At 35.0% G+C, this 115,180-nt stretch overlaps 2 protein-coding genes and 1 long non-coding RNA gene across 4 annotated transcripts; 2 read left to right on the forward strand and 1 right to left on the reverse strand.

The window, feature by feature from the left end:
• Positions 1 to 36,066: 36,066 nt before the first annotated feature.
• On the reverse strand, positions 36,067 to 40,612 carry LOC132547796 (uridine diphosphate glucose pyrophosphatase NUDT14-like). The gene is made up of 5 exons (XM_060211599.1): positions 40,532 to 40,612; positions 39,490 to 39,533; positions 39,118 to 39,182; positions 38,078 to 38,291; positions 36,067 to 37,398 (listed from the first exon to the last, which is right to left on the reverse strand). Exons 1-5 carry the CDS (start codon positions 40,610 to 40,612, stop codon positions 37,149 to 37,151), a joined length of 654 nt encoding a protein of 217 aa, XP_060067582.1. The 3' UTR covers positions 36,067 to 37,148.
• Positions 40,613 to 40,980: 368 nt separating this feature from the next.
• On the forward strand, positions 40,981 to 86,705 carry LOC132547786 (E3 ubiquitin-protein ligase UBR2-like). 2 transcript variants are annotated; one of them, XM_060211589.1, is made up of 47 exons: positions 40,981 to 41,082; positions 44,498 to 44,760; positions 45,187 to 45,265; positions 48,204 to 48,314; positions 48,879 to 49,073; positions 49,525 to 49,602; positions 49,772 to 49,834; positions 51,254 to 51,377; positions 51,711 to 51,812; positions 52,007 to 52,043; positions 52,449 to 52,500; positions 58,843 to 58,941; positions 64,668 to 64,749; positions 64,945 to 65,023; positions 65,581 to 65,686; positions 66,245 to 66,373; positions 66,862 to 66,955; positions 67,199 to 67,285; positions 67,565 to 67,626; positions 68,127 to 68,234; positions 68,547 to 68,612; positions 69,115 to 69,191; positions 69,460 to 69,554; positions 70,112 to 70,236; positions 70,984 to 71,036; positions 71,199 to 71,301; positions 71,438 to 71,486; positions 71,612 to 71,766; positions 72,861 to 72,954; positions 73,150 to 73,244; positions 73,391 to 73,638; positions 74,528 to 74,683; positions 74,919 to 75,062; positions 75,409 to 75,573; positions 76,641 to 76,741; positions 76,962 to 77,073; positions 77,833 to 77,893; positions 78,355 to 78,442; positions 78,828 to 78,980; positions 79,124 to 79,357; positions 79,533 to 79,608; positions 80,202 to 80,341; positions 82,307 to 82,415; positions 82,775 to 82,915; positions 83,603 to 83,773; positions 84,135 to 84,236; positions 85,861 to 86,705. In XM_060211589.1, exons 1-47 carry the CDS (start codon positions 41,023 to 41,025, stop codon positions 86,000 to 86,002), a joined length of 5,265 nt encoding a protein of 1,754 aa, XP_060067572.1. In that variant the 5' UTR covers positions 40,981 to 41,022; the 3' UTR covers positions 86,003 to 86,705. The 2 variants fall into 2 exon arrangements, with proteins under 2 accessions (XP_060067572.1, XP_060067571.1); XM_060211588.1 differs by lacking the exon at positions 58,843 to 58,941 and adding an exon at positions 59,419 to 59,517.
• Positions 86,706 to 87,265: 560 nt separating this feature from the next.
• Positions 87,266 to 90,104, forward strand: LOC132547801 (uncharacterized). The gene is made up of 2 exons (XR_009554131.1): positions 87,266 to 89,597; positions 89,635 to 90,104. It is a non-coding gene; the product is annotated as an uncharacterized LOC132547801 (long non-coding RNA).
• The last annotated feature ends 25,076 nt before the right edge of the window (positions 90,105 to 115,180 follow it).

The raw sequence follows: 115,180 nt of genomic DNA on the forward strand, positions 1-115,180 counted from the left end.
ACCTTATAATGTTTACTTACTACTGACTACAGTAAGACAATGGTCACCACACTACCAGAACCTTATAATGTTTACTGACTACGGTAAGACAATGGTCACCACACTACCAAACCTTATAATGTTTACTTACTACTGACTACAGTAAGACAATGGTCACCACACTACCAGAACCTTATAATGTTTACTGACTACGGTAAGACAATGGTCACCACACTACCAAACCTTATAATGTTTACTTACTACTGACTACAGTAAGACAATGGTCACCACACTACCAGAACCTTATAATGTTTACTGACTACAGTAAGACAATGGTCACCACACTACCAAACCTTATAATGTTTACTTACTACTGACTACAGTAAGACAATGGTCACCACACTACCAGAACCTTATAATGTTTACTGACTACGGTAAGACAATGGTCACCACACTACCAAACCTTATAATGTTTACTTACTACTGACTACAGTAAGACAATGGTCACCACACTACCAAACCTTATAATGTTTACTTACTACTGACTACAGTAAAACAACGGTGTTTACATTAATAACAAATGCATTAACACCTGTAGCATGATAATAAAGCTCTACCTTGTGTTAGGCAGTGACGTTCACTTCACCACATAACACTCTCATAGTCACGTGACTATCACACTTGTATAAGCAGTCATTGTATAAAAATTATGACCGGCTCTCTACCAAACTCCATGCAATAATTGTCACGTCACCAGCAAGCTCTTTGACAAATATGGCGGATTTAATGAGCGCACAGTCGACACACTTCAGTCTATGTTGAAGAAGGATAAAAAGAAATCATTATTACGGAAATAAACAATCTTTATCATATAACTGTTTTGTTATGTCATTCGAAAATGTGTTAAATATAGCAAGAAATGTGTATTATCAGTGTTATGGCGCCATAAATTCACGCTTGTTGACGTCACATCATTGTCTCGGTTCCGAAGTAGTCTGTCCTATAAAGCATTTAATTTGAAAGTTTTCGCTCATTTGTAAGAAATGTGGATTTTATGATAAATAAAATCTTACACTCGTGTCGATGTGATTTCGAATTTACGAAACTCGTTAAATATTTTGATTTCGAAAAAAAAACCCAAAAACAAAAACAAAAAATCACTAGTTTTGGCTGCTTGTCTTATTTTTTTAACTAACGAGATTTATACTTAAACAACATTTAATTTATCTGTACACATTCTATTACAATGTCATTATCCTTTTCTTCTGATAGACACTGTGCTGTATGCAGGGTTGCAGAAGACACAGACGGCAGCGGTCATCGGATTTAAGCGACTATAATGTTAAAAAGCACTACGAGAAAACGATATAAAATGTTCCATTTTCCATTAATATGTTACAAAACAAAGACTTTCTGTTAATTACTAAAATTAAAAGTCACTGCAACCATTTTTTTTATTGATATCTAAAAAATAAAGAATGTAAACATTGCGGTCTTGATCTAATTCATACATTACCGCTCGTAACCCTGATGCTGCATATAAGCCTAGAAAGAAGAAATATGGCGGACACAAATACGAAAAGGCGACAAGGACCTAAACGTTACCTTACAGAATGTGCCAGAAAGCGTAAGAGGAAGGAGTCAGACCAGAAAAGAGGACAGGTAAGAATTTATATTAGCAAGAGATCGATAGCTGGCGAAAGATGAAGGAGGATCTTGGACTGAATACGGATTCAGCATTTGCGAAGTTGCTGCTTGACTGGTTAGCTTAACGTCAGCCCTATAATTATAACGTATCCGCCTGTCATTGATTATAATCCAATATCCAGTGTTTGATGCGTGAATATGTTATGAACAACACTACTAAAAGTGTTATCTGATAAATGTTGAATGAAAATAGTTTTGTTATTCGCTTGAATTTACTATCGACAACGTATGTTTGTTGTTTGATTGCAAGTTGGGGCCCAATGGTGGTATTCGTTTAAAGTGTAAAAATATGACGTACTGGTGTTACTGTGAGAATTACGACCGTGTGATAAACATGACCTTCATAATAAACGCATAGACACATGTTGAAAGGTTAACAATATCTATTAATGTGTACAGACAAAGTATAAATTCCTGTGCATTTCTGCACAGTGAGTTTTTCTTTTCCGATTGTAATTACCCCCTTTGTGGCCCCACTAGTGTATCGCCCACGACAAGCCTAAACAAAACGAATTACTAAGATTGATTGTTAAAAATTAAAGTTGTAAGCGCGTGTATCGCTTTATTATGGATATATTTTATTATTCATAAGCCGAATTCTCCATTTTCCGATTTTGAAATCTAAGGTGATAGCAGCTTTAAATGAATCTAAAATAACAAGATCAGTTAACATAATCGTAATCCAAATTCAAAACTGATGAAACAAGGACAGAACATCTGAAATATTTACACAGAGACCCTTAAAAAGGATATGGAGAATATGTCTTTTCCTTGGTCGTTTACAGCAACCATGCAAAATATTGGTCAAACCAAGTAAGTAATGTCACGTTCTCAAATGAGAACAAGTTTATCAACAACGAAACCATCAGGTGAACAAAGAGGCATCGACACCTGTGGCACCAAATTTTAAGATATTCATACCTGTGGCACCAATATTAAGATACTCACACCTGTGGCACCAATATTAAAATATTCATACCTGTGGCACCAATATTAAGATTTTCATACCTGTGGCACCAATATCACCAATATTAAGATATTCATACCTGTGGCACCAATATCAAGATATTCATACCTGTGCCTCCAATATTAAGATTTTATAGGTAAAAACATGTCTTATTCCATATACAGGTACTGTTCTTTACTTATAATGAACGCACGTTATATGTGAAGTTTGTACTAGAAGAAGAAAGGTACTATTTTTCTATTATGTAACAACACATGTGAATCGACTAAACAAAAGCTTTCAGCACCAACTTAATATATCACTGAAAAAATAACGTTATAATGCCGACAAATTACAGATGTGATGAACTAGCGATCACGTCATATCGGAGTTGGTATCACGTGAAAAGATTGCGTTATTGTGGAGACAGTTTACAGATGTGATGAACTAGCGATCACGTCAAATCTGAGTTGGTATCAAGTGAAAAGATGGCATTATTATGGAGACAAATTACAGATATGATAAGTTAGCGATCGCGTCAAATCGGATTTCGAATCAAGTGAAAAGATGGCGTTATTGTGGAGACAGTTTACAGATGTGATAAGTTAGCGATCACGTCAAATCGGATTTCGAATCAAGTGAAAAGATGGCGTTATAATAAGTATCAGGTTGTCTTTTTTATTTGAAATAGCAACGCTATGTCCGACACATTGCTAGGTTAGAAGATGAAAAAAAGACCCCTGGAATTAGGGTTCACTATAGGCATACGGTAGAAAGCGGCATACGACATTATGTTTCAATCTACATTTTTCAAAACCTTAAATTAAATATGTGATTACTGCTCCAATATTCGGATGGGTACATTTTACTTAGACAATAAAATCATTCCTTAAGGCCTTTAAAAACGGAATACTTCCATATCACCCACACAGGAATTTAACGGTGCAGTTCCTGTCCTGTTCAATGTTTGGGTGGTTTAGCGGTAATCTTATTTCGTAGCTTTTCGTGGTGAAATTATTGCGCTAAAATAGGATCGCCCTAATTGCAGGGTTTACATGCTGCTTATAACGTTGTTATACTGGATGTACAAATTTATCATTGCGCTAATTTGCAAACTTGTTATCACGCGTTAAAAATATTGTCTCGATTTAAGTACATTATCAGTAGTGACTGTCCTCTCATTGTTGTTCCTTTGATATTGTGTAATATAAACAACTCTGTGACATAACCGACCATAAACCCGGAATAACATTAGGCGTGATTTCATACACCACATCAATCATTGTTTTCAAAGGTGTTGAACTGTCCTGTTATGGATTTGATGCGATAATAATTAAGATAATTAAGTATAATTGTAAACTGGAAATCGCCTGTGGTTTTAACATTTTAGTAAATTGTGAATGTACCTGGAAATAGTGAATGTACCTGGAAATAGTGAATGTACCTGGAAATAGTTGGCAGGTATGTGAATTGGATGGATTGTTGGTCAGATGGATTGTTGGTCAGGTGGGCAGGTAATCATTTAAATGTTTCATAAATAAATCACCGTAACACAGATCCTTCTAGTAACCATTGCCATTCCATAAAACGACTGACAATCTTTGTGTCAATAAATCAAATCGTCTGTTTATTTGTACCGCTGTGATTCCTTTCCATTTTGATGTTTTAAAATATTGATTTAGAGGGTCGTCACTTTGTTACAAAATCCCAATGCTGCCACCTAGCGGAGGTGTTAATACCTGTTTACGGTTCTAAAACACGTGGTTTGTCCGTGCTCACTTAACGTCTCATATTAAACACGTCTCCTAGGACCTACAAGGAATCGCTGTATGTAAAGGCGTGAGACAACTAGCGATTACAACGCGAGGATAGCGACTGTCTGTTCAGGATCCAGTGACACCCGCAGAGCAGTGAAGATCGACCGGAAACGAGAGATACGGGAAAGCATATTTGGTTTGAAAGAAGAGCTTTAAATGAACGAATATAGAACTCTATCTCCTCATCGGCATGTGAAATACAGCACCTTAGTCTGCGACGGATGCTGCACGGACAAAAATTAGTGCGCGAGCAGTCTGGCGGGAATACGACGTCGAATTGACACCCAAAACCACACCGGCAATTTGCCGTCGCGTCTCCGGTAACCGTGTAAAACAGATACTTATATGATATCGTATGGGACTGAAGAGCACGGGTAGGAAACGTTATCAGAGGGTGTTATCGAAGCATGTCAGGAAATCAATTACAGCACCATACAAGTAATGTTCACGGCCCAGGACTACTAGATACAATGATGATAAGGCCGTATACCGGTACCATCATTCCTAAAATTGTCGACGCTTGGTCCGATCTCCAGATAGGGCGACAGAATTGGTATGAATTATTGTCAATGATATTATCTAACACAGCAAAATATTCGTTCGGGATCGCCTTTCTATCATACCCAGAAACACAGCTTTTTAAAATATTAAGAACAATATGTTACACATCTCGGTGTTGTTAAATGTCTTGTGCTTGAATCAGACTCTTTTCATAACGGCGCGAAAAGAAAGAAAAAAAGATTTCACCACAACACAAAGTCTTAATTCATGACGCCGTGGAGAAGCTAGGTGAATGTAATAACATCGAGAAGACAAAATGTATCCTAGCGCCAAGATGATGTTCTAGCTTTATTTCATCACTGCAGAGTGAAAAAAAGTTCTATTCATCTCACTTTAAATATAAACGGCATTTTTACGATTTGGTTCTCTGTATATTTCTTCTTGATATTGATGCACTTTTACGTAATATGCTTGAGATTACTTCGCAACCATATACTTATACCGACGTTCACCTGTCTTGGAGAAGAAACCTCTCATACCAAGAAAATGTTCCTTCAGTTTAGAATCGGGAATTGTGGTGTACAGGATGGACAAATCAAATGTTTTTATATCAGAAATGGGTTTTAGAAGAAGCTGTTGAAGATTGGTCAAAAGCTCTTTTTTGTTCTTCAAAATCCACATACAATTAATTCCATTTCTTGAGTAAACATTATCACAATAAGACTGTGACCCTGAATTTTAATAGAACTTAGAATGGTGATTAGTAGTTTTGACGAAGGCTTGGGTGAACATCTAGACGTCTTTTGTATCTGGATTCTTTTGAAGTTTAGGAATCCAATACAAACTGGGAAGGTCCGTATTATCATTTATAGGCGATCTTAATGATTGTAATACCAAAGCATGATTAGCCAGTATTTCGATTTTTAAAAGATTGCATAATTTATAGGTAGGTTTTCCTTCGTTATCTAGCAAACCCAGTTCTTTTTGTAATGTTTGCAGACAATGATTTAGTTATTGGACGCCTTACTGTAGGCGCAACATACCTTGCACATCAATCTTGAACTGTTAATTTAACAGGATCGAGGAAAGTTAATATGTGTTTTGATTTCATTTTAAAGTCCAAGCTGCCAATTCTTTTACGAATGATGGACCGAATGGACTTAACCCACTCAGAAAGTGGTATCCAGGGTGGTCTGCAGTCTCCAGGATTTTTCGAGGCTCCTTTTCCTACGTTTCCATAACAGTTCGGGGCATTCTGTACGCGGTTTCGGCTATGGTTCCAGACTTGCGATATAATGAATTGGTCGGAACTCTCTGATTGCGGTTTTCCAAGTTGATTAATGTTTCAGTCTGCAGCTTCGGGGAGGATTCGAGACTTCCTGTATGATGTTTACACTGTGGTTCGGGACTTACTGACTGATATATCTACGATTTTATCAACGTATTTAGCACTTTTTATTTGTGATTTCATCATCTTTTAAGATCTTTGAGTTCATCAATTTATTAAGTCCTGAAACTTTTACCCTAAAAGATTTTATCATTTTACCTAGACTTTCCATCCTATGATTTATTATTTTTACCTAGACTTTCCATCCTATGATTTATTATTTTACCTAGACTTTCCATCCTATGATTTATTATTTTTACCTAGACTTTCCATCCTATGATTTTATAATTTTACCTATACTTTCCATCCTATGATTTATTATTTTACCTAGACTTTCCATCCTATGATTTATTATTTTTACCTAGACTTTCCATCCTATGATTTATTATTTTACCTAGACTTTCCATCCTATGATTTATTATTTTTACCTAGACTTTCCATCCTATGATTTATTATTTTACCTAGACTTTCCATCCTATGATTTATTATTTTTACCTAGACTTTCCATCCTATGATTTATTATTTTTACCTAGACTTTCCATCCTATGATTTATTATTTTACCTAGACTTTCCATCCTATGATTTTATAATTTTTGCCTAGACTTTCCATCCTATGATTTATTATTTTACCTAGACTTCCCATCCTATTATTTATTATTTTACCTAGACTTTCCATCCTATGATTTATTATTTTACCTAGACTTTCCATCCTATGATTTATTATTTTTACCTAGACTTTCCATCCTATGATTTATTATTTTACCTAGACTTTCCATCCTATGATTTATTATTTTACCTAGACTTTCCATCCTATGATTTATTATTTTTTTTACCTAGACTTTCCATCCTATGAATTATTATTTTACCTAGCCTTACCATCCTATGATTTATTATTTTACCTAGACTTTCCATCCTATGATTTATTATTTTACCTAGACTTTCCATCCTATGATTTATTATTTTACCTAGACTTTCCATCCTATGATTTATTATTTTACCTAGACTTTCCATCCTATGATCTATTATTTTACCTAGACTTTCCATCCTATGATTTATTATTTTACCTAGACTTTCCATCCTATGATTTATTATTTTTACCTAGACTTTCCATCCTATGATTTATTATTTTTACCTAGACTTTCCATCCTATGATTTATTATTATTTTACCTAGACTTTCCATCCTATGATTTATTATTTTACCTAGACTTTCCATCCTATGATTTATTATTTTTACCTAGACTTTCCATCCTATGATTTATTATTTTTACCTAGACTTTCCATCCTATGATTTAATATTTTTACCTAGACTTTCCATCCTATGATTTATTATTTTTACCTAGACTTTCCATCCTCTGATTTATTATTTTACCAAGACATTCCAGCCTATGATTTATTATTTTTACCTAGACTTTCCATCCTATGATTTTATAATTTTACCTAGACTTTCCATCCTATGATTTATTATTTTTACCTAGACTTTCCATCCTATGATTTATTATTTTTACCTAGACTTTCCATCCTATGATTTAATATTTTTACCTAGACTTTCCATCCTATGATTTATTATTTTACCTAGACTTTCCATCCTATGATTTATTATTTTACCTAGACTTTCCATCCTATGATTTTATAATTTTACCTAGACTTTCCATCCTATGATTTATTATTTTTACCTAGACTTTCCATCCTATGATTTATTATTTTACCTAGACTTTCCATCCTATGATTTTAATATTTTACCTAGACTTTCCATCCTATGATTTTATAATTTTACCTAGACTTTCCATCCTATGATTTATTATTTTACCTAGACTTTCCATCCTATGATTTATTATTTTACCTAGACTTTCCATCCTATGATTTTATAATTTTACCTAGACTTTCCATCCTATGATTTATTATTTTACCTAGACTTTCCATCCTATGATTTATTATTTTACCTAGACTTTCCATCCTATGATTTTATAATTTTACCTAGACTTTCCATCCTATGATTTTATAATTTTTGCCTAGACTTTCCATATCGTATTTTTTTTTGTCGTGACAATTTGTTACCTTTCTGACTTCAGTTTGTGACCAAGGCCTCTTTGGTTCCATATAACAGAACTAAGTTTAAAACAGATACTGAGGAAAATATTTAAGGTATGTCCAAGCAGTCAGCTTTATTAATGATTGTTTTAATTTTCAAATCAATGTCACATAGTTCGTGAACTGAATATAATTATGAAACAATTTTCGACCACACTGCATGGATGAAATTCAACTAAGGAGCGAATTAATCAGTATAACTGCAGTGTAAATAGACACTTGTACCACACGTAGAATAAACGCGAGATGGGTGCTTCACGCATACGTGGAACTTTGAACTCGCAATAAGCTGTTCAGATTTTTTGCATATAACTTGATTCATATTCGGATTATTTTTATTGATTTATTAATTTGGAGATCATCAAGCTGTTGATTACTTCTTATGATTGTTAATATATTTTCATATTTCCATACATTGATTACATTTTGCTGCAGATTGTACAAAAGACAAACAAGTGAATAACACGTTTCATTATACTTTAAGATAAGATACACTGAAACGAAACAATAAACTGTGTTATACAGCTGTTTCGTCCTTCTATGCTAAGGGTCTTAATTTTGAAGCCTAGGAGGCGACTGAGGGAAACAAAACACATCTGGAAATAGAACAGGTCAATCCATTGTCGAAACAATCCCCTTCTCCTCTCATATTTGTAACTCTTAAAATAATTGAAAGAAATCATATATGACAACTACTTGTCAGGAAACCTTCAAATATCATCATGTATGTTTCACGCCTTTAAGGTCGAATGGAGGTTCGACAAGCGTATTCTTTGAGGAGGAATTATGAGTCATGGTCAGCAAGATATATATATTTTCATAAATGATGAATCGAACACAAGTCGTCAAGGAAAGACCATCCTAAATAAAACGAAATGTGAATGCATTTCCAAGTGTTACCATACGTGTAAAGTGTTACCATACGTGTAAAGTGTTACCATACTTGTAAAGTATTACCATACGTGTAAAGTGTTATCATACGTGTAAAGTATTACCATACGTGTAAAGTGTTACCATACGTGTAAAGTGTTACCATACGTGTAAATGAACCAAAGACGTTCAAACGAAACTATTGGATTTACTAACTCATTTCGGTTGTTTCTGTGGTAACTGTTTTGCGTTAACTATCATAATAGAAACTTAGTGTGTCACAATAATTCATAGTAGTTCGTATTTAGCTTGAAGTGATCGATGCAGCCATCAACAGGATTATTTTGTATACCTTTCCAACTTTTGTCATGATTGATATTGGACATGACATTTCAGTTCTATTGTCAATTTCAATTTTCAATAGATGAAAATCATGTACTATATATCAAGAATACAGGTAGAATATAAAAAGGACATAAAAATAATCTTGTGATATTCTATATATTAAAATTCGCATTACCCGATGATCACAAAAACTGCTAGCTAAACATGTGAACAGGAGAGTTCACATTTCATAGTGACTGTCAGAACACCGTGTAATTTGCATGGCCGAGAGACCGACTCTGATTGGCTAATGTTGGTCCGTCTAAAGTTACCAAAGGTTGGCTAGCAGTACCGAGCGTCGCCTTACACTCGCGTGACACATCTTAGGTTCAGATTCTTATTAACTCTTTGATGAAGAAAAAAGAAATTACACGACCAATATTGTTTAGTCAGTTGTTTATGAGGCTAATTTTGAGGAACAATGTCGTGTCTCCTGCCATATCCTCTGACAGCCTGCGTTCTCTCTGATAGTCTCACATTTCCAATTTCGAACCGGAGAACACGTGTATATGTAATTTCAGAATCCTCCTGGAGGCAATCTAATTGCTATCGATTTACGTAACTATCACTACCTATGTTACCTCTCAGAACATTGCCCGTCTTACGAATGGTTATAGCTAATCCCACGTACAGGTGTGTACATTTAATGTAGTGTACAGGTGTGTACATTTAATGAAGTGTACAGGTGTGTACATTTAATGTAGTGTACAGGTGTGTACGACGTATAAAATAAGACAACGTCAGGTGAATGCAACTAAGACAATGTCCAGGTGATTAGGTGTGTAAAAATATATTGTTGTGTTCAGGTTTTATAAATGTATCCTGATGTACTGATGTGTTAATATATTTAAGTGTAAGTATACATTGTACAGGTGTGTAAATATATTGATGTGTACAGATTTTATAAATGTATTCGGATGTACTTGTGTTGTAAATATATTTAAGTGTAAACATACATTGTACAGGTGTGTAAATATATTGATGTGTACAGATTTTATAAATGTATCCTGGTACTCTGATGTGTAAATGTATTTAATTTAAATATACATTGTACAAGTGTGTATAAAACTGAAAGTGCACGTAACAATGTGTATATATAATGCAATCTAAAAGTCCAATATATTTTACAGACGAATATAACTAATTAATCTCACAGGTGTGATTGACTAAACACCTTAAAGACGAACATTTACCAGGATTTTTCTCCCATTTCTACCTGTGTGATACTAGTATGTCCAGGGAAATATTGCCGGGTTCGCTACTTTTGTATTATACACCCACCCATACAATACAGACACGGGTGCTTGGACATTTGACGTGCCCTTTCCCAAAATTCGTCATCGCCTGAGACAATGTATACAAACATAGCTATTTACAGTGACTATTCAAATTTTGTTTTAGTTTTCTAGATTTTTTTTTGTTGTAAAATCTAGGTACGGATAATTCACTTTTATGTCAACTTGCCGATTTATTGCAAAATAAAACAAAATTAAATGTAATATGGCGTCCTACGTAGTACTTTGATGACGTCTGAAGCCTACATTTTCCCATATTTTAGAATGAAAAATGAGAGAAAAGTACTATTTTCTATATCGGGGTGAAGGATGGGATATTTCAACCTCGAGATCATAAAATATGTTAAAACCCTTGGTAAAGCGTCACGTTTTACGGTATTTTGTGACCTCTTTGGTGGAATAACCCTAGCAGTGTTTTAATAGATTTAACCATCTAATATCTTCATTCAGTCATGATGTCGTAATGAACTTTCGTAAAACGACACACTAACTTCGTAAGACGTGAACAAATGAAATCGTCAATAAAGTTCGTTTTGAGAAAAACATTTACCATCAATCACTTAGAGAGAGTAACGTCACGTATATTGAGGGAATATAAAGGGTGTCTTCATTCCAATGTCGTCAAATGGGAAGAAAACCAAGAAACTACCGACATTTTAACGAAACCATAATTCAATTTGATGAAACTAGGGCAAACTATGACCAAAAGGAAGAGTCAGGAGAATACGACTATGTGTTCTAGAAAGGTAAGTCTTCCATTTCGTCGACTAGACCCGTCATATAAATCTTGGTCAACAAGTAATTTCACATTCCTAGATGAGAACTAGGTAAAGAACAACTGAATCTTCAGATGTACTAAAGAGCTTCAAACATGTCCAGTTTTATAGCATGCAAAAGATTTCTCGATGATATCGCTATGACGACCGTAAAACTTCGCCGTAACCTTCAACGTAAACATTACAAACAAGAAGTTCATCGTATATATCCACCAGAACTGGAAATCAAAGATACGACAGACTCATCTACATCAGCTGCTTATCTCAATTTTTTCTACAACGAAATCAGTATGGACAGCTTTCCATCAAGCTGTATGATCAACGTAATGATTTCAATTTCCCTATTGTGAATTTTCCATTTCTAGATAGTAATATTCCTGCATCTCCAGCCTATGGATTTTACACGCTACACATGATTCGAGGGCCTGGTTCCATTATGTTTTTTGCGAAAGAAGTCGTCAACTGACGGACAAATTCGTCACACAAGGGGTTCAACTGATGCAGGTTTATGAAAATTACGGGAATTTTTATGGTCGCCATAGTGATCTCATTGAGGAATATTTTTTTATCTTTCTGTGACACGAAACTGAACGTGTTTGATGCTTGTTCCGTTGTTGTATACGTTTACTTTTACTCTACTTGATTGGATTTACCAATATTTACACGGCGGGTGTCGTCGATGAAGCAGAAGATGCTTACTCCTCCAGGGCACCTGGTCTTATTCTCCTTGTACTTTTTTCAGGAGTTTCCGTATAAATCTTTCTTTTGTTCATATTTTGCCCTCATTTCCAGGAATTTGAATTTGAATTATGATTATGTTGCGATGTTGGTATTTTCTGATGTTTTTCTTCATGGTGTTAGTTTATCAGCTATCGACATCTTGCATAAAAATCGTGATACTAGGAACAAGCTCTATAATACTGAATAAACTACGACATGTAAAAAACATAGGTTGGGGATAATGGGATGTTGCTATCCAGAAATGAAAAATTCACAATAAAGAAATTGAAACATTACGCTAATTAATCTGTTGGTTTTGCAGTAAGAAAAGATCGGAGACTCTGTAGTGACGTGTGTGTCAATTTTGATCTTGATATTTATTACGAACGTGGTTGATAAATTTATTGTTTTTTAAAGACATGACGTCATCGATATATCTAAAAGTAAAATTGAAGGACTTCGTAAAGTCTTTACGACATGTTTGGTTAAGCTCTTTGATAAATTCAGCCTCATATAAAAACAAAGGCAAAAAGCAAAGGGTGGTACACAAATTTTGTTCCCATAGGTATGCCAATAATTTGCTGGGAGATCTCACAACCAAAATCGACGAAGGTATTGTCCAGCAGGAGTTCGATGATCTTTATTATTTCGTTCCTCGTAGTTTTCTTCTGTTTTGTTCAAAACTGTACTTTTGTACCGTTTTCACCTTGCTTGGTAAAGAAAATTATCATAACAAAGGAATGTGGTAATCAAATGTTCTAGTAGAAAAAATATTTTCTTTTTTAACCGAGATGGTGAAAGATCGACCAGCATCATATTAAACCTGTATCAACACATCGCGTTAAGCCAAGAAGATCTCTAATCGTCAACTGGATATCTATCTGAAGTATCAATATGATTCTATAAAACAAAGCATGCTCTTATCGCTGACGACATGTCTCGACAAATAGCACGTGTCATTGCTGTAGTATATGTGAGACACAATATCAATATTTTATATTTCAGTGGATTTGTTTCACAGTGGGTTTCTCTGATAGTCCACGGTCTTGTTACGGACATGTGGTAAAACAAAAACAAAACTCGGACTTACGGACACCGGAGACGGCCTGGCTTTTATTATGGTTTCATTGCCCAGATTATCGGCGTGATATTTGTACTTGTTTGTGGGCCGATCGGAGTACAGGACGCCGGTCGGGTGTACCGTCTGTCAAGGTATCACTGACATTTGCAGGCCCAGGATTGTGTCTGGTAGACAGTACGACACCCTGAACTCTGTCGTGAGCTGATGGCAGCAACGGATGAAATAACAGAACCGTTGTATGCATGGAACACGATCAACGTGCCCTGGACATATGTTAACGGTCTGATGATGGGATACTCGGTATTGATACAATATCCTGAAGATTTTGGAGTCTCAAATATCTTACGATTCGATAATAGCTATTACTAGAATAAATTATGAACAATATTTACCGTTATGATGTTCCAATTTGTTCAGATTCTACTGTAACCAAAATCAAAATTGTTGATCTTTGCCTAATTCCGATTTTTACCACACCAAGCTTCCAATTACTGATACCTGCATCATTTACACAACAAACATGCACCAAGTTCATCGGACAACTTGTTAATCTAAACGTCAAAATATCAACCGCTCAACTACAACACCTCCTAACAATATACACAAAAAAGCTCGGCATGAAACTAGCTGAACTGAAACATTATTTAGCTATCAATCCGATAATACGATAATAATATTTTAGCCCTATGTTTAACTAATATGATGTCACTATCACCTCTTCCGTTAATTGTTTCAGGAAATGATATAAAACATTACCCGCTGGACTAATATTGAATTGTGTATCAATATCAAGAAAGTATTAGTTTAGGACAAATTTAGCGATAATAGTATCCTGGTATACAAAATATCTATCCTTAGACTTTTTAATGTACCCGATATTATACGTATTTCAAAAAAAATATTCATTGTAATTTTTATTAACTCTTTAGGATTATGGTCTTACCATGGGAAAATATCATAAAAAGCTAGTTTTTATAAAAGTGTATATAGGTGTTTGGAACGCATGTCAATCGATAGTGATTTTCTTTCAGATCTAAATTCATTCAACAAAATATTGAACCAAATTACTCAAGGAAACTAACCTTTATGTATCCTCAGTAATCCAGATCTCTTAAAAGGTTTGAGATTATGTACAACTTCTCGCATGATGAACCATATGGAATCCTTACTGTGGAATACTATACAAAAATACTTTAACACATATCATTCTACATTGCGATAAAACAATTAAATTCATGGTACCATTTAAGCATTTAAACTGCATATGAATGTGATTGCATACTTGTATAATTTTACAAATGCCTTAAGAAGAAGTACATTAAAATGTAACATGTTTAATGAAGATAAGATGTTTAAACATTGTAAACCCTTTAATAACAATTAATCCCTCAACATAATTTCAGATGTAAAATAACTGTGTATATCCAAATTGTTTAAATGTTGAATACATGTAAATGTGTTGTTCTATATATGAAACTTTATCTTTAGCGGAAAGAAAAGCGATCGTAATAGAAAGAAAAATCTGGATGGCGATGAGTATTGATTTGTAAAAACCAAAGGCAAAATACAACAGATGAGACAACACCAACAACAAAATTGTTGTCAAAATTCGATTGAAACGAGAGCAAAGCATGAACAGGTGAATATACAAGAATAAGACCAGGTGTTCTAAAAGGGAATCTTGTCACAGGAATAATATATTTTCAGATAGTCCTTCCATTCCGTTTTCATTTATTTTCAAATCATCTAAACCAGTAATAGGCTTTAGAGCATGATTCAGCACAAGCATCAATAACAAAAACACTAATAAGATAAGAAGTTTGGTCATTTAAACAGTAGAAAGTTATTATGGAGAGTATTCAAATGGCTGTAAAATACAAACAACAAAACTAGCTTTTTAACGAATATTGTCCACAGTATCTTGGTAGGAAGAAATCATTTTCGTTTAACAAAGGCAAGTGTTTTCAAATCCCAAAATTTCATTTCCTTTTTTCTCAAACATTTGTTTAAAAATGAAATAAAATATTATTTAAACTTAATGCTTATTCTTATATCAAATGAACACTAAGGAAAAAATAATGTCAACCCGTGTAAACAAAAGTCGACCTTAGAAAACATCCGCAGGAAGTGCTAAAAGTGTTTGTTGGTACTACTCAGCATGACAGACTGGCGGTCTGTAATGTAAATGTTTGTGTCGTTGATGACGTCAATGGGCTATACCTAAGTTAAAACGCAAAAAATGGCAAAAACTAGTTCATAATTAAGTTTAAACATACATTTGTATGGCAAATGGCAAGGAAGGAATTAGGTACAAGTCAGTTAAGTTAGCAAGGTTTCTGTAAAAAATCAGAAAATAATTGAAAATCAAGGTATATCAATGATTGGGTTTTGCTGATATCCATTTATGCCCAGACTAGATATAAATGTGTGTAGATATATGATCAGTAATTACAACAATTAACAGCCATATTGTAGACAAACGTTTACTGTAGCAATATCATAATTAAAGTTACGACAATAGAATTTGATAACTATTTATATTTGGATCTCTGAAGATAAATAAGAGGTGTGACTATACTTGATCCAAAAGAAATTTTAACAGACAGAGCATTTCCACCTGATTGAGTAGAGAGAACAAATATGTTTCAAAGACTAATTGAACTTTGATGTAATTTTGATTAATTTCATGATCATTTTTATTTTAAATGAGGTTTACTTTTATATAATCGTATTCATCTTATTACAGTTCTCTGACGATCCTTCCTCTATTTTATATACATATTTCTTGAAACGAAGCCTAGTTTCTCTTTTGCATTTTAGTCAATACCTATCACTACCATTCCTTGCTCAAAAACACTATAAATTTGCATATTGGTATTTCTTCACACTATCACAGACATCAAGTGGGAATGGAGAGTTTAATAGCGTGATATAAATGGAGCCTTTTCAAAGACAACACACTAAATTAACTGCCACCAATAAAACCATTATAAATGAGCACTGATTATTCGTCTTAACTGAGAGTGAAACAATAATTGGAAAAATGTTTTTGTTTTTCTAAATAAGTTTTATCGTCCGACATTTTGTATGGTTTTGACTTCTCCAATGATCTATCGTCTTTTTTTAATTTTTCAGTATATGAAACTATACTTACTTGTATCAGATAAGACGTCTCTACTTTTATCAAGCACGGTTTATATTTGATGATTGATATCAACATCACTGTAGAGACAGGCAAGTGAAGCTCGACCGATTCTTTGTCACCTTATTTCGGTAGTACGATGCTTTCCTTTCCAGAACACCTGGTCTTATTCACCTTGTACTTGTCCGTGATCATAATCGGTCCTCATTTCGTCGAATTTGAGTTTGGATTAAGATTCTGTTGACATGTCGGCATTTTCTTATTATTTTTTAATTCATGTTTATTTTTGGATTTGATTTATATAAGATACTAAGAGGTGGTTTCTACTATCGATATTCATGTACATTTCATTCCGAAAGTGAAATTTCCTTCAGTTAAAACTATTTTCTCTATATCCATGTTTTGTATGCATTGATCTACCTAGAATATCCTATTTGTTAACTGTCCAGAAATCTTTGTCTCTGAAGAGGCGTTGGTATAATTTGTAATTTTTTTATTGTTGCGGTGTTATATTGATATGACAAAGGATTTTTAATCTAAAATGGTTTACAATATTATTAACTCCAAATCCGTTTCCGATCGAACACACCGCCGGATCACATTTAGTATGTGTCATTTATGATATCGTTAATTTGTTTGTCATATTTTAATGATTCAAGTGACCTTATGACGTCATCACTAAAGTGGTCAAATTCCATGGCTAAGCCGATGATAGTCAAACATTACTCATGAATATTTCCTTTCAGAGTTGAGTTTACATTCATGAAATCGATATTAAGATTGATATTGATATGAAATAATAATAAGTGACCTGTCTTCTGACCTAACTAATACAATCGTTTGAAAAAGTACAAATTGTGTGAAAATTTGATAGAGAGCTGATCTAATGATACAATCGAAATCAGCAAGACTGAAGTAAATCCCTTTTACAGGTAAGTTTACGGTATAACAGCCTACCCTGCTGAGCTGGTGACGATGTCTTTTGTAGAGCCAATGATATGTGAATATAAGGTAGGATGCAGTAGAGGAATGGTGGGCCGTCAAAAGTTATAAGGGTAGCCATCAGTCACGAGCTAGACAACCCTAAACCTCGATATCTGTAACTTGGAATGATTTAAAAAGCAAAATGGCGACAGGTGAGACTGATAAAACAGAATATGTGAAACTTAACACCTAACATATTCAGTAGGAATGGGCAGAAATCCAATTTATCAAACATAACTATCATCCATAATTCTACACATTCTTTATACTCCGACACATTACAATCGCTGGTGTAACCTGATCTAGAGTCCACCATTGTTGTCCCAATGACAAGGGCCGACTTTCCTCTATCTACACTTGATCAATATCACCTGAATTGGAAAAAAATACAACTTACGACAAACGTCACCAAGCTGGTGGACAACAAAGGATGAATATTATTTTTACATATCTGTAAACAGTGAGCGGTTGGCTAGTGTTATAATAATAAGGATTTGTTCGGCGTGTCTTACACCAGAACAGCAACGTCATCACACGGTCTTCCATATCTCCCCGACCTGTCGTCCTTTTGTCAAAATACCATTGCGTCTAGATTCCATAATAATTATTCTTATCAAAAGTTCCGTATGCAGGCATGAGTTTATAATCCGTGGGATTAAACGCCGTAAGGATGATAAAGATACTGCTTCTTTTTTTTTGATTGGTCGATCTGACAGGGAGGAGTGGGCGGTATCCCATGGTGTTAAATACAAGTTTCCTGAAAATTATGTGTGATCAACTAAATTGCTCTTTTGTTAAGTCCTATTGGTGATACACCGAAAATCGAAATTTTAGCAAATTTTTTGAAATCTATAATTAAAATCTTACAAATTAACATTTAGCCGTAATAAGACATTTCAGCTGAAAAATTCTTTATAGTAACAAAAATATCTTTTGAGACTTATCAGAATAATAAAAATAGCATATCCTTTACAGTTCAAGCAGATCTCAATTTATTTTCGTTGGACCGACTTAAAATCAAACTGTAAGTAGTAACTGAGTATCAACCTTGTGAATTCCTACATGAACATACTTGTTATCAGTGCAACTAACCTTTATACAAAAGAGAAAATCATAACGTCTGTGTTATATAAAGTATCGTAACACAACGTGTGTATTATGTAAAATATAACACAACGTGTGTATTATGTAAAGTATAACAACGTGTGTATTATGTAAAATATAACACAACGTGTGTATTATGTAAAGTATAACACAACGTGTGTATTATGTAAAATATAACACAACATGTGTATTATGTAAAGTATAACACAACGTGTGTATTATGTAAAATATAACACAACGTGTGTATTATGTAAAGTATAACACAACGTGTGTATTATGTAAAATATAACACAACATGTGTGTTATGTAAAGTATCATCACACAACATGTGTGTTATGTAAAGTATCATCACACAACGTGTGTATTATGTAAAATATAACACAACGTGTGTATTATGTAAAATATAACACAACGTGTGTATTATGTAAAGTATAACACAACGTGTGTATTATGTAAAGTATAACACAACGTGTGTATTATGTAAAGTATAACACAACGTGTGTATTATGTAAAATATAACACAACGTGTGTATTATGTAAAATATAACACAACGTGTGTATTATGTAAAATATAACACAACATGTGTATTATGTAAAATATAACACAACATGTGTATTATGTAAAATATAACACAACATGTGTATTATGTAAAATATAACACAACATGTGTATTATGTAAAGTATAACACAACGTGTGTATTATGTAAAATATAACACAACGTGTGTATTATGTAAAATATAACACAACATGTGTGTTATGTAAAATATAACACAACGTGTGTATTATGTAAAATATAACACAACATGTGTATTATGTAAAGTATAACACAACATGTGTATTATGTAAAATATAACACAACATGTGTATTATGTAAAATATAACACAACGTGTGTATTATGTAAAATATAACACAACATGTGTATTATGTAAAATATAACACAACATGTGTATTATGTAAAATATAACACAACATGTGTATTATGTAAAGTATAACACAACGTGTGTATTATGTAAAATATAACACAACATGTGTATTATGTAAAATATAACACAACATGTGTATTATGTAAAATATAACACAACATGTGTATTATGTAAAATATAACACAACATGTGTATTATGTAAAATATAACACAACGTGTGTATTATGTAAAATATAACACAACGTGTGTGTTATGTAAAATATAACACAACGTGTGTGTTATGTAAAATATAACACAACGTGTGTATTATGTAAAATATAACACAACATGTGTATTATGTAAAGTATAACACAACGTGTGTATTATGTAAAATATAACACAACGTGTGTATTATGTAAAGTATAACACAACGTGTGTATTATGTAAAATATAACACAACATGTGTGTTATGTAAAGTATCATCACACAACATGTGTGTTGTGTAAAGTATCATCACACAACATGTGTGTTAATATAAAACAGTGTGTGTATTATGTAAAGTATCATAAAACAGTGTGTGTATTATGTAAAGTATCATAACACAACATGTGTGTTATGTAAAGTATCAAAACTGTGTGTGTATTATCTAAAAGTAACATAAAACAGTGTATGTGTTATGTAAAGTAACATAAAACAGTGTGTGTGTTATGTAAAGTAACATAAATCAGTGTGTGTTATGTAAAGTAACATAAAACAGTGTGTGTTATGTAAAGTAACATAAAACAGTGTGTGTTATGTAAAGTAACATAAAACAGTGTGTGTTATGTAAAGTAACATAAAACAGTGTGTGTATTATGTAAGTACATACTGAATTAACATAAGGTAAGGTAATCACTAGCGACAGCGACGAGATTACTATATCGCTGAAATATCATAACCTAGATTCTTACCACCAATACCTTCTTATGTGACATCGGCGAGTAGAGTAGGGGAAAGGAAGAAAGAAAAATTCTGAAAAAACAGGTGTATGGAGTCACAGATGGAAAATTATCTCAGAGATCGGAATATAAACAAAAGGAATTAACTTTCCCTTAAGACCTGCCGTATTTTAAGATTCGCTTTGTGAGGTCGAAAGGACCATCACATTTGTTGCCTAGTAAAAGCCTCAAATGTCACCATTCGATAATATTGATGTTGTTTGTCTTTAAATGATTTTTACATTCATTTTGTAAGTAATGACCGTGTCGTCAAGTACACCTTGATAACCTAAAACCAAGATTTTTTCACGTGAGCCGTTTACCAGGATCTAATTGTGAGGTATCAATGAATAGTTATTGTTACGTGAGGCTGATGAAGATTACGGGATAGCTTTAAGGTCATCATTAAAACACACTTGGAAACATCATTGTCCCCTTGTTCGATATTGATATTGAAGTTAGATGCTCGTTCTTTTCTTTTGTTTTCTATCTCAGCTCTATTTTTGAAAACCTGACATTGCTTGGATAGGACAAAGAGTGACACAGAAAAACTTCCAGAACAGACCACTCGGTCATATTATTTCTGAGCAGTTTTAAACGGTGTCGGGTTATAAAAGCAATTTTCATCTTCTATCCTTAGTTTGTTTTAATAAAGTTGGTAATTAATTGCTTATAAAAAAAATGTAAATGTGCTTATTGGTACCAGACATCGAGAAGCTTCTATAGCACCTGTGTGTAACTGTTAATATACCTGTCGGTATCGGGACATCCATAGCCTGCTATAACACCTATGTGTTCAAACAAATTCAATGTAAAATAAACTTGTGTCTGATATTGATGCGAGAATTGGTTAAGTTGTAATGTCCTGATGGCAATTAGTTCAGATATTAGATCAGTGTAGATGTAAATGAAATTCTCACGGAATAATCGTAAATCTATACCAGGTAAGTATGCCTATTGTACACCAAGCAAATGTTACCGGGGTTTTTAACACAATGCAACACATTCCTCCCTGTATTCTAGCTATCTTTATTTGTGAATCTCTACATGTATCTCGCCTAATCGGCCATGATCACAACTGCACATCCGACATCAAAGGATAACACATCAATGTCTGTATATTCGGATTAATCATAGCACTCATCACGTCATCATGTTGTGATAATTCGAGCTCACCACAAATTAGTTGGTGTGACATATGCGGTTGGGGAATCAGTCTGACCGAAGCATGACTAAAGTGCTGATAATCGTCCGCAGAGTTTTCCGGACCAATACCTTTTGTTGCGTATTGACAGGTCTAATGCGCCAACAGCAGATGGCAGTAGATACCCGAACCCCCTGTGGGCCTCATGTACAGTTATAGCTGCAAATCGCAAAGATAAATTCCTCCTTTTTCAGTTCTTCATCTCAATAATTACGTAAATTGAAAAGATAATTTCAGTTTAAAAAAAAGTAAAAAGATAAAAAAAAGTGTGGTTTCTGTTTTTGCAATGGTCTGATTAATTGCTTTGACCGATGACAATGTGTTGAGTGTTTAATTACCGGGCCTCATTAGCAGCTATCAGTAGAACCTGGTCCCGACTCAGTGATGGCGGACCGGCCTTTGTCCTCCCCTGATTGTCTCCACTTACGTATTCATTGGCGATATGAATCTATCTACGGGTAAATTAGAAGTAGCGAAGTGTTGATGCCACTATTGTATCACGCCGCTTACTTCCTACTTGGCGGTCTGTATCTGATAGCATTGGGGCATATCGTTTTGCGGTGTTAAAACGCAATATTTTGTGGTATCAGATGGGCAAGAGTTAGGAGATTTTATTGGAATAAATTATTCCGTCCTGGTTTTCCTGTAATAATTCAACTAAGTGTTTTTAATTAAACTCTCAAATTTTATTGCAAGTATTCAATGGCATTACAACTATACTTAAAAGTCAATCTGACGGACTTTTAAAGCGGAAGTCATTGGCGTTACACTTCCGTTTTAATTGCGAAATATTCCCGCAATAACAATACTTTTATTACGAACCATCTGACCAATCCGAAAACGTCTAAATTAATTGTTCATTCACTTACTGACTCCCAGACGACACCCACATTGGCGTAAGACCAAGTCAGAAGCTAAAATGCTTGCACAGCCATCGTTTCGGTTACAATAAAACTAAATACTTTAGCTGTTTCTCCGATTTGTACCAAGTATAAAACAGTTTAGGAATAGTGTAGGAATTTATGATATTGTGATATGTAATTAATTGGTATGATAGTATATTGTGATATTATATCATATGCTGATCTCAAAATATGGTGATATTATATAATCAATTGATATTACCGTAAAATATACCAGCATGTAAACATAATCATTAAATTAATAAAATAATACTAAGGCAAAATGTGAACTAAAGAAAGATTTATATGAAGACTCCCAAAAAAGTACAAGGATAAGACCAGATGTTCCGGAATAGTGGGTGTCTGCTGCTAGAAAGTCGTTCTTCAAAAATGGAAAATTCACAATAGGGAAATTGAAATCGTCACGCTCACCATACACTTTGGTGGAAAGTTGTCCATATTGCTTTCATTGTAAAAAATCGAGGTAAACGGCCGATGATGTAGAAGAATCTGTGGTGTCTTTGATTTCCAATTTTGAAGGATATATACGATGATGATGTAGAAGAATCTGTGGTGTCTTTGACTTCCAATTTTGAAGGATATATACGATGATGATGTAGAAGAATCTGTGGTGTCTTTGACTTCTAATTTTGGTGGGTATATACGATGATGATGTAGAAGAATCTGTGGTGTCTTTGACTTCCAATTTTGGTGGGTATATACGATGATAATGTAGAAGAATCTGTGGTGTCTTTGACTTCCAATTTTGAAGGATATATACGATGATGATGTAGAAGAATCTGTGGTGTCTTTGACTTCTATTTTGGTGGGTATATACGATGATGATGTAGAAGAATCTGTGGTGTCTTTGACTTCTATTTTGGTGGGTATATACGATGATGATGTAGAAGAATCTGTGGTGTCTTTGATTTCTAATTTTGGTGGGTATATACGATGATGATGTAGAAGAATCTGTGGTGTCTTTGACTTCCAATTTTGGTGGGTATATACGATGATGATGTAGAAGAATCTGTGGTGTCTTTGACTTCTAATTTTGGTGGGTATATACGATGATGATGTAGAAGGATATGTGGTGTCTTTGACTTCTAATTTTGGTGGGTATATACGATGATGATGTAGAAGAATCTGTGGTGTCTTTGACTTCTAATTTTGGTGGGTATATACGATGGACGTGGTCTATAAATCTTCAGTTATTGAAACACATGACATCATCAATATAATGGGAAATGAAATTGAACGAATTGGTGAGGTCTTTGTGTACTGTTTTCATAAGCTTCTCGATAAGTTCAGTCTCGTATAAAAAAATAAGACAACCAACAGAGGGGCACAGTTAGTTTCGATAGGTATGTCAGTAGTCTATTGGACAATGTCTCAGCCAAACACGACTAGCACGTTGTCAACTCGATCGTTCTTATGATTTCGTCCTTCGTATTTTCTACTTTGATTTTGTCGTGTTGTTCACGAAATATGATTCAGTACAGTTTAGAACCATTTGTTTATACCGCCGTTCACCTTTCTGGGAAAGGAAAGTAGGGTATGGTGGTGTAGAAAGTAGAAAGGTTGTTGAAAACTGGTCAAAAGCTCTTTGGAGGTCTTTAAAATCCACATACATTTAATTCACCTTCTAGAGAAAACGGTAACACATTCAGACAGTAACTCAATTTTGATAGTGTTTATCATCAGCTGGTCTGACGTAATTGTGGTATAATGTAATCAGTTGATTGTAATATCATATCATTTCTTGATCGCATAGTATTTGATATATATTTAGTAGAAGTCTAACTTGTTGATACATATTATTATGTAATTTGTTAAAGTGACAATATTATGATTTGTAATAATTATGATAGCATTGTGTTTTCATGTAATCAGTTAATCTCTCGGTATTTTGATAACAATTTTATATTATGTAACAAATGAAGTGAAGATGTAGTGATATTATATAACATCTGATGTGATGATATTGTGGTATTACATAACATCTGATGTGATGATATTACATAACATTTGATGTGGTGATACTCTGGTATTACATAACATCTGATGTGATGATTTTATATAACATCTGATGTGATGATATTACATAACATCTGATGTGATGATATAACATAACATCTGATGTGATGATTTTATATAACATCTGATGTGATGATATTATATAACATCTGATGTGATGATATTATATAACATCTGATGTGATGATATTACATAACATTTGATGTGATGATATTGTGGTATTACATAACATCCGATGTGATGATATTATATAACATCTGATGTTATGATATCATATAACATCTGATGTGATGATATTGTATAACATCTGATGTGATGATATTATATAACATCTGATGTGATGATATTGTGGTATTACATAACATCCGATGTGATGATATTATATAACATCTGATGTGATGATATCATATAACATCTGATGTGATGATATTATATAACATCTGATGTGATGATATTGTGGTATTACATAACATCTGATGTGATGATATTATATAACATCTGATGTGATGATATTGTGATATTATATAAAATATGATGTGATGTGATTGTGGTGTGCTGTATAAAGAGCTGATATAACAGTATTGCGATATAAATTCATCTGTCGATGTGATCAGATAACAATGCATTATTTGTTTGTTCTGATATAAAAGCTATAATCAGTAGTTCTCAATTAAATTCCATGCCTATTTTCACACCTTAATTAATCCTCACAATAACTTCGTTTGATGCTTTTGTCCGTTTTAGTTCAATGGCGGAACGGAACGAAGTACAGCGGTAGGAGGTCACACGTGCGGATTAAGATTATGTATATTAGGGGAGACATTTGATATCTCCGGGGTAAAATAGTTGGCGAGAATCAAGGTTATAAAACTATTTCCCCGCAAAAGAAATCATGTTGGTGGTGGACAATAATCTAGAAATTATTGACACCGGTATCAATCTATTGTGGTACACGACCGTTTACATTGATATATCCCGGAAGTCGTTCACACCAAATAAAACAATAGATATATCCCGGATGTCGTTCACACTAAATAAAACAATAGATATATCCCGGATGTATTTCACACTAAATAAAACAATAGATATATCCCGGATGTATTTCACACTAAATAAAACAATAGATATATCCCGGATGTATTTCACACTAAATAAAACAATAGATATATCCCGGATGTATTTCACACTAAATAAAACAATAGATATATCCCGGATGTATTTCACACTTAATAAAACAATAGATATATCACTGATTTCGTTCACACTAAATATAACAATAGCTATATCCCGGATGTCGTTCACACTAAATAAAACAATAGATATATCCCGGGTATCGTTCACACTTAATAAAACAATAGATATATCACTGATTTCGTTCACACTAAATATAACAATAGCTATATACCGGATGTCGTTCACACTAAATAAAACAATAGATATATCCCGGATGTCGTTCACACTTAATAAAACAATAGATATATCCCGGATGTCGTTCACACTAAATAAAACAATAGATATATCCCGGATGTCGTTCACACTAAATAAAACAATAGATATATCCCGGATGTCGTTCACACTTAATCAAACAATAGATATATCCCGGATGTATTTCACACTAAATAAAACAATATATATATCACTGATATTTTTCACACTAAAAAAACCAATAGATATATCCCGGATGTCGTTCACACTAAATAAAACAATAGATATATCCCGGATGTATTTCACACTAAATAAAACAATAGATATATCCCGGATGTCGTTCACACTAAATAAAACAATAGATATATCCCGGATGTATTTCACACTAAATAAAACAATAGATATATCCCGGATGTATTTCACACTAAATAAAACAATAGATATATCCCGGGTATCGTTCACACTTAATAAAACAATAGATATATCTTGGATGTCGTTCACACTTAATAAAACAATAGATATATCTTGGATGTCGTTCACACTAAATAAAACAATAGATATATCCCGGATGTCGTTCACACTTAATCAAACAATAGATATATCCCGGATGTATTTCACACTAAATAAAACAATATATATATCACTGATATATTTTCACACTAAAAAAACAATAGATATATCCCGGATGTCGTTCACACTAAATAAAACAATAGATATATCCCGGATGTATTTCACACTAAATAAAACAATAGATATATCCCGGATGTCGTTCACACTAAATAAAACAATAGATATATCCCGGATGTATTTCACACTAAATAAAACAATAGATATATCCCGGATGTATTTCACACTAAATAAAACAATAGATATATCCCGGGTATCGTTCACACTTAATAAAACAATAGATATATCACTGATTTCGTTCACACTAAATATAACAATAGCTATATCCCGGATGTCGTTCACACTAAATAAAACAATAGATATATCCCGGATGTCGTTCACACTAAATAAAACAATAGATATATCCCGGATGTCGTTCACACTAAATAAAACAATAGATATATCCCGGATGTCGTTCACACTAAATAAAACAATAGATATATCCCGGGTATCGTTCACACTAAATAAAACAATAGATATATCCCGGATGTCGTTCACACTAAATAAAACAATAGATATATCCCGGATGTCGTTCACACTAAATAAAACAATAGATATATCCCGGATGTCGTTCACACTTAATAAAACAATAGATATATCCCGGATGTCGTTCACACTAAATAAAACAATAGATATATCCCGGATGTCGTTCACACTAAATAAAACAATAGATATATCCCGGATGTCGTTCACACTAAATAAAACAATAGATATATCCCGGATGTCATTCACACTAAATAAAACAATAGATATATCCCGGGTATCGTTCACACTAAATAAAACAATAGATATATCCCGGATGTCGTTCACACTAAATAAAACAATAGATATATCCCCGATGTCGTTCACTAAATAAAACAATAGATAATATAAAACAATAGATATATCCCGGATGTCGTTCACACTAAATAAAACAATAGATATATCCCGGATGTCATTCACACTAAATAAAACAATAGATATATCCCGGATGTTCACACTAAATCGTTCACACTAAATAAAACAATAGATATATCCCGGATGTCGTTCACACTAAATAAAACAATAGATATATCCCGGATGTCGTTCACACTAAATACAAACTATATCCCCGATGTCATTCACACTAAATATAGATATATCCCGGATGTCATTCACACTAAATAAAACAATAGATATATCCCGGATGTCGTTCACACTAAATAAAACAATAGATATATATGTCGTTCACACTAAATAAAACAATAGATATATCACTGATTTCGTTCACACTAAATAAAACAACAGCTATATCCCGGATGTCGTTCACACTTAATCAAACAATAGATATATCCCGGATGTCGTTCACACTAAATAAAACAATAGATATATCCCGGATGTCGTTCACACTAAATAAAACAATAGATATATCCCGGATGTCATTCACACGTAATAAAACAATAGATATATCCCGGATGTCGTTCACACTAAATAAAACAATAGATATATCCCGGATGTCGTTCACACTAAATAAAACAATAGATATATCACTGATGTCGTTCACACTAAATAAAACAACAGCTATATCCCCGATGTCATTCACACTAAATAAAACAATAGATATATCCCGGATGTCGTTCACACTAAATAAAACAATAGATATATCCCGGATGTCGTTCACACTAAATAAAACAATAGATATATCCCGGATGTCGTTCACACTAAATAAAACAATAGATATATCCCGGATGTCGTTCACACTAAATAAAACAATAGATATATCCCGGATGTATTTCACACTAAATAAAACAATAGATATATCCCGGATGTCGTTCACACTAAATAAAACAATAGATAGATTACTGATGTATTGCACACTAAATAAAACAATAGATATATTACAGATGACGTTCACACAATAAATAAATAATCCATTTATTGTAAATTATTTCACATACATTTGTGTAATGTTTTGTTTGTATTGCGCTGATTTTACAACTATGTTGGATCCTAAGATTACAAAGAAATATATTATACCTTTTTCTTTAAAGTTATTTTGATTTCGATGTTAGGTGTATAAAATCTGCTCATATGTTTTGCTAAAGCGTCTCCTCTACATGTACAAAGTCAATAGTCAGAAAGTTAATTATACATGTTTCTATAATGAACTTTTTCATAATACTAAATATATCTTATCTGGATCCAAACAGTATACCGGGGACTTCTCGGCACATCAAACGAAGCAACTTTATCAGTTTCTTGTCATACTAAACGTGCACCTCATAAGCTATAATGATTTGATATTAGTTTCTAATTTCAGCCTAACTCCAGTTATAAAATAAGCCCTTACCGGTATAAAATAAGTTTAGGTTTACGTTATTTAATATCTATATGACACTGTATATTAACTCTTCTATCAACTTCTTTGAAAACGGATTCCAAAGCTCTCTTCCATAAAACAAACCAGGATACACAACAGATTTGATCTTGTTTAATCGTGTTACATGGTCCAATACAAAGACGTGCCAATAAGCGAGTTAGGATTTGTTTTTCTTTCACACAAAACTCGACAATGCCAACATCGGGATGCAGATTACAATAAATTAATTCATACATTTTCTGGACAGTAGCAGAATTATCAATTCTCCAAGAGAACATATGTCTTTGTGGGCAGCTTGTCTGCATAACAAGATTTCTTGAAATGAATTTTATGGAGCAATAGCCATATATATATTCATTGTATATATTCAATTTATATAATTTGTTTTGCTCCAAATACGACAGGAACTGAGACAACCCACCTGAAAAGTAATCTCAAACGAGTCCCTTTGGTTAAGAAGCATTGTATGATGTTTGAGTCTATTTGTCCAAAGAAAACTGAAATAATCACACAAAACCGAAGAGCTTATCAAAAAAGATCGTGAAGACCTTACGAAGTCCTTTAATTTCACTATAAGCTATATTGGCATGAAGACGTCTTGTCTTTAATTAATAAGATATTTAATGACCGCGCCCATTGTATATATCCACCAGAATTGGAAATCAATGACCAACAGACTCTTTTACAACAGACGTCTATCTCGATATTTTCCAACAACGAAACCAACAATGGCAGATTTCCAAATAGCTGTATGATATGCGTAACTATTTTAATTTCAATATTATGATTTATTTCAATTTCTGGAAACAACTCCACCGGATCCCCAGCCTATGGTGTTTACACGTCGCATTTCCCAATATTACGAATATCGTGGACGATGTCGGCAACTAACGGAAAAACTCAGGTTTTCGAGATGTGTAAGTTTTACATTCGTCATAGTGATCTCATTGGGAAGTACCATATTTACTTGTGCGAAATGAATCTGGAGATGTTTGCTGCTCGTCAGTATTCTAAGTGTTTGCTCTGTCTGTTTATATTTTGCAGTAGTTTAATCAGAGTTCGGCTTGTTTTCGTTTGACTGATCCAATGGGTGAGTATTATCTATAGCCAGCTTGTTTCGTCCGTCGACGTGAGCTGTGCGTACACGTTTTATATTTTAAACTTCTTTTAAAAGCTCCACCGGTTGGATTCAGCAGCGACCTGCCTGAAATTATCCCAACCAATTTTCTCCAAAATCCAATAAAGTCGTCACTGACTCAATAACCAATATTCTTTCACTGGTACCACTGTAAGGTAAGCCGACAAAGTTATTTCTAAACCTCATCGAAAGTCCAATATAGCAGCCATTCGTAACAATAATACTCAATCATGGTTTCCCTGAAAAAAAATCTACTTAAATTTCCTCTCAAGCTCCACCAGTGACAGTCAGCTGAGATTAACTTGAAATGATTTGAAAATTTTACGGTCGTTATAGTGACGACTACCACCACCACCACCACTATCACCACTAATACTACTACCACAACCACCACAACTACTACTACCACCACCACTACAACTACTACTACTACTACTACCACTACTACTACAACTACTACTACTACTACTACTACTACTACTACTACAACTACTACCACTACCACTACTACCACTACCACTACCACTACCACTACCACTACCACTACCACTACTACTACTACTACTACTACTACTACTACTACTACTACTATTACTACTATTACTACTAGTACCACTACTACTGCTACTACTACTGCTACTACCACTACTACACTACTACTACTTCCATCACTACTACTACTTCCATCACTACTACTACTTCCATCACTACTACTACTTCCATCACTACTACTACTTCCATCACTACTACTACTGCTATTACTACTACTACTGCTATTACTACTACTACTAATACTACTACACTATTTCTATCACCAGTTTGCCTACATGTGTCCATAAACAACATTCAATGATATGACAAATATATTTCATCATGTATGAAAGGTTTATTTTCAGGCTTAAACATTAGATAAATAAAGGTACCCCATGCACATTGGTCACGAGAAGAGTACATGCTTTGTGATGGACATGCTTGATTGCCCCATGTGCCATATGTTTGTGGCGTGACGTCATTGCCGATTATCCGCGGTAAAGTTAATTTATCGCAGACTTATGTGGATATGCACGTGTGAGGCGGCGGGTTTTCAAATGTTACCTTTCGCTTCGCCACTAAGCTGTGTTAGCTAGACAATTTAATCAAGCAAAAACGGAAAGCATTTCGAAAGAAGAGAAAAATCATGAATTCTAATGTCAAAATAATGACGAAAACATTTCAAATATAACAGTTTTTCTTCAGTCTGACATTTCACTGTCTGCTTCACTTTTGATATCAATAAAATATAGCCATTTAAAGAGGTCAATACATGGTTTAATCAACCTGAGAAAAGATGTGGGCCGAGGACGATCGAAGATGACTGGATATATTATATAAAAGCTGGTTATTTGATACATCACCATGTACAAACATTTTGATATGTAGATGCACTAAGGTTGTTAAGTTGACAGAAAGAGAGTGACAAAATACATACATCATGTAAATATCATATTATCATATCAACACACGGCGAGTAAAACTTATATCAACACGCGTAACGTGTGAGTTAGACAAAATGTTACATGTGTAAATATTAAGTAAATGTTGTTATATCGATAAATGAACAGTGTAAAGTTTTCTTTTGATTGTTCATTGATTTCCCCCTCCTCCTCCTCCTCCTCATCATCATCATTATCAGTCGTTTATGCTGTTGGTAAAACGGTCAAGTTGGCAAAAATAAACAGTTCTTTGTGTTCGGTTGATTAATTCAAATACCTATTGCTGAAATGTCAAACATAACATCGATGGTTTAGAATATACAGACATGACAGAATCATCACACCCGGGAGGGACCACGATAGCCCAGGAAGCTGTGAAATGGACCAATTTGTACTGACATGGTTGCGCTCTTGAGCAAGACACTCACCTAATTGCTCTGGGCAACATGCGATGGACATCCCGTATCTTGTTCAGTGAGGTAGTCATCAGATCTGAGGTATGTAGTTCGACTTCCTTAATCGTGGTGGTTTCTGCTTCTTGGGAAGCTGAGGAACGGGTCGGTCTTTTTCTGACGTGGCTGCCATGACATGTGAAAGGCCTTTGGTATGTTGTTCAGTGAGGAAGTCACGAGCTACTACAAGAGAACTCTCACCTATAAATGACACTGACTGTTCGTGAGATGATAAAACCAGCAAGGTAACGAATCATACATGGATAGACAACAAAATTCTAGAAGACACCAAAACAAAAGGAGTTACATTATCACGTGTTTGAATGGGGTGAGCGTTTCTTTTTAAAAATCATGACAGCATAATCAATATAACTTGAACAGAAATGTTGACAGAAAACTGATAACAAACTCATCGGCCAGACAATACCAAACAAGTATGACAGAAGGGAGACTACTCTTATAACACTGTTATTGTATTAAACTCACACAAGTAAGAAGCAACTTTTCATACAAATTTAGATACAGCAGTGCCATATAATGAATTAAACTACATCATACAGCTGTTCCGTCTTTCCAGACTCATCAATGATGATAAAGAGTAGATCGTTGAGAACGAAAAGGTGACTGTGTTCCTCTGTAACACAAAAAATCCTTATGTTTCAAATGTTTTTTTTTTCTCGTAACTTGATTACACAGATGCTTGTTTAATGTATTTTGAGTCAGTGTCTCCTTTTGGAAGCTGATGGCTCTCTAGACAACAAATGGAACACCCGCTGTATGCCACCCAGCAAATTAAATCAAGTGCCTTACCCAAGAACATAATCACCACATCGGTACAAACCACACATCCTCCCACTGCATACTGTACTGACTGTTTTTCCTATTCTCCTCATCTGTTGAAAGGTCGTACTAGAGAGTATTAAGCTTGACATCTTTACCAATACTCTATCTCGGCCACATTTCCTTATTGTATGTGATGTCACTTGTATATTTAAACAAATTATGAAACGTAGAACAGATTTATTATGGTATCGAAGACAGATATATAAAATCCGTGTTGTACCACCTGTCCACTCTGTATCACCAAAACTTTGATAGAAAGAATAGGTTTTATTGATAATTTTGTAAAATAATTCTCAAGATTCAGGTCATATAAAAAAAATACCTGGATGTTATAAGGAAATATGGATGACATTGATTTCCCCAGTATCAGATCAATAGATCATGTAAAAAAGAGAATATCACAAACATATATCTTAACCAGTCGATATTTACATTCATGATGAGGGGTTTTATACGTATGGTAATCCAAACTCATTAAAAAAAAAACCTCCAACTGTATTTTTTCCTCCGTGGTGAAACGTTTTTCTGTAGTAGTTAATGCAATTAACGTGATATTTTCTTTATAATCGTATGGGACGAAACTTTGAAACGATCTCGTATCACATGTTATACACGAGGTTTAATTTATCGAAGAACAATGATCCTATTCCCCATCTCGTATGACTTGTTATAACTTTGAAATGTCCCTCGGTATGCAACCAAAAGTAAACAGTGCGCGCGAGGTTTTACCAAAGTAAGGTTTGCTTGTCGCCTTCTCGTGATATTTATCGTACTGACAACACTTACTATTACATCATAAAGCAGACTGACGTAAGAAGATGTGAATAATGACATTACTTTACCTCACTGTTATAACTCAATGCCGGCTTTGATAAAACTGGAGAGGACTAGGTTTACATCTCTCAAGTAATAATATACACATATTTCGAGATACCGAACTAAAAGATTGCCACATACTGTACAGGTACACGATACATGCACCATACCGCGATGAATCATAATTTAAATTGTGGACAACAACAAAGAGACAAGGATATAGTCATGTTACTCCTAAACTGAAATCATAAATGTAATAGTAATTTGATGGATGGTATTTACTAAACTGGTCTTATTGCAGATAATTTCAGCAGAGATACTTTTCAATATAGGGTATATATATTTCATAGCGCATTAGTGCCGCGATCTCGCCGTTTCCATGTGGTGCGCACATCCGAACATGGTGAAGGACTCGAACGCTTTGAAAGTGTAAGAAGCTACATAGGAATGTCTCTTAAATTGATAGTTACGGTGATGTTTTATGGCAAGGGAGATAGAGCTTAGCATCACTGACGAGTCCTAAAAGGACGAAATGCTGTATATTAAATTTATTATTTGGGTCTTCTGAATCTCACTCTTTTGGCCCTTAGAATCACTGACGAGTCCTAGAAAACGAACTGATATATGATGCAGTTTAATTCATTATTTTGTTCTACTATTTCTATTCTGTCTTTTATACAATCGTTATCGTCTTCGTTCTCTTATCACCTTACAGACACATTCTATTCTGATGCAATCAAAATCAGTTACCATATGATGCCGGTTACAGCTATCTGAAATAGGCCTTTTAAGATTCCTTAACATGTATTCAATGGCCTTGCGTTTTCAAGCTTTTATTATTGAACATTTCCAAACCGTGTTGCAGGCCAATGTAGTCCCACACTGGTCCTTGATTTCCTTGATAGTTACATGCCATCATCTCGATCCGATATCTGTCTGCTTTGTCATTAACAATTCACATAAAAGTCAACAAAAATGAACAAGAACACTCTTGACAAGAGATCCCACAGGGATCTTGGCGCCCACCATTGTTTTATCTTTATTTGTTCTTTGAAAGTTGGATCTTTTCTCGTCTTTGTTCTTACTCTTAATATAAGAAATTTAAACATTAATCCTTTGCAGAAAAAGCGATGATAATATTTGACCACCAAATCCAAGACAGACATCTGGAATTTGGATCTGAAATTTGAGAAAATTCTATGCAGCAATTCTCAAGAAGTAGCGATAACAAACTTTCAAAGTCAAATTCAAGATGGCCGCTTTCTGACATTTTTAAAATCTAAGATGGCCGTCTGTCGGACATTTTACTTTTCAGATCAGTACCAAAATCAAGCGGGCATAACAAGGGATCAACAGGAACCTACACGCGAAAACTGAAAAATGTCTATGAAGTTTTTATCAAGAAATAGAGAAAATAATTTTTTTTTTACTCAAATTCAAGATGGCCGCCATTTTGTTTTGCCGATCACACCTAAAATCAAACGGGAACAACCTGTGACCAAGGGGAGTCTACACATGAAATCTGAGAATGACCTATGAGGTAGTTCTCAAGAACTAGCGATAAGAAAAACTGTTTTACGGACAGGGGAATGAGGGACAAATGGACAAGGATGTAGGGCGATTTGAATAGCCTACCATCTGATGATGGTGGGCTTAAATGCCAGCAAGGCATGAAAAACAATTCAGTAGAAATAACTCAGCACTGCAACATCAGTAATTACATACCGCTGGGAAGGAACAAGTCCAAGTATTAAGTTCAGAGACATGGGTGATGCCAGATTGGTATTAGATACCTGTAACATTTGTTTGATTCTGTTGGACATTTGATATAGCCAATGTACATCTAAACCTGTTAAAATATCATGGTTTTCTTACCAGGTAAGACCTTTTGTGTGTTTATCATTGTTTTCCACTGTCATCATTTAAAGATATCTGTTTGCTTTATTTTGCCATTGTTTTCCACTGTCATCATTTAAAGATATCTGTTTGCTTTATTTTGCCATTGTTTTCAATTGTCATCATTTGAATACATTTAGGTGTCTTTATTTTGCAAATGATTTTGTCAAAATCCAAAGTAATCCATCTTTATTTATTTTATTGTATCACAGAAGGTCTTGCATTTTTATGTTACAAATGCTAAAATGAAGAAAAACACACTAAGCTTATTAAAAAATACATAATTAATGGAGATCAGCACAAATTATCATGAAATTCACTACTGTTAGAATGATGATTACAATGACAAGTATGTTTAAGGTTTACATTTCAATCTTTTTGTCAGAATTACAGAAAAATTACAAAGTTAATGATGTTGATATAATCATGACTGCAAGTAAGTGACATCCATCAATGTTGTTTAATTTCATATTCATATATATTATTGGTGTCTTTGTAGGTTGACAGAGGTCATAGTGATTCCTTGAGAAATATTCTATTTCTGTGTGTGATATGAAGCTGGACGTGTTTGATGCTCATTAGTTTGCTTGTTGGTTCCATTGTTGTGTACCTTGTTCTCATTTAAGAACATGACATAATGTACTTGGATTGACCAAAATTTACATGGTGGGTGTTGTTGATGAAGAAGACGATGCTTAATCTTCCTGAAACCCCTGGTCTTATTCTCCATGTACATTTTCAGGAGTCTCCATGTAAATCTTTCTTTTGTTAATATTTTGCCTTTGTTGTATTGAATTTGAACCTGGATTATGATTGTGCTGACATGTTGGTATTTTCTTGCTGTTTTTCATATACAAAAACAAACCAAAACTATTGAACCGATTACAAAATATTGTCATTTTTGCTGCAAACAAATGAGATGAATTTGTACAAATGTTTTATCCTTTGGATACAGATGGTGTAGAATGAACTGTGGCAATCACAGACAGGGTATACAACATTGGAACCAACAGGCAAACCAGTGACCTTTAAACAAGACAAATTAATTATCCAACTCAGCTGTATTGCCACTTGTCATTGAATGACAGGTTACCTATGTTACTGTATTTATCTACCTGTATTAAGTCCATCCAACATGTACTATCACGCCTGCTGCTTGACTTTTAGTCAGATCTTATGTATTGGTTCCAAAAACCTAATGCATGAAAAATTATTAAGAAACAAAATCCTCAACTCCTTACTAAATAATCCAAATACATTAATACTATATTAACTGCAATATGTTCTATGGAAGGTCAAAGGTTATTTCCATTCAAATAATGTTTGGCTTTTACGTCAAAGAACCACATAAGAGCATACATCATGGCAACAGGTTTGTTATAGCTCATGTCAGTGATGAAGGACTTCCCATCACAAAGTGGTATCTCCACCACCTCTATCAGTTCCCCCTCCTCTGCCACGCCCCCTCCAGCTCCTACCCTCATCTGGTCGGTAACTTCAGCAAAGTAAAGATTCTGTAGTGCCCCTGTTGTGCCTACTCCACTCCTGAAATAAAGGAGAATAACATTACAAGAGTCTGAGGAATGTGGAAAAATTACATGTCTTGTGTTCATATTTTGCCCTATTTTTATTGATTTCGAGTTTGGATTATGCTTGTGTTGATATGATGGTATTTTCTTGTCTTTTTTTTTAACAACTAGTAAGTTAGCAATGCCATTTTCCTATATGAAGTGACTTTTTCTATGCTTACTAACTGTTGCTGATAACCATATTTAACATATTTCATAATATGAAGCTTTATTCTTTCTGGGAGCAGCGTCTAGCTGTATTTATCTGTATGAAATGATCACTGGTTATATGATTTATAATGACAATTGTTAACCATATTACATGTATGAAATGATTAGCTCTATGACTAGTGAAGGTAGTTGTTATCCATAGTGACCTGTATGAAGTGACTAGTTCTATGCCTTATAAAGGCAGTTGTTAGCCATATTGACCTGTATGAAGTGACTAGTTCTCTCCCTTATAAAGGCAGTTGTTAGCCATATATATTGACCTGTATGAAGTGACTAGTTCTCTCCCTTATAAAGGCAGTTGTTAGCCATATTGACCTGTATGCAGTAACTAGTTCTCTCCCTTATAAAGGCAGTTGTTAGCCATATTGGCCTGTATGAAGTGACTAGTTCTATGCCTAACAAAGGCATTTTTTAGCCATATTTACCTATATGAAGTTACTGGTTCTATGCTTTCTAAAGGAACCTGGTAGCCACACTCCTCCATCACCTCTGCCTGTGCTATCCTCTGGTTGCTAATGTCCTTATCCACTATTCCAGCACACAGTTCATAGGTCACACCCATGTTTGGAGGATTCTCAGTAGTCTTAATTTGTCTACAGCCATTTTCTTCTGTCACTTTGGAGCAACTCAAATATACAGCTGTAACAAATAACATTTAATGTCAGGAAACTAATTTAGTTTTAAAATCTCTTCACATCTATTTACACTCATAAGAAAATTTGATCTCAGCAGTCACTTAAATTCTTGAAATTTAAATTCAACAAAAAAAAAACAATTTCTGTACTTTTCATCACAAAACCTAGGACATAGCCTCGAGTACTGAATGTTTGCCAAATTTTGACTATCATTGAAAAATGTAAAAAAAAAAAAAAAAAAAAATTCACCATGTATTTGTTATTCAAATTCAACAAATTTTTGTTCACAATATTGAATTGTACAAATTAATATTTGCAGAAAAGATTTGAAAGTCCATTAACCTGAGCAGTGACTAGAAAAATAAACTATGAAAATGCCTTGGATACAAATTCTCTATCACGTATTTGTGTACCTGAAAAATTTGAATAAATTTTGACATATCTAGTACGATCTATCTCTTTCTACAATCAGTAGCAGTAACTTCCCTGATTTGACAGATCAATGTACCTAGCTCAACCTCATGAACAATTATTTCAATAATTTTAATAGATCACAAAAATCTTAATTGATATTTTGAAAATTCTGTCAAATTAGTCAATCAAAATAGTGTTTAAGCATAATATTGAATCTCAACATATTACATACTGACACAACAACAAAACAGTTCTCACATTCTGTTTAATTGATGACTCTACCCACTTCCACCCTTAATATGAAGAACCGGATATCATTGACCGACAGCAATACCTATACACTAAGATTACTACATATTACTTATTTATCATTTACTTAAACTTAAGAACTGAAATTTAAGTAACAGTTCACCTACCTGGACGGAATTGTTTAACAAATACAAATACATTTCTGGTCTTGTTGAAGATAAGGATTACAACACTGCAAGAGAAATGATTACTGATATCAAAGTTCACATAAATTCTATGACTTAATTTGTTATCTTTAACTTGTCCATCTAAAAACTAATCAATTAACATATCTATCTAATGGTGAAAAGATTATCAAATAAATAGGAACACAACTTTACAACATATAACAGCTCTTTACATATTACAGAAGGACAAATGTAACACATTTCTAAACATTATATCAGTTTATTTAACATTCCAAGCAAATCAATAAATCAATATATTTTTGTTTATGATGTTATAATTCATTCCATTGCTTTAATTCAGTTTAAACTTACCTATCGTGTACCTGAAGAGCATCCCATACCTTGTCTCTACCATTCTATAAATAACCAACCAGTCTACAATCATTCCGATAATAGAAGTCAGTGGCATATTGACATATCATGCAAAATCTTAGAAATAAAAATAGATAATTTTCCTTGTAGATGTACAAAGTAATCTGCTGTCAATTACTGAGTTCCTCTCAATATTTCACCAAACCACAGTGACTGCTATTTGGGCAGTTTCTACTTTATCACCTTGTTCTCTGCCAAGGTGTTTATCATCTTTTCCTTAAAAAAATGAAGTGACCTTGACCCTTATTTACAGTTGTGAATTGGATATATGTTACAACACATTTTTCTGATTTAAGAGAAAGGCCTGGAATCTTGATATCCCCGCATCTTGACAATATATGTAACCCTGGTAAAATACTAGCCGCAATATACCACTCAGCTAGAGAGAACTTCTCTTTAGCTTGATTGGTTGAGCGTCAGACTAGTAAGCCAGGGGTTCTGGGTTCGATTCCAAGCGGAGGCATTGACATAAATAATGAACTCTGTTAATATATTCTAGGAATAATGCTTGACACAGTTTGTGAAAAAAAATATCCTTGACCCATCATAGGATTTAATTCATTAAACTAGTCTATGAACTTCTTTGGACAAGCCAATATATAATCTTGATATTTGGTCAATTTGTTCAAGAGAAAAAAAGATACAATACGTTTGTAAAAAGAAAACATTATCGGGTCAAAAATTTGTCAAAGCATTCAAATGCCTGATTTTATTTAAACAAAGGTCCAAGAACTGATATAACAACAGACACGTCCTTTGCCTTTTGTTTAAATATCTATCTTGTGATTTCAATAACAGTTTTTAAATTAACAAATAACTCGTTTTACTCGATTCGCCTGGGGGAAATTTATACGGTAGTCTAGCTATTATCAAATTAACGTTAGGAGTCAAAGTGAAACTAGGGCATTTGCAGGTGTCATATTTTGGTGTTTCCTTATTTAGGCTAGCACAATTATCTGGCGATCACGTGACAAGTTCTTACCTGTTTAAACAACATTCGCAATGGCTTTAAAAATCTGGATTTCTCACAAGGAACAATGTTCACGTTTGATATATCTTCCATTATGCTTCTTGTTTTTAAAATTGCTGAAAGTTGAGTAATTATCTGGCGATAATGCAAACTCATGCAATACAAACGTCAACAAAACTGAGATCAACGGTGTTCGGCTAAATTGTTGTCGAAATTTTAGTCCTAGTATATTAACATCAAATATATACTTTGCAGCTCTCTTTTTCATTGCTTAATAACTTGTCTTGAGAAATCATCATTATATTTCATGGCCAAAGATAATGCTACACTGAATGATGCGATGCAATAACGTCAATTGTCGTATGAGCTCGGAACTATGTATTATGTACAATATTGTCAACACACACAATTCAAAATCAGTGAGAAGCTTGAATTTGAAATAAGACTTCGCAAAATGACGAAGTCGGGCCTTTCGAAATAGAAAATAGAACATAAATGATGGCATGATGGCACTGAAATCAAATGCTCCAACAAGAGCATTCATCCAACAAGTATTAGTTAAGGTAAGCTGCCGAGTAAGCCAGATAAAATGTAGAGATTTTTGTCAGAAAACTGTTTGTCCCTGGTAAAAATCGTAATGCGCATTCGTCTGCAATTTTTCATAGGATAGAGTAAATGTAGAGTTATTTCATAATCAAATTAAGTATTAATGCTGATATGATTATCCTATTTAGAAATATTGAAATACTCAATTACGTATGATTTACAATAATATGATATTAAAGTCATGGTCTGTTGAATATGAGCATGCATTTAAGTACAACAATATGCAATACAGTAGAGAAGCAGCAATGATGTAGCAATTATTATAAAATGACACAAATTAACTTTAGTAGTGGTCTGGAAAATGTCTGCTTAAATACATGCAAAGTTCAACTGTTAAATATAAAGAAGAAAAAAGAAAATATCACATGTCAAGTTCAGAAAAGGGGAAAATGGATAGACTGGCAGTTTGGAAAAAACAATGGAAGATGGTATTCCACCCAAGAAAGTGTAAAGTTATGAATACTGTATGGAACCATCAACACTATGTGTGGTCATTTTAGGATTAATACCAAGTACACTTAAAGGAACTAAATGGTTCGATTTTGTTATTTTTCCCTATGTGTTTTATTTTGGGTAAGCGTTGTAGTACTTAAAATTTGATTCTTTGCAAAAGTATAACACTCTCTGAGAGAAAATGATAAAGATTAATCAGCTTCAAATTAACGCTAGTCAACACTCGCTTTTGTGCCTATCACCCATTTAAATATCTGTTTAAAATTGTGTACTTTCTGTTGATTATGATTCTTTAAAGTTTGCATAACCATTTTATTAACAACATCAAAATAATGAATTAAGATTTATTCAAATGAATTTTTTTTGCTCTATCACATGTTTAGTGTGAAACATTATGGTCATTTTACAAAATAGGAAATGAAACATGACTTGCAAATTAAGTTTTGGCTAGTGATATAATTATATAGAGTAAAAAATTATATTAAAACGGCGGGTTAAAGCGAAGCTCTGAAAGGTCACATAATGGACTTAGGTATTGCCAATCAAAACAGGGTTTGGTGGTAAACAAAACAGCGAGTGTCAGCTAGTGTTAGTTTGAAGCTGATAATCTTTATCAATTTCCCTCAGAGAATGTTAAAATTTTATGAAGAGTCTAATTTTAAGTTTTTCAGTGCTTGCCCGAAATCAAATGCATGGAAAAAAATAAGGAAATCTAACCATATAGTCCTTTGAAGTAATTAACACATAATTTTCACTTTAGTAAATATTGATTTCTTCTTCAGTGGTTTTAGATATATTTTTCCTAGTAAAATAATTTCTACTCAAGTGTTTAAGACTCAAATTTCACTTCAGTAGCATTTTTTGAATTCAAGTGTTTTAACATACCAATTCTACTTTAATGGATTTTGTGATTTTTTATCAAACATTTTCAAACACAATCTTCATTTAAGAAACATCAAAAAGCCATAGAGACTTAAACATGAATATGAAATAAATGGAAAAAAAGCAACTTTCATTTACTGGTTGACAAATTCCTAAATTTGTTTAGATATATGAACAAATTTAAATCTGTGTAAGCAGTAAGGTGACATTTTTTAATATTAAATACAGGGATGTGTTTGTCATCAAAGAGCATACTCTAAACTGAGGAAAGAGAAAAGAATGATCAGAATGAGATAATACACGCATTCTGATTAGTCAAGATGAAATTTATAAAACATCACACATTAGAGGGTTTCATTTTGGGTGATCCAACAACTGATTTATAGGTTAATAAGGAAGGGAAGACCCTTGATATCTTGTGAACGGAAGCACATCGATAACATCATTAACTTCTTTAACACTTTAGTAAAAATATCTTGCACAACTAATTTATTATAAAAACTTTTTCTTGTTTTCTAATTTAATGAAATTTGGGCAGTCAGAAATAAAATTTGCTAATCTTAACAACATATTATATCTGAAAATTAAGCTGGTAACCATGGCAACAACCATCAATAAGTAATTTTCTGGCATAAACATATACTTAGGTCTCTAATCCAGTAGTTCACAAATGATAATGATCTAATGATAGGAAATTAATATTTTTCAAATACCGGTATTCAACATTCTGGTTGCTATGTTAACATCATTATTATGAAAACATGATTTTTATCAAAAAATTTTAAAAACTTGTTTTCCCATGTTTCTAGATATGTAGGGGTTGCTTACCTAAAAGATGACTGGAAAAGGGTAAAATTCATGTTGAATCAAAATGACAGATTTTCTTCAGTTCCATGAAAAATTCCTGGGAATTCAAAACAAGTACATCAAGCTCTCTGAAGACATGATATTGAGTGTGAACATTTCAAACAAGCTACATAAATATTGGGAAAACAGTTGATATCATAAGAAATATATGTAATATGTGTTGTGCCTGGTATCCTGCACCAGAAATAAAACCTAATACATATGTAATAGGGAGGAGTAATAAAAACATCCTGCCACTGCTTGGGTTCACACAGCAACCCTTCAGTCTCTATCCAGACACTACTGCACAACTGAAGGGAAATTGTCACTAGCCAAGACTAATAAATTGACCTGTATTCTCCACTTCTCCCTCCTTCACAAAGTCTTTGACCCCAAATATAACTACAACCCATGTTCAGTACCTCCAAGCAAGAATCTCAGTCTCCAATAGGTTCTGTCTTTGGAGTAGTTAACAGCACATGTACAAAATCTGTAAAAGGAAGTAGTAACGAAAAACACCCTGCCACTGCTGGGGTTCAAATTAGTCAAGGCTCACCTGTACTCTGAAATTGTGTTATCTAATCTATTGCTATTTATGCTGTTTACAACACTATGTTCAGTGTAACTTGTTTTTTCAACCTATAAAAAATTAACATCCATGATGTCATTATAAACTTAGGTTATTTTATAGTTTCAAGTAAAATCTTTTTAATATATTATGTAATTTTGTATCATAAGTGAGTACAATTAACAGTGTTCCCCTTGACTTTCAAAACTGGGGCTACAGAATATGCCAAACAATATATCTATATATGAGAGCGCTTGAAAACTGGAGGTACAGGCCTTGAATTTCACCAATTTTAGGGAAATTGTATCCTTATTCAGGGTTGTGGGGAACATTGAACTAAAACAGAGTTTCATGCCATTGTTTGTTAACTTCATATAGGCACGGTTCTTCATATCTTGCCTTTAGTTTAATGCCCCCAAAAAAGTTTCTTTGCTATCAAAATTACCTACTCTGGCTTTTGTTTGGCTTAGATGTTTTTGAAGAAGTCCTTGTAGAAATATGGACTCTAGGCCTATCAGCTTCTTACTTTATGTGCAAATACTGTGATCTGACACATTTCAACACCAGACATGAGCAGTTAAAAAGTAGGATTAATTTGTCTCTTTTGCTCACTATATTTACAGGAATGGCTAGATAGTTGCCACAAAGGGGAGCTTCTTGCTGCTTTAAAGCAGCATTGGAAATGCTATGTACTGGTGGTTCTGGGTCATGGTTATGACCCTGCCAAAGAAGATCGCTTGGCAGAAAAGTTTCTGTTTCGGCCTATGGAATTTTTCCTTTGTAATGGTGACCCTGAAGTCAAGTTTAAGGAACTCAAGGAAAAAGATTGCCCGTCCCAGTTCTGTGGTAAAGTGTTCAAGTATGGGGAGCCCACATACTCATGCAGGTAGATTCATTATTTTATAGTGGTATTAAGTCAATGTGAACATTCTGTTAACTAGATGCAGCTAATTATATATACATAAATAATGCTTTAGATATATGATAGAGTCACTCGTTCTCAAGTTCAATGCTTGTTTTTTATGTATAAGATGTCATGAACTTGTACATATAGTATTAATATTGTTCATATTAAAATAAATGTTGATGACATCGTTATCGATTGATAAAAAGTCTTGAGATTAAAATTTTCTCTGGAAGGAACGCTAGTATAAGTATGTCTTTATTTTGGTATGTGTTTAATTATATAGCTCTATTGTCATGGAGATAGTTAGAATTAAATTCATAGTAGGTATTCCTGTTAGCATTATATATTTACATACTGTACAATAGAAACACATTTCAGAGTTATGTTTGTACCTCTTTATTTCAGGGATTGTGCCAATGATCCAACATGTGTCCTATGTATAGACTGTTTCCAGAAAAGTGACCATAAAAAACACAGATACAAGGTATTGACCTATTTGTGTGTCATAGTTGTTCTACAGTTGGTATGGCATAGTACATAACAGTGAGGTCTAACTGAAGCATCATTTTAAAATATTTACATTTTTAGCCCACCATCTATTCAAATAGATGGTGGGTTATTCAAATCGCCCTGCGTCTGTGGTCCGTGGTCCGTCCGTCCGTAAACAATTCTTGTTACCGCTATTTCTGGAAAAGTGAAGGATGGATCTTTCTCAAATTTCATATGCAGGTTCCCCTTGGTCCCTAGTTGTGCATTGTACCTTTTTTGAACTGATTCGCATTCAAGATGGCCGACAGGTGGCCATCTTGGATTTTGGAAGTAAAAGTTTGTTAATGCTATTTCTGAGAAATTACAGGATGGATCTTCCTCAAATTTCATATGCAGTTTCCCCTTAGTCCCTAGTTGTGCATTGTACCTTTTTTGAACTGATTCGCATTCAAGATGGCCGACAGGTGGCCGTCTTGGATTTTGGAAGTAAAAGTTTGTTACCGCTATTTCTGGAATAGTACTGGATGGATCTTTTTCAAATTTCATATGCAGTTTCCCCTTGGTCCCTAGTTGTGCATTGTACCTTTTTTGGACTGATTCGAATTCAAGATGGCGGAGAGGTGGCCATCTTGGATTTTGAAAGTAAAAGTTTGTTACTGCTATTTCTGAGAAATTACTGGATGGATCTTCCTCAAATTTCATATGCAGTTTCCCCTTAGTCCCTAGTTGTGCATTGTACCTTTTTTGGACTGATTCGAATTCAAGATGGCCGACAGGCAGCCATCTTGGATTTTGGATTTTGGAAGTAAAAGTTTGTTACTGCTATTTCTTGGAAAGTACTGGATGGGTCTTTCTCAAATTTCATATGCAGTTTCCCCTTGGTCCCTAGTTGTGCATTGTACCTTTTTTGGACTGATTCGAATTCAAGATGGCGGAGAGGTGGCCATCTTGGATTTTGAAAGTAAAAGTTTGTTACTGCTATTTCTGAGAAATTACTGGATGGATCTTCCTCAAATTTCATATGCAGTTTCCCCTTAGTCCCTAGTTGTGCATTGTACCTTTTTTGGACTGATTCGAATTCAAGATGGCCGACAGGCAGCCATCTTGGATTTTGGAAGTAAAAGTTTGTTACTGCTATTTCTTGGAAAGTACTGGATGGATCTTTCTCAAATTTCATATGCAGTTTCCCCTTAGTCCCTAGTTGTGCATTGTACCTTTTTTGGACTGATTCGAATTCAAGATGGCTGACAGGTGGCCATCTTCGATTTTGGATGTAAAAGTTTGTTCCTGCTATTTCTTGGAAAGTACTGGATGGATCTTTCTCAAATTCCATATGCAGTTTCCCCTTGGTCCCTAGTTGTGCATTGTACCTTTTTCGGACAGATTCGAATTCAAGATGGCGGAGAGGTGGCCATCTTGGATTTTGAATGTAAAAGTTTGTTACCGCTATTTCTTGGAAAGTACTGGATGGATCTTTCTCAAATTTCATATGCAGGTTCCCTTTGGTTTCAAGTTGTGCATTATACCTTTTTGGACTGATCCGAAATCAAGATGGCTGAAAGGCAGCCATCTTGGATTTTGAGAGTAAAATCTTGTTACTGCTATATCTGAGGAAGTCCTGGATGGATCCTGCTGATATTTCATAGATATTGGTTTCCCTTGGTCCCTAGTTGTGCATTTTACCTTTTTTGGACTGATTTGAAATCAAGGTGGCCCACAGGCAGCCATCTTGGATGTCGACAGTAATACAGCACAAGCATATTGTCCATTATCCACCTGTAACTGACTGCTATCTAATAATACTTTGGGATCTTTTTCAAATGATATTTGCTAATAGGTGCTTAATAAAAATATCTTGTGCCATCATTGAGTGCATTCAATGAAGACCAGTTCATTAACATTTACAACACCTGTAACAAACAAAAAAAATAAACAAATCTTCAAGAACTGAAAACAGATCCTCAAATGGTGGGCGCCAAGATCCCTCTGGGATCTGTTGTTAGATGTTTAAGTCAGACATCATAGAGCTGATGAAAATGTTTATAGGGGTGGCTTTCACTCCTCAGCTGCCTTTGTGTAGATATATAAAACACCACATACAGGGTTGTGGGAAGGGAGGTCAAATCTAAGTGGATAAGGCGTGTAGATATATAAAACATATATATGGGAAGGGAAGGTCAAATCTAAGTGGATAAGGCGTGTAGATATATAAAACATATATATGGGAAGGGAAGGTCAAAGCTAAGTGGATAGGGCTTCATTCTGTAAAATTTAGAGTTGGATATGGACCTGATTCCTAATGGCAAAAACTTTATAATTTTCCCAATCAGTGCATTAAAATTCTCAAAACAAGGGTGGTTTAACAAATTGTCAAAGAATATAGATGATGCTGTCTAATGTGCAATTTGTTGAAAGTCAATCAGCGGTGGCTTCATGTGTGATGGTTTTGTGTTTTGTGTATTTACTTTAAAAAAGTGTTATGATCAGCACAGGAGAAAAATAAAACCTATGAATTTTTATTAAATATGAACAAATTTATTTTACTATCTTTCCTCAATTATTCCCTAATTGAAAGTTAGGGGCACACTTTCCGAAGTAGTAGGAAAAAGGCCTGTATGTTAAAACCAGCAAACCTTGATCTACAGTTTACTCATATTCTTATTGATAGAAAGCACAAGTATATGTATGCTGAGATGTTTTACTGATTTCTATATAGCTATCGGATATCAGAGTTGTTCATTTTCCATCATTTCTAAACATCATACACATAACATGTTACTTTGGACTGGGAAAACTCAAAATTTATGTTTTGTTTTTAAATGATCATTGTTTCATTTGATAAGTAATAAAGGTGATGTAATAAGGAGAGATTTGATTACAAGAGCAGATTCAGTTATATCTTTACACTGTAGTCTGGTACATCTTACTTTCAGATGAGTACTTCTGGGGGAGGAGGGTACTGTGACTGTGGGGACAGTGAGGCATGGAAGACAGCACCTTTCTGTAGTAACCACCAGGCTAAACAGCATGATACCTCACAGGAGGTTTGTATCTTCTAGTTATACCTGTGTAATTGTGGTAAAAATACAAATGGTTGTGCTTCTGTTGTTATATGCTAATCTGATGAGATATATGATGACAGCTTAGGAAAAGATTAACGAAAGATAATTTTTCACAGAATATTTTTTAACTACTGGTTCCTTGTAGAGGCATATTCTAACCAACAGAAAGTTGTTAAAGAGTTTCCAGTAACCAGTCTGAAATATATTTTGTCCTTTTCAAGTTTACTGCTAAAAATTTTGGGTGCCATAATGTAAAGGTAAAGCATGTCTAGAAATTCTATGAGTACAGGACTTAGAACTTGCATCTTGATTTAACGCTGGTTTCTTCAGTGAAAAGAAGGTTTTATTAGGCATTCTTGAAAAGATGGAATTTTTCAAATCAAATATTCTAACAGACAAAATGTTCTATGAATGACACAAATACACAAATATATTTTATGTACATTGATGTATAGGCAGATGTTTGTTTATTATGGTATGAGAAGTTGAAAAAATTCACCCTAAAAGATATTTTGAATTAATCTTTATTTTCTTAACATATTCCAGAACCCCATGGAGAGGCTGCCAGATGAGCTAACAGACAGGGCAAGTGCCCTACTTATGGCTGTGCTACGTTACACTATGGAGATGCTTACATGGGAACAATGTGACAACCTGCCTCCAGACCTCCAGCCTGAGGGAGAACTGGAGGACAGCTATATCACCATGCTTTTCAACGATGAAGTGCACACTTATGAACAGGTTTGTCACCTTGCTCCCCGCAAGTGTGATTTGAACCAGAAATGATACCCTCTACCTTCCTAGTTGTTACCTCCCTTTATAGCTACAAAATATGTGTTTGTGACATAGCTTTATCTTTTATTATTTTTATATCCATGGGCCTGATTTCTGAATTTTCAGATTTCCTTGGACATTTCAGTTGGTGTGTTGAATATTCCAAACAATTGTGTAGAAGATTTTGGACAAAAAATTGTATTTGAAAAGCAGGTTAATAACTATCGACTTATGCCTCATTTACGATTCTTAGTGTTAATTTAAACATTTATAGGCATGGACACTATTTTTCTAATGGTTATGTTTTACTAGTAAACAAATACTGATAGGCTAAAATAATTGGGGAAAATGTACAAATGTGGGTCTTTCTGCTACAATTTGCTGTTACTCATGCCAGACCTTGCTCACATTGACCCAGGTGATAGTCGCACTGCAGAGAGCTGTGGATTGTACACAGAAAGAGGCAGTTGAGTTTGCTACGACTGTTGACAGAGAGGTAATTTTCATGCAAGCTTTTCTCACAAAAAGATTTTTTTAAAAAGAATGATTATGTTAGAAATCAATGAGTAACTACACTGATGATGAATAACAATTTGAATGGTTCATTTTTATTTTTTGTTTTGAAATTTTACAAAATAAGTTGTAAATCTCATCTATTTTAACAGGGAAGAAGTAATGTGAGAAGTGGCAATTTTTCTTCATGTGAAAAAGCCCGTAACATAATTGAGGTAAGGGATACACCAGAATCACTGATGCACAATCTATTGGAATTTATCGTATAACAGAGGTGCACATGCTGGTAATTGTACAATGTATATATCTGTGATAAACGAACAAAGTCTTAGTTATTCTTTCAGATTAATACTGAAATCTTGACTAACGTTTACTGCAGATTCAGAAACCAAATCAAAAGTGAACGGGCAATTAAATCCAAAAAATTTTGTTAATAACTAAACTATAAGTGTACTGTTTCCAAAGTAATGTGGTCTATATACACTGTTTAGGCATGTTCTGGTGTCTGATTCCAAAGTATTAGGCATGTTCTGGTGTCTGATTCCAAAGTATTAGGCACACTCTGGTGTCTGATTCCAAAGTATTAGGCATGTTCTGGTGTCTGATTCCAAAGTATTAGGCATGTTCTGGTGTCTGATTCCAAAGTATTAGGCATGTTCTGGTGTCTGATTCCAAAGTATTAGGCACACTCTGGTGTCTGATTCCAAAGTATTAGGCATGTTCTGGTGTCTGATTCCAAAGTATTAGGCATGTTCTGGTGTCTGATTCCAAAGTAATAGGCACACTCTGGTGTCTGATTCCAAAGTATTAGTCATGTTTTGGTGTCTGATTCCAAAGTATTAGGCACACTCTGGTGTCTGATTCCAAAGTATTAGGCATGTTCTGGTGTCTGATTCCAAAGTAATAGGCATGTTCTGGTGTCTGATTCCAAAGTATTAGGCACACTCTGGTGTCTGATTCCAAAGTATTAGGCACACTCTGGTGTCTGATTCCAAAGTATTAGGCACACTCTGGTGTCTGATTCCAAAGTATTAGGCATGTTCTGGTGTCTGATTCCAAAGTAATAGGCACACTCTGGTGTCTGATTCCAAAGTATTAGGCATGTTCTGGTGTCTGATTCCAAAGTAATAGGCACACTCTGGTGTCTGATTCCAAAGTATTAGTCATGTTCTGGTGTCTGATTCCAAAGTAATAGGCATGTTCTGGTGTCTGATTCCAAAGTATTAGGCACACTCTGGTGTCTGATTCCAAAGTATTAGGCACACTCTGGTGTCTGATTCCAAAGTATTAGGCACATTCTGGTGTCTGATTCCACAGTATTAGGCATGTTCTGGTGTCTGATTCCAAAGTATTAGGCGCACTCTGGTGTCTGATTCCAAAGTATTAGGCACACTCTGGTGTCTGATTCCAAAGTATTAGGCACACTCTGGTGTCTGATTCCAAAGTATTAGGCATGTTCTGGTGTCTGATTCCAAAGTATTAGGCACACTCTGGTGTCTGATTCCAAAGTATTAGGCATGTTCTGGTGTCTGATTCCAAAGTAATGTAGTCTATTCTACACTGTTTAGGCATGTTCTTGTGTCTGATAACAGTAAGAAGTCATAATTTAATCAAATTTCTAATATCATCCACAGCATAACACGTCTCGTCATGGTAACAAACCCCTTAAGGTACAGGTGATGCACACCATCGTGGTAGCCCATCAGGCATTTGCCTTGAAAATCATCCAGTGGTTGCAGACCATCATTGGAAAGTCAGGTAATTTAACATTCACACTAAGTCACAAATATCATAGTTTAAATATTGTTTGATGCTTAGCATATTTATAAAATCAACAATGTTATTATCTTAGTAGTGAATTGTCTGTAATACAGTGTCAAGATTTTGTGTTTTATCCTTCCTATGTTTGTTTTTGAAATATTATTTAGACACCATATTATGTGTAAACTGATGCTTTCTCATACATACAGAATTTAACCCTGATTCCTGGAGCAGCTAGATGAATTGATTCATTACAGGTTTCTGATTTGTTGCCAAAACTCTTTTAGATCTTTTGCAGTATTATATATGATGTGTGTTTTCTTTCCCTAGATGGCTTGCGTCATTTATTCTGTGTACTGAGCATGCAGCCCCAGGAGGATGGCCAGTCTATCATGGAGAAGTTACTCCTGATTGACACACAACTGTGGAAGGGTAAGGAGCTCGCACCATCTGTTACCTCAGTCACAAGTACCTGCAGGAGCAATGATCATTGAATACACTTATTCCATCAATGAAATTGATCTGACATTTGATAGTAGTTTAAAATGTTATCAGATCACAGAGTATTTCGTGAAATGTTGCTGTTATCTTGAGAATTATAACAGATATTTAATTCTCTGTTGTAGTGGCAAGGGTGAACAACCACCAGCTCATTATGGCAGGGTAAGTAGACATTAAACTGTTTTCTTTGTCAATGGATTCAGTTTAAAATATAGTAAAAAAATATTGTATTCATTTATTCCTATCTAAATCATTATAGCTGTGGTAAATTATCATGTCTTTTCTGTGTTAGACCTCAGTCAGACTTAAAAATACTTATAAAACATATATTTATATATTATAATGTACAGGCAATAGATACTCTGATACTATCTCATAAACATATTCTATAAATGCAGATACATGCATTAATATTTTTCTTGACTGAGAAATATGGGAGACATGTGTACTGATTAGTTAATTGGTCTACAAGATTTGTAGTATTTTTGACACTTTATGGTATAGTAGAGGACCAAGTTGAGTTGTAGTTATACTGGGAAATGTTAACAAATGTGTAACCTATTACAGTGTGTTGATGGACCTGGAGTGTAAGAAACAGTTTGCCATTCTCTTCACCAAGGTAAATACCTACACTATCTTTTCTGTGCTTTACTTTGTTGAATTTATCAAAATACATTGATATCAGCGTGGATGTAATAAACTACTTTTGATTTCAGATGTTAAGGTAATGTAATGTGTGCATCAATTTTAACTGCCAGTAGGTGTTGCTATGTACACTGAATATCACTTTGTCTGACTTGTATGTTAACTGTACTTCTTACTAGGTTTTTCAACAGAAATCATGGAAGGTTTTGGAAGATTATGATTTTAGATCTAATATTGTTGATCTTCTATTTTTATTTCTTAATTGATTTACTCGTATATTTTGCATGATCCTTTCAGTGTGATGTATAAATCATCTTTTGAATGAAAGTCTATCCTACAAAATTTTTAGACCAGAATTGATCTGGTTAAATAGATATCTATATTATAGTCTCTAGATGCAGCTGACCATCCACAATGTGTGGAATTTTCAATATTTATTTAAGGCGATAAAGCTTGCAAAAGAAAATACAGAAATCAAATCAAAATTATATCCTCAGGCTTTATGGAAATATGGTTAAAATTTGAAGAGACTTATAAGATATCTAGATGTGATGTTACATCATAGATGTACCATATTTATTCTAATAAACGTGCAACACCCCCTCCCCTCCCCTATTGTATGACTTACCGTGTTGTAAAATAAATCTTTATGCATGTGCAGTTGAAGTCCAGAATATACTTTTTACAAACTTTAAACCAAATATTTCTCAAGGCAATTGTGAAAAAAGCATAATATCCATTTTCAAAAATGTAAATGTGAACTCATAAATCTAGTGTCCCAGACTGATATTAGCTGCTGTCATCCTTACTTTCACTTTTTCACCAGCGACCAGGAATAACACAGGTGTCACTTATGTCAAGTGTGAACCTGTTATTTTATATCAGAAACTTCCTTGAGTGAGTCAAAATTTCAGTAGAAAGAATTGCTTTCACTTTTGACACTAAGTAAAAGTAGACATTTGACATGCATGCTTAAAAAAAACCCAACTAAGTGATGAAATAGGGGTACAAAATGTGTCGAGATAGTTCTTTCCTGTCACCATTCTTTTTCTTTTAAGTTTTTATCAATATAAAATTAATAGGATGCTCACTTCTCTGGCAGCGCTTGGATATTTTGTCTGTGTTTTTAAGTTTCATATTTATTTTGGTACCAGTCCCATTTTCGTTTCTTGTCCACATTGCAGTGGCATGTTTACTGATGCGGGTCACTTTCAGTTTGAGAAGACACATCATTATTTCTTCCCAAACAGTGTGATGAGTTCAAAACTTCAATATCTGAATTAATTCTAATCATATTTATTTGTTTGATAAAACATGAGAACCACAGGGATCTTGACATTGTTTCATTATTTGACACAGCTGACCTTGTATTATTTCTTACACAAATACTGTGTACCTATGTTAATACAAATGTTATTGTTTAATTACAATTTTAATTCAGTTTCATAACAGAATTGCCAAAGTGTTTTATAACGTTTCATATACTCATGGGAAACCATGCTGTCCCTGCAGTCCATTTCTTATATTGTTACTATTTAGGAATGTGTCAGCCTACCATCTGAAAAGTTTTCATTTAACACACCCTCTTTGAAGAATTTTACTTCCTAGGACAAATAGTAAATAAAAATCTAATCACTTGTTCTTGGAACTGTTTTGTTGTCGTGGCATTATTAATGACGCCCAAGTGGCGCCACCTACTGCTTCTGTTATAATATGGCAGTTCAGTTTAACTCACTGTTGTTCTAATGTCATGTATAGGGTAATTTGATTTTTAAATGCTCTATGGAAATTTGAGGGTATTAAATGGTAAATATAAGGATTGGTATTTTATGCACACCAAGCAATATCAAGTCACCCTTATGTAAATATAGGTTGATACATATGCAGAGAAAAGAAAATGTTATGGTCACACTCTTTGTGTTATTCCTTTTTGAATTACACGTTATGATGGTGTCCAATACATGGGGTAAAGGCATGTTTATTTTGATAACTTCTTCAGTTAAAGTTTGTCTTGTCATTTAATGTTATGACCATGTTTTTTATTGATTTATTTTCAATTTCGGTGACAATATTTGTTTTTATGCATCTCCTTGAGATTAGAGTATAAATTTTGGTTTTAACACAAGATAAATTTTTATGGATTTATTGATTAACAATTAAGAAAAACGAAATTAGTTTGAAAAAAACATCAGCATCTTATTCTGCTTAAAATTTCTAGCTATTGGTTTACCTCTGTTGAAGGAGATGTCTAAGAAGCATGATATCATATTTCCTCCTGCCTTAATTTTTTTCCAATTTTCTTTGAACTTTTAACACTAACCACAGGATGTTAGTTGCTTATTTTTATGACATTTGCTGTGTTGATTTAGAAGGATTTTTACAGGAAACGAGTTACCATGCATTTAGATAACATGATGTTTCTCTTGTGTCTTGTTTTCTATATGGACTGAAACAATTATTTAATTACTAATTTGAAAAATATAAGTTTTCTGTTATAAAGATATATGAATGTTTACCTAATTAATGTGTGTACTGTTGGACATACTATGCTAGTTACCATGAGTAATGATACATGGTTAGTTACTATGAGTGATGTTGCCTGGTTTGAAACGGTGAGTGATGTTGCCTGGTTTTAACTGTGAGTAATGATACATGGTGAGTGATGATGTCTGGTTTGTTATGGTGAGTGATGTTGCCTGGTTTTAACTGTGAGTAATGATAGATGGTGAGTGATGATGTCTGGTTTGTTATGGTGAGTGATGTTGCCTGGTTTTAACTGTGAGTAATGATAGATGGTGAGTGATGATGCCTGGTTTGTTATGGTGAGTGATGTTGCCTGGTTTTAATTGTGAGTAATGATACATGGTGAGTGATGATGTCTGGTTTGGTATGGTGAGTGATGATATCTGGTTTTAACTGTGAGTAATGACACATGGTGAGTGATGATGGCTGGTTTGTTATGGCGAGTGATGATGTCTGGTTTTAACTGTGAGTAATGATACATGGTGAGTGATGATGCCTGGTTTGTTATGGTGAGTGATGATGCCTGGTTTTAACTGTGAGTAATGATACATGGTGAGTGATGATGCCTGGTTTGTTATGGTGAGTGATGATGTCTGGTTTGTTATGGTGAGTGATGATGCCTGGTTTTAACTGTGAGTAATGATAGATGGTGAGTGATGATGCCTGGTTTGTTATGGTGAGTGATGATGCCTGGTTTTAACTGTGAGTAATGATACATGGTGAGTGATGATGCCTGGTTTGTTATGGCGAGTGATGATGTCTGGTTTGTTACTGTGAGTAATGATAGATGGTGAGTGATGATGCCTGGTTTGTTATGGTGAGTGATGATGCCTGGTTTTAATTGTGAGTAATGATACATGGTGAGTGATGATGCCTGGTTTGTTATGGCGAGTGATGATGTCTGGTTTGTTATGGTGAGTGATGTTGCCTGGTTTTAACTGTGAGTAATGATACATGGTGAGTGATGATGCCTGGTTTGTTATGGCGAGTGATGATGTCTGGTTTTAACTGTGAGTAATGATACATGGTGAGTGATGATGGCTGGTTTGTTATAGTGAGTGATGATGCCTGGTTTTAACTGTGAGTAATGATACATGGTGAGTGATGATGCCTGGTTTGTTATGGTGAGTGATGATGCCTGGTTTTAACTGTGAGTAATGATACATGGTGAGTGATGATGCCTGGTTTGTTATGGTGAGTGATGATGATGTCTGAATTGATATGGTGAGAGATCAAGACTCGTTTTAAATGAGAGTAATGATAGATGGTGAGTGATGATGCCTGGTTTGTTATGGTGAGTGATGTTGCCTGGTTTTAATTGTGAGTAATGATACATGGTGAGTGATGATGGCTGGTTTGTTATAGTGAGTGATGATGGCTGGTTTGTTATAGTGAGTGATAATGCCTGGTTTGTTATGGTGAGTGATGATGCCTGGTTTTAACTGTTAGTAATGATACATGGTGAGTGATGATGGCTGGTTTGTTATGGTGAGTGATGATGCCTGGTTTTAACTCTGAGTAATGATAGATGGTGAGTGATGATGCCTGGTTTGTTATGGTGAGTGATGATGCCTGGTTTTAATTGTGAGTAATGATACATGGTGAGTGATGATGCCTGGTTTGTTATGGCGAGTGATGATGTCTGGTTTGTTATGGTGAGTGATGTTGCCTGGTTTTAACTGTGAGTAATGATAGATGGTGAGTGATGTTGCCTGGTTTTAATTGTGAGTAATGATACATGGTGAGTGATGATGGCTGGTTTGGTACCAAGAGTAACGATGGTTTTTAGGTTGCCTGAGCCGAACTTTGACCGATTTCAACCAAATTTGGTAGAAAGCATACCTTAGTGAAGGACATATGAAATTATGTTGAAAAAAGTGATTATGTCCCCTTTGGGGCCCGTAAGGGGTGTGAAAGTGGCCATATGTAAAAACCTTCATTAAATGACTACTTCTCAAGAACCAGTTGATGGATTTTGACCAAACTTTGCACAAAGCATCCCCATGGGAAGCCGCTTCAAGATTGCAAAGAAAAAGGGCGTTGCCCCAATAGGGGCCCCATTAGGGGGAAAAAGGGGAAACTTGATACGAATGTTCTACACAAGGTCCTGGCAAGTGTTCGGGGCGATTCAAAATCCAAGATGGCCACCCTGGCCTCTGTTTGGCTAAGACATTATGGACTTCCTCTCAAGAACCATTGGGTGGGTCATGTTCAAACTTGGTACAGATGTTTTACACATGGTCCTGCACAAGTGTTGTTAAATTTTTGCAACGTTTTAAAATCCCCAGATTATTGACATATATTCCTCAGGTGACCGTTACGGCCCCTTGGGCCTCTTGTTACTGTGAGTGATGATGAGTGGTTTCTTACTGCGATGATGCCAGATTGATAACTGAGTGATATGTCAGGTTGATAACTGAGTGATATGTCAGGTTGGTAACTGAGTGAGGATGCCAGGTTGGTAACTGAATGAGAGTAACTGAGTGAGGATGCCAGGTTGGTAACTGAATGAGGGTAACTGAGTGAGGATGCCAGGTTGGTAACTGAGTGAGGATGCCAGGTTGGTAACTGAGTGAGGATGCCAGATTGGTAACTGAGTGATGATGTCTGGTTGATAACTGAGTGATGATGTCTGGTTGATAACTATGAGATATGATGCCTGGTTGGTAAGTATGTGTGATGATGCCTGGGTGGTAACCATGAGTGATGATGCTGTTGGTAACTATTAGTGATATGCCTGGTTGGTAACTATGTGTGATATGCCTAGTTGGTAACCATGACTGATGATGCTGTTGGTAACTATGTGTGATAATGCCTGGTTGATAACTATGAGATATGATGCCTGGTTGGTAAGTATGTGTGATGATGCCTGGGTGGTAACCATGAGTGATATGCCTGGTTGGTAACCATAAGTGATATGCCTGGTTGATAACTATGAGTGATGATGCCTGGTTGGTAACCATGAGTGAAGATGCTGTTGGTAACTATGTGTGATGATGCCTGGTTGGTAACCATGAGTGATGATGCTGTTGGTAACTATGTGTGATATACCTGGTTGGTAACCATGAGTGATGATGCCTGGTTGGTAACTGTGTGATGATGCTGTTGGTAACTATGAGTGATATGCCTGGTTGGTTACTTTGAGTGATATGCCTGATTGGTAACCATGAGTGATATGCCTGGTTGGTTACTTTGAGTGATATGCCTGATTGGTAACCATGAGTGATGATGCTGTTGGTAATTTTGAGTGATGATGCTGTTGGTAACTATGAGTGATATGCCTGATTGGTAACCATAAATGATGATGCTGTTGGTAACTATGAGTGATATGCCTGGTTGGTTACTTTGAGTGATGATGCTGTTGGTAACTATGTGTGATGATGCCTGGTTGGTTACTTTGAGTGATGATGCTGTTGGTAACTATGTGTGATGATGCCTGGTTGGTAACCATGAGTGATGATGCTTGGTTGGTTACTTTGAGTGATGATGCTGTTTGTAACTATGTGTGATGATGCTGTTGGTAACTATGTGTGATGATGCCTGGTTGGTAACCATGAGTGAAGATGCTTGGTTGGTTACTTTGAGTGATGATGCTGTTGGTAACTATGAGTGATGATGCCTGGTTGGTAACCATGAGTGATGATGCTGTTTGTAACTATGTGTGATGATGCCTGGTTCCCAATGCCTGTGCAAGGCTGTTCACATAATGATACCTGGTTGAACACCTGCTGCCTGCACTAGGATGTGATGTTGCCTGGCTACCTATGATACTATGTGTTGCCTGTGTTGACAGTGTTACAGACAATTGATGCGTGACTTTACGCGGGACGATCATGACCACGATGTGTGTGTAGCCTCCCTCTCTGTGCAAATCTTTACAGTAACCAGTCTGGTAGGTTATATGTGGCTGTTTCCCTGGATTGTATCCTTGTTGATGTAGACTGGTTATCTTGATCTGACACACACAACACCAGGCAATGTCTAAAATTATTTTCCTTCATCAAAAACAGAAATTACAAAGTGTAAGATCAGAACTGTTGAAGGATAAAACTGCAAATAGGTTTCCACAAATGGCATTAAAATATTTGTCAAGCCACTTATCCAATGATCAACAATGAAGAGCCATTGATTTTTTCTGTATATCCCTTATCACTTGTTGTATCTGAATGGATACATTTACACTATACTGTGTGTGTTATGTGTTGACCTTGGTTTGTATAAGGTCAGATCTTCAGACAAATTAGCCTACATCATCTAGTTGTGTGGTTTTTTTACAGCCCTGAAGAGCAGTACTTCTGTTACATTACCCTCTTTTCAGTATATTATTCAAATCCATATGAAATATGCTCTGCTTTTTCTTACTTTTTAGCATTACCCAACGTTGGTGAGGGATTTTATACGGGACGACCACTATCGCTCAGTGTCCATTACTTCTCTCTCTGTACAAATATTTACAGTCCCAACATTGGTATGTCAATTCAGCATGGCTGCAAACAATCTTGTTTGGAGGCCAAAGTGCTCTGTAACCATATCAATCATATTTTTAAAGACTTTGATAGCAAAACATCATTATGTGGGATTTTATATTTAGATAAGTATTATATGTAAAATCCTTTTCAATATTGGAATGCAATTACTGTTTTAAGTAGTGAAAAATGTGTGATATTACAGCTTGGGGACACAACATATTGATCAAATTGAACATTAGATTATTGTATTTCTCAGGAGATCAACCTTAGGTTACTGAATTTCTCAGGAGATCAACCTTAGATTATTGTATTTCTCAGGAGATCAACCTTAGGTTATTGTATTTCTCAGGAGATCAACCTTAGGTTACTGAATTTCTCAGGAGATCAACCTTAGGTTATTGTATTTCTCAGGAGATCAACCTTAGGTTATTGTATTTCTCAGGAGATCAACCTTAGGTTATTGTATTTCTCAGGAGATCAACCTTAGGTTATTGTATTTCTCAGGAGATCAACGTTAACTTGTTGAATTTCTAAGGGATCAACATCAGGTTTTTGAAGAATTTTCCAAGGAATCTACATTAAGTTATTTAATTTCTAAATGGATCAGTATTTGTTTTTTTTTTAATTTCTTAAGGGATCAACATCAGGTTGTTTTTTTTAATTTCTTAAAGGATCAACATCAGGTTGTTGAATTTCTAAGGGTTGGGATAAATAGGTTTCCATATTCATATAGCATAGATAAAGTTGATAATGATAAGTCTCAGCTGATCCAAGCATAGATGTTGATGAACTTAAGTAGAAACAGCATTCTGATTGGAATCTGCACAGAAACCAATATTGTTTTATTCCATTAGATTCAAAATTCAGAAATAAGATGATTGCTTTAGTGATAATTCAATGGATGATATTTCATGGTAATTAACTGGTCGTCATAAATCCCACATTGATTATACTTCATCTGTAGGGTAATAAATCACATTTCATTCACAAGGTATAGTAAGATCCCAATTCATCATCTGAGGTAAAGTTTCACTTCATCCTCAGATCCATTGTATGTTAAGTCTAAGGTATACACATATTGTTTCCACAAGTTTTATTGTATATATTCTGCATAAGCCCTTGGCCAGCACATAACCTCTCACTGGAATACTGCTGGAAGAGACTTATTATATCACAGTCTTATCACAGGTGTGGAATTTTACTGCACAGAAACATATAAAGATTTGGCCTATTAGCTCTAGGCATGGGCTTGTTGCAGGATATTACAGTAATTTCATACATCATTGCATGCCATATTTATCAAAGTTTACAAAGTATATAACTGACAAGATGATTATAAGAGGGGTTCAGTATAACAACATATTGTTACTCATCTTTATAAATTAGACATATTTGATTTTCAAAATTGGTTCACTATTTCTGTAGTGTGTGTGGGGAATTAGTTCACATCTTTCTATCAAAGATCATAGTATAGATTATACCTGATAAACTATTGTTTCAGGTCCTTGTAGTCCATTTTGATTTTTTTTTAATCCAAGTTTCCTCAGTTTTATTAGTTGGTAAGAGGTAGGTCACACCTGTACATTTTCCAGGTCCATCAGTTAGAGGTCTTTGACATCACTAAGTTTATATTTTGTTCTAAGACTCCCTATTTCTGTAAATATCATCAGGAAACATCACAAAGTGCAGTAAATGTGTTTTGTCAGAAGAGGCTGTATTACTCTTGTTATAGGTGTGTTGAAATTCAATATCCTTTAAAGTTTAGTCCTTCCATTGGTTGGTTTATGACTTATCTTGTTGGCTGCTGTTATTTGAATATTATTTTTGATTTTTGAAGTTCCAAGTTGTAGAATGTTCACCCAGTAACTATTATCATAAGTAGTCTGTGGTATTCTAGGGCAATGCAATTGAAGTATCTGTCAGTGCTGTTCACACATACATACAAGATTTATTTAAACCACTCTCTAAATAAGATGCTTATTTTGAAGGAAAGATTGCATTACCTAATCAATATTTACAAATGTACTTACATTACGATCATACGACCAGTATTGTCAGTTGTAGACTTATATTAGGACCAGTATTGTCAGTTGTAGACTTACATTATGACCAGTATTGTCAGTTGTAGACTTATATTAGGATCAGTATTGTCAGTTGTAGTATGACCAGTATTGTCAGTTGTAGACTTATATTAGGATCAGTATTGTCAGTTGTAGACTTATATTAGGACCAGTATTGTCAGTTGTAGACTTACATTACGACCAGTATTGTCAGTTGTAGACTTATATTAGGATCAGTATTGTCAGTTGTAGACATACATTATGACCAGTATTGTCAGTTGTAGACTTATATTAGGATCAGTATTGTCAGTTGTAGACTTATATTAGGATCAGTATTGTCAGTTGTAGACTTATATTAGGATCAGTATTGTCAGTTGTAGACTTATATTAGGATCAGTATTGTCAGTTGTAGACTTATATTAGGACCAGTATTGTCAGTTGTAGACTTATATTAGGATCAGTATTGTCAGTTGTAGACTTATATTAGGATCAGTATTGTCAGTTGTAGACTTATATTAGGATCAGTATTGTCAGTTGTAGACTTATATTAGGATCAGTATTGTCAGTTGTAGACTTATATTAGGATCAGTATTGTCAGTTGTAGACTTATATTAGGATCAGTATTGTCAGTTGTAGACTTATATTAGGACCAGTATTGTCAGTTGTAGACTTATATTAGGATCAGTATTGTCAGTTGTAGACTTATATTAGGATCAGTATTGTCAGTTGTAGACTTATATTAGGATCAGTATTGTCAGTTGTAGACTTCCATTACGACCAGTGTTGTCAGTTGTAGACTTATATTAGGACCAGTATTGTCAGTTGTAGACTTATATTAGGATCAGTATTGTCAGTTGTAGACTTACATTAAGATCAGTATTGTCAGTTGTAGACTTCCATTACGACCAGTATTGTCAGTTTTAGACTTATATTAGGACCAGTATTGTCAGTTGTAGACTTATATTAGGATCAGTATTGTCAGTTGTAGACTTATATTAGGATCAGTATTGTCAGTTGTAGACTTATATTAGGATCAGTATTGTCAGTTGTAGACTTACATTACGACCAGTATTGTCAGTTGTAGACTTATATTAGGATCAGTATTGTCAGTTGTAGACTTATATTAGGATCAGTATTGTCAGTTGTAGTAGACTTATATTAGATCAGTATTGTCAGTTGTAGACTTATATTAGGATCAGTATTGTCAGTTGTAGACTTATATTAGGATCAGTATTGTCAGTTGTAGACTTATATTAGGATCAGTATTGTCAGTTGTAGACTTATATTAGGATCAGTATTGTCAGTTGTAGACTTATATTAGGATCAGTATTGTCAGTTGTAGACTTACATTACGACCAGTATTGTCAGTTGTAGACTTATATTAGGATCAGTATTGTCAGTTGTAGACTTATATTAGGACCAGTATTGTCAGTTGTAGACTTATATTAGGATCAGTATTGTCAGTTGTAGACTTATATTAGGATCAGTATTGTCAGTTGTAGACAGTATTGTCATTAGGATCTTATATTAGGATCAGTATTGTCAGTTGTAGACTTATATTAGGATCAGTATTGTCAGTTGTAGACTTATATTATGATCAGTATTGTCAGTTGTAGACTTATATTAGGATCAGTATGTAGACTTATATTAGGATCAGTATTGTCAGTTGTAGACTTATATTAGGATCAGTATTGTCAGTTGTAGACAGTTGTTATATTAGGATCAGTATTGTCAGTTGTAGACTTATATTAGGATCAGTATTGTCAGTTGTAGACTTATATTAGGATCAGTATTGTCAGTTGTAGACTTATATTAGGATCAGTATTGTCAGTTGTAGACTTATATTAGGATCAGTATTGTCAGTTGTAGACTTATATTAGGATCAGTATTGTCAGTTGTAGACTTATATTAGTATCAGTATTGTCAGTTGTAGACTTATATTAGGATCAGTATTGTCAGTTGTAGACTTATATTAGACCAGATTGTCAGTATTGTCAGTTGTAGACTTATATTAGGATCAGTATTGTCAGTTGTAGACTTATATTAGGATCAGTATTGTCAGTTGTAGACTTATATTAGGATCAGTATTGTCAGTTGTAGACTTATATTAGGATCAGTATTGTCAGTTGTAGACTTATATTAGGATCAGTATTGTCAGTTGTAGACTTATATTAGGATCAGTATTGTCAGTTGTAGACTTATATTAGGATCAGTATTGTCAGTTGTAGACTTATATTAGGATCAGTATTGTCAGTTGTAGACTTATATTAGGATCAGTATTGTCAGTTGTAGACTTATATTAGGATCAGTATTGTCAGTTGTAGTATTGTCAGTTGTAGACTTATATTAGGATCAGTATTGTCAGTTGTAGACTTATATTAGGATCAGTATTGTCAGTTGTAGACTTATATTAGGATCAGTATTGTCAGTTGTAGACTTATATTAGGATCAGTATTGTCAGTTGTAGACTTATATTAGGATCAGTATTGTCAGTTGTAGACATACATTACGTCAAGTATTGTCAGTTGTAGACTTACATTACGTCAAGTATTGTCAGTTGTAGACTTATATTAGGATCAGTATTGTCAGTTGTAGACTTATATTAGGATCAGTATTGTCAGTTGTAGACTTACATTACGACCAGTATTGTCTGTAGACTTATATTCAGTTGTAGTTGTAGACTTATATTATGTCAGTATTGTCAGTTGTAGACTTATATTAGGATAGTATTGTCAGTTGTAAACTGTTATATTAGGATCAGTATTGTCAGTTGTATTATATTCACCACTATTGGGTGGATTTATTCCGTACCCTATTGTAAATCTTTGTTTTCTGCAATTGGTGACAATTAGATTTTGTTTTGTTTAAATAACATATATATTTGTTGTCATTTTAATCTGTACATGCTCCTGTATCTTATGTCGCCTCTATATAATTTACCTGTGTATGTTTTAACAGAAATATTGAGGTTGTTTTATTACTGATTTGTAACATTTGTAATAAAAGCGACATCGGTGTATTAAGTGTTAATGTCCTGTTGTGGATGATCTACTAGGTTATCAGAAAGAGATAAATGTTGTGGTTGACAGGCTCGGATGCTGGTAACAGAATACAACCTGCTCGACGTTATTATGCAGTCCTTCCTTAAGTGTTGTGAGGAAAAGAAAAATAGTAAGTTTAATTACATTTGATTTTTCATTTGCTTCAAATAATTTCTATGTCAAAAACATGAGAAGAAAATCTTCATTCTCTGTAAGTTTAAGATTTAAACTAGAGGCACAATTAAAATTCATGACAATATCAGTCTTGTTGTTGTAATTAAAAAGTGTTAAACCCAGATGAAATCTTGATTGATCTGTTTCACAGATGAGGGAAAGCTGGCTTTTGACAGAGGTGACAGGAATCAAGCTTTTAAGAGAGCCTGTTACATGCTGTATGATATGAAGTAAGTGTTGTATAAAATTGATATCTTTTATTGTGTTTGGAAATATTTTAAAAGCTGTAATCTTTCTGTGATGTCTGAGATTGATAGCAATAGTACAGGTGTCCTTGTACATTAACATAGATACAGAGAACGTTATAAATATTAGGTAGACTCATTTATTTGTATAAGAAAACTCAAGGATTAAATTAGATTATTTTGGACACAAAAATGTTCAATCAATAGGTAGGTTAATGTCCCTGATCAACAGATTTTTTTCATACTTACTTCATGGTCTGTAATATCAAGTTTTACACAATATCATATTAAGATAGTATTCAGGCAAGGTGAAAAGGCCAAAGCTACTATTTGACAACTTCTGCAAGCTCATCAATTAATGATATTGAATACGATGTGAGAGGGGACATTGATATCTAACAGACTGTCTTTTGTTTTGTTCATTTAAAATTCATGTAATGACTTCAGAATAAGTATGTTTTAAAGGAAATTATTGCATCACAGTAACCATACTGTCCAATGTTCTCCAGTATGTTGTGATCATTGAACTGTTTTAATTACAGGTATGCCCTCACCTGTAAACCATCCGATCACGAATGGACTGACAAATTAAGGGAGAATTTCCTCAAAGGTTTGCGATCATTCCTGTCGCTCTTGAAGATGATGCAGGTAAATTATTCCTATACCTAGATGTTTATGCTAGTTAAACTAAAAAATGTTCAAATCCTACTCACATTATGAAGACAAATCAGCTTGTACTGTATCATTAGATGTAAGTGAAATGATGGTTTCACTGACCTGTAAAATAACTGATGTCTTGTTTATTACCCAGAGGTTTTATACAGATAGAGACAGTGTACAATATCAGGCAGTAATTAAGATATCAACACATCATGTGAAAACAGTATTTCTCGCAACACAATTATGAGGAAATGTTACTAGTAAAAATAAAATTGGATGGAAAATAAAAACCTGTGTACAAGACTACATGTAGAAGATTTTTACAGGCTTAAGTGAAAGCTAGAGCTGTTGTTAGTAGCTATACAAAAAAGTAACTTTTTACAAGCTGTTGATGAAAACTAGACCCTGTGTTGGTTACTGTCAGTAGAAACTACTTTATGGCTGTGGATGAAAACCAGATGTTAGTGGCTATACATCGAAAATATTTGTTACTGGATATTTATGAAAACTTAGTGTTATTGGCTATGAATAATAACTATTTTATAGGGTATGGATGCAGTCATAAGACAGACTGGTACACATCTGGAGTATGAGCCAGAGTGGGAGGGGGCCTTTAACCTACAGCTAAAACAGGATGATATCATCGCAGAATTCATCAACTGGTGTGGCCAGGATGTAAGTATCTAGGTCAGGTTTGTATGGCCAGGATGTAAGTATCTAGGTCAGGTTTGTATGGCCAGGATGTAAGTATCTAGGTCAGGTTTGTGTGGCCAGGATGTAAGTATCTAGGTCAGGTTTGTGTGGCCAGGATGTAAGTAACTAGGTCAGGTTTGTGTGGCCAGGATGTAAGTAGCTAGGTCAAGTTTGTGTGGCCAGGATTTAAATAAATAGGTCAGGTTTGTATGTCCAGGATGTAAGAACCTTGTGTCTGTCAGTTAAACAAAGGCTTTGATTTAACCTTAATGTCATCAATCTAGAGTTAACAGTTTTGTTATTTTGGCAAACTGACCAACGATAACACTGTGATGAAAAATGAAAGACAAAGATGAAGCCATGACTATGGATTCTAGAAGATTTCAAAGTAAAACACTCTATTCATTACTTCATGATATAACATGTGATTCAACTGTACTAGATTTAAAAAAAATCAATTATAATTTCAGAAACTTACCCTGATAGGTGCATACAAGATCACCATGGATATTTTATCTCAGTGTAAAGACAAACCAGCAACTGTGAAGCGTGAATACAAATCAGGTATGGACAAATTAGTACTATTAGTACTACCTGACATCAGCCTAAAGGCAAGTATACTCTGTTATGTACAGTACCCAACTCTTTGGAGATGGAATGTTTTTACTTATTAGGGTCTTTAATGCTTGTAGCTTTCTGAAGTTTAGTGCTATTGTTAATATGAAACTGAAGATTAGCTTTAACCTTATAGGAACAAACTTGCAACAGCGAAACATACAATATTGACCTTTATATTCTCAATTTCAGTGGCAGGATTCAAGGCTAAGTGTGTGCGATATGATGTGTCCGGTCAACATGTGTCAATACACCTCCCACTCACACGGTTCATGGCAGGTATGTACTCCTCAAACTAATATATCAATTACTACAGCATTAAAGGTTTGCTGTGTTTACTTATGTTGGAGCAAACTAGGTTTTAATTAAGCTGTACTTGATCTTATAAATAATATACTTTTACATGTACATATTTGAAACTGAACAGGATTGACCAAATACATTATCTACAGATTGATGGACCAAATTAAAAATCTGTAGATTTGGAGACTATATTTCCAGTGTGTTGTACATCAAGTTAATTGCTGATGTGTATTGTACTATGTTAATATTTTGCAGGTCTCTGTCTACATCTTGAGAAACATGGCCTAAACTTCAACTCCCCAGAACTTGCTATGGATGTATGTATAACCTGTGGTGGTATTAAAAACAAACGTAATCCAATATTGACTTGTATTAATGGGGTAGTGTAACTCATTTCTGGAGAGTCTTACTTTTGAAGAGATGAAATTATGTGAATTATGGCGTTATCATAGTAGTTGATACGAAAATACCATTATCAACACTTAATCAGTATGTTAAATGGTTTCTCAATACTTCATCATGATAAGTGATCATCAAAAACTATTGAAAATTTTTATCTGATACGTGTACTGTATGTCTGAAAGATATATTTGTTTAGCTTCCTGATGGGAAAAATATACATAGGATTCACATTACCAAAAAATTAACCCTGTTTAGTATGACTTTGCAAAGCATTAGAATGTTCTGTACCATTAATTGTTATGGTAACATTTACATGGTTGTGTTTGATATGAAAACAATTAACACCTGTAGATGACCAGTTATGTTTATGTTACATCATGGAGGACACACACAATATACCATTTTACCTTTACAGAGCTTGACCCCTGTTGACCTGATAGAGCCACCCCTAAGAGTGCTGGTGATGATTGCGCAGACCCAGGCAAACATGTGGCGTCGTAATGGCTATGGACTTCTCAACCAAGTAAACTAACTATATAGAATTAATGTAGAGGTTAACCTCATATACATGCAGAGTGTAAATCTTGGTTTTAACACTCAGTAATTTATGTAGGATGTTGATTTCTCCTTTATCATAACTTAAAATTTAGTTATAGTCACCGTTCAACTTTTCAAAACAAAATTGTCGCTGTTTATGATTGCATTTTAATTTTTTTTCTTTTTCTTCCCTCATATCTTATTGTATCTTGAAACTAGTCAAAGTCACTTCTACACTTTCCTAAAATTAATTGTCTAACTGTTAATGATGGTAATATGAATTTTCTTTTTCTTTCAGATATTTTTCTACCATAATGTGAAGTGTAGGAGAGAGATGTATGACAAAGACATTGTGATGCTACAGGTAACATTGTTTATATACCTTAGTCAGGTCCTCCTAATACGATGAAGTCTTTATTTTATATCACAGTTATCATTCCTTATGTGATCTTTCTAATGCAATCACTACGAGGGCACAACTTGCAGTGTTGGACTTACTCCTTTACTACACATTTCTAATGCAATGTTGGTAACTTTACCAGAATGGAGAAATTGGTAAAAAATGATGTGGTACCTGTCTGAAATTAGGTGTTATACCTGTAGTGATTCTGTTTGAAATGTGTTTTGATACAGGATGCAGAAATATATAACATTATGCACCATGATATACATATTATTGTACTAGTTTTAGGATCCTTAATTGATGTGTTATTTATGTGTTATTGATTGATTATATCGTCATGGTGATACATATGTTTTGTAGATTTTGATATAAATTTTACATTATTGATAGTAAATATTTACTATGCTATCTATATACACTACACTACTGCTGCACCAAACAATATAACAATGTCCTGTTACAGGTGGGAGCCTCTGTGATAGACAGCAATGAATTCTTGATACATTTAATGAATAAGTTTGGCCTGCTGGCCTGGGCCAGGTAAGTGTCACCTTCTACACACCCACATCCACCTCGAACCTCCATCCCCTCACAAAAAGCAAAATTAAATCACTCGAAGATAATGACAGAAATTTTAAAGTGGTGTCTGTATTTAAAATATTGATGTTGCATTCTTTTTAAACAGAAAAAAAAGAACGAAAAACTTCTGAAAATATGGCAATATAAAACAGATAGACAAAGAATTATCATAGAAGATGTTGAAAGTATTTGGTGTACTATTTCTCAGTATAAATATAATGTGTTACAGTCTGGAGTATGATGTACCAGGAAGTCAGGAAGACATGATCAAACAGACAGTGACTTTGGCTGAGGAATTTCTGAACCTTCTTATCATTATAATAGGTACTGTACCAAATATCAAATATCACAGTATATACTGTAAAGTATGTTTATCTAATAAGACAGTTAATACTAATATGTAACATATAACACTTTTATAAACCAACTAACTTTACAAGGCTCCAGTTGTGTGGGTTAAGTTACCAATTATACTGTAACTGTAGACTGGTTCATGATGATGAATACCGATATGCAACAGTTGTTATAATTTATAGTTGATCACAAAATTATTTACCAAAGATTTAGATGAGAAGGAATTCTTTTGTGCAAATATCTTTGCATTTCTTGTCCAAAAAGGATGTATCTTCTTTAGTGTCAGACCTTATGAAGTAGGCTTGTGCTGGTAAGAGATTCGACAATCATTGTGCCACTTCTTTTTTTTTAATGTTCTGGAAAACAAGTTCTAAGTCATTGTATTTCAAAAACCTGAAAATCTCTGTTGCCGTTCCTTCGGAGATGGGGCCTATGATATGTAATATAACATATAAATGCTTATAAACATGTATATTCAATATTTGATCTTTGACAGTATGTATACTAATGGTTTTTGGAATTGACAGGTGAACGGTATGTGGAAGGAGTTGGTGATGTGACAAGTGCAGACACGGTCCAGCGGGAGATTATCCACCAGCTGTGTATTTCACCAATGGCCCACAGCGAACTCTCCAAGGCTCTCCCAGAGGATGTGAGTCAGCTTCTGAATTTGCTGCTTTTTAATAATTATTATGTCCGTCTATCAACTTTTTGTCCAGAGCACAGCACTAAAACTATGAGAGGTATTAACATGAAACTTTCTAGGTAGATAGATCTCCACTAGTAGGAAAGCAGTGCACAGTACTCTCTTATTGCCCTTTGTTACTTTTCATTCTTATATTTTGTCCTGATCGGGGAGCATAACCCGTTTTAAATGGCCCTTGTTATTACTGTTTTTGTTATTTTTGTTAGATTGTTACTTCCCTCTCTTTAAGAGTACTGAATGGGTCCTCTCTAGATGTCCCTTTCTTATTGGGGACTTACAAAGGATAAAATCTGAAATGGCTGGAAAGTGGCCATCTTTGATTTTGACATTGAAAAATTGTTATCATTATTTCTTGAGAAGTTTTGAATGGATCATGCCCAAATTTCATGTGAATGTTCCCTTCTGTCTTCAGTTGTGCCCTTTTGATTTAGAAATGATTAGAAAAACAAAATGGCTAACAGAAGATTATTTCGGATTTTCACTATTAAGAGGAATTTTCCAATTATATATAACAAAGAGCAAGAACAAAAGGAAGAAGAGGGAAGAAGGTATAATATTAAACTTTTAAAGAACAAATGAAGGGCTAACAATGGTGGGTTTCAAGATCCCTCATGAATCTCTTATTATAGTAAACAATATTCCTTGTTTTGTACTGATTTGCAGAATGACATTTGCTTTGTTTATACTTTACAGAGCAACCATGAGACTGGTATTGAACAGGTTATCAACCTTGTTTCTACATTCAAGTAAGTTTCTTTCATGGTTACATCAAAATCCGTTCCAACAAATACTGAAGTTTGGAGACTGCATTGATTCATCTTGGTCATCAGTTATGTTTGATCAGTTTACAACTTTATGTTCAATAAAGAAACCAGAGATCTTTATCACAGTTGATTTTTATCTTACAGGAAGTCAGCAACAAACTCATCAGGGCGATTTGAACTGAAGAAAGATTCCTACCAAGAATATAACAAGTATTTCTACCACTACAGCCGGGCTGAGCAATCAAAGGTACAAGGCATACAAACTCTTTGTAAACAACTTCTTTCATTTACACATGATAATGTGTATGATTATTTTCTGTTCTTTTTATGTTTTGAACAAATAATGTTTTATACTTCTGACCTAACATTCTGTTATGTTTCAGTCAGAGGAGGCCCAGATAGAGAGAAAGAAGCATGAGAATGAAGGTCAAGGTGGGTACACTGTAATTGATTTTAGTAGGCATTTTACCCATAAATCTGATTGACAATACCAAGCTGACAAAAATTCTGATATATCTTGTAAGTTTCATCATGAATCGTCTTAATCATCATTTTAGCTCTTCCACCACCAAACCCTAAAAAATTCAAGCAGAACTTTCAGCCAATCACCAACCTCCTTCAGTGTGACATGATGCTGTATCTGATGCACCTTCTACTACAGCGGACAGCAGCAAAGCGCTCAAGGTCATGGTCTGAAGGACAGCTTGACAGAGTAAGATCTTGTCTATGTCATTCTTAATGTTAGTGTTGTATATCACTTAATGCCTCCAAGGTTTGTTCTAATAGTTATTTTCTTTACAGATATTCATTGAATAGAAAATCTTTTATCATGTAAGTGGGTATGTCAATAAGAGTTTTAAAAAAGAACATTGTTGTCATTACAATATTTGAAATTGTTGTCAGATTAAATTTGTGAATCATTTTTAAAGTGTCATGATGACCTATTGCGATCACTACCAGCATTGTGCGTCCATAACCAATTTAACATTTTTTTACTTCTTCTTAAAACCCCTGAACTGATTTCAATGAAATTTTTCAGAAACCTTCCCTGGCCTAAGATGAACCAAAATAGTAAATTATACTGTCCCCACCCCTTGAGGGACGGGAACAAAATGAGTCAAATTGACTCTGATTTCAAAAATCTTCTCATCATGACCCAGATAAGGTGGAATGAAACACTCTTCATGGATGGAAGCATCTTAGATTCTTTACCAAAATTGTGAATTTCATGGCCCCAGGGTCTCGCATTTCCCATGGGGAGGGCGTAAAGATTACTGAGTTTATATAAGCAAAATAGATTGGTTAGAATTATGAGCAAGGGATGACAGCTAGATGGTATGCATATACTGATCCTGACTGACCCCCAGGGGCTGATCGGTGTGGCCAAAAGGGGTCAAAATGACTTGAATTTCAAAAATCTTCTTCTCAACATCCAAGTATGGTAGAATTAAATGCTCTTGACGGATGGAAGCATCTTCAGGTGCTTTGATTACCAAAATGGGTCTCACATTTCTTTTTGGGGAGGATGTTAACTTAACTGCAATTTTTATAGAAAAATTGCATATTTGAGTGTAACATTGTCGATTTTCCACTGGAAATAACTTTGTAAGAATTATTAGAATAGGATGACAGTTTTGATGGTATACATTTATTGGCTTACTATCATCAATGACTTAATTTCTTTTTCAGGACACATGAAAGCCACTTACTTACCCTTTAACCATTATAATTAATATTGCTTATTTTAGGTGGTCATCCAGTCCTTTTGTTTAATTACTGACCTGAAATATGTTGTTATAATTTCAGATTTTGCATATTATTGGTCTAGCCTTATTGGAACAGAGGAGAGCTACAAACGAGGGAGACCACTCCTTTGACTTCCTGTCCAAAGCCATCAATGGTAAACTGTTAAATGTTTTTATCTCCAAGACTTTTTGACTAGAATGTTACAGGTCAAAGACTTAAATAGACTGAAGTTTCAATAACAAACCACTAGATCCTCTTTTATGTAAGAAAGTTAAACACTATACATGTTCACATTAGAAAAAAGATGTTTTGATAAATTAATCTCCACTACTTTTTATTTTGCTTGTAGATGACAGAAACATAATGAGCATAATGGAAGGTCTAGTTGGTAATGCCAATCTGACCCACGAGTCAACCAAGGATCTCCTTACATGGACGCTTAAGGTAAACCAGTAAAGCATGGAACACTGATACAGCTCACTCATGTGTAGAAATTAATATGTATCATAAACAGGTGTTACCGCGGGATGGATTTTGAAATAACAATTTTTTTGTTGGTTTTGTAGTGAAATGTTGTTTCTTTAATTTAGCTGTTTTTGGAAGTTCGTAAATTGAAGAATGATCCTGTCAGCATGGACACATTGGATCAACTGTCTAGCTCTACAAACCGAAATCATGATGAAACGAAAAAACTCAAAGCCAAGATGGCAGCCAAACGACGTGCAAAAATCATGGCACAGATGTCAACAATGCAGAAAAATTTTATTAAGGAAAATGCTGAGTTATTCCAAAGTGCTGATTCTGAACTTAGTAGGACTTCATCTGATATGGACATCAGGCAAGTAATGATTTAGTCTGGAGAGGTGATTGTTTTAATACAGTACAATACAATTTGATGTTTAAAGTTAAGTTCATTCATATCACTTTCATATATGTCCTTCATGTGTTCACCTTTAATTGACTGTATGTTCTAATGACCTTGAACTCTCAGTGAGTTTTCTATACTGTGACCATGTCGTGTTGACCTTGACCTCAAGTCTGTGAGTTTCCTATACTGTCACCATGTCGTGTTGACCCTGACCTTCAGTCTGTGTCTTTCCTATACTGTGACCATGTTGTGTCGACCATGACCTCCAGTCTATAAGATTCCTATACTGTGACCATGTTATGTTGACCATGTCCTTCAGTCTGTGAGTTTCCTGTACTGTGACCATGTTGTGTTGACCTTGACCTCCAGTCTATGAGTTTTCTGTACTGTGACCATGTTATGTTGACCATGACCTCCAGTCTATGTGTTTCCTATACTTTGACCATGTCGTGTTTACCATGACCTCCAGTCTGTGAGTTTCCTATATTGTGACCATGTTATGTTGACCATTACCTCCAGTCTGTGAGTTTCCTGTAGTGTGACCATGTTGTGTTGACCATGACCTTCAGTCTGTGAGTTTCCTATACTGTGACCATGTTGTGTTGACCATGACCTTCAGTCTGTGAGTTTCCTATACTGTGACCATGTCATGTTGACCATGACCTCCAGTCTGTGAGTTTCCTATACTGTGACCATGTTGTGTTGACCATGACCTCCAGTCTGTGAGTTTCCTGTAGTGTGACCATGTTGTGTTGACCTTGACCTCCAGTCTGTGAGTTTCCTATACTGTGACCATGTTGTGTTGACCTTGACCTCCAGTCTGTGAGTTTCCTGTCCTATGTCCATGTTTTGTTGACAGTGAACTACAAAGTGGTGGCTTCCCTGTGGCCCTTGGCAGAAACAGGAGTAAGGTGGCCAGCCCTGTTCCTTGTAAGGGCATGTGTATACTGTGTCAAGAGGAGCAGGAAGTCAAACACAGTGGTCGAGCAATGGTCCTTGCCGCATTTGTACAGAGGTACTGTTTCATCACAAATATCAGATTGTTTCCATCTTTTCAAACAGATCAAATAAAATTAGTATTAAACAGGGATCATACAAATGATGGACATGTTTTGTTTGACAGAATGTTATTTAAAGCATGCAAATCTGGTTTTAGCTTTCATTTGTAACAAGAAATTAAGATTGAAAGACAAATATACTTTTCCTAACCTGAAAAATTTGTTGCTGACTGACTTTGTGTCTGATTTTAGGTCAACAGTACTATCACAATGTCGGAGGAAGTTTCCATCAAAAGATGATGACGACCATGACTATCTTTTTAGTCCTTCTGATCTCACCTCAGGCACTTACACCAGTTCCTGTGGCCATGTAATGCATTTTGATTGTTGGCAAAGGTAAATTTTAGTTTAATTGATTAAGCAGCGGTTGATGACCACAAGTTCTGTTGTATTATGTATATATTTTTGAAAATGATTATGATCGTTTGGAGGGTAATTGCTCTTTCTGGTTTCTTTCTCATGGTTTGATGGCCCTTATGACCTTTTATGTGTTGATAAGCTATTGAGAATGCAATGATAATAGAATTATGCCTTACTGACTTAAATGCTAACCTGAATGTTCCCTATCTTCTGTTAACTTTCTTCATTTTGACAATAGAATCAGGGGTAGGAGCACTTTATAATCATGCTTACACTTGTTTATTTGGTGGTAAATATGTATCATTTCTATGAATTTTTACAGGTTTTTTGACGCAGTAGTAATGAGAGAGCGACGGCGGCCCATTCGGTTTCGTTCTAATCTCAGTTATAATATAGAACAGAATGAGTTTCTATGCCCATTGTGTGAAAGTATAAGCAATACTGTGATACCTGTTGTTCCTTCTCTTCCTTCTCTCGTCCCAGACAGGTAATTATAATATGTATACTTCAGAACTATATATATATATATATATATATATATATATATATAGGTAAAAGGAACAGCTATATAAATTATATGTATATTGTACGATCTTCAATAGATATATCATTTTTGGATGGTGAAAAGAACATGTTGAATAAGGTAAAGATAATTAATTTAGGAACCATTACATCGTGAATTAAACATCCCTAGAAGTGTTTTGTTGTTCAGTGTTGGTAAAACATGTTTCAGTAAAAGCCAGAAATAAGTGTATTTATTATAATTGTTGATGTGGTTATCATTCTTCCATCTCTTCTACTGGATCACTTTATAGTGGAATTTCTCCAATACAATCACACATGGGACATTAATATTTGGTCAGTTTAGGGAGGTTTGCAGAAATGATAAAAAGTTAACTGATCTTGAATAGGATATATTTGATTTGACTACGTTCTGCACATTACATTAAAGGGATGAGCTGCACAAGTTAGGATTTCATATGATTGGGGTTTCTTTTTTTGGAAAAAAAAAATCACAAGAAAGGCTACTGATGTTCTTAAAGAAATTGTGTGCTTAAATTCACCATATAAACAAAGATATGACATCTAATTTGTTGATATTCTATATACATTTAGCTAGATTGATTTACAAACTTTAGCTCAGCCATATTAAGACTGAACAGGTGTGCTTTTTATAAGCTGAACAGGAAATATTTATGTATATTTTAAATTGATAAGAAATAAACCAAAAGAAGCATTGAAATACTGATACCAGCAGAAATTATTAATGAACCATTTACATAACTGTGTATTTACTCAACACTTAGATATATTTAGACAGTCTAATTTTATATTAGTAGGGCATATTTACAGCAATTGTACTTGTCCAAACTGAATTTAGGAAAGATATTGTAATGCTAACAATTGTATCAAACATCATTTGGAAAACTCCAGTAATTGTTGACAAAATATTCCTTTTTTCCTCTTATATTTTGAAGAAGACTTGGTCGACAGCCAGACTTTGGAAATGCTTTTTAATCTCTCAACTGAAGAATTTTTTGCCTGATTTTACAGCAATAAAGATGATGCAAACCTGACATTCAATGATTGGCTGGATGGTCTACATAAATCTGTACAAAGTAGCAGAAAGGAAACAGACATCAAGGAGGCCAAAGGTAGGTCAACATCAGAGAACAGAGGACAGATCATTGGCCAGGTGTAGGATTCTCTTTATCAATAGTAGGCTAGATAAAAAAATTGACATCATCAGGAAAAATCTTGTAAAATTTTATCTGAACCAATGTCAGTTTCTGGCTGTATTGTCTTGGTCATTCTTCTGCTAATATAGATTAGAGAAATTTTGTTGTATAAAAGATTGTGCAAATCTCTTCACAGACACTGTCGCCTATGAGTTTGAGCCATCTCCTTTGAATGCAATTACCAAGATGATGGCTGAGAGTGTAGCTAGCAACTTCAGACTTCTGTGGCAGTCATTTCAAAATGACAGGTAACACTTTCATTACTGTGACATTAAGAGGTTTGGATGTGAGTTAATTTACAAGTCTGATAAGAGACATCTTAACGAGGTAGTGACCTCAGCACTTTGTCAGTAATAACCTACAATTTCATCCGTCAGATAAATTTGCTGCTTTCAATTGTTATTAATGAGACCAGGGACGTATAATACATAATGTATTATACGTCCCTGATGAGACATATAAATATACATAATTGAAATAAAAGAAAAATTTAATGGGGGCATATAGTTATATGTATGTCTGTCCAGCCTTTTCTGTTCCAATGTTCTAGGACATAACAATAGATTTGGTTCATATTTACCTCACTGTATGGTAACATCTAGCTCTACACTTGCTATCCCGCGCTCTATCTCATACAATGTACACTACTATTCACTAGAACATTTTACTTGGGATATGGGTTTATCTTGGTGTGGCCGTGTGACGTGTATCAAAAGTAGGTCACTCTGATGCATATTTTGACTTTTGACCTGCATCAAAGAAAACAGTTTGTCAAGGTTCTATCTCCTATACTACCTGTCACTGGAAAGTTATATTTGGGGTATAGATTCGTCTTGGTGTGTTGTGTATCAAAAATAAGGTTGACAAGAAGAAAATTAAACTGAATTGCATTGCTATTAATTTTTTGAAATCATTTATAAAATTCTTTCTTAATAAAAATATTTGAATCTAATAGCATTTCAATGCTCCAAAATCCATCATGTAAACTTGATATTGTTATGTTTCAGCACTCTATTTGCTCAAAGTTTGACTGACATGGTGAAGAAGTTTGGCAGAGATGTTTATTCTGTATGTATTTGAAACCTTTTGTTCTCTAAGAATTTTTTTATAACAAAAATGTTATTATAGGATGATGAATAGTTGCAAAAGCTTGTTGATGTTCTAAAATTTCTAAAGATATGCTAAAATGCCCTGGGCTAAAATAAGAATATTCGAAGGAAGATGCAAATAAAAAAAAAATGTTAAAATAAAATCAAGTTAAACTTCATCAAGTTTTCTGCAAATGATATTTGCTTTCAAGGCTGAACTGTTAAAAAACGAAATAAGAAAAAAAAAAGTAGTGAATGTTTTGTGTACATCTACCCAAATCTGATTGGGAAATATCCAGTGGTACTATCAAAATTTGGTAGCTGAACATAAAGCCAATTTAAACACCAAAGTATGAAAGTAAACAGGTTGATTAATTAACATCTACTACATGTAATATCTTTCCATGAAGTATGTTGAATCTGTGTAATGTCGTCTTCCAGTTTGGTTTGAATGTGGAACCTGATGATGGTAATGTGAGAGTACCTTTCATGGCCTGGTCAACCTGTGTCTTCACTTTACAATCTATTGGTAGGTAAAGGGTCCAGGTCCGTTTTTTCTATGATCACATCCTATCAGGGATTTAACATTGGACTGGTGAAGAAATCTTGTTGAAATTTTAAAGATACTTATGTAATACCTTCAATCAAGTAAAGTTCCTCTTTCACATGATCAGCCAAAGAAGGCTTGTCAGATCATGTAAATCCTATGGCATTCATTTATTTGGAAATAAGGATATTACACAGCTTTACAAGATGAAGTGATCAAGATGTTTAAGTTTGATGGGTTAGGTAACAGATTTATTGTAAGCTTAGATGTTAGATGTAGAGAAATCTTTGATGTTTGTCCTGTTTAACAAGAGATAGGATGAGATAAAGTTTGGAGTCAGCAGTTACAAAATTTGCGTCTTCTACAGAACAACAGCTGAAGGTGGAGGAGAAGCCATTATTTGGGGCAATGTCCTCACGCCAATCTGACTGCCTCTCTGCTCTTATCAAGTTTGCCTGTATCTTCAATCTGGTGATCCCCCAGAACCTTATCAAGCAGCACTGTCTACGACTCCTGTCTGGTAAGGCTATCTGTTAAAATCAAGCATCCTTTGTCATTATGGAATTTTAAAGAAATGGAAACTCTGATGTCCATCATATTTTGTTGCATAGTCTAATGTTCATAATTTACATGCTCATTCATATGTTACTTGTGTTGCTATAGCCCTAATGCCTGAGGCTAACAGGACGAGGAAGGATGGCCAGAGTATACTGGACATTGACATGTTTGGCTACTTGCTGACCTTGACTGTGACCCTGCCTTCACTATATACAGACTGTCAGGCTCCCTCTATGGGAACTCTACCTACAGGAGGGCTAGGGGATCACCATGCCCTTAAGCTGGTGCTTACAGCTCACATTGTCCAGATCATGCTTACCTGTGATATACCCTCTCAAGGTATGGTGCTGCTAGTGAAGAATAATTAGATCATCAGTGAAAGATGAGATAGAAATGTCAGCTATTGAACAGTAAGGTCATGAGAGATATGTTTGCTTTGATGTTTTTAAACATGTTCAGTATAGTTCTCATAATTTCAAATATATTTATACATTGTTTTCTTTGTTTTAAATAGGAATGATGGAGATAGAAGCTGACAATGAAGGAGAAGCCTTACTCAGAATCTACACCTTCATCAGAAAGGAGGCCAAGTAAGCACTTCTCACACAGCTGATTACTGTAAATGCACATAAGTTACATATTTTCTCACTGAATATATTTCACTAAAATACTATCAAACTAATGACAGTTTCTGTGTGTTGATTAGATAGCAAATGTTTTTGTCACGCTGTGATTCATCATTGTGCTAATTAAAAAAATAAGATGATACTGCACTGAAATTTGATTATATCAAATTAAGAATGTTTACTGTATTTAATTAAAACATGGCTCAATAAACCTTTCTTAGATATGACTGATTATGATAACCTCTCTATCACAGCTGAATGGATCTCACTAATATATAGCTCAATAATTTCCTCACTAAAATATAACCCAACAAGTACCTGACTGAAACACTACAGTTAATTTACTGTTATACACAGCTCAATGATAATTACCCTTACTAAAATATTACTTAATGATGTACTCTCTTAACTTATTGATTTTTCAGTAACAAAGCCAGTGACCTGCAGTATTTGTATGTAGTGTGTTTAATGCTTTAACACCAGGTCTATATTGTTTTATATTTTATCCTGATGGGAGAGGTTTCAATATTATCACTAGTGCTGTATCTGTGTTGTAGGATGGAAGGAGAGTCAGAGAATCCAGTACAGCCTTGGCAGTTAAGCCAATACCTTAGGAAAGCATGTCTACCATTCCTGCGGTGTGCTGCCCTTCTGTATCGACAGATCACAGAGGTTCCAGCTCCCCGTAGTCTTCAAGGTACTGTAAAATCCACATATTGTCGGCACCTACGTAATGTGTGAAGTATTTCTTGGAATTAAAAAATACTGATACGATGTATATGCTTCTATGATATGGGAACCCACAAATTCACTCAAAATCGATCTCCGGGAGCCAAGAAAATTGATCTCGGAATGTTCAGTTAACAAGTCAGACCAATGATATAAAGTCCAAAACATGAAAATATTCTCTTCAAACTCATTTATTGACTTTTGTCATTTATTGACATTTATTGACTGCCTAATATTTGTTGAATTCTTCAACATGTCATGCTGTATCATACACTTGTCTATCCAATTAACCTAGATTTATTTATCTTACGTACACAAACACTTGTCTATCCAATTAACCTAGATTTATTTATCTTACGTACACAAACACTTGTCTATTCAATTAACCTAGATTTATTTATCTTACGTCCACAAACACTTGTCTATCCAATTAACCTAGATTTATTTATCTTACGTACACAAACACTTGTCTATCCAATTAACCTAGATTTATTTATCTTACGTACACAAACACTTGTCTATTCAATTAACCTAGATTTATTTATCTTACGTCCACAAACACTTGTCTATCCAATTAACCTAGATTTATTTATCTTACGTACACAAACACTTGTCTATCCAATTAACCTAGATTTATTTATCTTACGTACACAAACACTTGTCCCTACACTAGCCACTTGTCTATCCAATTAACCTAGATTTATTTATCTTACGTACACAAACACTTGTCCCTACACTAGCCTTATCAACAGTGTTTAGTGTTGAAATAACATGTTTAAGTAATTATCTACCTATTAGTGACCACCCAGGTAATTACGATTTCCATCATGATTTCTTTTCATGTCTCACTGTCACGTTGCACATGTGCCAGTTAACATAAATTAAGGCCCCAACTCTGTATATGCAAGTGATCAGTATACATAAACGTCATGTAGGTATGAATATGAGTATTGTTAACATAGGAATGGTGTTTCAGTACACAATTTGTAAATGTAATATCTCCAGACTATCCCTTTTTTTCATGACGAATGTAAGTTATTGTTCGACTCAAAGATATTCTTGGTAAACACCAAAAAGATCAATATTGATAAATAATAAATTGATTCCGTAGTCTGAAACCTGGGTCTCAATCCACATTCTGCATACTAATATGTCAATGCTAACAGTACACATGAAAAGAGACATGTGCTCATGGCTTCTTCAATACAATATCCAATATGAAAGAGAAAAAAATGAAACCTGTGAATTTCTTAAGAGTCAGACAAGTGTTTCAAAAGATCATGGTATTATAAAGATGATAGTTTTCAGTGTTCCAAACAGGCCACTGTCTTCATTGATTGATAGTTTTTTGTCCTGTAATTTGACATTTTTTAAATCTTTGTCCTGATTTTAGATGATATTGACTAAGATTGTTTGCAGTAATATATACCATAATTAATTTGTTGATTATTGCTGTTCATAAATATTTTATCAAATCCTTTTTGTGTCAGTTTTGCGTACCAGGTAATACTGACAATCAATGATTGTGGCCTCCCGTGATCTTTTTTTTTTTTTCGTAAAAAGAAAACTTGATAGCTACATATGTGTGCACCTCCCACTTTGAACCTTTAATTTCACAAAAAAAAAAAAAAAAAAAGAAAGAAAGTTGTACATTACATGGGTTCTTACGGTAAATATATATATATCCTGTATATGTAAAATCCCTGCTCTATAACAATATAATGGAAGAAGTTACTGTCAGACGATCTACAAAGTGCATTCATTGTCTGGGGTGTTGGTTAGATGTACTAATATACCGCTATGTTTGCAGTGGTATAATAATTTAATACTAAGTGAAAAAATTTGTACAAGAGAAAGTCCATGTAACATTTACTAAATGTCAGTACTGATAGAAGCTTGATTTCAAAATAATGGTGATTTTGTTTAATTACAGAGTTGAATGATGATGAGTTTGAGCCACTATGTCGTTATCTAGCTCTTCCTCCCCAACTGTCCACGCTGTTTGAAAGTCAGGGAGACATCATCACCAGTCTAGTCCAACAGTAAGTCTTTCCCTTGTTTTTCCCTATAGCATAATATTTCTTTTGCAAGTTTGCAGCCTTCCTATTTCTGTACTTCGATTTCTGTCCATCAAGATAATACTATCAAATAAAGGGTTCAAATTTTAGTTTTATTATTGGTGCTTATTTAAAAGATGAAGAATTGAGGAAAAAAATGGAATGTTTTCAGAATCCCTCATAGCTCATGTCCATGTCCTCCAAACAAACAGAAGTCTTAATGTTTTTTGTATATAAAGAATACACAGAACATGCACATGAATACTGGAAATATTGCTATGTGTGTGTGTTAAAGATAGTTGCTAGCTCTGAATGATTAAAATATACATTGTTTGACACTGTAGGTGGTGCCACAATGACAATATTGGCAGTCAGATGATGACAGCCAGCAGTGAGAAGATCATCAGTTACCCACGTAGAGTCAATCGGCTGGTTACTCTGCCAGAGGATTATAGTGAACTCATCAATGAAGTCTCATCTTTCACGTGAGTTGTGTAATTTACAAAGGTTGGACCTCCCACAGCAGATTGATATCATATTTCTTTCATGTGGAATGTCCCTGCCAGAATTGTACCTAAGCGAAAGTGATATTTTAGTCATTGTGCAAGGGCTAAGTGATGTTACTAGTTTTGGTTGTAAGGAGAAATCTCTTAAGATTAGAGTTTTTATATAGAAATTGCTAATACTAGACAAAAAGGTTAAAATTCTTTGGGTTAATATTTTATGATTCCGCACTATAACTAAATTCCAACAAGCCTGCCATGTTGCTAGTTTTATAGTGATGAGTGCTCTTAAAAACTGTGTATTAGCATTTCCTTGGCAGACTTCATCGTGTTTCATTCATGAATTTGTACATCAGAGTGTCTTTCAATTTCCAAGGAGACAACAAATTACAACGTATTGTCAGTTTGACAAAAAAAATTACTAATTTGTTGAAAATGTGTCTAAAAACATCAATGAATTCCCTGTGGTTAGAAGGTACTGATTTTTTAACTTATTAATTCATATATAAGATCAAATTATTATTGTAATGGGGGGGATGTCATAGTAGAAGAAAGCTGTTTATGAAAATCTTCCTCCTAAATGCTATTTATATATCTCCTTGCCAGTTGGAGGGGAAACTTGCTCACCTCATGTATCAAATTGTGAAAGATGTCTATTGATCTCTGCAGTTGTCCTAAGTCAGATGGTGATGAAAGTCGAGCCCCCACCATGTGCCTGGTGTGCGGTAAGATGCTGTGTTCTCAGAGCTACTGTTGTCAGGCTGATGTGGATGGAACGACTTGCGGAGCTGCCACAGAACACACAGTATCTTGTGGTGCTGGTATTGGAATATTTCTCAGGTCTGTTAGAATTTAGCAGTTTTTGATTAATCTGAAGGCATACATGCTTTTATGACTGTATGAGATCGCCAGGGAAATGTAATTTTGCTCACCACTGTCTGGTCCAATTTTGTTCTCTTGTAACTATGATTATCTGCAGCATCTGCAGTTTTTATATTGATTTAGTTGGTTGGAATGTAAAGAAGGAATAATGCATCCACTACAAACATATTTTTGGGAAAGAGTTAATTAAAGAAATCAATCTGGTAGGAAGCAGATCAATTCTGGAATTAATTTCTGAAATGAAGGCTGTCGCTAGGTATTAAATGAAATATAGACAAAGGTTGGAAGGTGTGCATAACATTTTTTTTAATCATTTCAGGGTGAGGGAATGTCAGATATTACTTCTGGCAGGCAAATCCAAAGGTTGTTTTGTGCCTCCTCCGTACCTAGATGTTTACGGTGAAACAGATCAGGGTCTGAGGTACATGCTTTTAAAGAGCTAACACTTACTGTTGTAATTGAATGTAACACTGTCTTGTTCGCATCGTTTGACTTAAAAATTTCCGTAGAAGTACCTATATCTGTTAAAGCGGCTATAACCTTAGTTTTTAACATCAGGAAATGGAGAATCGGCTTATGAATAATAAAATATATTCATAATAAAGCGATACACGCGCCTATGACGTCAAATTTGTTGTTTTTGTACATATTTTCGGTGTCGGAACATTGTTTATCTTGACTATTATTTATAAACATGTTCACACTTGGTTGACTACGAAGAAAGCTTAGTGGGTCACATGGCTCTTGTTTACTTCCACCGCAAAGAAAAAATGGATTACGAGATAAACAAACACACGTCTTATGTATAACACTTGCTTTTGCGTCTTACTGCTAATTCTTGTTTGCAATAAATAATTCTATAGTGTTATAATATATAATTTTTAACAATCAATCTTAGTAATTCGTGGGGCCCCAAAGAGGGTAATTACAAATGCACAGGAATTGATACTTTTTCTGTACACATTGTTAGATATTGTTTACTATTCAACATGTGTCTATGCATTTATTATGAATGTTATGTTTATCACAACGGTCATTATTCTCACAGTATGGTACTGTCATATTTTTACACATAGAACGAATACCCGCAATTGGGCCCCACCTTGCAGTCAACAACAAACACAGGTTGCTGATAGTATATTCAAGCGAATAACAAAACCATTTTCATTCAACATTTATCAGATAACACTTTTAGTAGTGTTGTTCATAACATATTCATGCGCCAAACACTGGATATTGGATTATGATCAATGACAGGCGGATACGTTATAATTATAGGGCTGACGTTAAGCTAACCAGTCAAGCAGCAACTTCGCAAATGCTGAATCCGTATTCAGTCCAAGATCCTCCTTCATCTTTCGCCAGCTATCGATCTCCTGTCTATTATAAATTCTTCCTCTTATGCTTTCTGGCACTTTCTTAAAGGTAACGTTTAGGTCCCCGTCGCCATTTTGTATTTGCGCCTGCCATATTGCTTCTTTTTAGGCTTATATGAATGCGCAGCATCAGGGTTACGAGCGGTAATGTATGAATTAGATCAGGACCGCACTGTTTACATTCTTTATTTTTTAGATATCAATAAAAAATGGTTGCAGTGACTTTAAATTTTAGTAATTAACAGAAAGTCTTTGTTTTGTAACATACTATTGGAAAACAGAATGTTTTATATCGTTTTCTCGTAGAATTTTTTAACATTATAGTCACTTTTAAAACATCATCGGTCACAGAGGACATTAATTCTTGTAAAATCATCGGTCAAAGCTGACAATATCTGTCATAAATATTAGTGGTCAAGTGGACAAAGGCTATTTACTAAAATGTTGATTCAGTCACTGTTAATGAATGATTATTAATGAAGACATAATTTCCACGATAATTATGTCAACATTATCGTCGCATATTCTTCATTTCCATGGTTCACTGACAGAGTGTAAGATAACATGCTGTCTGTCAGGGTCATTACACAGAACAGTTCTCTACAAGGAATGATTGGGAGTCTATTACTTTGAAAGTAAGAAACATAATGTAAGTACTTCTTGTTACAGGCGAGGGAATCCGCTGACTCTATGCCAGACAAGTTATAAGGCTCTGGAGAAACTCTGGTTCACACACTCCATCCCACAGACTATTGCTCATAATCTGGAGTCTCACAGCAACCTCCTCACCATTGACTGGCAGCATCTATGACGGCTGTGATTTATTTTATTGGATTGTTTCTTGTTCTTCTCCAATCTACTGCTCAGGAGTGTATGGGTGACTTACCACTGGCAACCTGTGATCAGATTGATGTATTGGGTAGTGGAACTTCACAACTGCTGTGGAAACTTGGAGACCTGTTACCCTTTTGGGATGTTTGACATCTGATAACTTATACCTGCATTTCGAAAATTGAATATCTGATTTTCTGTCTATTGATATTTCATTATTTTTCTACCTCTAATTAATTGGACAACCTTTATGTTTCATGTTACATATTAGTGCTATTAAGTGCTACAACACAGGGTAATCACTGTCTTGAAATTGAATAGTGTATTCACAGTGTAATGCTGTATAACACGTTAATTTCACCACATGATGTCAATAATTTCGCCGTTGAGTAGAAACTAAAAGAATTGAGTATCTTTTTCTGAATTAAAATTCATCAGTTCAATATTTGCCATGTGATGTATGGCAAAACAGTGGAAAGTAGGCACTGACATAATAGAACACTTGATACAGTAATTGAATAGTTAAGTCAGTCTTTGTAAACAGATCAAGGAGATAAGGGTGGTTTTTGTGGACAGGTGGTCTTATATTAGTTCAATTACTGTGTACTGTATTCCTTGGGAACCACAGGACAGTGGCCTTTATAGAAAGGTATTTGTTATAATACAGGTGTTCATAAAAACAATATTGACTGTACTTGTTGAATATATTGATATATTGCTTTCTGTTAGCACCAAGTGATGTTGTGAAAGTCTTTTGATATTGAAGTTATAAAATGAACTTGTTGACCTAAGTCAGTATGTCTGTATTGAGGTTACAATACAATAGAGAAAAAAAATCTGTTTACTCAATATCTGTGAGATTATGTTGATTTTTGTCATTTATAAACTGGAACCCATGATTTAAAATCTAGTGCTAAGATGTTTACTGATGGGGAACAATGACTATAATTGTTACACTAAAGGCATACTAACAAGGAATATCCCAAAAATGGAAGGGGCACTTCTTCTGGGGGTATAGTGAATGGAGGGTGGGCTTCTGGGGGTAGTGAATGGAGGGTGGGCTTCTGGGGGTATAGTGAATGGCGGGTGGGCTTCTGGGGGTAGTGAATGGAGGGTGGGCTTCTGGGGGTATAGTGAATGGAGGGTGTGCTTCTGGGGGTAGTGAATGGAGGGTGGGCTTCTGGGGGTAGTGAATGGAGGGTGGGCTTCTGGGGGTAGTGAATGGAGGGTGGGCTTCTGGGGGTAGTGAATGGAGGTTGAAATCTACTTCTTGAATACAGACTGTTGATATGTTTATACCAGAAAGGATATTTATTAGATAACAGTACACATTAGCTAGGATGGTGCACTGTGACATTGTTGAATTGACTGGAATGCACTCTGATATTCTTTATTGCACCTCGATCTAGACATTGGCTTACAACATCATTGTGTATTTGGGGCAAAACATTATAAACATAATGACGTAAAATGTATTAATGCATTATTTAGGAATATCTTTAATTTATCTTAAAATAATGGTTCCAGCTTTCATTATTTGTACTGTTTTCAATTTAAAAAGGTTTTATTATTCATTGTAATAAATTGAACATATCAAATTGTTTTTGTTTAGAAGTTTTGTAAATGTTTGTTTGTGCAAGTGTGTAAGTTGCTTTTCTAAGAGGAGCTCAAGTCCTGGATTGTTGTGCCTCATACATATATATCTGAGTCTACCACTTATATGCTAGAATCTCAGTGACACTCATGGGTGTTTGCCCTTGTACTGTCTAAACTGTGGTCTTTGAAATTAATCCGTTGGTCTCATGGACACCACTCAGGAATTATGTGAACACTTAGTGCTGTTTTTATTGTGGATTCACAAATTATTACTAGTTCTTTTTTTAGACACAGGACTTGGTTATGTCAAGTGTAATCCACTAGATTTTGTCCCAAGTTCAGTGGGAGATGTGGAAGTGCTGGATTTCTTTGTCGTATCCGGTTGTTATCTGTGTTACCTCCCCTTGTACACGACTCGGTCGCGTTGTTATGTTGTAGCAGTTATGTGTGATATATATGTTCTGAAACATGTCCATCCTTTTGTAGCTTAAAAATTGAAGTATTTGATTTATCACAATTTTGTGATTTTTCTTAATATTTTGTTTTTACTAATATTTTACTTATTTCAGCGATAGCCCTTATACAAGCCAACTTTAAGAACATGGAAAGATCAAATAAATAGTGTTCAGGGAAATGAGTAAATTATATTTGCCTGTTTATCAGATATTTTTTCAACATGAATGGTGATTTATATAATTCTTAGATAATAATTTGATATATTATTGCGAAATTATTTAGATCCCATTAAATTTTTGTATTTGTGTAACTTTGTTAGCTTTCAGAGTGCTATTAATTTTGTTTCCCGTGTAATTCTGTCTGTCATTAGAGCACCTCTATACTATAAGTTTGTTGACCAGGGCATTGTTTGATATATCCATCATTTTCTGGCAGTAGGACATCAAAATTGAGAAGCACTTTGTAAGATGTTTACAGATTTTAAATTAAGATAATGTGCCATATATTAGGGTACAGTTACACATTGAAACAGGTGCCAGGTGTTTATTGAGATACTGACTTATATTAATCCATTACAGTATATCTTAGTGCTAATTTGTGTATTTATGTGCCAAATGGAAAGTTAATGATTTAAAAGGGTCAAAATATATTCAATGTTCACAGAAAATGTGACTATTTCTATTTGATCTGCATTATTAACTTTCCTTAAGTTTGCTCTATATTGTAGAACTGTCATCAATCTGTCACACATGTTAATACTCATCTTCAACAAACCTTCGTTATACATTCAGATTAAGGTTATATTAATTTTTAAATGGAGTTCAATTATATACATGCTTACTTGAACAGATGCTTCTTTATCTAGATAAGAAGTTTGATATCAGAGTGGGATTCCTTAAAACATCCTAAGATGTTTTGTTACTTTTTCTCTCAATTGAGATTATTTATGAAGCCTTACACTCACCATTAACACATCTGTTCATTGTTTTATTAAATATCCTTCAGTTATTAACTGTTGATTTTACATTCGAGCAATACCATATTTTTTGTACCAGACTTGTCTGTTTCGATGATTATGCTGCATTCTAATTAAACTGTAAAATAAGACCTATCCTTTCAATTCCTTTTAACAAAGTTTGGTGTAAAGTACAATTTGAAATGAGTGATCTGATATTAATTAGAATGTTTTACGCTGGTAAAATACATCTGCATCAATTTTTATTGATATTTATTTGTAGGTTTTGGGGATGGGGCATATTTTGGTAGATGTTGGGGTATGGAGATATATTTTAGTATGCAGAAGAGATAAGGGTATCTTTTAGAAGACGGTAGATGTTAGGGGTTGGGGATCAGGGTTTTTGTTTTTAGATGGTATGTATTGGGGGATATATTTTGGTAGGCATTAGGGATTTGGGTATGTTTTGGAGGGCTATGGGTGTTGGGGTATGTTTTGATAGGTGTTTGGGTGTGGGGGTCATTTTTGATAGGCGGTAGGTGTTTGGGATGGAGATATGTTTTGGTAGGTGGTAGGTGGTTGGGTGTGGGGGTCATTTTTGATAGGCGGTAGGTGTTTGGGATGGAGATATGTTTTGGTAGGTGGTAGGTGGTTGGGTGTGGGGGTCATTTTTGATAGGCGGCAGATGTTTGGGATGGAGATATGTTTTGGTAGGCGAAAGGTGGTTAAGGATGGAGTATTCTTTCTTAATTGATGGGCAATAAGTATTTGGGATGGGAGTATTTTTGGTTTGGGGTTAAGACGAATGGGAATGCAGCCAGTTATTTTATGATATACCATAAAGTCTAACAGTGCAAATTTTAGATGAAAATGGGATAGCGTGTCCCACAGTGTGAAATCTGCATAAGCCAATCCCCATGGCAGGACCATAGTTTGTCGCTTTTAGGATTGAACTGTATGTTAAGATTACGTTTGTTTTACAAAAATTTACTACAATTGTATCTCTATATCTATATATATGGTGTTGTAGGATACATGTAAATATTAAACTATGCCTTTATAATGGCTTCATCAATCTGTCTTACTGTTTTACTGGCTGGAATTCTCATGTTTACAGCTGTGAGTATGTCTGATATCAGATTTCATCAATTTGTCTTACTGTTTTACTGGCTGGAATTCTCATGTTTACAGCTGTGAGTATGTCTGATATCAGATTTCATCAATCTGTCTTACTGTTTTACTGGCAGGGATGCTAGTGTTTACAACTTTCAGTATGACTAGTATAACAATTCATGAATCTGTGTTACTGTTTTACTGACTGGGAGTCTCGTGTTTACAGTTTTCAGTATGTCTGGTGTCAGACTTCGTCAAACTGTGTTACAGTTTTACTGACTGGGAGTCTCGTGTTTACAGCTTCCGGTGTGACCAGTAAAACACTTCATCAATCTGTGTTACTGTTTTATTGACTAGGAGTCTCGTGTTTACAGCTTTCAGTATGTCTGGTGTCAGATTTCATCAATCTGTGTTACAGTTTTACTGACTGGGAGTCTCGTGTTTACAGCTTTCGGTGTGACAAGTAAAACACTTCATCAATCTGTGTTACAGTTTTACTGACTGGGAGTCTCGTGTTTACAGCTTTCAGTATGTCTGGTGTCAGATTTCATCAATCTGTGTTACAGTTTTACTGACTGGGAGTCTCGTGTTTACAGCTTTCAGTATGTCTGGTGTCAGATTTCATCAATCTGTGTTACAGTTTTACTGACTGGGAGTCTCGTGTTTACAGCTTTCAGTATGTCTGGTGTCAGACTTCGTCAATCTGTGTTACAGTTTTACTGACTGGGAGTCTCGTGTTTACAGCTTTCAGTATGTCTGGTGTCAGATTTCATCAATCTGTGTTACAGTTTTCCTGACTGGGAGTCTCATGTTTACAGCTTTCAGTATGTCTGGTGTCAGACTTGGTCAATCTGTGTTACAGTTTTACTGACTGGGAGTCTCGTGTTTACAGTTTTCAGTATGTCTGGTGTTAGATTTCATCAATCTGTGTTACAGTTTTACTGACTGGGAGTCTCGTGTTTACAGCTTTCGGTGTGACAAGTAAAACACTTCATCAATCTGTGTTACTGTTTTACTGACTTGGAGTCTCGTGTTTACAGCTTTCAGTATGTCTGGTGTCAGATTTCATCAATCTGTGTGACAGTTTTACTGACTGGGAGTCTCGTGTTTACAGCTTTCGGTGTGACAAGTAAAACACTTCATCAATCTGTGTTACTGTTTTACTGACTAGGAGTCTCGTGTTTACAGCTTTCAGTATGTCTGGTGTCAGACTTCGTCAATCTGTGTTTCTGTTTTACTGACTGTGGGTCTCGTGTTTACAGTTTTCAGTATGTCTGGTGTCAGATTTCATCAATCTGTGTTACAGTTTTACTGACTGGGAGTCTCGTGTTTACAGCTTTCAGTATGTCTGGTGTTAGATTTCATCAATCTGTGTTACAGTTTTACTCAGTCTCGTGTATTCAGCTTTCGGTGTGACAAATGAAACACTTCATCAATCTGTGTTACTGTTTTACTGACTGGGAGTCTCGTGTTTACAGCTTTCAGTATGTCTGGTGTCAGATTTCATCAATCTGTGTGTTTCTGTTTTACTGTAAAACACTTCATCAATCTGTGTGTCTGACTGGGGTTTACAGCTTTCAGTATGTCTGGTGTCAGATTTCATCAATCTGTGTTACAGTTTTACTGACTGGGAGTCTCGTGTTTACAGCTTTCAGTATGTCTGGTGTTAGATTTCATCAATCTGTGTTACAGTTTTACTGACTGGGAGTCTCGTGTATTCAGCTTTCGGTGTGACAAATGAAACACTTCATCAATCTGTGTTACTGTTTTACTGACTGGGAGTCTCGTTTTACTGACTGGGAGTCTCGTGTTTACAGCTTTCAGTATGTCTAGTGTCAGACTTTGTCAATCTTTGTTACAGTTTTACTGACGGTGGGTCTCGTGTTTACAGTTTTCAGTATGTCTGGTGTCAGATTTCATCAATCTGTGTTACAGTTTTACTGACTGGGAGTCTTGTGTTTACAGCTTTCGGTGTGACAAGTAAAACACTTCATCAATCTGTGTTACTGTTTTACTGACTTGGAGTCTCGTGTTTACAGTTTTCAGTATGTCTGGTGTCAGATTTCATTAATCTGTGTTACTGTTTTACTGACTGGGAGTCTCGTGTTTACAGCTTTCGGTGTGACAAGTAAAACACTTCATCAATCTGTGTTACTGTTTTACTGACAAGAAGTCTCATGTTTACAGCTTTCAGTATGGGATTTTTGATTCCCTTGATATGATACGACTTTTAGTTTTACACAAGTACATATTCAAGCAAACATCATTAATGTCAACATAATATTATAGATTTTGGATAACATTGTACAATACAGGTTTCAGTTAGATATGTATATATGTATATAAATATATCTACAAAGAGAGAGAGAGATAGCTTAAAACAGTTTCTTTCCCAACTTTGGGATTGTCAATCTGCCAGGACAACCTTAACTGCAAATTAGATTTTTACTTCATGTTCACAAAGAGTTCTGTTTTACCTTGACCTTTGACCTTCAAAGCATGTAACGTTTCTTTTTATAATTGACGTTAAGTTCTATATGAAGACAAGTATCCTTGTGTAAAGAACAAAGTGATTGTATAATATTTACTATTGTGGTGTCAATACCTTCAAGCACATCAACAGACCTTACATTCATTAGGGGGTACTTATAATACGTTCTTTAAAAACTGCAAGTATGGATACATATGGTCAATAGATACTATGCCGTTTAGAATGCATTCCGTTACGTTCATATTAAATCGATATCGATGCGTCCACACAGAAAAAAGAGTGAAATGTCCTGCACAATGTACAGCATGCAAGTTAAAACCGGACACGATGTGGCCCTGATATGTCCGGGAAAGAAGACCAATATCTTAATTTGACTGATACTGTCGAAAGTATCATGAAAATAAGACCAGGTGTTCCAGATAGGTAAGCGTCTACTACTTCACAACACCCGCCATGCAAGTCTTGATCAATCCAAGGAAGTAACGGTCCTTTCACAGATGAGAAAAGAACGAAACCATCAGGCTTACTAGTGAGCAACAAGCACGGCAGACTTCATATAACACATGGACATGGAATCTACTTCCCAACGAAGCCAGGACGACAATTAAACTTACAACCTACATAGTCCAAAACACATTAGTGCAGAGAATCTTTCATACATGTTTAGAGTTAGTATGATTAGTTGTGCAATGGCCACAGCGTGTGTTACAGAGTTTGACATTACTTGTATAACCTAATCGGGAAAATGTCTAAAACGGACTTTATTGTGATCAAGAGTTTAATGATTAATGACAAATCAGTGTACATATTTAACTTCGGTTTTAATTTTCTAACATACAGAAAATGTTTTTGAATTGATCTTCACAATGTTGGAGGAAATAAAGATATTCATTCAATTTCTATTTAGGACTAGATACAGTAGAGCAAATATAAGGAATTAAACTGCATCATACGGTTTTGTCCTAGGTTTCGTTAGTGATGAAAAACCACCAGTGTCTACCACCTGCAATCTCGAAGACCATCTGTCAGGTTTTATCACCTTTCACAGAAATCGTCACATGGGAGAAAAATCTCTTGGACATCGAATCAAATGTGACGTGTTAAACTCTAAAAAATTAAGCAGATATAGCAGTCCTTCATAAGCGGATATAGCAGGCCATCATAAGTGAATATAGCAGTCCATCATAAGTGGATATAGCAGTCCATCATAAGCGGATATAGCAGTCCATCATAAGTGAATATAGCAGTCCTTCATAAGTGGATATAGCAGTCCATCATAAGTGGATATAGCAGTCCTTCATAAGTGGATATAGCAGTCCATCATAAGTGGATATAGCAGTCCTTCATAAGTGGATATAGCAGTCCTTCATAAGTGGATATAGCAGTCCATCATAAGTAGATATAGCAGTCCTTCATAAGTGGATATAGCAGTCCTTCATAAGTGGATATAGCAGTCCATCATAAGTGGATATAGCAGTCCTTCATAAGTGGATATAGCAGTCCTTCATAAGTGGATATAGCAGTCCATCATAAGTAGATATAGCAGTCCTTCGTAAGTAGATATAGCAGTCCTTCGTAAGTAGATATAGCAGTCCTTCGTAAGTGGATATAGCAGTCCTTCATAAGTGGATATAGCAGTCCATCATAAGTGGATATAGCAGTCCTTCATAAGTGGATATAGCAGTCCTTCATAAGTGGATATAGCAGTCCATCATAAGTGGATATAGCAGTCCTTCATTAGTGGATATAGCAGTCCTTCATAAGTGGATATAGCAGTCCTTCATAAGTGGATATATCAGTCCTTCATAAGTGGATATAGCAGTCCTTCATAAGTGGATATAGCAGTCCTTCATAAGTGGATATAGCAGTCCTTCATAAGTGGATATAGCAGTCCTTCATTAGTGGATATAGCAGTCCATCATAAGTAGATATAGATATATAGCAGTCCTTCATGTTCCTGATTCAGACGGTACAGTTTATGGACATGATCAATATACATTTCTTGTTACATGTATATATAGGTATGACGTCACCAGTAAACATGTACATCAAATGAAATTGAAAAGGCTTACAAAGGTCCGCTTTATTAAGGTCTTGTATAAATACAACCTCGTGTATGAAAATAAAAGCAGGTCGGTAGACTACATGAAAATTATGTTAATGTACCCTCTACATACCGAAGTATATTTCTTTTGGCTATAGACATACTCTACATGAAAAGTATATACTAATCGTACCATCTACATACCGAAGTAGTAGACTGCTGTGCATGTTTACCGCCGGTCACATTTCTCTGAAAAGGAAGTTCTCGGAGAATGAATGAAATGTATATTTTTCATTGTATTAGAAGAAATGTTTTTCAGGCGATGGGGTTCACGATTGATAAAACTGCATTAGAGTGTTTTACAATCCACATTATATTTATTCCACTTGTCCAATATGATATAATATAAAAGTGGAAGGTCCATATCCTTATCATAAACAAGCGATCTGAATTATACTGAAGCATGCATTTCATTTTTGAGAAGACTGAAGATCGGATGATATGTGGGAAGGGTTTGTAAGGTTATCGAACAAGCCTAGGTCTCTCTGCTGGAAAGTAATAGCGTTTGCAGACAAAGCCAAAGTTATTGGTTGGATGTCGGCAGACACAAACGCATATTTCTTATTTAAAATCTCAGGATCGAAGAATACAGACTTGAATTTTAGCTGATCAAGCTGTTAATTCTTTTGAGAACGTTACTTTGAAAATTAATCCTATGCAGTTGGCTCTCATTTCACCTACTTCCTGGTATAAATTTCCATAGAATGCATAAGTACCATGAAATTAATGTTCCATGTAGTGGAATGGAGTTTGCGATATTTCGAGCCCTTCATGAAAGTCTCTCGTAACTAAACGGTTGGGATTGTCAGCTTGGTCATAGATATATATAGAGGTTGAACAAGAACATTTCAGCTGTTGCTTTTTCTTGTGATTAAAAACTTAGGAAGTAATGGACTTTGAATAACCAGGAAATGGGTAGTTCGTTATTTGAAGTATGCTGACCTCAAAATTAAGCTCTCTTCTGCATTAGCTTACTTCTACAGATAATAATCCGTGCCTTACTGTAAAGTATTACATGCATCAGTAACGTGGATGGTATCAACTCTTTTTTTTTGCAAGCTTGAATCTCATGAATTACTCTGTTGCTGGAACACTGAGCAATCCGGAAGGACAGACTCAAAAAGTTGTGTAACAGCATCAGAGTATGGAATCTCCAAGCTAGTCACTGAAGGTCTTCAGGAACAATTTCAATGTTGACAGTTACGAGGCGGAAGTTTGAAAAATCGCTCTGTTGTTGTTTATTTCATGTAAAGGCTACATATGTTGATCTTCATCTAAAGGTCTATCGGCCTGACATCCGGTGTTGCACGTTTCCGCTACATACGAAAAGAGACGACATGAATAGAACGTGACTTAGTCTCTCACAAAAACAAGTCTACATATATGTACAAAATTTCCATTCACACATTTAAAGCTTTGTCTAACATCCTGTACTTAAATGATCCTCCATGGTTGATAACAACTAAACACTTAAATAGAAACAGTGTAAACGGAAGATAGTGCTATCTTCATTGTTGAAGGACTAAGAGTATCTGTGTAGGCGATTAACAAGTTAATGGTCATTCCATAGGTGGGTTGATTTCTTTAGAGAATGATTGATACGCATTAATTTTAGAATTTTACATCCTGCTGATTTAATTTGAAACTTTAAAGGAGAAAAAACGTAACGAAGAAGTGTTATATTTGTCAATAACGCAACCATTATCCTTCCTGGAAATAACAGAATCAGGTCGTGTGAAAACTGGGATGGTTGTGTTGAAAGGGTTGGAGGCGCGAAGAAGAAACAAGCTGCTCATTTAGAACAAAAACGGAATTTTATCTTTAAAAGGTACATCAATTTTAAATGTTGAGCCAAACCAGTATTACAGGTGAAGAATTAGGCGTAATGATATGTGCTGTGGGAAAGCGTACTACAATGTTACAAGTGGAATATACGGAAGAGAACCAGTAGCATCGTTCTGAAAACATCGGTAAAGTTACGAGAATCTATACGAACTGAAGGAAGGTAGACTGAGAAGAGACTTTATAATATGCCGAGAGGAGGTTCGAAAAGAGACTGAGAGGAGACTTTACGATTTGCCGAGAGGAGGCTCGAAAAGACTGAGAGGAGACTTTACAATATGCCGAGAGGAGGCTCGAAAAGACTGAGAGGAGACTTTACAATATGCCGAGAGGAGGCTCGAAAAGAGACTGAGAGGAGACTTTACAATATGCCGAGAGGAGGCTCGAAAAGAGACTGAGAAGAGACTTTACAATATGCCGAGAGGAGGTTCAAAAAGACTGAGAGGAGACTTTACAATATGCCGAGAGGAGGCTCGAAAAGAGACTGAGAGGAGACTTTACAATATGCCGAGAGGAGGCTCGAAAAGACTGAGAGGAGACATGACTTGACAACAGACTAAGAACAGACCTTGACAGCAGTCTTAACGGAAGTTCTTGGATCGCATCATGGTGCCGGAAAGGAGAAATAACACAGAAACGTGACACCTGGAAGTGCTTATGCAATTTGGGCATTGTCGATGTCTGAAATACTCTTTACGAGTTGTTCATGTCTTAAAGAAATGATGTGAGGTTAATTGGGGAATTGAGGTATATCTTCAGTTTACGTATATTTCGTTATCATCAATGTGGTGGCCTTATTACAGGATACATAAAGAAATGTGTGATGACAAATCAATTAATGATGTCATCAAACCATGTTCTGTCTTCTGATAGACGGAATAAAAACAGCAATTTAGTGGTTCAATCAAATTACACACATAGACTGCAAGTCCCACAATCCATTACAGACAGGCCAGTACCTCGACTTTAAGTCCAACCATCCATTACATACAGGTCAGTACCTCGACTTTAAGTCCCACCATCCATTACACACAGGCCAGTACCTCGACTTTAAGTCCCACCATCCATTACATACAGGACAGTACCTCGACTTTAAGTCCCACCATCCATTACTAACAGGCCAGTACCTCGACTTTAAGTCCAACCATCCATTACATACAGGCCAGTACCTCGACTTTAAGTCCCATCATCCATTACATACAGGCCAGTACCTCGACTTTAAGTTCCACCATCCATTACATACAGGCCAGTACCTCGACTTTAAGTCCCACCATCCATTACATACAGGCCAGTACCTCGACTTTAAGTCCCACCATCCATTACATACAGGACAGTACCTTGACTTTAAGTCCCACCATCCATTACATACAGGCCAGTACCTCGACTTTAAGTCCCAACATCCATTACTAACAGGCCAGTACCTCGACTTTAAGTCCAACCATCCATTACATACAGGACAGTACCTCGACTTTAAGTCCCATCATCCATTACATACAGGCCAGTACCTCGACTTTAAGTTCCACCATCCATTACATACAGGCCAGTACCTCGACTTTAAGTCCCACCATCCATTACATACAGGCCAGTACCTCGACTTTAAGTCCCACCATCCATTACATACAGGCCAGTACCTCGACTTCAAGTCCCACCATCCATTACATACAGGCCAGTACCTCGACTTTAAGTCCCATCATCCATTACATACAGGCCAGTACCTCGACTTTAAGTCCCATCATCCATTACATACAGGCCAGTACCTCGACTTTAAGTCCCACCATCCATTACATACAGGCCAGTACCTCGACTTCAAGTCCCACCATCAACTTGGTAACATGATAAATGAGAAGCTTCATATCAAGCAAACTCTCACAATATGAGGTTATCCAGAATGGGTCGATAATGCTTGAATGGTTGAGGACGAAATTAAAGCGAAGAGGAATGGAAATAGGTGAAAGAAAGTCACATTAATAACCCATTAATGATATATCAAAGGGGTGTTGGGACAATTTCCGAGGTTATTACGGAAACATCACACCAACATGCCCATGCGACACACAACAATAGCAAACAAATGTTAGTGCACCTTAAGGACAAAGTATCAAAAGACAAAACGTGAATTTTTCTTACGAAACTCCATGCAACTGCTGCAATCACAATCACACGCGCCACATATGTATTCGAGTGTACATGAGAGGAACTGGAAAAGGAGATTACACGATCCATCTGGATAAGGTGAATGGAGTGGAGAGGAGAAGAATGTAATAGTTTTTATTCTATTTTAACACCCATTTAGTGACGGTATGAATAAACCATCAACCTGCAACATTTGAGTGCTGTTAACAATTTGATGCATCGCTAAAACATAATCATTAATGGTCGCACAGCTATGTTTTAAGTATAGCTTAATTTTACTACAGATCCACGTTTTCAAGTCTTGTTCTTTTTTAGTACGTCATCGTACATCCCACGTCATATCTATCAAATTTCTTGAACTCAAAGAATAACATATCAGCAATGGACTTCGGAATACACTTTAACATTTTAGAGTTATTTTGCTATCGCCAATTTCAAGCTTGACATATATATTTATGTTGTATATAAGTAAAATGAAATATTTAACATTTTCGTCTACATTTCTGTGTTAACAACAACTACGACGACGACATCAACAACAACAGCAGCAACAACAATAAAAAAGAAAAGACTTTATGTTCCAAAGAGAAAGCGTCTTCTGCTTCATCGAAGACAAACAACAACGACATCTAGAGGTTTACAAACGAGCATCAGTCACGTCCAACTTCATAAAGCACAAAAAATAGAATATTTCCCAATGATATCGTTATGGCGACCATAAAACTTTCCTATCATTTTCATTTCTCGAACCCAGTGTTGCGAGTTTGTCTCTCAGTTGCCAACATCTTGCATGAAAATCGAGATATTTAAAACGACTCCTTGAATATCGAATCATTTACGGCGTATAAACAAAGCAAGAATTTTGCTCTCCAGAAATGGACATTTCATATCATAATGACCATTTATTTTCTCCATACTTCTCCTTCTACTAATTCATTGTTATTTAACTATTTTCACGTTGTTCTTGTCAGTAAGATTCACAGTCAATGATTTCACCGGTATATTTTCTTTTATTTTATATATGTATTGGTATATCGTAGTATTTTATTAAATCAATGAATTCTTGGTTTATTCTTCTTTTTTTAAAGTAAACACGAAAGAAAGAAATACTGTTGTTGTTAACTGAGAGAATAACCTTCAATGCATTCACGAAGAAAGATGCCATGTAGAATGCTTTTAAAGGTATATATGAACACTTCTAGTCACGACCAGTTGTACTATTACTGTTAAAGCAACTTCCTTAGTTTGTTTTACCTCCCATAGCAGACACATACGATGTTTTGGAATGTAAACAGTTCTAAAAAGTACTTTATGGCGTGTATTACTAGTGATAAACAAGGTTTATTTATAGTTTCCAAGTGTTGTGGTTCCCACATAATAGTAATTGTTATTGCGTGGCGGTGAAGCCACACAAAGACTAAAATGTTAGGAGATATTTGTTACGCATATTGTGTTTACCTGCAAATACTTATATCATCAACAGTTGATCTGCTAGAAAACAGATTTAGTACCGAAAGACTGGAAAGAAGCGATGATGAGTGCGATAAACATGACTTAAACAGCTAGTCTGAAACTACAGTAATTTGATGTTAATATTGATTAAATGTAAAATCATGGAAACAGATGTCCGGCAGTGTACAGGTGGACTGTGGTCATATACAAAGGACATGTTATTGATTGTTTATGTATACGGAATCCCACGAAGCTTTCGATGTTGTTCCACATAGGAGGCTAATTGCTTAGCGAAGGAAGTATGGACTGCTGAATATGATCATTAACTAGATTGGAGGGTTCGAAAGCACAGAAGGCAAAAAGCTGCAGTTAATGAGTAATTTTTGTAATTAGCAGCATCCGGTAGCCTTACGGTGTTGGTTGTTTTTGTAAATGGTCTTACAAAATCTTAGAAATCGGAGTAATTCCTTATGCTTGGCAATACAAAAACAGGACAGGAATATCGACTTGTCAACAAGTTAGACACATGATCGATAAAATAAGGACAAAACATGTTATACTCGTACATCATTGAAACAAGATCAACATAAAAGTGTTCCGGAAGGAAAAATGGATCCTATTTCATCGGCGACACATGCAGGATATCAGGTCGCATAAGGAATAAAACATTTCCCGATGAGAACATGATGATAAGATTTTTTCATAGTCTTCATCAACCTGCAAGTCCTGAATTTATGTGTTTAAAGTTATTCCGTCAACTTTCGATATCTATCACAGATTTTTTTATATGAAAGCAAGCCCGATCATTGACTGAACTGCGACATGTAAACACCATAGTTTAAGGAATCGGGCACGTTACCAATATCACTTGAAACAGAGCTATCGTTTGGCTTAAGGCAAAGCTTTTGATTGCGTTGTCATTAAAGAAAACAAGAAGATTATGGTGAGGACAATCATATCAGAATAACTTTCAGAGGATAGAAAATAATCTGGATTAACAGAACAGTAGACTGATCAGGATAATCAATCGCAGTCAGCGTTTATTATCACAGGAAAAGGACGTCATCATTTTATAAGACAAATCATTAATGGTCCTATCGGCATGTCCAAAAGTTCATTGTATACGACTAGAAGCCCTGGTGAGAGTACGTTATCTCAATGCAGTAAGACAGACCTGGATAAAGTCTAGCATTAGATCAGTTATTACCTTGTCTAGACATGCTTCCTTTCATGGAGCCGTTCGGATTTTATGGAGCCCGGTTTCCATATTGTGATTCCGTAAATCGCTAGTTAGTCCACTTGACTTTACCTTCTGCTGTAAGGTTGAAGATTTGCACATGACAAAGGATCAAGGAGGTTGATTGGTTTTCATAACTTATATCAGTACGCCTAAAATCAAAACGAGGAAATGGACTAAAAGGACAACAGGAAAGAATGGCGCATAAATCATGACCCTCCTACTCACGTCCAACACCTTTAGCTCATAACAATAGTACTAGGAGAGCGAAGCGGCTGTTCGGTGAAGCTATGTTGCTGACAGCTTAATTTCCAATGTTGCATCTATATGGATGTACTTTCGGTATGATCCTCATTGATCACTTGGTTATCTCATTCACTATTAGAAATAGTCTGGTAGTATTCATCTCATTCACTATTAGAAATAGTCTGGTAGTATTCAAGAAAGAATTTTTTTTTTTTAAATTAAAAAAAAAACATGAAAAACACAGCGTTGTTCGATAACTGAAGAAAAATAACTGATGATAAAAATAAGAATGTTTAGAAATAAATAAATGGATCTTGATGTTTACAGACACAAGGAACGAAATGATTTTGTTAATGTTGTCCTTACAATCGATCGTGGTCAGGAATTATCCAGATAGAAATAAACGTTGCTGAAAAAAACACTCCACCACAAATATTTGTGTCAAAAGTAATCGATGCACAGATATTTTTTCTCTGGATCTTGGATAGAAAGTTGATTTAAATCACATTGATAGGGTAAATTAAATCTGATATAATTAGATAAGAAATACTAAGCAATGTGTAATGTAAGTCAATTTGAACTGACAAGCTGACTTCACGGCCCATGAAAACATACACACAGAAGATATCGTAAACGATTTTCTCTCATCAGTTTGATGACAATTTGAACTGACAAGCTGACTTCACGAACCATGAAAACATACACACAGAAGATATCGTAAACAGTTTTCTCTCATCAGTTTGATGACAATTTGAACTGACAAGCTGACTTCACGGCCCATGAAAACATACACACAGAAGACATCGTAAACGAGTTTCTCTCATCAGTTTGATGACAATTTGAACTGACAAGCTGACTTCACGAACCATGAAAACATACACACAGAAGATATCGTAAACAGTTTTCTCTCATCAGTTTGATGACAATTTGAACTGACAAGCTGACTTCACGAACCATGAAAACATACACACAGAAGAAATCGTAAACAGTTTTCTCTCATCAGTTTGATGACAATTTGAACTGACAAGCTGACTTCACGAACCATGAAAACATACACACATGAAAACATACACACAGAAGAAAACGTACACACAGAAGTTTCTCTCATCAGTTTGATGACAATTTGAACTGACAAGCTGACTTCACGGCCCATGAAAACATACACACAGAAGATATCGTAAACAGTTTTCTCTCATCAGTTTGATGACAATTTGAACTGACAAGCTGACTTCACGGCCCATGAAAACATACACACAGAAGATATCGTAAACGAGTTTCTCTCATCAGTTTGATGACAATTTGAACTGACAAGCTGACTTCACGGCCCATGAAAACATACACACAGAAGATATCGTAAACAGTTTTCTCTCATCAGTTTGATGACAATTTGAACTGACAAGCTGACTTCACGGCCCATGAAAACATACACACAGAAGATATCGTAAACGAGTTTCTCTCATCAGTTTGATGACAATTTGAACTGACAAGCTGACTTCACGGCCCATGAAAACATACACACAGAAGATATCGTAAACGATTTTCTCTCATCAGTTAGATGACAATTTGAACTGACAAGCTGACTTCACGAACCATGAAAACATGAACACAGAAGATATCGTAAACGAGTTTCTCTCATCAGTTTGATGACAATTTGAACTGACAAGCTGACTTCACGAACCATGAAAACATACACACAGAAGAAATCGTAAACAGTTTTCTCTCATCAGTTTGATGACAATTTGAACTGACAAGCTGACCTTAGAACCATGAAAACACACAGAAGATATCGTAAACGGTTTTCTCTCATCAGTTTGATGACATCGTTGTTATATCCTTATTTACTTTGTTATGGTAGTTTAGAATGGTGTAATTCTTCTACGTAGGAGACATAAACTCTTTTGTAATTTACACTTGAAATGCTTTGGTACTAAACACTTTAAGAATGTGACTCGGTTACTTTAAATATTGTGACATGTGTCTCAGTATTTGAAGTTGAAGACTTCTACATGTGTCATAACTGTCTCTCTGGTGACAATGTATTATATACAGAATAAATATTTGTTTCCTGACTAACAGAACTACAGTCGATATAGTGTTTTCTTCAAAAATTGGAATTTCGGCGGGCCTTTTAATATACACGTAATTATGATTTTGAGAAAAATAAATATTATGGAAAAGTTTTATGAATGCCATAGCTAATGCCCTCCCAAAATTTTGACATTTTTGTCGATTAATTTTGATTTAAATGAAGTCTCCTCCATCATTTACGAGTTCTAGAAGGACGAAACAGATATTAGAAGTAGCCCCACTGACGAGTCCTAGAAGGACGAAACATCTGTATGATGTAGCATCACTGACGAGTTTTAGAAGGACGAAACAGCTGTATTAGTCAACCTGTTTTGATCACCAGATTCTCGGCATCTGGGTCGCATTCTATATACCGTAGGTATCATTGATGAAGCACAAGCCAATTATTTTTCTGAACCACTTGGAACACCTGGTCCTGTTCTTGGGATTTTCAAACATCTCCATGGTAATATTATCTCGAATCAAATTTTAAAGTATGATTGATGCAGAGCCAGAATAGACATTATATTCCGCTTTATAACAAAATCTTAGAATGATTTGATATTTAAATAGAAGCTTTGACATTTTGACGTTTTGGTTGTAACTGTTTTCTACATTATTACTCTAGCTTGTGTGATACAGTATCTTTCATTTCCGTTAAACCAGACTGTGTGAGACAATGCCACGGCTCTTTTCTCGGCTCACATCGATTACCATAACATTTTTTTTACTAGTGGTAAATCCGTCTTCTGTCTGACTTTCCTTATGAAGAGAACTGGGGTTGGCATTATCACTGAAATCAGCGCTCAATCCATGTCGCATTAAAGCTCGGTGTTACTTCCTCAGTTATATACATAAAAAAGTAGCCAATGCAATCAAATACATAAAACTTGTTCATTCTATATTGTCCTTGTCGTCTATAATTTGTTGCTATGAGAATGGTTCGAAGGTTTGATATTTCTGTCGTCTTATGTCGATACAGAAACAAGTGTCCGTAGATACAAGGATTGTTCCTGAGAGTAGTGTAGATATCCAACACCATGAAGGTTGCTGGAGAATGTATCGTTTATTGTACATCTGATAGTCACAAGTCAGCATTGGTGTCATTATTGATTGTCAGAAATTCGAACTCAAGTGATTAGCAATAATATTCCCTACAATGAATGACACACACACGAACACTACGAACGTAAAAAACACCTCTAGATAGTGAGAATTTATGTCTGTACGGGATGTAAAAGAAAGCCAAATTAGTGAATGAAAAATTACAAGTTGTGTATCGATATATTCGAACCAGCTAGTCTATCAAAGGACTGAACGGTTGACTGTCATGTCCGTTACCACAGATATCCCAGTTACGCGGTATCGGTATCACAAATGCCATCAATCTGCTATGTTTAGCGGGGGCGGCAGCAAGCTTCCGGCAATTACGTGTTGGTTACATCCCACAAAACGTCCTGGCACATGATTAATGCTGGCTTAACTTGTAGCCGCAAACCTATAGTGACAGAAGCTCATAGAAACTGTACTACCAGGACGACCAGATCCATTCCAGGTCTTTCAAATAATTGTTTAAAGAGACTAAAATTCACATTGATTTTTCAGTCGTCGTACCGAGACGGCTGGTCGTGTAAACTAATCAGATGAGAAATGATTTGGTAATGTGAAAAAAGAACTTATTCTAATGATAAATGGCACGTAACGGTGGGTTCCTTGGGTGATCACTTTGTGAGTATGACTGTTTACAAAATATATGTGATTTACTAGAAGCTACACAAACACCTGCTCTCAGTTATAGCGTGCGAAGGAATCTGTCGTCTGCCGTATTTTGGACAGGTGACAATGAAATGAGAAATGATTTCTGCGTTACGGTCAGCTGTCTGAACTGAATATGATGTCAAATGACATGCAAAATAGGCGGCGTCAGCCCCGTAATGGCGTGACTCCACATACACGGAAACTACAAACATTACAGTCAACCTAAAATATATGTGTTTTTATTTTATTTATTCATTTGTTTTCCCTATTTCTTTTTGTAAATGTCTTCAACATTCTATTTTTTCATTTGAATAATAAAGCCGTGTGCAATATTGAAAGCTATAAAATTTATTGAATTTGGGAACTAATGCACCTTCTCATCATTGCGGTTGTAAGTGGTAGACACTGCTTGTGGAGTCCCCGAGTTTTCATTCGAACAGTCACACATATATTTGACGTTATTTTGCAATAATTCAAAATAGGAATTTAATAAATCTATCAAATCTGGGATCTAGATTTTCTCCCTATCTACTTTTTTTTATATTTTTATCGACCAATTTTGATCTGTCTCTGTCGCCTTCTAGGTTTAGACAAATGAACCCTAAGCATCACTGAAGAAACTAGATGGAACAGGTGTATAATGCAGTTTTAACAACTACATAGTTCATGTGTGTAAAGTGGAAGGTAACCTGTAACAAACTGGCATCGTGCTTCCCACAGATAAGACCTTAATCTGCAGTAGGCAACCTGTAACAAACTGGCAACATCGTGTTTCCCACAGATAAGACCTTAATCTGCAATAGGCAACCTGTATCTAAATGGCAACATCGTGTTTCCCACAGATAAGACCTTAATCTGCAGTAGGCAACTCTGTACCGTACTGGCAACATCGTGTTTCCCACAGATAAGACCTTAATCTGCAGTAGGCAACTCTGTACCGTACTGGCAACATCGTGTTTCCCACAGATAAGACCTTAATCTGCAGTAGGCAACTCTGTACCGTACTGGCAACATCGTGTTTCCCACAGATAAGACCTTAATATGCAATAGGCAACCTGTATTTAACTGGAAACATCGTGTTTCTCACAGATAAGACCTTAATCTGCAATAGATGTTTTACATATGAATATGGTGTAATGAATTAAACACAAGCAAAATGTAATTTGTTAGATTTAAAGTATTAAAATAATCCCCGTGGTCGTGATAGATGGGAAAATGTTCCTTTGTCAATGGTGACAACCGCGATAAGTCTACTGTGATGGTTGTATTACCGAATAGTTTATTGGTGTCGTTGTGATTTTGATTTCTCTCGCGAGTGTCATCGTCATTGAGATCTGCTGTCGGAGACATCAGCTAGCACTTTGGAAAAAGACACTAGATCAATTGGTAGCCGTTGTCAATATGTTGAATTTAAATCTCGAACAAACACCAGATCATTAGGCAACCATTGCATTTAAGTTCTGAACAGAAACAAGATAATTAGGTAATCATTGTATTTTAGTTCCGAATAGAAATCATATCATTATGAAACCATTGCATTGTTAGTCAATAAGTAACCAATGTACCGGTGTTCCAAAAAGACACAACGAGACAATTGTTTTGTAGTGCCTTACTGTTGGTTAATCAATTAGTATCCACTGTAGAGGTGTTCCAAACAGACACAACGAGACCGATGTCAAAGATAATTCAACAGCTTGTGTCCAATAACTTTTAAATTTTACTGTCATCATTGTGATCTCATTGAGAAATATTCTGGGTTTTTGTGCTATATGAAGCCTAATGGGTTTGATGCTCATTAGATTGCCTGTTGGCTCTGTTATTGTGTACCTTGTCCTCATTTGGGAACGTGACATTACATACTTGGATTGGTCAAGATTTACATGGCGGGTGTCGTTGATGAAGCAGAAGGCTTCGTGAGCAAACAGTATCACAGTAAGACAGTAACCCAGATGTGAAGGTACTACGAATGGAAGTAAGAAGTTTGGACAAAGGTTTGGTTGAACAGCTGCACAAGTCAGCAATAAAAAATTGTTTATATGGATTTCTATAAGTTGAGGAATCCAATATAAAGAGGGGAGGTCCCTATCGATATAATTAAATCTAAAAGATTGCAATACCGAAGTATGATTAGCCAGTATTTCTGTTTTTGGAAATATTGCATAATGTATAGGCAGGGTTTCCTTTCTGATCAAGCAAGTCTAGCTATTACGAGGTTTCCGATATTGATGAAGAAGTTTGAATATAGATTACAATATTAACAACATAGATCACAAGTTTGTTAAGGTTTCAAAGTTTGCAATATAAATCTAATACTGTTTTACAATATAAATCACATAATGGCCAAGCATAGGGTTTGGCACTTCTTAATAGAGGCCTTGATGGTTGATGTTTGATAATGATCATCTAACTATTTGATGCAGGTTTTTACAGATTTTTTCTGTATGTAATAACTCTTGTATTTGTTAAAATAACTTAAAGGCAGAGAGTCTACGAGCGTCTTATTACTTGCCAGTCTTCTCTGAAATATGTATAAATATATGAAGCTATAACTGTAGCATGGATGTGATGGCTGTGTAAGAGAGGAAATTCTCGCCGGAAGTGATAACGAATGATAATGTTGCCCCTGGGATGATACATAGTTGACGAAGCGGAACATGCTATTCTAATGAATGTTACTAATGCCATCGATAGTTTGTGTAATTTGTGTAATTAAATCCACGTTCTCCTCGGTATTGTAGTGTGGGGAATCCTAGAACATTTAATCGTTTTGTTACGATGTTTTTTAACACCACAAGTCGAAATGTTTGCTCTCATCGGACCGTTTCCATTTAAATGTTAGCGTAGAGAGGTGACCACATTATGCCCACATACTACAAACTGATTGTACAATGCTTTAAAATCCTAATGCCATACAAATATTACCACTTTAAGATGGATTCTGACTTCACTTTGTCAAGTTTCATCTCTTGCTAATGACACTCCTAAAACTTTGATGCTAATTCAATATTTTCATTTTTTTTTTTTTTTTTTGATGTTATTGACATTTATATCATCTACTACTATTTTTAAAATCTACCAACACTCCTTGATATTTGTTAGGTTATTGTTGTCTTTCTAATTAATTTGATTTTGTTTCGTCAGTAAACAATTAGTTAAATGATGACATTGCCCTAGGTACTCCGTCTGGATTCTTGAATATTCGATCAACGTTACCTTGCGATGCCACATTGCCAGATTATTTGTCTAAGTTTTTTTAACTGTCTCTGTATTCCCGTCGTAAAATGATGATTTGCACTTATTTGACGTAAACTCAAGGTCTTTTTATGACGTCACAGTAAGTTACACTACATCACATGATCTTATTAAATGAGGCAGTAAATCAAGTGATAAAGTTTTGTGCAGTGTTAGCAAAATACACTGTTAGAACGAAATCATAAAGACGTTTTGATTTCAATCGTTCACCTGATGCTTGGGCTTACAGTAAAACCTAGTGGAAGATGTTCAATGAAGACTTTCTACCATACAGTTTAGATTTTATGAGTGCGTCTAATGATACAAAAATATGAAGCATGCGAGTGATGTGTATTTGTTATTAACGGAGATATCATTTGATATTCTATCTATTATATTTTTACAAACAAAAATACCCAAATACTGGCATACTTAGGACAGGATAAAAGGACGAAGCTGACTTCGCTTTTCGCAAACACTACTCACTCATTTTAGTTTCGCTGTTCGCAACAAAATGTAGTATGTTTTTAAAAATTCGGTAAAATCATATAAACGTAAAAATGGGGGATTGGGCGGGGACCTATGATAAGAAAATTTGAATTACAGACTTGCATTGTGTTCTGACTTCCATGGAAATGGAAGGTTACCTCAGAACTGATGGTCGTTTTACGATGATGATGAAAGTTTTTCGTCTTCTTGACTCTGCCTGTCGCCGGGCTGAGTCCAATCGACGTGTGTCATCGATTCGCTGGTCGTTTTACAAGGAACACCCCTATAAATAGGTATTTATACCGGACCTCCACCATGGCAAGCTAGTAAGACAGTCATATAAATAACAACTAGAACACAAGATGTGAATTGAATCTGGCCGTTTATTTTAGTAAACGACATTTGTTATTTGGTTCAAAGTTTATCATTTAAATTTAATAAACAAGTCTTAGATGGGGCTCATAATCTGCCACCACCTCACCATACATAAACATAAGGCAATACAGTTAATACAAGTCAAGAAAACAAACATTGTACAAATTTATCAGATATTAAGGAAAACTTTACAGCATATAACAAGAACATGACATACCTGGATGTTATACTAAAGGGTAGACAATTTAACATTAATTGTGAATTATTGAATGGTACAAGTTCAGTAACCCAGAGACATATATATATATACATCTCTAAGTAACCTAATCAACAACTCAAGCTTAGGTAATGACTTTATGAAATTACAAACTTAACACAGCGGATATGACGAGTCATGTACATAGCATAAACGCTTGGAGAAAAAAAATATATATATATATATATGAAGGACACTTCCTATTCATATTTGATGGAAAATTGAAACTAATAAAAAATCTCATCATCTAAGTCTGGAACAATTTAAAAGAAATGAACAATATATAAAGGCTCAAGAAAAGAAAGGAGGAAAGTAGGGGATGGTGGTGGGCTAAAATTGAATGAAAATGTTTTAGTTTACCAATGATATAAATAGACTAATATAATTTAAATAAACTGGCCTTGACCGTACGAACCTTGTTCCGCCATATTCTGCTGTCAGCTTCTGAATAGAAAATGCTGCGTCATTTATATTTATAGCGGTCTAAAAATAGCCAACGAATAAGTGCGCACGGGCGACAGTTGGACCACCTTGCTCCACCCCCAAATTACCTCCTTCCGCTAATAATTTAATCCTTGTATATAATCACAATCAGCCTGTATAAATAACATTAAAACTAGTTTTAATTTGCATTTATACCGGACCTCCACCATGGCAAGCTAGTAAGACAGTCATAGAAATAACAACTAGAACACAAGATGTGAATTGAATCTGGCCGTTTATTTTAGTAAACGACATTTGTTATTTGGTTCAAAGTTTATCATTTAAATTTAATAAACAAGTCTTAGATGGGGCTCATAATCTGCCACAATGATTTCTGCACAACTTATGCATAAATAAAGTAAAGCAAAAGTGATGCAAAATCATCCCCCATCCGAAGCATTTCTGTGTTTTTTTAGTACGGGGATTTATGACTGGTCAATTTTATTAGATGATCTGTGTTTTCTATTTTCATTGGTGTAAGTCAGCAAATGTAAGCCAGTCAATGAGGTATAGAGATATCTAATAGTGTCTTCAGTAATAAAAAATATATTTCACATGTGTGTCTAATATTATAGTATATAATTATTTCACTAGTGTGCAGCAAGAGTGAAAGACACAAAAATATTAGACAAAGGAGTGAAATGAATTTGTTATTACTGAAGACACTATTTAATATTCTATTTAATACTTTTCACAAGCAAATAGCAGAACAAAAATAAAGCGAGGGAACTAAATGGCCCTTTCGCGGACACTGCACGCTCATTATAACTTCACAGTACGCGAGAAAATATAGTCCGTTTTTTTAAAATCATTAAAATATTTGAACACAAAGATAAATTTCAATGTAAAGTTATTTTCGTATTAACGTAGAAAATTGACTTATCCATGTCTCTAAGAGACAAAACTAGCTGTAAAAATTTCAAAGAAAGTTAAACCTGTGACAAGTTACTACGCGGTTGAAAATACGGCGGCAACCTACAGTTGTCGATGTTGATGACACGAATCCCCTTGAAATGTCTTACTTGTTAGCTCCACATTCAAGAAGTTTGGTTTGGGATCGGGTTCGATTTCTGATTAGATATTTAGCATTGCATTGTTTGCTGACTTTTGTGGAAATTAATGTTTTCTACGAACTGAAGGTCGTGTCACAAGTACACAACCCCTTGAAATGTTTGGTTCTGTTTTTTGTACCGGGCTTTATAATTTGTCAGTTTTATTAGATGATTTTTTAACAGTGAAAAATATTTATTTTTTTAATATTTTACTGACAAAATGTAATGAATAGATATTATGATATGTGACATTGTGAATTCCGAAACGCTGACGCTAGAGGAAAAACTGTAGACTTGTTATAGAAATAATGTTACAAGATGACAATCCATTGACACAAATACATAATATGAGTGATTAATGTCGTTCGTATGTACATATATAATATATATAATATAACAAAGGACATGTACTGGAAATAGATCAATTTTCTTTAGAAAACAGGAAACAGACGAATAGAAAATAGACTAAAAACAAAAAAACTTTCGTATGATGTTTATTGGCTATTTGTATGTTTACATACATTAACCCAGACAAGCACAAATTTACAGACTGATGAAAATTCCCAAACAAATTTTGAGGATGATAGCAATAACCAACTTTAATAGTTAAAACCCATAGTAGTTCCGTTGGCCGTATTGGTTTTGCAGAAGTTTCAAAACTTAACGAGTAAAAACAAGGAATGCATCATGTTTGAGAACGATTCACTGACATCTTCATAATAGCAATAACAAATTTAAACTAAAAAGTCTAAGATGGCAATATAAGCCTATTTCCGTTTGAGCACAATCAGCTATCAACGGAAACCCAAATGTGAAATTCGAGAACAAAATGAAATTCGAGAGAGAAAAAAATCCAGCCACCCGTACCAGACCTGTCAGCCATTTCGCTTTTTCTTAATCTCAGATGAAGAGCGAATTAGATAACTCACTAAGATCAACAATAAGGTTATTTTCTTATAAATTGTAAGTGCTGAAAAGTGATTATCTGATACTTATTGTATTTTGATAACGTAATCACAATGTAGACACAAATTGGTGAAATAATTAACTCAACTCGTCAACAAAATGATGTCTGGTCTTTATCATAGCCTTGCAATGTAATATGTTAATATCAAAATTTGAGTGATTTTATTTTTCGAATGATAAAGAAAACGTTAGTTATTCTAACTTCTGTGATGTCACGTCACTTACATACTGTGAGGTGACGTCACTTACATACTCTGAGGTCACGTCACTTACATACTTTGAGGTCACGTCACTTACATACTGTGATGTCACGTTACTTACATACTGTGAGGTCACTTCACTTATATACTGTGAGGTGACGTCACTTACATAATGTGAGGTCACGTCACTTACATAATGTGAGGTCACGTCACTTACATACTTTGAGATCACGTCAGTCATGTACTCTGAGGTCACGTCACTTACATACTGTGATGTCACGTTACTTACATACTGTGAGGTCACTTCACTTATACACTGTGAGGTGACGTCACTTACATAATGTGAGGTCACGTCACTTACACACTGTGAGGTCACGTCACTTACATACTGTGAGGTGACGTCACTTACATACTGTGAGGTGACGTCACTTACATACTGTGAGATCACGCCAGTTATGTACTCTGAGGTCACGTCACTTACATACTTTGAGGTCACGTCACTTACATACTGTGATGTCACGTAACTTACATACTGTGTGGTCACTTCACTTATACACTGTGAGGTCACGTCACTTACATATTGTGAGGTCACGTCACTTACATACTGTGAGGTCACGTCACTTACATACTGTGAGATCACGTCAGTTATGTACTCTGAGGTCACGTCACTTACATACTGTGATGTCACGTAACTTACATACTGTGTGGTCACTTCACTTATACACTGTGAGGTGACGTCACTTACATAATGTAAGGTGACGTCACTTACATAATGTGAGGTCACGTCACTTACACACTGTGAGGTCACGTCACTTACATACTGTGAGGTTACGTCACTTACATACTGTGAGGTCACATCACTTACACACTGTGAGGTCACATCACTTACAAACTGTGAGGTGAAATTAACAGAATGAAAAATACCTAAACCATCATAAGGGAACTAAATCTAGGTCATGAAAATCGATGAAGACGGAACCAATAAAACGCTTTAGATTCATTCAAAGCATTAGACTGACCAATGAAAATAATTTGCGGTAGTGTAACGATCTATCGTCCGTTAACATCTCATTTGCATACGAAGCTCCAGGCTGGTGATTATTTATGACGTGAAAGACTGAAATGCCATGCAATTGACTTCTCGAACAATAGTGTGACATCGGAAGGTCTGTATCAAAATTCATCATGTGAATATCTACATCAATATATTCCTCTGTTTAAGGGCATTCCTCCTACAAGTTGGAGTCATATTTGATATTTTCTAAGTTTAAATGTTTGTGTGACATGCGTTAAGAATAACGATTGGGATTGGTGACAATTGTGCCAACATTATATGAAAAAAAGAAAATACATTTTAGTCGAACATGGCGTTTGCTTTCAAATGAAATCACTCCTGTTTCAGTGGTGCCCGCGCAATTAACACCATGTCTGTTTAAAAAAACATTGTTAAACGCACCTGCCTTTACGCCAATGTAAAGAGGTGTGAACACAATCGTGCAGTGGTGAAGAATCTCCTCAACACGTATAAGAGTGCATATCAAACTGATCAACTCCAAGATTTTTATAAAAATAGACTGATTTTTTCATCTCATACACTACCCAAGTTAGTTCTGTATACGGAATAACATAGATATGGACGGAAGGTACATATAAAAACCATAATGTGAACTTTCGAACCGAGAACATGATACATTTGCTGCTTAATGGCATTATCGCATACCAACACATAAATCGTGGAAGTCACCATGCTTTACAAAAGCGAACACGTCGAACGAAATTTGAGAGCCGATAATAACAGATATTAAATGTCTTTCTTAGCACTTATCTGGCATTATTATTCATTCTAATTACTTTTACAAATGTCCTGGCATTTCTTACAACTTACAGTATTTGCTGTCTGTAGAATTATCAGTTGTAAGCAAGTTTTGTGTGAATTATTTGTATGAATAGGTAATATCCTTTTGTGTGTTTTTGTACAATCCTCGGGGTTGCAGGTGGCAGACAATGTTGTTGACTGATTGCCGAACCTGGATGTCACGTTTTAACACATGCATTTGACGTTAGTTTGAAATCACTCAGTAGTGAAAAGGATGGAATTGATTAAAGTTGAGGGTAAGTGCACGTCCCTATTTTTTACATATGATTTGGATTTGATAGAACAGTAGATCGCCGGTATCTAGCTGTGTAACAGTCTTAACATCCCCTTGGTATTGGCTGATGTGTAAAGCACACGTCGGTCCCGCATATATCTATGTCGCCTATCATTTGTATAAAAATACAGTTCTGCAAACGACATTATCAAATCGTTCTGTTTTTAACACTTATATGGTACGAAAATAGAAAACAAGATAATTCTAACATGCAATAATCATTTCGAGCTCTAAGCCCCCATCCCAGATGTAAAATATGTATGTACAATAATGTTGAATATTGGATAAATTATGTTTTTAAACTAATTTGTAAATATAACCGAAAATATCGAATTTGAAAATGATAAACGAAGACAAAAATCCAGTCACCTCCAAGGTTTCAATAATAAGGCCCTTAGCATCACTGACGAGTCCTAGAAGGACGAAACAGCTGTATGATGTAGCATCACTGACGAGTCCTAGAAGGACGAAACAGCTGTATGATGTAGCATCACTGACGAGTCCTA

This window comes from Ylistrum balloti, unplaced genomic scaffold (genome assembly GCF_031769215.1).
Source record: "Ylistrum balloti isolate Yb309-2 unplaced genomic scaffold, AGI_CSIRO_Ybal_v1 Utg369978, whole genome shotgun sequence".
NCBI classification, from domain to species: Eukaryota; Metazoa; Mollusca; class Bivalvia; order Pectinida; family Pectinidae; genus Ylistrum; species Ylistrum balloti.

Coding starts and splice junctions, on each gene's coding strand:
- LOC132547786 (XM_060211589.1), top strand. CDS start 41,023: ATGATGGCACTGAAATCAAATGCTCCAACAAGAGCATTCATCCAACAA. Junction 71,037..71,198: donor AACCTTGTTTCTACATTCAA/GTAAGTTTCTTT, acceptor TTTATCTTACAG/GAAGTCAGCAACAAACTCAT. Junction 84,237..85,860: donor GAAACAGATCAGGGTCTGAG/GTACATGCTTTT, acceptor TTCTTGTTACAG/GCGAGGGAATCCGCTGACTC.
- LOC132547796 (XM_060211599.1), bottom strand. CDS start 40,612: ATGGAAGATATATCAAACGTGAACATTGTTCCTTGTGAGAAATCCAGA. Junction 39,534..40,531: donor TGCGAATGTTGTTTAAACAG/GTAAGAACTTGT, acceptor GGTTATTTATAG/AATGGTAGAGACAAGGTATG. Junction 37,399..38,077: donor GAACCAGTAACTTCATATAG/GTAAATATGGCT, acceptor CCTTTATTTCAG/GAGTGGAGTAGGCACAACAG.